The sequence below is a fragment of the Nicotiana tabacum genome, chromosome 7 (assembly GCF_000715075.1).
Source record: "Nicotiana tabacum cultivar K326 chromosome 7, ASM71507v2, whole genome shotgun sequence".
Taxonomy (NCBI): Eukaryota; Viridiplantae; Streptophyta; class Magnoliopsida; order Solanales; family Solanaceae; genus Nicotiana; species Nicotiana tabacum.
Genome location: NC_134086.1, coordinates 118,910,426 through 119,054,604, shown reverse-complemented (window position 1 = coordinate 119,054,604; position 144,179 = coordinate 118,910,426). Strand labels below are relative to the sequence as shown.

Below are 144,179 nucleotides of genomic sequence, written 5' to 3'. Positions count from 1 at the left end.
GTCACGGAGTATTTTCGGACATGCTCGAGGGATACTGAAGCACGACAATACATATACAAAGAATTTTCAGAGTATTATGTGTGGAACTCGCCGGGAAAGATATGGACAAAAAGAAAAACAAGATCAGTTATTGGTCTAATTGCTACTGGTAAGATGATCTATCAATTCTCTTTCAGATAAATCTTGATGAAATTAATAATTTAAAACAATATTAGTCTTGTAGGATTGGGCACTTTCTGTTTGATAAACTAAAACAATTAAGGCATCAACCAAATAATACGCAGTCTAGGATATGATATACAGACCATCAAAAAACAGAAGTCAGGGGTAGAAATTCACAACATAAATGTGAGGTTCAGAATGTAGCCAATACTAAACCCAAATAAATGAGGAGGGTAATGACAGGTTGACGCCAGTGCAGAAATAGTCAAAAGTATAACGAAGCTGTGATTTATAGTCTGGAAACAAATGCGAGTCCTTTGGGACTATTTATACAAAATAGAATCGGGCTATTACTTAAAGTTCTAATCAATAAGAACAAGAATCAGTAAATCTAGGGAGAAATTTAAAAATAGCCAACTTTACAACTGGTCATTCAAAAATAGCCCAATTTGAAAAATAATAGAAATTTAGCCACTTTTCATGTGAAGATTGTCACGACCCAATTCCCGAACCTGGTCGTGATAGCGCCTCTCATGAAGACAAGGCCAACCATTCAACCCAATTCATCCTTTTAAGACAATTAATTAACACAATTATAGTATAAACATGGTTTAATAATATCCAATAGCGAAAAGTATAGATAAAATACGGAAATCCAACCAACTCAGCCCTAACCGGGGTGTCACAAGTCATGAGCTACTACAGAGTTTACTAAAATTTTACAAAGTATGGAATTAGGAACAAAGTCTGAAGATATCATAAATAACAGAAGATAAGGGAGAAAACAGGTCTGCGAACGCCATGTAGCTACCTCGATAACTCCAATGAAAACTGAACAGCAGAAAACTCGCTCTATGCCTCAGGAATACATGTACCTGCACACATGGTGCAGGAAGTAATGTGAGTACTCCGACCCGGTGAGTAATAAATATAAATAATGACTGAAGGTAAGAAAACACGTTAAGGCACACAACATTCTATACAGAAGTAGTGAAGTTATTCAAAATAATCCAGTGAAACATCATGTGAAATTTCTTTTAAACCAGTAAAACAGGTAATTTGGCAGTAAAATGACGAGTAGAAATCTGCCCCTCGGGCTCAATATCAAAACAACAAGTAGAAATCTGCCCCTCGGGCACAGTATCAAAATAATAACTAGAAATCTGTCCCTCTAGCTCAGTATCAAAATAATAAGTAGAAATCTACCCCTCGGGCTCAGTATCAAAATAATAATTAGAAATTTGCCCCTCGGGCTCAGTATCAAAATAATAAATAGAAATCTGCCCCTCAGGCTCAGTATCTCAGAACAGTATCAGCCCCTCAGGCTCAGAACAGTATAAAGCAACCAGTCAATGAAATAAGAGCATATAATTATTATGGCAGATAATGCAGATAAAGAATAAATGCATGAGTGCAATGCAATGCATATGACGGTACCCTCTGGTACCCTCTGCGACGTGCAGCCCGAGCCATCCATATTTATTTATTGTCGACGGCGCTCACTGGGGGTGTGTACAGACTCCAGAGGGGCTCCTACAGCCCAAGCGCAATATCAAGCCATCTCGTGGCATCAAATCTAGGCCCTCGGCCTCATATCAATCTCAGTATAATCACCCAGGCTCTCAGCCTCAATATCAATGTAATCAACTAGGCTCTCGGCCTCAATATCAATGTAATCAACCAGGCTCTCGACCTCAATATCAATATAACACTGCTGCGGCGCGCAGCCCGATCCATGCTTAATCCAGAAATCATCATAAAACCCTTGGGCATTTGTAAAATAATAGTTCTCAGCCCGAAATATCATTTAAAAATATCATTTAAGTTTTCAAATCTTAGAAAGATGGCTGAGTTTACAAAACAGTATTTAAAACCTTGGACTGAGGTCAAATGATATGCAAAATATGCAAAAGCAGTGATATCAATCCCTGAAGGATTTAAATAATTGGCAAGAAGCCTACAATTGGAAACATGACTGAGGATATAAATTCTTTAACAAAATAAGTGAGGAAAACCAGTCAAAAATCCCCTAAGGGTTCTACAGGTCGGCACAAGGCCCCAAGCATGGCAACAAGCCCAATTCACAATAATAAAGTATACGTCTCAACCAAAAATGTAGTAAAATATCTCTCGGGACGGACCAAGTCACAATCCCCAATGATGCTCTACCCCACGCCCATTATCCGGCGTGCAAGTCACCTCAATATAGCGTTACGATGTGAAATTCCGGGGTTTCAAACCCTCAGGACATCATTTACATCTATTACTCACCTCTAGCCGGCCAAATACTACTCCGAGATGCCCTTTCCTTTCGTATCGACCTCCTCGCGCGTCGAATCTGGCCAAAACCACAACAAATACATTACAATAGGCTAAGGGAATATAACCCAATCGAAAAGACTCGAAAAATATCAAAAATCACGAAATTTACAAAACCCGAGCCCCGGGGCCACGTCTTTAAATCCAGAAATTTTTACATCAATATGTTCCTTATCTCGCCACGAGTGTATGCATACCAAATTCACAAGAATCGGAGTCCATTTGACCCTTCAAATCCCAAATTTAGAATTTCAATCTCAAGCCCTAATTTCTTATAATTTGGCTATGTTTTCATGGATTTCTAGGATGATTCTTCAATAAAATCATGTATTTAACTCATAAAACTTACCTCCAATCGATCTTAGTTGAAACTCCCTTCAATCCCCATCCAAAAGCTCTCAAAATGACTAAAAATGGTGGAGAAATGGGCTGTTTTTCGCGAATGAAATGTAAACATTCTGCCCAGAACTTTTCAGAATTACTGTTCACCCCGTATACTGTTCACCCGTGTTACTGTTCACGGGGTACTGTTCACGGATACTGTTCATGGGGCTGTAAAAAATGCAGCAGCTTTATTTTTTTTGTGCCTAAATCGATCCGTTAACCTTCCGAAATACACCCGAGGCCCCCGAGACCTCAACTAAAAGCACCAACATGTCTTAAAACATTATCCAAACTTGCTCCAATTGTCAAAACACCTCAACTAACGCCAAAATCATCAAATTATATCGAATTCAAGCCTAAGTTCTTTTAAAACTTCTAAAACACACATTCGATCAAAAACCCGACCAAATGATGTCCGAATGACCTGAAATTTTGCACACATATCCCAAATGACACAATGAAGCTACAGCAACTATCAGAATTTTATTCCGACACCCGGATCAAAATCTCACCTATCAACCGGAATTCGCCAAAATACTAACTTCGCCAATTCAAGCCTAATTCAACACCGGACCTCCAAAATTACTTCCGGTCCTGCTCCTAAGTCACAAATCACCTCCCGAAACTAACCGAACCGTTGAAATTCACATCCGAGCCCTCTAACTCATAAGTCAATGTCCAGTTGACTTTTCCAACTTAAACCTTCTTAAAAGAGACTAAATGTCTCATTTCTTATCAAAATCGCTCCAAATAAATTCTAATGCACCCAATATCGATAATGAAACATGAGGAAGCAGAAAATGGGATGAACGAGACAGTAACTCATGAGACAACGGGTCGGGTCATCACAAAGATAAATCTGAGAAAAACACTATTCAAAACCTGAAAAATACGCCAGCATATTATACTGGAGTTCCAGGATAAGTATACTGGAACTCCAGCATAATATGATGGAGTTCTAGCATAAGTACACTAGAACTCGAGCATAATATACTGGAGTTCCAGCAAGTATAATTGTCCAGTATAATATATTGGAGTTTGGAGCACCGGTGCTCCAGTCTCTAGTATATTACACTGGAGTCAGCAAATTATACCGGTCCAGCATAATATGCTGGAGTTCATACACAGGTGCACCGAACTCCAGTATATTATGTTGGACCGGTCTCTGTTGCAGCAAAATAGTGGCTATTTTTCATTGACTTCGTAAACGCTGACTATTTTTGAATGACCAGTCCGAAAACTGACTATACCGTGCTATTTTTACGTAAATCTAGATAGTTTTTTCCAGGGCTCCTATTCCTTTTACTGCAATATGGCTATATAGCAGTCTATAAGAGTTCATCATTATTTCTTAGAGCTGAATCCATTAGCTTCGTTACACGATTAATTGAAATAAAATACGATACAATGACTTCAACTAATGCCTAATCTATTTTTGGCATATGGCCAAGTTGAAGTTACCGTGATGAAGATACTAAATGGAAAATATTTTTTGTGTTGCATACAAAAATATATACAAATGTGTATAATGCAAAATTATCAAAAACTATTTGCACTTGTCTACAGTAAAGTTAGAAGCTGGTGTTATACGTTTCTTGATAAACATATTTCAATTCTTATCATCTAAGAATATTTTAAGGCTTCAACAAGAATTCAGAATCCAACATGTTTAAATAACGACACTTCTTTTAAGTAAAGAAGGAATATATTTTGGCATCATTCATTGACTTGGCTATATTATACTGACAGTCTGCACCCTGCTGTATTTTATCTGGATAAATGATAATGATTAGTCTCAACAGTTAATATAGAATTTTACTCAATGCTATAGCTAATCCTAGAGAAGGCGAAAGGTATTATTTGAGATTATTGTTGAATCACGTCAGAGGACCCTTATCGTTTAAAGACTTGCTAACTGTTAATGGAAGAGAGTGTGAAACATTCAAAGAAGCTGCAAAGGAAAGAGGTTTATTAAAATCAGACAACAGTATTTCAGAATGCTTACGTGAAGCAGTCCTCTTCAAAATGTCATCAGCGCTGAGAAATTTATTTGCAACATTTTTGGTTCATTGTAATCCAACGGACATTAGGAAGCTCTGGAAAATCTATTACGAAGATATGTCAGAAGATTTTAGAAAAATACATGATAATTCTCCTGTTGCTCAACTCCAATGCATGTTGAAGAGCATCAATTATTTCTTAGAGAGCATGGGCAAGAAAATTGACAAGTATGAATTACCTAAACTTGATCATGGGAGGGATAATGGTAATGTATCGGAATGTAGAGAAATAATCGAAGAAAGGTCTATAAATGTATCGCTCGGAGATTTTGATGCACAATAAAAACTAAATCCTGAACAAGAACAAACTTTCAAGACTATATTAGAGAGAGTCGACTCTAATAGAGCGGGATTGTTCTTTGTGGATGGACCTGGAGGAACTGGAAAAACATTCCTATATCGTGCATTGCTTGCAAATCTCATATCAAGAGGCATGATAGCTTTAGCAACGACAACAAGTGGTGTAGCAGCTGCAATTTTATCCGGAGGTCGTACAACTCACTCTAGATTCGACATCCCTCTTCAGACAACTGATACAACGATCACAGATATGTCAAAACAGAATGGTGGTGCTACATTGATAAGAAAATCAAAGCTAATAATTTGGGATGAAGCACATATGGCCAATCATCAGACGATTGAAACTGTTGATAGGAGCTTTAGAGATATAATGGATATTAATGAACCCTTTGGTGGAAAAGTGATGGTCTTCGGAGGTGATTTTCGTCAAGTTCTACAAGTAGTTCCAAAATTTACCAGAGCTGAAACAATAAATACAAGCTTGGTAAAATCATATTTGTGGAATAAAATGAAAAAGGTTCAATTAATAAGAAATATGAGGGCAAGAGCAGATCCAACATTCAGCGATTTCTTACTACGGATCGGTAATAGAGAGGAACCTACAATAAGAGATGACATGGTCCTTCTTCCAGAAAAATTGATCGTCAAACATGATGGTGATAGTACTGGTGAAGATAATTTAATAAGAGAAATATTTCCTTTTCTAGATGAAATGTCAAGTTGTGCAAAATACATTACAGAAAGTGTTATCTTGGCTAGTAGAAATGAGTATGTTGATCAACTAAATGAGATGTTAATTGCTAAATTTCCTGGTGAAAGCAGAACTTTTTGAGTTTTGACTTCGCAGAGGATGATACCAACAACTACTACCAGGAAGAGTACTTAAATACTTTAACACCAAGTGGTCTTCCACCACACAGGTTTGTGTCAAATTGCTATTCTCTATCTTTTTGTGAATTCATTGTGTACTAGATCTGATAATATAAAAAGAATTTCTCGATATGTTTTTAATTGAGATAAATTTATTAAACTTACTGTAATCCTATTATGTATACTCATGCAAATTCATCTTATACAATTTTTCTTTCAGAGTTTTACACAAAAGTTGCATGCGTTCCTTTTAGTTCTAAGAGTACTCAGTTCTATTATTGAAGTCAATATTCGGAACTTATAGCAAATGTAACATTCAGGATAGACAAAAAAAATAGTAGATCATTCTGAGAATTGGGAATTATATTAATATATACTATTACATATAGTAGCTTCATCTTTACAATCTACAATTGCAGATTTATTTGAATATTTTAGAGTTTGCAGGTAATTATTTTTTTGTGTGAATGGTGGTTTTTTTTTTGAATTTTTCTATAATTTCTAAAATATTCTGTTTGTTACATTCTACGTAACTGTCAAGGAAATAAAGACAAAGTAACATACTTCAGCCTTAGACCAGGTAATTTTGGCGTTACTGTAATAAAGTATGTCTATTTCTCTGTCGTCTTCCTTGTGCGCCTTTTTATACTCAAAATCAAGCAAAAAAATGGACATCAAGGATGAATAATTCTAATTATCTTGGTAGCTTGCAAAGCAGCTAAAGGAATTAAAAAAGAAAAAAGAAAAGAAAAGAAAAGAAAGAGTATTATGAAATCATTTGGATGATAACCTGAACTTCTGCTGGTTATGATAAAAGATATTATTTGTTGGTTGACGGGTTGGTTTTAAAGAAAAATGCTCCGATCATGTTATTAAGAAATTTGGACCCGGCAAATGGCTTATGTAATGGTTCAAGAATGATATGTAGAGGCTTTGACAACAACGTCATCCATGCAAAAATAATGATGGGCGAAAATGCTTCCAAACATGTGTTTATTCCCAGAATTCAACTTTCGCCTCCAGAAAATGAAGGCTACCCTTTCAAATTCATCAGAAAACAATTTTCAGTACGTCTATACTTTTCGATGACAATAAATAAAGCAAAAGGACAAACAATACCTAATGTGGGACTGTACTTACTGCAACACGTATTCTCACATAGACAACTATATGTTGCACTCTCAAGGGGAGTATCTATGTCAACAACAAAAGTTTTAGTCTTGACCGAGCAGCCGAAGCGAAAAAAAGGAACATATACGAAGAACATCGTCTATAAAGAGATATTAGGTAAGATTCACCACCATACCATAGCATATATCATAGAAACATAATTGTATGATGATCTGTTGTTATTCTTCAAGCAATATTTTCTTTTTTATGAAACTTCCTCAACTATACACAATTTAATTATACATATTATAAATGAATTTCACATATATTACAACTATATAATTATATTTATTTTTACGGATTCTAATCTGTTTCGCCGAATGCATCGACAATACCGTTATATTTTAGAGGTGCCTTCCTCTTACCAGTATCAAATGAAGCAACATTCTTCATGGAGCACATCAATATTGTTCAACAGATGACATCAAGAGGGTAGCAACAGTCTGACTAATGGTTCCAACAACCTCACCACACTCATGCTTCACTGTAACACTCAATTTAGTGTCTACACGCTCAATACAACTATTTCTTTAATGTAATAACTTTTTTTGCATCGTCAAATTCTATTACACTTAATTCATTCTTATTCAATTTAATATGCACTATTTAGACAGTTTACCATTTAAATATTTGTTGTATCATCAATTACCTTTATACTTAATTCATTTTTATTCTACCTAATTAAAATACGCTCTTTTGTGCATAACGCTTAATACACGTGCAACGCACGTACACTAAATCTAGTATTTTAAAAATAATAGCCAAATATATATATATATATATATATATATATATATATATATATATATATATATTAAAAGCACGAAGGCTCTTAGCGAAATGTCGTTCGTCTTTTTTGCCCTTTAAAAATTGAGTTCGCACCGAATATAATAGTCACTTTAATTATTTTTACAATAATTAGAAATAGACTTTATTATTTTCTTACTATTTTAGCAATAGTCATTTAATTACTTTCCTAATATACAAGACATTAAAATTAACTAAAAAATTAGTTATTAAAAATTTTCCTATTTTAACATCCTAGGAAATCCTAACATTTAGGAATAAAATCCACTAAATATCTAGAAATTTATTTGACGTCAACTACAAGAAGAATAAAACAATTAAATCCCAATTGAATTCTGTTCCAAATTACAATTGTGATACATCTTCCTATCAAATTTAAAAGACAAAATTCACGTGATTATTGAATGTCACGACCCAATTCTCGAACCTGGTCGTGATGGCGCCTCTCATGAAGACAAGGCCAGCCATTCAACCCAATTCATCCTTTTAAGACAATTAATTAACACAATTATAGTATAAACATGGTTTAATAATATCCAATAGCGGAAAGTGTAGATAAAATACGGAAATCCAACCCAACTCAACCCTAACCGGGGTGTCACAAGTCATGAGCTACTACAGAGTTTACTAAACTTCTACAAAGTATGGAATTAGGAACAAAGTCTGAAGATATCATAAATAACAGAAGATAAGGGAGAAAACGGGTCTGCGAACGCCATGCAGCTACCTCGATAACTCCGTTAAAAACTGAACAACAAAAAACTCACTCTATGCCTCAGGAATACATGTACCTGCACACATGGTGCAGGGAGTAATGTGAGTACTCCGACCCAGTGAGTAATAAATATAAATAATGACTGAAGGTAAGAAAACACGTTAAGGCACACAACATTCTATACAGAAGTAGTGAAGTTATTTAAAATAACAATTCAGTGAAACATCATGTGAAATTTCATTTAAACCAATAAAACAGGTAATTTGGCAGTAAAATGACGAGTAGAAATCTGCCCCTCGGGCTCAATATCAAAACAACAAGTAGAAATCTGCCCCTCGGGCTCAGTATCAAAATAACAAGTAGAAATCTGCCCCTCGGGCTCAGTATCAAAATAATAATTAGAAATCTGCCCATCGGGCTCAGTATCAAAACAAGTAGAAATCTGCCCCTCGGGCTCAGTATCAAAATAATAAGTAGAAATCTGCCCCTCGGACTCAGTATCTCAGAACAGTATCAGCCCCTCAGGCTCAGAACAGTATGAAGCAACCAGTCAATGAAATAAGAGCACATAATTATTATGGCAGACAATGCAGATAAGGAATAAATGCATGAGTGCAATGCAATGCATATGACGGTACCCTCTGGTACCCACTGCGGCGTGCAGCCCGAGCCATCCATATTTATTTATCGTCGACGGCGCTCACTGGGGGTGTGTACAGACTCCGGAGGGGCTCCTACAGTCCAAGCGCAATATCAAGTCATCTCGTGGAATCAAATCTAGGTCCTCGACCTCATATCAATATCAGTATAATCACACAGGCTCTCGGCCTCAATATCAATGTAATCAACCAGGCTCTCGACCTCAATATCAATGTAATCAACTAGGCTCTCGGCCTCAATATCAATGTAACACTGTTGCGGCGCGCAACCTGATCCATGCTCAGTCCAAAAATCATCATAAGTCCCTTGGGCATTCGTAAAACAATAGTTCTCAGCCCGAAATATCATTTAGAAATATCATTTAAGTTTTCAAATCTTAGAAAGATGGCTGAGTTTGCAAAACAGTATTTAAAACCTTGGACTGAGATCAAATTATATGCAAAATATGCAAAAACAGTGATATCAATCCCTGAAGGATTCAAATAATTGGCAAGAAGCCCAAATGTAACAATCAAATCTTAGTAAGGATGATTCTCAATTTAGTTCAAGTAGAAAATACGGTAAAAACATCTCTCGGGACGGACCAAGTCAGAATTCCCAATTGTTATCTACCCCACGCCCGTTATCCGGCATGCAAGTCACCTCAATATAGCGTTACGATGTGAAATTTTGGGGTTTCAAACCCTCAGGACATCATCAATGTCACGACCCAATTCCTGAACCTGGTCATGATGGCGCCTCTCATGAAGACAAGGCCAACCATTCAACCCAATTCATCCTTTTAAGACAATTAATAACACAATTATAGTATAAATATGATTTAATAATATCCAATAGCGGAAAGTATAGATAAAATACGGAAATCCAACCCAACTCAGCCCTAACCGGGGTGTCACAAGTCAGGAGCTACTACAGAGTTGACTAAAATTCTACAAAGTATGGAATTAGGAACAAAGTCTGAAGATATCATAAATAACAGAAGCTAAGGGAGAAAACGGGTATGCGAACGCCATGCAGCAACCTCGATAACTCCGATGAAAACTAAACAGCAGAAAACTCACTCTATGCCTCAGGAATACCTGTATCTGCACACATGGTGCAGGGAGTAATGTGAGTACTCTAACCCAGTGAGTAATAAATATAAATAATGACTGAAGGTAAGAAAACACGTTAAGGCACACAACATTCTATACAGAAGTAGTGAAATCATTTAAAATAACAATTCAGTGAAACATCATGTGAAATTTCTTTTAGACCAGTAAAACAGGTAATTTGGCAGTAAAATGACGAGTAGAAATCTGCCCCTCGGGCTCAATATCAAAACAACAAGTAAAAATCTGCCCCTCGGGCTCAGTATCAAAATAATAACTAGAAATCTGTCCCTCGAGCTCAATATCAAAATAATAAGTAGAAATCTGCCCCTCGGGCTCAGTATCAAAATAATAATTAGAAATTTTCCCCTCGGGCTCAGTATCAAAATAATAATTAAAAATCTGCCCCTCGGGCTCAGTATCAAAATAATAAGTAAAAATCTGCCCCTCGGGCTCAGTATCTCAGAACAGTATCAACCCCTCAGGCTCAGAACTGTATAAAGCAACCAGTCAATGAAATAAGAGCACATAATTATTATGGCAGATAATGCAGATAAAGAATAAATGCATGAGTGCAATGCAATGCATATGACAGTACCCTCTAGTACCCACTTCGGCGTGCAGCCAGAGTCATCCATATTTATTTATCGTCGACAACACTCACTGGTGGTGTGTACAGACTCCGGAGGGGCTCCTACAGCCCAAGCGCAATATCAAGTCATCTCGTGACATCAAATCTAGGCCCTCGGCCTCATATCAATATCAGTATAATCATCCAGGCTCTCGGCCTCAATATCAATGTAACACCGCCGCGTCGTGCAACCTGATCCATGCTTAGTCCAGAAATCATCATAAACACCTTGGGCATTTGTAAAACAGTAGTTCTCAGCCCGAAATATCATTTAGAAATATCATTTAAATTTTCAAATCTTAGAAAGATGGCTGAGTTTGCAAAACAGTATTTAAAACCTTGGACTGAGATCAAATGATATGCATGTATGCGAAAACAGTGATATCAATCCCTGAAAGATTCAAATAATTGGCAAGAAGCCTACAATTGGAAACATGATTGAGGATATAAATTCTTTAACAAAATAAGTGAGGAAAACCAGTCAAAAATCCCCTAAGGGTTCTACAGGTCGGCACAAGGCCCCAAGCATGGCAACAAGCCCAATTCACAATAATAAAGTATACGTCTCAACCAAAAATGTACTAAAATATCTCTCGGGACGGACCAAATCATAATCCCCAATGGTGCTCTACTCCACGCCCGTTATCCGGCGTGCAAGTCACCTCAATATAGCGTTACGATGTGAAATTCCGGGGTTTCAAACCCTTAAGACATCATTTACATCTATTACTCACCTCTAGCCGACCAAATACTACTCCGCGATGCCCTTTCCTTTCGTATCGACCTCCTCGCGCGTCGAATCTGGCCAAAACCACAATGAATACATAACAATAGGCTAAGGGAATATAACCCAATCGAAAAGACTCGAAAAATATCAAAAATCACGAAATTTGCAAAACCCGAGCCCTGGGACCACGTCTTGAAATCCAAAAATTTTTACATCAAAATGTTCCTTATCTCGCCACGAGTCTATACATACCAAATTCACAATAATCGGAGTCCATTTGTCCCCTCAAATCCCAAATTTAGAATTTCAATCTCAAGCCCTAATTTCTTATAATTTGGCTATGTTTTCATGGATTTCTAGGATGATTCTTCAATAAAATCATGTATTTAACTCATAAAACTTACCTCCAATCGATCTTAGTTGAAACTCCCTTCAATCCCCATCCAAAAGCTCTCAAAATGACTAAAAATGGTGGAGAAATGGGGTGTTTTTCACGAATGAAATGTAAACATTCTGGCCAGATTTTTTTGGAATTACTGTTCACCCCGTGTTACTGTTCACGGGGTACTATTCACGGATACTGTTACCGGAATTCGCCAAAATACTAACTTCGACAATTCAAGCCTAATTCAACACCGAACCTCCAAAATTACTTCTGGTCCTGCTCCTAAGTCACAAATCACCTCCCGAAACTAACCGAACCGTCGAAATTAACATCCGAGCCCTCTAACTCATAAGTCAACGTCCGGTTGACTTTTCCAACTTAAACCTTCTTAAAAGAGACTAAATGTCTCATTTCTTATCAAAATCGCTCCAAATAATTCTAATGCACCCAATACCGATAATGAAACATGAGGAAGCAGAAAATGGGACGAACGGGTCGGGTCGTCACAATCAATTACTCACCTCAAGACGGCCAAAAGTCCAGCTCGCTATGCCCTTGCCTCTCGAATTGACCTCTTCGTGCGTCGAATCTATCCAAAATCAGAACGAATATGTCACATTATGCTGTAGGAACAATACCCATTCGAAAATAACTGAAAAACATCAAAATCCCGAAATTTGGCAAAACCCGAGCCCCGGGCCCACTTCTCGAAATTCAGAAAAATTAACATCAACGGATTCCTTATCTCTCCACGAGTCTATACATATAAAATTTACCAAAATCGGACATCAATTCGACCCTCAAATCTTATTTTCAAATCTCTAGGCCTAAATCCCCAATTTACTCCTCCAAAACATGTAATCTAGTCGGATTATTCGATGATAATTCAATATTATGGAGTATAAATGATCACAAGTGACTTACCTCAAGATTTCACATGATTTCTTGCTCAAAAATCGCCCCAAGCCGTGTTCTTTCACAAGAAAAACGTGAAAATGAACTAAAAAAACAGAACAGCACTAATAAAGCCCATTCTGGTCGCTAAAAGACCTTTCTGGTCGCTAAAGGTGCCAAATCTGGTCGCTAAAGGTGCACACCAAAACCTTCTGCACCAGCAATATTTATTTTCACTAAAAAGGCTCTAACTCCTCCAACGAACTCTGAATTCGATGATTCTTATTCCTATGAGTCACAAATAATGATACGAACATAGTCCTTCAATCGAAACTTAATTCAGAGCTCGTTTGCTCAGTGCGATATCCATTTCGCTCGTTAAACAATTAACAGATGTTTCGCGTCAAAAACCCAATCGCGACTTGATGAAATTAGACCAAACTTTCCAGATCAGTCCTATAATTCATTATCAAAATTCTGGAAGTCTCGAAATCAAATTTCAATTTCTAGAACTAAAAATGGACTTTTGGATCATTACGTGCTTATGCTCAAAACGGCAAAAATCTTCCAAAAACTCTTCCAAAACTTATCCGAGCCTCATGTGACCCCGACCAAACATGCCAACACACCCCATAACATCATTCAAACTTTTTCCAATCAACAAAACACCTCAAACAACATCAAAACCATCAATACACATCGAATTCAAGCCTAAGTTTTCCAAAAACTTCCGAAACACGCATTTGATCAAAAACCAGACCAAATCACCTCCGAATGACATGAAATTTTGCACACACATCCCAAATCACATAGTGAAACTACAGAAAGTCTCGGAATTTCATTCCGACCCTTGGATCAAAATCTCACTTATCAACCGGAAATCGCTAAATACTAGTTTCGCCAATTCAAACCAAATTCCACACCGGACCTCCAAAACCAATTACGATCGCGCTCCTAAGTCATAAATCACTTAATGGAGCTAGACAAATCATAAAAATTCCGATCCGAGATCATTTACACATAAGTCAACTCTTGGTCAAACATTTCAAATTCAAAGCTTTCAACTGAGATTATTCTTTCAAATTCATTCCGATTTTTCCTGAAAACCAAAACCAACGATCTACATCAGTCATAATACATAACACAGGGCAAGTCATGCCCGAGAACTGGCGATCAAAGCGCAAAAGCTCAAAACGACTGGTCGGGTGATTATTGAATTGTTAATTAGGAAATAGACATAAAGCAAACAGAGGTTAACACTATAAGTACGTTACCCAAAAAAGAACTATATATAAGATTACATTATAATAATTTAAAAATATAATTAATAAAAAGAATTTAAATTTAATATATAGATAAGTGTGCATATACAATATTATTTCAGATTTATAACATTTGATGATATCATATTTTTAATAGAAAAATTTGTAATAGCTTTAAATAAATTTGATCATCACTAGAACCTAGATGATTACAATACACCGGAGAGGAACTCAAAAAGATTTTGGTGATTTTTTAATTTTGCTATAAATTGGTGAAGTAATATTTCTAACATTTGTTGATACATTATTTTAACAGAAAAATTGTTGACAATTTTAAATAAATTAATCAAAAAGGTGGCATTCATGCAATTTAAATAAATTAATCAAATATGTGAATAATATAGTAAAGAATTTGGGAACTTTTTGAGGTAAATATTTTTCTTCGTTGAATTAGTTAAATAATATTATCATGTTCAGGGACTTGATTTTTTTCTACTAATTTCTTTTATAACTCAAAATATTCTTTAATAATCATTATGTGATTTAAAAAAAGTTTATATACATTAAAAAAATTACACGCACAACGCGCGTACACTAAGACTAGTATACTATATTAAAAGCACGAAGGCTCTTAGCCAAATGTCGTTCGTCTTTTTTACCCTTTGTAAGTGTATTCTACTTTGGATAAAATTTTAATTGCAAATAACTAATACTATAACCCAAAAATATTAACTTGCCGATTTTAGTTGGATACGGCTATTCTTTATTTTAGGATTCGTTAGCAATGAATATTACCTAGGTTGTGTCTTTTCTTTGTATAGATTTAGGATTCACTTTAGGTCCTTCTACCACATATTAATGTTGTAATGTGCAAGAATTTAACCTTGTATGATAGTAATAGAAAGGCTCCAGCAGAAGGCAAAAACAGAGATGGTATCCATGCATGTTGCAAGATCCAGAGGTGTCAACATAACAAATTCACCTATTGATACTGGAGATGATTGCATATCGACTTGTGGGGGAAAAAAAGCTAGGCTTAGGATTCGACAATTATATTGAGGTCTGCGGAAATTTCCGATTGTGGCAGGTAAAAAGCCAAAGAGTGCATGGCTTGTGATTTTGTGTAAACTTTAACCCTCTAAGCCGTCCAGAAAATAACACTTTATATCTACCGAATGTCTTGTTTTGCTCTGTTACTTCTATGTTTTTTGGGTAATTACGACAATTTATACTAAATTCATTCAACATCGTGTGATGCCTACGATTACCAGGATTGAAGACTTATGTTTTTTCCTTTTCCTTTTTTCTTTTTTTTGTTCTTGAGTGTTTGCTTTTTGTTTTTTCTCCATTTATCTTTTGTGTAATCTAACTATGGCTAATAGATATTGTGCAATATCTGCCGGCTCTTAAAATCTTGGTATAACTAATTTTTTTCACAACGAAGATTTATAATATGGATCTGTCTGAATATAATCTGGGAATTGAGGTTAAACTTTCTACCGCGAACAAAAATTCGAGCAATATTTTCAATAGTCTTATTGCAAAGTTGAAAGTATATTTAGATCATAAACATAGTCTAAAAGATATTAGATAAGATGCAATAACCTTAACATATTATTATCGTGTACTATAAATATCTATAATTAGAACTACTATATAAGAAATAAACAATATATTCATCTTTGCAGGTTGAGATGATATCAATTTTTAATACAATTTGTCAATGTAATAAACTCATTTTTCTCAAAATGAATATAATGTTGCATTTATTTTAATGTCGATCGAGATGTACACGTGCAACACACGTACTCTATAGTGATTAAAAGCTAAAAATAACAACTTAAGATTGATAATAAATCTATCTATACTTAATATTAAAAGCACGAAACCACTTAGAGAAATATTGTTTGCAATTTTTACCCTTTAAAAATAGATTCACATTGGATAAAATAGTCATTTAATTAATTTCCTAATATTTAAAATTGACTAAAATTTTGATTAGTAAATCTTTCCTTATTTGAGGTAGGTGAGAAGTCTTAAATTTCAGGACTTAAATATCAATTGGTATTTTATCATATATAAATTATTTCCTTGTTTAAACTCCATACATATATAATGTAATTATAATTATTTTCATATTAATTTTAGTGGATGTAGTTTCTATGAAAAAAAGATAAAACTAACGTGTTTTAACGAAATTAAAGTAATTAATAGATCGTGCAACTTTTATGCCTAATATTTAAAAGATTTTTAGGACTTCAAATAAGTAATATAACTTTCCCACATTTAGTCTTATATATATATATATACCAAAAAAAATTTATCATGGATAAAATGTGCAAAGTTATATGTAAAAATATAGGTTAAAGGTAAGCTTTGAAAAGTAACACACTCCCGACAGGTATAATTCATAATATCATCCATCGTTGGTATTATTGGAAATATACTTTAAAAGTTATCCCTGTCTTGCACCTAATTTTTTTTTGTTTGTTTGTTAAATCTTTATATTGGACTTTAAAGCCAATTAGTATTTTAATTATCTTAAATAAATTATTTTTTCTTTGAATAATGTAACATAATTATAATTCCTTTCATGTTATTATATGTGAACTAAAATAGTTCATATTATATTTGAACTAATTTTCTCTCCAAACAATATTTTTCTTTTTAGTAATTTTTCTTATGTATAATATCTTTAAAAATTACACCTAATAATTAAGATAAATGACTAAGATAATATTTAAAAATATAACAGAGAGAGAGAGAGACTAGAAAAGTATTTGGTAACATTAATAATTTTGCAAATACAAATATCCAAAATCTAAATATCAGATCGATTTTTTATCCCTTAAAACAGAATTTACAGTAAATAAAATTATAATTACAGTTAAATATTAAATTTTGGGTGAACTAATATTAAGAATTTGAATCAATAAGAAATAAATTATTTTCTTTAATGTTGAGAACAAATAATTAAGTTTTTGACTTAACTAATTAACAAAATAATTCTATCCCATTCCTTTCTAAATTCATCATATTAGTTAAAAGAAAATTTAAGTTGGAAAAACTCTTAGGATACATAAATTTGTTTCAATAAAAAGAGTATTGGTGGTTAAGGCAATCAGAAAATAAAACACAATTGATGATGATATAATATCAAGAGTTAAATTAAAATAATACAAAGCAATAATAATGAAATAATAGAAGATGATTTATTTGAGTTGTCATTAATTTTTTTCTCTTGCAACAAATGACAGCTCCCTATATCTTTTTTTTTTTTTGAGCAAACAGGAAATGTATATATTAATACTTAAGGAGGATTAAATACATTGTTCCCATATTTTGTGTCTCTAAGGACACTTTCATTACCTAGGCTTACCAAAGTGTGCAAGCATCATAATAAAGTAGTTTAACAAAAATACATTGTTCTAATAAGTCTTTTTCCACAAAACATTTAACATAAGAGGGAGCTTCAACAAAAATCTTCATTCCTTCACGTTCCTCCTTTGCCTTTTTTGCCATGTGATGAGCTGCATTATTCCCCTGCTTGAATGTGTGCCGGAGGATTATCTCCTTCTGCTGGTGCATTAACCACCTGCATGCATTAACAATATCATCATAAAGCATATTTCCTTGAAAGATCGATTGTATAGTCTCCACAGAATCTGATTCTATTTCAAGCGGGTATAGGTTTTATTCCTTCGCCATTTTGAGCCCTTCTAGCATAGCTTTAAGCTCAGCTTCTAGTGATCCACTTGCATATGACGACTTTCCAAACCCCACAATCCAGTGTCCTTTAGAATTTCTGAAAGTGCCTCCCAAACCACTTTTTTGCGTAACAGTGTTATAGCTAGCATCTATATTAAGTTTAACCCAACCCTTTTGTGGCTTGTGCCAAGCAACATTAATAGGAATTTTAGGGGGAGTGAAGATGCTTTTTTCAGTAAGGAGTTTATATTCAGTAGCCTTTTAAAGATAAAATCACCATTGATTGGGGAGGAGATGCTTTTATGATTGTTATTATTCTTATTTGTCCATGTATACCAAATTATGAAAGGTAATAGACTGTCCCAATTTATGAGATTGTTAGTCATAGTGTATTTAAAAATTTTCAGTTGGATTAGCCAGTGATCACCTGAATCTTTGTAGTAGTGATGTCAACCAATCCTTTCCCAAAAAGGCTTAATAGCCTTACAATTTATAAAAATGTGTTCTTCCTCATTATTTCTACAAACCGGACACATTGAATCCATGTTCAAACCAATTTTTGCCAGATATTGTCTACATGAAATCCTGTTATGGAGACATTGCCACAAAAAATATTTTATTTTATTGGGACAATTTAGCTTCCAAATCCATTGGAAATCTTGATAGTTAATATAAGAAGATTCAAGTAACTTAAAGCAAGTTTTAGTAGTGAAAAACTCTTTGGTAGTTAGTGACCATATAGGGATGTCACTCTTTGGACCTTTTCTCTGAACTCTGACTTTTTTTAATAATGTCCTTAATGTGATTTGGGATTTCAAGAGAAAGATTATCAAAATCTCATTTTTTCCAATTAGTAACTCCTTTAGTTTAATAGCTTGTTCACTTTTTTGAAGAGGGCCTTCCACAGTAGCTCTAAGGTTTCCTATCCCAGGGATCCAATTAGCTTCCCAAATTTTTATGTTAGAGAGGATATGGGGTGACCAAGTGATTCCCTTACTGCATAACTCCCAACCCTTTTTGATGCTTTTCCAAATAAAGGAGTTTTTGTTAATACCATTATTAGAAGCATAGGTGGAGATTATAAGAGTAGCCCAAGGAGAGGTGAGATTTGTGAGCATTCTCCAAACCATACTAGCCAATATGCAGTGGTTCTTTGAAGTGGCACTATGTATTCCTAGACCATCACTAGGTTTTGGTTGGCATATGGTGGACCAATTTATTAGGTATAATTTTTTCTTTTCATTGGTAGAACCCCAGATGAAATCCCGTTGTACCTTGTCAATGTTTTTGAGAATCTTTTTTGGTAGCAAGTTATATTGCATATAGTGGTTAGGAATAGAATTTAAACAAGAGTGTGCCAGTGTAGTTCGGCCGACAATATTTAGAAAATTCATCTTCCAAGCAGCTAGCTGGGATCTCATCTTATCAATTATGAATTGGTAATCTCTTGGCCTAGGAGTGTTATTTAATATAGGGAATCCTAAGTAGGTACCAAAAAACTCACTTTTCCTAATACCTAGTATATTTGTAATGTCTTTTATGTCAGGTTCAGGACAATTTTTTGAAAACAAAATTTTGGATTTAGCTAGATTAATTTTTTGCCCAGAAATTTTACTAAAATAGTCAAGACCTTCTTTGATGGAGTAACACGATTTCTTATTGGCTTTAGCCATCAAAGTGAGATCATCTACAAAGAACAGGTGGGAAAATTTTGGACTCTTCCTGTTAGTAGTTATTTTGGATCCCATTTCATTAATCTACCTGATAATGAATATATCTTGAAAGCATTTCAAGACAAAGTATAAAGATATATGGCGAGATGGGATCCCCTTGTCTAATTCCCCTAGTTGGCTCAAAAGAGTTTGTCACAGAGCCATTTATTAGGACATATATTGAGCTAGTTGTAATACAATTTAACACGAGTTTTGAGAACTTAGGAGGAAATTTAAAGTACTGAAGAGTATAGTGTATAAACGATCATTCAATACGATCAAATGCTTTCTCCAAATCGATTTTTAGCAGCATTTGGCCTTGTTTTCCCTTTAATTTTTTAAGTTTGAGACAATTTCTTGGATAATAACAACATTATCGGAGGCTCTTCTATTTTTCACAAAGTTAGCTTGGAAAAGACTAATAAGGTTATTTAGAAAAGGCTTTAACCTATTTGCTAGTTTCTTTGTCACTATTTATAAATTGTATTACACAAACCAATTGGCCTAAAATTTCTAATGTTATTAGCGTTAGGTATTTTGGGTATTAGGCATAGGTAGGTATCGTTAATAATAGGGGAAATTACTTGGCTGTCGAATATATCTTTACAAAGCTTCACCACAGAAGGACCTATGATATTCCAATACTTTTGGTAAAAGAAAGGATGAAGTCCATCCGGACCCGGGGCTTTAAAAGGCTTGAAAGAAAAAAATAGCTCTCTTGATTTCAATTTCTTGCAAGGGTCCAGCTAGTGTAGTAAGATCCACTTGGCCAACATTTGAACTAGGGTTTAGGGGATTTTTCCTACTAGTTATTACATGGGAGGAGGTAAAAAGATCCTTAAAATAATTGTTAACATAAGACATAATAAGAAGCAGATCATTGATCCAATTACCAACCTCATCCTTAAAAAAATTATTTTATTACGTCTCCTTCTATTTGTGGCACAAATGTAAAAATATTTCGTGTTGGAGTCACCCTCGTTTAGCCACATGATCCTAGATCTAATCTTCTAGTAATCGTCTTCAATTAAGAGAAGATCATTGTAAGAACTTTTTAATTCTTTTTTCCATATTTTGAAGGAAGCTACTGGTTGCATAATGGACTCAATGTTTGAATACCATTTAGTCGAGCCAATAGCTTACGTTTTTTCCCAACAAGTCCCCAAACGTACTAGCTTTCCATTTTTTTTTACGCATTGAACAAAATTTTGGCAGTTCCTAAGGTAATTAGGGTCACACCACATTTTTTCTACTAGGGGTTGAAATTCCGGATGATTACACCAATATGTTTCTAGTCTAAAGGGTTATTTGTGGAGGAGTCGATTTTTAGGAATTAGTTCAACTAATATGGGGTTTTGATCCGAATAAGTCTTAGGTAAATGGATTATAGAGCTATTATGGAATAATTTAATCCATTTATCATTTCGAAAAACCTTATCTAACCTTTCTATTATTAATTCCTTTTTTATGTCTATGATTGGACCAAGTAAACTTGCAACTCTTGAAACCAAGATCAACGAGATTGCAACTATTAATTTTTGACCAAAGAAATTTTGCATGTGAATCTTTTATAGGTCTACCACCAAACTTCACTAGTAGAAAATACATCATTGAAATCCCCTTCCACCATCCAAGGTCCTATATGGTTTCTACTAATTTGCTCTAAGTTATCCCACATAACATTTCTATTATATAAAATAGTGCTAGCATAAATAGTACTAAAGAGCCACTGTTTACGTATAGGTAATACCTCAATCGTTGCATGGATTTCCTGATTCCTACGAACGAAGTTTTGGACAATCACCATCTCATGGTTGTATAGAAGCATGATACTTTCTGCTTGGCCATTTGATGGAACTTCTATCATTTCTGTGAAGCCAAATTCATTGAGCAATTCCACATGACTTCCTATTCTTGTTTCCAGTAATGCTACCATGCAAGGTCTATGGGTATCGACCATCTCTCTAAAATTCCGCCTAAAGTTTTCATTATTCCCACCTCTTATATTCCAAATAATGATATTTGTGGGACGATTCATGGAAATACTAAGGTTTTGGTTTAGTGGCTCCCCATTTTCCCTCACAATCCCCAGAATAGGGTTCCTTCTTAAAGCTGGTACTAATATCATGGCCATGTTCCCCACCGTTGGATCCTGGGGTGGCCTGATGTCCATCGAGCATTTGTATAATGCTAATGGGCAGTTGAGTACATGCCTCTTCTCCTGCATCTCCGAAAAGACAAATACATTTACCCCGTTTAGGCTTGAGAACTCTAGGATTCGTTCTAAAATTATATTGAGTGGTTCCTCCTCCTCCTCCATTTCTGCCTCTACTGGTTCTTTATTTTGGGCTTGTTGGTGAGGTGGCGATGGAGGTTGTTGGGGTGGTTGAGGAATGTATTGCTCTTGGACGGATGGAGGGTTCTCCGAAGGCATGAAGATAGGGTTGAGTTGGGTTAGTGATTTTGGGGGAAAGAATGGCATGTCCAAAAGAGCATTTTGAGGATATATGGGGATGAAGTGAGGGAGTAAGTTCCAATGATTTCTCATTGCATGCACTAGTTGAGGGTTCACTGAGGCAGCTAGGGGTTGTAGAATGTTGTTAAGCCAAACTTGGTTGAGGTAATTGTTCATAGCTAGTCTTATTCCCTTCGCTACTAGTTGAGCCAGGTACTGGGTGTTGTGAAGTATCACAATTGAGTCCTGGCCGTTGATTTGCAGATTGAATTATATTGCATGGACCATTAATCCCATTTCCATCCATGATACTGGTTGATAGTCTTGTGCTTGTGGTGGTTGGACGTAGATTATCTAAGGATTTTCTGCTTGTGGTGGGAAGGGTGGAAGGTTCTCCATGGCAATTGCTCTGTGTTGCCTTAGAATTTGTATCAATATGGGACGTTTCCTTATGGATGAAGGAATTCTGGGCATTTTAAGAGGGGATGGGGATATCTAACGTTACTAACTTAGGCGTGTGAGAGGGGCTAGGGGAAGTTTGAGAGGGATTGGGTGGTAGAGTAATGATTTGGTGTTCCGCTTGCATGGCTTTTGGTTGCCCAATGCCATGGTTTATAGGTATTTCCTCTATAGGAGTAGTATCCATTGCTTGGTTGTTTTGGTTGGACAAATGTAAGCTTTGGCCATCTTTTTTTGCCATTTGTCTTACATGCTCAGGGAGGGGGAGATTATGTGATCCTAACGCAAGAATTTTGTCCGAAATTTTGATTAAGGTAGTATAATTACCAAAAGGTATTGTTTTATTAATATTTGGGGTAGTGGAAGTTGTATTAGTAGAAGGGGTACTAAAGTCATTTCCCCTTAATTCATGCATGGGATTATTTTCTCTTTTTGTTGAGTTGGACACGTTAATATCCAACATGGCACAATCCTCATTTGTGTTGGATATTTGTGCCTCTGCGTGGGTCTTTTGATTATTAAGAAAAATTTTATTATTTTTGATTGTTTCATTAGTGGTTACTTCTGAAACCATGTGCTCATTTTCAAGAATATTACAAATATTTTTAATAAGAAGAGGGGTGGTGGTTTTGGCCATGGTTGCCGGATTTTTCATCAGGGAGTTTACAAAATTTGTTTTTTCAATTTTTGTATCCATTGAAGTAGGGGAATCTTTCAAATACTTCGATTTGTATTGCAGATATTTAGTATCAAGATACTTACCCGTGCTAGCGTTGAATATTTTAACAGGGATACCTAGACCTTTGGGGTTGTGAATTGGCTTGGTGGTATTTTGATGAGTGTTTCTTTGTGCTAACCTTTTTTCCTTATTGAACGAGACTGTTTTCTACTCCTCTTCTTGTTTTTCCAACATTGAGTTAGTTGCATGTGCTTCAGTTCCTTCTTTAATGGTTTTGGCATCTAATTTAATAAAGGAGCATTGGTTTTTTGTGTGTCCCAACCTACCACAATTTGTACATAGAAAATTATCTCCTTCGTAGTGGATGTGTTGTTTGTGTTGTCCCACATATAGAAATGGTTGAACTGGGATTTCTAAGGGAAGTTCAACACATAGCCTTGCATATCTTCCCCTTAGTGTAGTTGAGGTACAAACATCCACCTTTAGTAAAAGACCAATCGCATTGCCAGTTTTTCTTAGTATTTCTCCATCGTAAAATTCTGTAGGCAACTGTGAGAGTCTAATCCAAACAGCCGTTGTTATCAAACTTTCCTTTGAAGCTACAAAGTTTGGTTTTCATTTAGTAATGGAGAGGAAGTGCCCGTTAATAAACCAAGGGCCTTGTTGAATGGCTTTTTCCATATTGTCCCTTTTTTGAACTTGATTATATAGTAGTCATCTCCTAAATCAATCATTTGGAGATCCTCCGTTGGTCTCCATAGATCTTGAATTTTCTTTTGCAAATAGTGGTGCATTATTCGTTTGCCCACTAATTTCACTATGATGGCATACTTCCAAGGTTCGTAAATTCTTTGCCTATCGTCTTCTGACAAGGCAATAACCTTGATACCTTCTGTAATGAGTGGCTTCGGATTGTCACTCCTTTCTTCCACTTGAGAGTTATCAGTAAGTTCTATATCTTTATGGACTAGGTTTGCATCAAACATCATCGGATTAGATGTTATTAGCATGTCTTTGAAGGATAATTTAATATCTAGGTTTGATTGTATGGAAATGTCATGTTCAATATCCGGTGGTTTGGGTGGTTTTTGGCTTGAGGATTCATGATTCTGAAGTAGCATTTTTTAGTTGGTATAAAATTTGAGGTATATTGAGTTGAACCACTTTCATAGAATTGTTTCTCCTAAAACTCCATCTCTTTTATATTGGCATTAGAGTGTTTTTTTCTTCTTCTTCTTCTTTTCTGATCTAGACCGTTAATACTCACTCGATTTTCTCTTCAATCATGATAAATATTTTGAGAATTCTACTTTTAAAATGTTTTTATCGTATTTGTATGCGTACAATAGACCCTTGTGGTCCGCGTCTTTCTCGCACCCCGCGCATAGCAGGAGCTTAATGCACCGGGCTGCCCTTTTTGTATATTTAGGATATGTTGAATGCAATTACTATGTTAATGAAATAACATTAAATTTTAGCATTTAAAAAGATGTTGCATTTATTTTAGCATAAACTGCTATTTTTTTAAAAAAATTATGCTATATATATATATATATATATATATATATATATATATTATTATTATTATTATTATTATTATTATTATTATTATTATTATTATTATAAAAGCATGAATAAAATGTTGGTTTACCAAAGTATCCTTAAAATATTAATTGACAAATAATGCCATGTAGGGTAAAATTGATATTTTAAGCTTTGCTTAATACTACGATTTTCATGGACTTCTAATATTAAACAAATTTCAGATTCTCAGCTATTTGAGATACTACATATCCTACTAATCATTGAATTGCTATACTCATAAACCGACTTTTGCACCCTTTAACCAAAAATATTAGGATTCTTTAATTTCAAAGATCCACATGAATAAAACATAAGTTACATTATGACGCAGCATTTTACAAGATGAGGGACATAGAAGAGAATCTTTTTCTTTTAAAGATTAAAACATGGCATGCATTATGATGCTTTTGAAATTTTTAGTTTTTCCTTAATTTTTTCTCTAAAATTAAGTTGATTCTTTAATTAGCTTAATTATATTCTTATACAAAATATTATAATGAATATTGAAATTAAAAATTTTAGTATTACTTTGAATTTTAACCAATGTCATGAATGGTGTTTGTTATTTATTACACAGTACATTCCCTCAAGAAGAGTGCCAAAAACTTTAAGTTTGTACCATATATCAGTATCTATTGGTTTTACGTGCAAGGATATTTTTTATTTTTAGGTTGAAAACTTGATGCGTGAAAGCCGATAATAGAATAGCGAATTCTAAGGTTATCAAAATTCTCACTATAAAAGTATACTAAAACCTGATTATAAAAGAGCACGAAGGCTAAATGTTAATTACATTATTCTTAACATAAATTTATATGAAATTTTGGTAAAAAGAATAAAAATAGATTTCTAAACAAATTCTACTTAAGAATTAAAAGAAATAAATTGAATACAGTTTAAACTTGAATTCAATTTAGTCCCGCTTTTTCTAAAGTTGACGAAGTACCTTCTCCTATTGAATAATGCTTGCAGGCTATATTGTAGAATATTTTATGTCTTTCTTTTTAAGTTAATATCGATTTTGATTATGTCCTTGGACAACTAATTTGAGTGGTGCTTATATCATTGATATAAATTAAACTGTGAGATATTTTTTGTGTTGATTCGATTTCTTCCACCATCATATGGAAATTTTGCAGCATTTGTCAGGTAAAATGTTTACCAACGTCTATAATTATTTTCTGCACTCTGAGTGTTCTCTTATTTTGGTTTAAATTACTTTCATGTGCACATAGTTACTTGATATAGTTTTTATTAGCACATTTATACTCAAAGATTCAAGTAGGATAATAGCATATAGATATACAGGAATACATGTTATTTTCTTTCCCATAAATTTTTGAAAGCTTTGCGAACATAACACTATTAATTGGTGAGCCTGAATATTTATCTCCACAATGCATCAAATATTTATAACTTTAAAGTTGCGGACATAAAATTACTCGGCTATTGGAGATAGGGGTGTTCAAGGTTTGGTTTGGTCGGTTTTTGATTAAAACCAAAATCAAACCAATTTTATCGGTTTTTAAAATTTTAAAACCAAAATCAAACCAGATTAAATACAACCCATCGATTTGATTGTTGTTGGTTTAGTTCGGTTTTTCGATTCTTAGTAAGCTAATGATAAGTCGATAATTATATAGTAAAACAATACTAGACGATAATCTGAAAATAATTAGCTAAATTTATGTTTTTTTTATATATTTCTTTAAGAACCAAAAGTTTATTTACCTGTTTATATGAAAAGAATGAACAAAAATAAACTAAAAGTTTGCTTTCTCAAGCTTTAGCCCATGTTGTCTTGCAATTTGAATTTGTTTTCTTTACTCTTGTGGTAGAGTTTTTTTAACTCTTCTGTTAGGCAAAAATATGTGCCGAGGGTTAGAAAATTGTAAAAATTGCACGGGGCGCCCTATTTGGTCGCCCCCATTTAACCTATACCCATTTTTTTAAAAAGTTTTAACCTGTACCTAGTTTTTAAACAACTTCGCCCCATTTCTCCTCCTCCTCCTCCTCCTCCTCCTCCTCCTCCTCCTTCTTCTTCTTCTTCTTCTTCTTCTTCTATTAACAACTGAAAGACACTATGATTAATTCTCTAATACTACCACCATTCCATATGTCTGACCAATTAGGCTCAAACTTCCCAGCCTTACTTCAAATTTATCGTCGAGAAGGATACTGCTAGCTTGAACATCTCTTCAACCAGAAAATACAGAATATAATTAGCTTGGTGTAGAACTTTACAATAACTTGAACTTAATAATGGTTCTGTTACAGACAAGAATCATGTATATCATCATTTGAGAAGAAAATCAAGAATGCGAAAAAGTGAAAGAAACAAATACCTATGAACAAGGGGAGGATTACACTCATGGTGTAAATAGGCTTTACTTCAACTCTAGAGCTGAAGTTCGCCAGTTACAAACAAAAACTTCAGCTCTAGAGCTGAAATTTGCCAGTTACAAACAAAAACTTCAACTCTAGAGCTGAAGTTCGCAAGTTACAAAACAAAAACTTCAGCTCGAGAGCTGAAGTTTACCAGTTACAAAAACAAAAACTTCGCCAGTTACAAAACAAAAACTTCAGCTCTAGAGCTGAAGTTTGCCAGTTACAAAAACAAAAACTTCAGCAATTACAAACAAAAAGTTCAGCAAATAGAAAACAAAACTTCAGCTCCTATGCTTAAGTTCAGCAATTACAAACAAAAACTTCAACACACTTGCTACTTCAGTCCTGTCTACTAGAATGCTGAAATTTTGCATGATTGCCTTGAAAGTACAAGGGGGAGGGCGGGGTGAATTGTAGCCTTTTTAAATTTCTAGTCGACTACTCTTCAGACCTAGTCGACTTATGCGGAAACAGCCTGCACAGAACTGTTAGTACTTTCGATTTAAACAAGTGTTAATCACAATAAACAGTAAAGGAATAGAATATAGTATAAGAACGATAAAGTAAATGACACCAGAAATTTTATACTGGTTCGGAACCAATGTGGTATCCTAATCCAATCCTCTTGGGTTGCAAGAGTGTTGTCTTTTAGAGCTCTTCGTAAATTGAATTGAGTACAACCTTTGTGATTTTCAGCGATCACCACCAACGCTGACATGGTTGGTTTTCACTCGCTCACCAATAATGACCCTTTGGTTTTCACTCGCTCACCAAAGAAACGAACAATGACACAACCTCTAGGACACACTGCCTCTCCAATATTTTTCTGTCTCTCTTCTCTCTTTTGGGTACACAGTAAATCTATTAAAGTGAATTACAATGCTTGTTAAGAGTAGAATAAAGAACTTGTAGTTGGATAGACAATTGTATAGAAGGTTGCGTGAGTTTGCTGTTGCAAGTATCTTCTCTTTTATACTTGGTCATTGAATATTCTAGCCGTTGCAGCGGTCTTCTAATTTTGGAAAAAGATTTCCTTTGCTGCTGCTCCAACTTTCCTTTACTGCTTCTTGCCCTTTTGAACATGATCACAATCTACAAGGCAGATTTGGATATCTTCTGTTAATGTAAACTTTCCTCTTGAATTGGACAATTTGAATTTCCAATCATGATGCCAATATCAATTCCTTCCTTGAATAGATACATGATTAATATTCTCTGCAATATATAATCTTTATGAATATCTACTTGAGAATAGTCATAATGATTCAATCAAAATCGCCATGATTTACTTTTTCATGATTGTAGTAATTTATTAATTGATTCCAGTAACTCATGCTTCTTTCCATAAGAATAGTACTTTCCATCTCATCCCGTAGTATATATTTTGAATAATAAGCTTCTTTGTGCAACATTCCTTAAATGCAAGACTTGGCCAATTCCTTGCAGTACTTGTCCTGGTAAAAATATCTTTCTTAAAATATTTCCTTTTTGATAGATCTCAATAAATCTTTGACTCCTTTTTTTATCTTGAAAAATAATCTCTTTCCATAATATAGAATATAATACACCCATAATATATTTTCTTTCCATAGAAAATATATTCTTCTCCCATTATATTGAAAATATTTCTTTCTTGATCTTGAAAAATAATATCTTTCCATAATATAGATTGTACTACATCCATAATATATTTTCTTTCCATAGAAAATATATTCTTCCTTGTCATTGTAGTATCTTTTCCATATAGTATCTTCCTTCCACAAAATAATAGATCTTCTCCATGATTTTAGCAACTTTCCTTTCAAGATGTTGAAAAATCTCTCATCCATAATTTCTGTAGATTCTTCTTCTGATATTGTAGTAAGACATTCAATATCTGAAAATTCACTTTCAAATATTATTCCTTCTATGGCGCTTGGAAATCAAATCTTTGAAAATAATCTTCCTTGATAAATTCTTCACACGATATCTCTTTTCCCATATTTGTTTGGATCTTTACCATCATCTTCTTTCTTGAATAAACCTATACAAAAAATAAAATTACCACAAGTAAATGTTCTTATATTAATAATTGTATTGGTTTGTTATCATCAAAATTAATACGTGAAACCTTGAAGCTAATAATCTCCCCCTTTTTGATGATGGCAAACCATTGAGTACAAAAGAAGAAAATTTAATCAAAGACTTAGTTAAAGACAGTGATAAGCTAGATAGACTGGTTACTTCCCTGAAGTCTTCCTCTCGAAATGCATGTAGTACATCAAGTGTGAACTCCCCCTCACTCTATGCATTCCTTAGTTATGCTCTCTCCCTGTCTCCATACATTCTACCTGAGTTTTCGACCTTTTGCTACTTCAGCCACGTATGCTGAAGTTACGCGAAAAGTGGGTACGCTTGCATTTTTTTTTTGCAAAGCGGACACAAGTTAAAACGTGACCCAAAAAGCGGGTATAGATGCAAATTCCCCTAGAAAATTAGAGTCTAGGAAAAGAAAATTGGTCGAGTCCTATTGTTTTGGGCTTAGGCAATCTTTTAAGATATAAGTAGGATAAACCAAAATTCAAAATAACAATTAAAATGCATAAAATTATTTAAAATTATTTACAAAAAGATATTATATTGTATATAAATAATTATTAAATTTTGTATATAATTAATCGGTTTGGTTCGGTTTATTTTTGGATTTTTTATAATAGAACCAAAACCAAACCAAATATTATTGGTTCTTAAAATTTAAAACCAAAATCAATCCAAATCAAGAAAAATATCGGTTTACTTAATCGGTTTGATTCGATTTTGGGTTTGGATCGGTTTTTCGTCAAACCGTGAACATCCCTAATTGGAGATAGAACGGGTCTAGGATATAAACTTTATGGGTCCAACCTTTAAGATTTTTAATATAAAACGTAATTTATTTTTAATCTTTAAGGTTCTTAATTATGTATTTAAATCTATTATTGTGTGCAACATTAATAAATTTCTTAACATAAACTCCTGTCGTAATGCTACATCCACCCCTTATTGGAGATTTCATTTAGATTATGCGGGGTGGACTTACCGCCATTCCTCGCTCTCGGAGGCTAGAAGAACGTGGGAAATTTAATTTCTTGATTTGTTTTTGACTAACGTGCTTTTTTTTTTTCTGCACTAGCAAATGTTTGAGGAATACTAGGAAGAAAACTCTATGTTGAACACTTCAAATTCATTAGACCTCACATAGAACTCTTTGATATTTAGCACATGCTTAGCACCGCTATTATTTTTCATCTATTATATTGTATTTTTTTTTAATAAAAAGGAGATTTTGGAATAATGTAACACAAATTATCACGATATTTATTAGATACGACATTCCTAGCTAATATTGTTATCATGTTGATAACTTCTTACCAATTTTAATATAACTTCAAATGCATCTAATCAAAACAAATAAACCTAACATGAACTAGAACTCTCACTATTTTTATGCTTTAATTTTTACTTATAAATTTTAGTATAACTTAAAAATATATTTAATTAACAATTAAAACTAATAAGATCTGGAACTCCCACTACCTATATGCTTTAGTTTTAACTTATAAGTTAAATAAATATTTTTGAATGATACATTGTGTTAAAAATTTATTATCTTTTACATATAAATTTAATACTAGTTGCAGGGATTAGCCGCTCGGCCAAAAATATTAACAGCCCTTAGTTGGTATACATAAATTATGCACTAATTATGCATGGCTAAAAACGTAAATACACATTTGCCGGTTATATTTTTGGGTGGACGACTACGTACTGAGGAAATGGCATGGGATAGTCACTTTTTAATATGGTATTTAGTTTTTATCCAGTATTTTTAATGCTGAGCAAAAATAGCCACTTACTCTATTAAAATTAATACAAAAAGATGTTTTTACCCTTTCTTCATGAGTGTTGTGTAAATATTAAGGACATGGTGTTCTTAACATTTACACTACACACATGAAGTTAAGGACGCCATGTCCTTAACTTTTATACTGCACATATGAAGTTAAGGACATGATGTCCTAAAGTTTAACAACATAAGGTGCAAATACGGGATACTTTGTCCTTAATATTTACACAGCATTCATGAAGTTAAGGACACCATGTCCTTAATTTTTACACAGCACTCATGTCTAGCACAAGGGTATTTTTGTTCGGGCGGGTAAAAATTTATTAAGTACTGGCTAAAGAGTAAATATATTTTAAACAGTGGCTAAAGAGTAAAGATATTTCTAATTAGTGGCTAACCGTGCACTTCCTTTGAAGAAAGAAGCAATTCAGTTATTCAACGAAATCCTCTTTTACATTACCAGCAAAGGTATGGGTGTTAGTTTCTTTGGTCTGGATTGGATTAACAAAACATGATCCAAAATCCAAATATGTACATTTTATAGGAAACATTGATACTGATCTGCTTAGGAAGATCTTTCTTGGCTGCCACATTTTTCTCGAATTGGAGATTGCAGCTCTTTTCTTCCATACTGATCTTAGGATTATAATTAACTTGATCGTCATTTATATTTGAAACAGTACTATGCTGATTATCGTAACAAGAAACATAAAGCGGAAAATTAACGCTGACCTTCTCATGCATCTAATCTAAACTGTAAATAAGTTAACTAATCTTAGAATAATGAAATTTTGGAAATTTATAGGTCATAGGTACCAAGGTGGCAGAAACTAACAATCATATATATTCTCTGAACACTTGGTTAAATGGATACGCAAACACAACCAAACAATAGAAGACTTTTGGTCTTTTGGTTTTAATTTATACATATTTTATGTATGTATATACATAGTACGTACGTACATATATTTTATATTTACATAATTACATACACACACATTTATGTATGGTCCTGTGTGATCTTAGAAGCCCAAAAAAAGTAGGGCTGCTCGGTGGGCCGGGCCTGAACCGGACCGGACCGGGCCCACGGTCCTAACGGGCCTGGTGGGCCGGTCCTGGGTGGGCCGGGCCTGGTGGTCCTCCTGAGCCCGTCACGGGCCGGTCTTCAAGTTTGAGCCCACGAGCCCGGGACCGTTTAGCCCGGGACTGTCAGGCGGGCCTGGGCCGGTCCTGGCGGGCCCAACGGCTATTTTTTTTTTTAAAAAAAAAAAAAATTTAAAATTCTCCAACGGCCATATTTAAAATCTAGTCGTTTGGGCTGAAAATATGACCGTTTTTAAGTTTAAAAAATGGTCATTTGGCCCTCAAACTTTATTTTAACCCCAAACTTTATATAATTACACTTTTCCCCATTTTTCAACTATAAATACCCCCTCATTCTTTCATTTTTATTCACCAATTCATCAATATCTCTCAATATCTCTCAATCTCTCTCAATCTCTCTACTACAATTACTTAATTTATTGTTGAAATTTCGTGAAAAATTGTGAAGTTGTTGAATTGAAGTTTTCAAGTGTTCAACGATTTTCAATTTTCAAGAAGTTGTTCGGCAATCCGGTAAACTCGTTTCAACTCTTACGTTTTTAGAATATATTTTTGTGTGGTTTAGTTTGCATAATTATAATTAATATGGCATTTACTTTGAAAAAAATGTTTGGTAAAGGAAAAGATAAAACCGGTGAAAGTAGTGGCCAACCAACTACCCTTCCCCCGGCTCCCCGACCTAGAAAAGATAAGCAAGTTGAAAGTAGTCGCCAACCTAGACGTCCTCTTCCTTCCGTAATTCTTGATAGTGATCACCCTTGTTTTCAATTTACCGATAGTGAATTTTATCATAATGTTGCACCAGGTGATAGATTAGATGATGAAATTATGAATGCTCTTTGTCCTAATGAAACCATCTTAGAAAATAATGAGGAAAATGAGGATGATGATGAAACCCAAGCACCGTATTTAGATGATACACCTACTAGTCCTCTTAATAACCCAACTGATGCACCGGTCGACCCACCTGTAGAAACTCCTACTTTTAATAGAGAACCTGCTAAACGCCTAGAAACATCATTAGTTTGGAATTTTTTTACTCAAGTAAGAGAACAAAATAAGGCTAAGTGTAAAACTTGTGGAAAATTAATGGTGCATAAATATACTGGAGACCGTAGCGGCACGGGTAGTTTGACTAGGCACATAAAAACACACCCTAGAGATAAGGCTAGATTTTTTCAAATGAAAGCGCAACTAGAGGAGACAAGTGTAGATTCTGCGGTTAACCCTAGTACAGGTTCAAATCTAGTTCAACCAGGAATTAACACTGTCACCGGAGGTATTTTATATTACGATCCAAATAGAGATCGTGAAGAATTAGCAAAGATGATTACTGTTATGTGCTTACCTTATACTTTTGCATCTAATCCTAATTGGGTTCATTATATTAGAAGAGTTTTTAATCCTACTTATAAAGGTTGGCCTCGCGCAACAGTTAAGAGTGATATTTATAAATTCAAACATGAATATGAACAATATTTGCGGTATTTATTTACTCATATACCTAATCAGATTTCTATTACTACTGATATTGGTAGAAGTGGTAATGATTGTGATTATCTAACTGTTACAAGTCATTGGATAGATGAGGAATGGATAATGCAAAAACGCATAATTGCATATAGAATAATTAATTCGCGTCACACATGTAAGTTTATAGCTAACACTGTTGCAGATATTTGTAGATATTTTTGCTTTAGCGATAAAATAATGGCAATTTCAATGGATAATGCTTCTAGTAACACCAGTGCTATAGGCATGCTTACAACAACACTAAATCCTACATTTACTAATATTTTCCATGTTAGATGTATTTGTCATATTTATCATTTAATTGTCGGTGATGGTATGCGAATATTAAACATAGAAATTGAAAAGGTTAGAATGGCTCTTAATTGGCTTTTTTATTTAAACCATAGAAGTAGACTTAGAGAGTATTTTAAAAAATGTGATGAATATGGCCTTAGAGAAAGAAAGGTTCCTAAACCTTGCCCGACTAGATGGAATTGTATGTACGAAAGTTTAGTAGTAGCATATGAATATAGAAACCCAATTAATGCAACGTTTAATTCTCGGGTAGGTGGTGAGGATGATGATGAAATGCTTACCACTCAAGATTGGACTAATGTTAAAATTCTTTTAGATTTTTTAGAACATTTTCAAATTGCTACAAATGCATTTTCTGGGCAATATTATCCTACTATTTCAAACTGTTTAGTTTATATTGCAGCACTATCTGATTTGTTTGTTGAATTTAGTGAGGGTGGGGATATTTATGAACTTGCTATAAATGAAATGAAACAAAAGTTTAGAGATTTGTTGAAAAATCAGTATTGTTTAGAGATTGGATCCGCTCGGAAAGAAGAAACTTTGGAATTGCAGAAGCACAACCGGCGATAGATGAAGCTTATGAAGAAATGATAGCGGAACTTGCGGAGGATTCGACTTCGACCGGAAGTGGTGATGAACAAGCTTCTTTTCCACCACCACCAACGCAACCTCCTCCGAACCTTGAAGGATTTATGAGATTTGTTAGAGATAATACATAGAATAATATGTAACTTGTATTTTGGCACATCTTCCTTAGTTTTTTTTCCTTCTAATGGTGGTATTAGTACCTTGTTGTGCTCATTCCATTGGGGGAAGGATGACTAAGAAAGATATGCCATTTTTTGGTAATAAAATTTATTGCTTCTACCCATGAGCTTCTTTTCGCAATATTTCTTTGTCTATACTTAGAATTATTTATAAGCTACAATATATACATAATATACAATATATATACTACAAGAAAATATATAAGAGAATATATATACATAAGATACAATATAATATACTACAAGAAAATATATTATGCGAAAATATATACATAATATACAATATATATACTACAAGACAATATATTATGCGAATATATATACATAATATACAATATATATACTACAAGAAAATATATTATGCTACAATATATACATAATATACAATATATATACTACAAGAAAATATATAAGAGAATATATATACATAAGATACAATATAATATACTACAAGAAAATATATTATGCGAATATATATACATAATATACAATATATATACTACAAGAAAATATATTATGCTACAATATATACATAATATACAATATATATACTACAAGAAAATATATAAGAGAATATATATACATAAGATACAATATAATATACTACAAGAAAATATATTATGCGAAAATATATACATAATATACAATATATATACTACAAGAAAATATATTATGCGAACATATATACATAAGATACAATATATATACATAAGATACAATATATTATGCGAATATATATACATAAGATACAATATATATACTACAAGAAAATATATAAGAGAATATATATACATAAGATACAATATAATATACTACAAGAAAATATATTATGCATGACAATTTAGTGTTTTACTATTGTTTTGTTATTTTCTTTTTCGTCAAGCACTTTAATAATTAGATATACATATATACTACATATATATTTTTAATATAGCCATGATACTACAAGAAATTGCCTTAAAAAAAAAAAAGCCCGCTAGGCCCGCGAAGCCCACAAGCCCGGTCCGTTAAGCACAGGACCATGTGGGCTTAGGCCCGTCACGGGCCGGTTCCACCCATTGAGCCCACGAAGACCGGGACCGCCAGAGCCCAGGACCACGAAGCCCGGGACCGCGAGGCCCGGCCCGTTAGGCCCACTAAAGCCCGGGCCCGGGCCAAAATACAACATTAAAAAAAAGGAAAGAAAAAAAAAGTCAAAGTAATAGATATATTAAATTCTAAAACTTTAAAAGGTGAAGAAGAGGAGGACGCCTTCTGTTGGTTTAATATCTTTTTTGTTTTTCTTTTGCATTATGTAGGACATGAACTGCATGCTCTAACTAGGATATTTGTATTCTAGATCATAGAAAGAAACTACTTAATATCATTGAGGGCAAAGTATATAATTCTTAGCTATTTTTACTTAGTGCGCTCTAGCTATTACTCCTTTATTAGTTGCAACAATTAGCTTGTTAGCAGGCAGTGTTAGTATAAATTTTCAGGTTGTTGTTGTTGTTGTTGGGATGAATGAATTGTGCTCTCGTGTAACCAACTTAGTCATCAGTTTAATTAATTTTAAATTTATAATTGTATTCTGATGTCAATGAAGCTTTAGACTAAATTCTAAATCATATATTTCAGATTATTTTATATTCTTTTTATCTTGGGAAGTAGCTATCATATCTAATTTCTCAACCTAATCTTCATTTTTCCCGCGATTCTCCTCATTTTCATGACTATTTCAAATGGATAGCTGATGTAAGTCCCAGGTTAATAAGATTTAGTCTTTGTAGTTGTTCAAGGAAACTTCAATATAATATTCAAGTGTTTAAAAAATTTACGCATTGATGACTTGTTTAGAGGAAATTGAAGACCAATTAAAACAAATATTCATCTATAAATACGAAATGTTTTCTTGTTATGTTTGTCAAAAAAGAAAGATCATTTAAATTATTTCATAAGATATATAGTTAATTTATATAGCAGCAATGGCTCTCAATTCATTTGCATTAACCATTACTATAATGGCTGTGCTATCTTCAATAAGTCATGCATTTGATCCTAGTCCTTTGCAGGATATTTGTGTTGCTGTTGATGACACCAAAGCTGCTGGTAAAAATAATCAAAGTACTCTGAATGCCAAATTACAATCATGATCTTCACAGTGTTTTATTATGTTTTTTTGTACTTTAGCCTATCTCTTTTTGGTAGAAATGACACCAGCTAATCATTTCAGAAGGCCGCTATTTAGAAATTAGCTAGCATATCCCGAATTTCAGTTTTTTTAATTAAATTTTTCAGGACACAAAGTCCTAAAGTTAAAATTTTTAGGATAAAATAAGTACTGACTAATCCCTAAATAGCAGTCTTAAAATGGCTATTTGTATACTTCCCCCTCTTTTTATACCTTTCTTTTAATTAAAGTTTCTTTTTGCAGTTTATGTGAACGGAAAATTTTGCAAGGATCCAAAGCAGGTTGTGGCAAATGATTTTTTTAGATTAGGTCTAAACATACCTGGAAATTGTGACTTGATTTACAAGTCAATTCTGTGTATTGAGGCCTTAAAAACCTTCTTTTATCTCATCTCGATTTGCATGCGCGGTCCAGGCGTATATCCGGAACGCTTTTATGTGAAATTTGATAAAAATGCTAATTTTGCCTTTAAAATTGAATATAAGTTAACTTCGGTCAACATTTTCGGTAAACGGACCCCGACCCATAACTTGACGGTCCCGGAAGGTCCGTAAAAAAATACGGGGACTTGGGCATATGCCCGGAATTGAATTCCGAGGTCCCAAGTCCGAGAAACAAATTTTTGAAGAAAATTATATAACTGAAATTATAAGAGTTTTTGGAAACTTAAATGTGTTTGAATTTGATGGTATCGGGCCCGTATTTTAGTTTCGGAGCCCGGTACATGTCTTATATGGTATTTAAGTTGTGCCTATAAAATTTGGTAAGAAACGGACTTCATATGACGTGAGTCGGACCCTCGGTTGTGAAATTTGGAATTTAAGAGTTCTTTAGATTTTTCTTTGATTTTGATGCTAAATTTAAAGTTCTTAGGTGTTAGTTTGGCAATTTGATCGCACGAATAAGTCTGCATGATGTTTTTAGGGTTGTGTGCATGTTTGGTTTGGAGCCCCGAGGGCTCGAGTGAGTTTCGGATAGGGCACGAGATGTTTTTACTCTTAGGAATTTTGCTGTTCTACAGCTTCTGGTGTCTCAATATTTTGTTCTTCGCATTCGCAATACAGCTCACGCGAACGCGAAGCACAAGCTGGGTTGGGAAGGAATTTCTTCTACGCGAACGCGAGGCCTTGGTTGCGAATGCGGAGCACTGGGGGGTTTGCTCTTCGCGAACGCGACTTGCCACACGCGAACACGTAATGTAATGGAGGTGGCTGGGGGAACTTTGAGTTGTTCCTCGCAAACACGGTCCCAGGCCCGTGAACGCGATGGTCGGGGGGACAGACCATCGCGAACGCGAGCAACTCATAGCGAACACGTAGGCTCTTCTGGCCATAAGCTTCGCGAATGCGACAGACCCCTCGCGAACGTGAAGAAGATCTGTCCAGCGATTTAAAACAGAACCAGAACGGGAATTTAGCCATATTTTCATATCTTCTTCCCCAAAATCAGACTCTAGGCGATTTTTGAAGAGCAAATTCAACCCCAAATCATAGGTATGTGTTCTTGAACTCAATTCCTTCACTTTCCATCAACACCCATTAGATTTCTAGGCCAAATTGTTCTTCAATGGTAGAATTAGGGATTTTAGGTAGAATTAGGGCTTTTTGAATAATTGAAATTTAGACCTCGTTTTGGGGTCAAATTTTGAAACTAATTACATATTCGGGATCGTGGGTGAATGGGTGATCGAGTTTTGGTCCGAACCTCGAGTTTCGACCAAGCGGGTCCGAGGTCAATTTTTGACTTTTTAGGAAAATGATAGAAGACCTATAATTAAGCATTTGGTATGATTTATTTAGCATTTATTGATGTTGTTAAATTAATTTGGGCTAGATACAAGTAAATTAGAGGCAAATTCTAAAGGAAAAGCGGTGTTTGAGGCTTGAATTGACCGTGGAAGTTCGAGGTAAGTGTTTGGTCTAATCTTAGCTCGAAGGAATAGGTATTGTGCTTTATTTACTATGTGCTAGTGTAGTGTACGACGTATAGCTAGGTGTGGTGACGAGTATCTATACGTTGTGTCAAGCATGTCCGTGAGTCTTAAATTGTGATCGTTGTGTTTTCTTAATAAGTACTACATTTGCCTAAATTGTTGATTATCCATGTTGAGCAAGACGTATGATTATCTTCTTGGTATTGGTTTATTATTAAGCATTGGCTCCAGTTGAGGTTCAATTGTGAAGTTAGTTGTTGGTACAAGTTCGGTTATAGCAGATTCCCTTGCCGGGATATTGTTGTTGTTATTGTTTGGGGAGGAAAGAGAGATAAAGCATGAAGGGTGATGCCGTGCACATTCATATTTATGCATATGGTGAGGAAAGAGTGATAAAGCACGAAAGGTGATGTCGTGTACATTTTTGTTGATATTGATGCATATGGTTAGGAAGAGAGATAAAGCACGAAGGGTGATACCGTGCACATTTCTAATATTTACATGGTGAGGAAGAGAGATAAAGCACGAAGGGTGATGCCGTGCATATTTTCATTACTTGATTGCATTGGTGGGGATTGAGAGTAAAAGCACGAAGGGTGATGCCGTGCCCTTATTGCCTGTTTGTTATGATTTCTTTCTACTTTCTGTTCAATTACCTTAATTGTCTTATTCCACTATTACTGTGATTCATTATGTTGGTATTTCCCCAATAGCAAGTTACCTCTCCCCCGTTACTTTTGAATTATTTCTATTACGGTTATTCTGCTAGATACTGTTTAGCTGTAGGTTTTTTGTTTGTTGTGTTCTAGCCTCGTCACTACTTCGCCGAGGTTAGGCTCGACACTTACTCAGTACATGGGGTCGGTTGTACTGATACTACATCTGCACTCTTTTGTGCAGATCCCGGTACTGGAGCATACAGGCCTTAGCTAGGGGTTGCTGCCTTCAGTCCATCAGAGACCCGAGGTACTCCTGCAAGCGTCCGCAGGCCTTGGCGTCCCCTTCCTATCTATTTTCTTTTTGTTCTTTTATATTTCAGAGACAGACATCTATTTATTTTGTTCAAATCCTATTTGTAGTGTTCTTAGATAGTCCGTGAGATTGTGACACCAATTTTGGGTGATTTATATTTATGGGTTCGTATTGGTATTAGCTTAATCGTTAAATTTCGTTCTTCCGCATTATTATTTTCGCTGTTTATAATATGTTAGCTCTCAATTGTAAAGAAGTTAAAAATAAAAATGGTAAATTAATCGGAATAGTTGGCTTGCCTAACTTTCACTAGTAGGTGCCATCCGAGGGTGGGAAATCCGGGTCGAGATAAGTTGGTATCAGAGCTCTAGGTTGCTTAGGTCTCACAATTCATGGACAATCTTGGTAGAGTCTGAGGGATCGGTACAGAGATATCTGTGCTTATCCTTAGAGACTACAGAGTTAGGAACAGTTTCACTTCTATTTTCCTCTGTCGTGTGATTTGGTTTCTCAATGCTAATTGAACTTCTACTATATTCTTTTGCAGATGGCGAGAACGCGTTCTTCTTCATCCGTTGATCAGCAGCCCGAGTCCCCAGCGGCAGATCCTACGAGGGGCAGAGGCCGAGGCCGTGCTAGGGGCCGAGGGAGGGGCAAAGCTCAGCCCAGATCAACAACACCAGCGGCGGAGCCTCAGGTAGAGTTTGATGATTAGGTTACGGCCAAGACAGTTTCGGTGGGCCCAGCTCAGGTCCCAGAGGGGTTGATTGCTACCCTAGTACTCTAGGATGCTCTGGTCCATCTAGTAGGCCTTATGGAGAGTGTCACTCAGGTAGTCTTACTTCTTGTAGCACCAGCCGTCTCTCAGGCTGGGCGAGGAGCACAAACTCCCGCTACCTGCACTTTGGAGCAGATGGCTCCCCAGTTTCAGACTCCAGCAGCTCAGCCAGTTAGAGTAGTTCAGTCGAGTGTAGTAGCTCAGACTAGTGATGGAGCAGCTATGTCTGCCGATGCTTTGTGGAGATTGGATAGTTTCACCAAGCTGTTCACTACTACTTATGGTGGTACATCTTCAGAGGATCCCGAAGATTACTTAGATAGTTGTCATGAGGTTCTTCAGAACATGGGGATAGTAGAGACCAATAGGGTCGACTTTGCTGCTTTCCGTCTGTTAGGTTCCACCAAGAAGTGGTGGAGAGATTATTGTTTTTCCAGACAAGTTGGATTACCGGCTCTTACTTGGGACCAGTTCTCGCAGCTATTTCTCGAGAAGTTTCTTCCCATCACCCAGAGAGAGGAGTACCACAGGCGGTTCGAGCGTGTCTAGCAGGGTTCTATGACTGTCACCCAGTACGAGACGAGGTTTATAGATTTGGCTCGTCATGCTCTTCTGATACTCCCCACTGAGAGACAGAGAGGGAGGGTGAGGAGGTTTATTGAGGGAGTCGCTCAGCCTATTAGACTGTAGATGGCTAAGGAGACAGGTAGCGAGATTTCTTTTCGGGATGCGGCCAATGTGGCCATGTGGGTTGAGATGGTTTTAGCTCAGGGGAGAGGTCAGGGGTCTGATAAGAGGCTTCATCATTCTGGCAGATTCAGTGGTGCCTCGTTTGGAGGCAGAGATTCTTTTGGTAGAGGTCATCCTCCTAGGCACTTTCAGTCAGCACTTCAGGTTTCTCATGGTGCTCCAAGTGGCCATGGTTCTCATTTGTAGTATTCTGATCAGTTGCCTTACAATGCACCACCAACTCCTATCAGTGCACCTCCGCTCCAGAGTTTTCAAGGTGGTTATCCAGGCCATCATGGTCAGTTTCAGGGTTAGCAGTCTCAACAGCTGAAGTCTTGCTATACTTGCAGCGATATGAACCACATTGCTAAGTTTTGCCCTCTAGCCTCGAGCAGTTCTCAGCACCAGGGTTCTCATGCTATGGTTCCAGCACCGGGTTTTCCACTGCCCGCTCAACTAGCTAGAGGTAGGGGTAGAGGTGTTAGAGGTGTAGGTCAGGCCGCTAGAGGTGGAGGCCAGCCAACATGAGGTCGTCATAGGGATGCAGTTTAGAGTGGTGGGGCCCAACCCCGATATTATGCTATGCCAGGCAGACCTGAGGCTGAGGCCTCTGATACAGTTATCACAGGTACTGTTTTAGTGTGCAGTAGATATGCCTCAGTTCTATTTGATCCAGGGTCCACGTATTCTTATGTATCATCTTATTTTGCCCCTTATCCTCGTGATTCTGTAAATTGTGACTTGATTTACCTCGATTCCGAGTCAATTCTGTATTCTGAGGCCTTAAAACCTCCTTTAATCTTACCTCGATTTGCGTGTGCGGTCCGAGTGTATATCCGGAATGCTTTTATGTGAAAATTTGATAAAAATGCTAATTTTGCCTTTAAAATTGAATATAAGTTAACTTCGGTCAACATTTTCGGTAAACGGACCCCGACCCATAACTTGACGGTCCCGGAAGGTCCGTAAAAAATACGGGGACTTGGGCATATGCCCGGAATTGAATTCCGAGGTCCCAAGCCCGAGAAATGAATTTTTGAAGAAAATTATTTAATTGAAATTATAAGAGTTTTTGGAAACTTAAATGTGTTTGAATTTGATGGTATCGGGCCCGTATTTTGGTTCCGGAGCCCGGTACAGGTCTTATATGGTATTTAAGTTGTGCCTGTAAAATTTGGTAAGAAACGGACATCATATGACGTGAATCGGACCCTCGGTTGTGAAATTTGAAACTTAAGAGTTATTGAGATTTTTCTTTGATTTTGATGCTAAACTTGAAGTTCTAGGTGTTAGTTTGGCGATTTGATCGCACGAATAAGTCCGTATAATATTTTTAGGGTTGTGTGTATGTTTGGTTTGGAGCCCCGAGGGCTCGGATGAGTTTCTGATATGCCACAAGATGTTTTTACTCTTAGGAATTTTTTGGTTCTGCTGCTTCTGGTGTCTCAACATTTTGTTCTTCACGTTCGCAATACAGCTCAAGCGAACGTGAAACACAAGCTGGGATAGGGAGGAATTTATTCTATGCGAATGCGAGCCCTTGGTCGTGAACACATAGCACTAAGGGGGTTTGCTCTTCGCGAACGCGACTGGCCATACACGAACGCATAGTGTAATGGAGGTGGCTGGGGAAATCTTTGAGTTGTTCTTTGCGAAAGAAATCCTAGGCCCGCGAACACGATGGTCAGGAGGGACAGGCCATCACGAACGCGTAGGCTTTTCTGGCCATAAGCTTCGCGAATGCGACAGACTCCTTGCGAACGCGAAGAAGGTCTGTCCAGCGATTTAAAACAGAACTAGTGTGAGCACGTGATTTTTGTTTCGCGCGACAATCGCTCCAAAAGAAATAAAAAAAATAACAATTGGTCCTGCTGTACAATTTTTGGATTTTTACATGGCACTTTGTTAATTATTTATGATTTTTGCCCATTTTATTTTATTAAAACAAAATACAAAAAAAATGTATGTGTCATGCATAATTTGAACCGTAATCCGGTTGTTAAATAGAAAATCATAAATATGCATCTTTGTCCGTGATTTTGTTTTTGTTTGATTTTACCTGTCTTAAAATATTTTAATGTGTGTGCAAATAATTGTATTAAGTGTTTATTTAATTTTAATTTGATTTACTTAGGTTTTGTTTTTTAAAATAAAGAAGAAAATAAAATAATAATAAAAAAAAATCTTTTTCGGACTTGGGCCAATTTTAAACAAATTGGCCCAAACAAACTCAGCCCAAAAACCAGGCTTGCCCGGTCCGTGACCTGCCTACCCCTAGCCATCCAAACGACACCGTTTAATCCAGTATGATCTGGGCCGTTGATCTCAGATTGATCAACGGCCAAGATCTCACACCCCATAACCCACTAATGAACCCGACCCGTTCCACCCGAACCAACCTTGACCCCTACTAAGCCAAACGACACCGTTCCACTTAAGCCCTCAGATCCAGACCGTAGATCTAGATTGATCTAACGGTTGAGATCAAGCCATCCACCCCGTATATAAACCCTTCCCCCTTCACCCCGCGCCCTAATCCAAACCCCCCTGCCTTAGGTCGTCTTCACCAGACCCCAGCCCCTCCAAACCCTAGCCGCCCCTGCATACCTTCGCCATGAAAGTCGGCGGCATGGACGCCGGTGACCCTACCCTTAACACCATAGATGCTCCTCACCGTCCTAAAACCAAATCCACCAACCACACACCTCGAATCCCATCCCACCTTCTCGAAATTCATACCAGGCAGTCCCTGGACCCCCCTCGTAACAAAACCATGCTTGGTTTGGTCCGAATCTGACCAGGGAAGCATGAATCCCAGATCTAATCTTTGAAACCTTAGGGTTCCTTGTCACTGGTCCGTATCTCGTTTAAACCAAAAGATTAAGGTCTAATGGACCTTAATCGAAGTGTTTCTCATCTGAGAAACACTTCGATTAAAGTCCGTTCAGCCTTAAGAAAGGTCTGTCCGAATCCGAGTTAAGGCTTTTGATTTTTCGAGATTTGAGGTGAGTTTTGCTTTTCTTTTCTTATTTCTGTTAGTCCATGTTCGTTTAAAAGGTCTGTTCAGGTTTTGTTTTAATCTGTGTTTTGAGTTTTATCAACTGTTCCTGTCCACTTTGCCTGAACCTCTGTTGTTTGATTGAGTCCTTCTTCTAATTGTTCTGATAATGTGTATGTATGTATTTGTTGTGCAATTAATTGAATTTCAAATGTGAACTGACCAACTGATTCCTCCCATGTAATTTTGCTTAGTCAGTACAATTCGAATCATGTGTTCGATACTGTTAAATGTCTGATTTTGGTCTCGATTGTATGAGTTATAACTAGTATAGTCGAGTCGACATATGTCGTCAATTAGTTTCAGTTGTCCAAACAATAACAAATCGATTTGCTTCTGTTAAACATTGCCTGAATCAATTAAGAACTAAGTTTGTTTACTTATAGTTGTTAATTTGAATCAGAAATATAAAAGGAATATTTGTTTAAGTTCTGAATTGGAGGGCATGTGCACTTGTGCACAACATGTGCCCTTGTGCACCACAGGTGCATTTGTGCACAGCCTATGCCCTGCATAAGGGCTTTTGAATAAAATAGTTGACAGCACATGCTGTCAGATCACATTCTGCTGCCCATACACTGCTTTAGTTTCAGAAATAATAAACCTTACTAAAAAATAAGTTTGCCAGAGAGTGTGATAGGGGTTCTAATACTTAAATAGCTAAGTGGAACTGAAAAGAAGATGGCACATGGGAGGGGTATCTGATTAGTCTATCAGGCTGTAAAAGGGGTGATGTTAAGGCTTATAAAAAGGAGGCACATTGAGAGACATAGGGAAGGAGGGAGATAGAGATACAGACACACAGGGAATTGTTAACACAGAGAGAGAGGGGATTGGGATTGAACATTTGAGAGCTGAAGTTCTGGGAAAGAGATACACACATACAGAAAGAGAGATACACATAAAACACTGAGATTGAATATTGAGAGTTTTGAGTTCTGAAAAACAGAAAACTGGAAAAGATTTCTTTTGATAACTCAAGTATAGTTTCAAAACTGAAGATTGACATTTGGATTTTGGAAAGAAAGGAGATAGGGAGAGGGATATACAGAAAGCAGAAACTGTTTTCTTCTTCCTGCTGTTTGTTCGATTCCCAGCTTGTTCAACCCGTTCAGTCAGTTCTGTTTTTCTTTCAAGTGTCAGCTGAGTTTATGGTTTGGTTTGCATTGGTTGATTCTCTTGGAATTGGTTTGTCTGAATTCTGATTCTACTCCCCTGGCTTTGTTGCTGTCATTTTGCTGCCTCTTTCTTCGTCTATAATTGCATCTTGCATTGGAATTTGTCCTGCTGTTGTTCATCTGTTACAGCTGGTGTTTCATTTACATTGCTGCTCAACTGACTCCCCTGCTTATTTCATTGTGAGCATCTCCTCAGGTACACATTTCGAATTTGTCTGATGTAACTGATGTCGCAGTGAAAGATTGAATCGAAAGATCTGAAGGGATTATAATCATCTGTTGCTTCGCTTACAAATTTTATAACTACTGTCAAGCTGTGTAAATTTTAGTGTGTTAGTCTAGTAGAGAACATATTAGTAAGTTTGTACTTAATTAAAGTTTATGTTGATCTGAAACTGCGGTATTTGATTCGTTTAGTAGCATACAGGACGTAAATACAACTCATGGAATGTGAAACTATTTAGTACGATTGTTAAAATTAAACTCACCCTTTCAGCATGCTTTGAATAGATAGGGGCAAATGGCTGTTAAATCTAGCCAAATATAATACAGTTTTGAATCACCTAGTTTCTATTTCTTGAGGCAGTTTATAGGACTAGTTTTGAACATCATCGGTAACATCCTTTAATAAGGAATTCTATCAGTCCTGTTTAAATAAGTTAATTTAGATCCAACTTAAGGATGTTTGTTCGGATTAAGTGTTGTATTTCGTTAGCTCATATGTGATTTTTTTCAAATTAAAGCATTATTTCATGAAATTTAATATTTACTCCACTTTGTAAGTAATTAATCAGAAATTAATAAGAGTCCGGTTTAGGCCAAAGCATATACTTCAATTAGCATACATTTTCTTTCTTCTATTTCTGGGAACAAACACATTAGAAATGTAGTCGCTTTAGGATATCCTGTAAAAAAATAATGAGACGAGCCTCGCCAAATAAAAATGCAAATTGCGAGGCCCTCAACAACTAATCATAATATTTAGAATTCAGGCTAGGCCGTTTAGTGAATTTCATGGCCTTCCCCAAGAATTATAACACGTTAGACTCTTTAGGCACGGTTTAATTAAATAACAGTCTTAAACTCGGGTGCACATTGATGTGACCCAAATCCAAATCTCAACGGAGTCAAGATGTGTCGACGACCATGGGTGCATTGATTGTGACGTGGTTCGAGATGCATTTCCACGACGTTGCAATTCTATAAAAAAATAAAAAAATGATAATAATAAAAGCGGTTTAAACTTAATAAAAGCACGTAAGTCATAACATGTATTTAAATCAGATATTTAGCCATTATAACAATTTAAGCGATCGTTCTAGAACCACGGGATTCGAGGGTGCCTAACACCTTCCCTCGGGTCAACAGAATTCCTTACTTAGAATTTCTGGTTCGCAGACTTCATTTGGAAAAGTCGAAAATTTCCTCGATTTGGGATTCAAGATAAACCGGTGACTTGGGACACCAAAAGCCAAACCTTTCCCAAGTGGCGACTCTGAATAAAAATAAATAATCCCATTTCGAATATTGTCACTTAAATTGGCAAAACTCCCCTCGCGCATTTAACCCTTCGGGGCGGGGCACGCAAAAAGGAGGTGTGACAGCTCTGGCGACTCTGCTGGGGAATATTTACCCAGAACCACTGGTTCAGGGTTCAAGAATTCGAGCTTAGAATAATTGTTATATTTGGCTTTATTATCTGATCTTTATTACATGTTTTGCATAACGTGCTAAATGTTGTCTTTTACCGCTCTGATATTATCTGAACTGTATATAAACTGTGCCGAAACCCTTCTCTTCTTACCTCCGAGGAGAAGCTCGCTGGTCGAGACTCCCTATTCTGTTAGTGTCAATACCTGAAATAAGAAAGAGGCCGGACAAGTTACAAAGCCGGACGATCTCGCGGGTCCCCGGTACGTAGCCCCCTCCTCGACTCGAGTTGTCCGCTCGGGTACACAGTCTAGAACATATACCCAGGTTATAAACCTAGTATAACGAAACTTCATGCCGGATCCCTAGTAGGAACGCTTATTTGCATCATGTTGCATTTGACTTAGGGGACTCAACACAGGGGTTGGGTCCGTCTAGGACAGACAACCTGAAATGAAAAGACCATCCTGCTGCATCCTATTTGTTTTGCGCATTTATTTGCTTCAGTTCCGCATGCTGACCGGTTTTTAAAAAATATAAAAGGAAAAAATAGCAGCGTAGGGAGATAATTACTTCTTTTGGAAAAACCAATGTCCGAGTAGTGTCGAAACCTCGCCGGAATTCCTTCTAAAATATATATAAAAAAGAGATTGTCTTCTAGTTTGATTTTAAAAAAAAAATAATAATATAATTTTTTTTTATCATTTTCAAAATCAAAAAAAGAGAAGGTATTTATTTAAAGGTTAAAAAAAATGGAAAATTCATAATTCAAAAAAATGTTATTTCTTTCGTAGTACCCTTTTATAAAATCAGACTAATAGTCCAAATATTTCCTAAAAAAAATATATTTTTTCTTTAGTCTTTATCTCTTTTCAAAAATATAATAAAAAAAATATTCTCGTTTTCTAGGTTTATTTGATTTTCTCTATTCACGATTCCCGAACTACGCCGGTTTGATTCTCACCGGATGTGAGATACGTAGGCAACCCTCGTCGGGTTCAACCCCCGTTTTTGCTAAAATAGCCAAAATCAATGAATAAAAAAAAATGTGTTTCAAACTTTAAAAAAGAGTCGTAAATAAATCAGGTGATGTTGTTTTGTCATAAATAGCCGAATGTTCCCGAAAGGAACGCCGGAAGGTTGACTTTGCATAAACGGCCACCTTTGAGTCATTTTTTAAAAAGGTTTGGCCCAATTGACCCACACAGCCTTAAAATCCTTGTCACCGAGGCGTTGAAAGGCCGTGTTGGCAACATTGAGTTTTCTAATTCGAAAAATGATAAAAAGAGTCATAAATAAATCGGGTGATGCTGTTTTGTCATAAATAGCCTAATATTCCCGAAAGGGACGCCGGAAGGTTGACTTTGCATAAATAGCCACCTTTGGGTCTTGTTTAGTATTTTGTCCAGTTGACCCACACGGCCTTAAAATCTTCGTCCTCAAAGTGTTTAAAGGCCGTGTTCAAAACTTGGTCCCTTTTGTAAAATATTTTTTTTGAGTCAAAATCATTTTTGTTGAAATCACCTTAATAAATGTGCAGGATGAGCACGATGCAAAATGAACATTTTTCAATAATGACCAAAATCCCTGTCAAATTACGGCTATGGTGGAATGATCTAGGCGCTGAAGGACAAAATGAGGTCAAGAAATATCTGAAAGGTCTCGTGGGTTTGTTGGAAATCCAGCCTCGGGGAGATATCATAAGAGCTTTGGTTACCTATTGGGACCCGGCGCACAATGTTTTACATTTCTCTGATTTTGAACTCACCCCGACTTTGGAAGAAATGGCCGGATACATCGGGAATGCTGAACTTCCTTTAAGGAAAAAATACTTGGTCGCCCCAAGAGTTGTCACGGTACATCGGTTCCTAGATTCATTGAAAATACCCAGAACGGTCCACAACCCGGATCTGGCAGTCAGATTTTGTACTCCATGCTTCATATATGATAGGTACGGTCATGAGGGGGGATTTAATAATCCAATCAACAAACTGTGCAGCAAAGGTGTTCGTCATAAGTGGGACAAACACAGACGGATAGCGTTCATGATGATGTTCCTAGGCTTTCTGGTATTTCCAAGGAAAGACGGAAACATTGATTTGAAGATATCCGGGGTCATCAGCACTTTACTCACGCAAAGTGACAGTACTCTCGCACCTATGGTGGTATCTGACATCTTTCGAGCTCTTACAGCTTGTAAAGCTAGGGGAAATTTCTTCGAAGGTTGTAACTTGCTCCTACAAATATGGATGACCGAGCACCTCTGCCATCATTCCGAGATTTTGAGCCATGGTTCCCCGGAAAAGACTTGCATAGAAGAATCTTACACGAGAACCAAAGAGATCAGTTTTCCCAAAGGAGTCATGGCATGGACCTCGTTCTTTCAAACTCTTACTGCTAGCCAAATACAATGGACGCTAGGATGGTTGCCTGTTGATGAGATCCTATATATGTCGGCAGCTAAAACTTATTTCTTACTGATGGGGCTTAAGAGCATTCAGCCTTACGCACCCTGCCGAGTTTTGAGACAGTTCGGAAGACGCCAGACAGTACCTCATGAGGAAGATCTTAGCACTCAAGCAATTGAGATAAGTCCTAACGGACAATTCCCAGAAGCAAAGATTCGCCAAATCTGGAGTGAGTGTCAATATTTGAAATCAGATACTTGCGTGCGGGATCGAGCCAAAGGAGAGACAGCGCCAGGTTACCTTGCATGGTATAGAAGGGAATTTGAGCATGAAAGGCCGGCTAAGAGACCCCACATCCGGAATTTCACCGAATCATCGCAAAGGCAGTGGGATTGGTTAGAAAAGGAAAGAGGCTATTGCGCCGAAATCAGAATGTTAAAGCAACAAGTAGAAGGCTTGAAATATGAGCACAACGTGCAAGCTGCTACCAATCTGGGAGAGCGGAACAGGTTAATTCAGGAAAACGAAATGCTCAGAGCCCATATCAAACAGATAAGGGTGGATGCAGATAAACAGCCAAGGCGTCGATCAGACGAGCAACTGATAAAAAGGTTAAAAAGTGAAATCAGGGAATGGCAAGATGGTTTGGAGAAATCTGAAAACGTCATAGCGGAGCTCAGGGCACAGTGGGATACAAGAACAGATAAGCATCGTCGATACCTGAATCAATTGGAAGGCGACCACGAGAAAACTGTTGCTAAAATAAAGAGAGAGATGGCTGCACTTGAGATCAAAGCAGTTAATCAGGCCAAGGATTTCCAAATTGAGAGCAGATACTGGTACGACTCAATAGCCCAGATGAAGTTGGAAGTACGGCGACTGAAGCATCAGCATATACAGGATGCTCAAGTCTTCAAGATATGCAGCGATCAGATAAAACGCCTACTCGTAGAGAAGAAGCAAACCAGAGATAGGATCAAGGCCATTGCCCATGCCATCACCAGACGATGTCTACGATGTGAGAACATGTCCAGCGTTACCGTCCTCTCGGCAGTGATGGGTTATGTCAAGCAGACTATGCACGAGCTGGAGCAACTTGAGAGGGATCTCACGCCTAGGACCGCGGCGAGGCCGAACGATGCCCCGCGGACACCAATTTTCAAAACCATAATGCACTCATAAGTCAAGTCTGTATCTTAGCATCTTCTGCCTGTTTTTCCCATCAGGGTGATTTTTAATCTATTTTGAGTCTAGGTTTATTTTCAAAGTTTGCTCTTGCTTTTGCAAAATGTAGTTTGTAATAGACCATTTCAACAATAAAGAGGTTGCTTCTTTTACGCTCATTTGTGTTTTTCGAACTACGTAATGATCTGATTCACGTAGGCATCATGATACGTAGGCAATCCTCATCGGATCCGGTCGCATTTCTTTTACTGCGAAATAAAAAAAAACATAAAAGAAAAACAAAAAAAAAAGAGAAGAAAAAGAAAAAAAAGAAAAAAGGGGGAAAAACTAATAAGAGTAAAAATGCCGGAATGACGCATGCTCTCGTAGCAAACATATAGTAATCCACTTAACTATATAGGTGCATCATGCCCAACGTGAGATTAACTATCTGTTATTTGCTGCAAATTAACCGTGCGTTTGTCGTTGAGTACTCCAGGGTTTTTGAAAAGACGGTTGGTTTGGTGAAAGTCTGGCCTCGCACTCATACTTCACGAGGTCAAGAAGAAGTGTTCAACTACCTGTTGTTAGGACCAGAAGCAGTACTCACACTTACTTCACCAGGTCAAAAGGAAGTGTGGAAATGTCTTCAGAAATTCCATTGCAAACAATCCCTGTTTCCGAGGAGAGCTCGATCTCAGCCGTCCTCACACTTGAATCCGCAACTGCGGAGGAAAATAGAATCCTACGGCTCCGCATGTTGGAAATGCTGGACGATTGGAATAATGGGAAAGAGCCGCCAAGTGTCATCCCCGGATTCCCTGAATTATTCTCCAGGTCAAGTGGGACTTCTAATGTCCCCATAAATTATCCTGCTACCCCATTCGGGTACCCAGCCACCTCAGCCTTCTCTGCTGGATCGCCTTCTGAACCTCATCCCCGAATGTCAGCCACCGATGCAAGCATGAACATCTTTACTGCATCGCCTTGCCCGATTACGGCACAGCCTGCCATGTGCAAACCAAGCTTTGACTCATCCTCTTTTACATTCCGAGCACCATCGTTCTCAATGGAACCAACTAGGTTCGCTACCAGCACTAACCCTCTACCGCCTCAGTGCGAGCTTGCACCCGGGCAAGATCAGAACCCCAGAATTGCAGAACAAAATGAGATTGCCAAGAGAATGAGAAGCCTTGAACAAAGTTTGAAGAATATGCAAGGATTGAGCGGACAGAAGTGCGTCTCTTACGCCGACCTATGCATGTTCCCTCACGTGCACCTGCCAGCGGGTTTCAAGACCCCAAAGTTCGAGAAATACGATGGGCACGGTGACCCCATTGCACATCTTAAGAAATACTGCAACCAATTGCGGGGAGCCGGCGGAAAAGAAGAACTGTTAATGGCATATTTTGGGGAAAGTCTAGTAGGGATAGCCTCGGAATGGTATATGGACCAGGAAATGTCCCGATGGCATATATGGGATGATCTCGCCAGAGATTTTGTGAAACAATTCCAGTATAACATCGACATTGCGCCCGATCGAAATTCTCTGTCGAATTTGAAGAAGAAACCGTCAGAAAGCTTCAGAGAATATGCTATTAAGTGGCACGAACAGGCGTCAAGAGTGAAGCCTCCCATGGATGAAGTGGAAATGGTCACTATTTTTCTCCAGGCTCAAGAGTCTGACTATTTCCAAAACATGATGTCAGCCATGGGTAAGCCATTCGCGGAAGCGATCAAGATTGGAGAGATGGTAGAAAATGGTCTGAAAACAGGTAGGATTCTGAGTCAAGCAGCCATAAGGGCAACCTCCCAGGCCGTCCAAAGCGGTCCCGGAGGAATGACAAGAGGGAAGAAGAAAGAAGAAACGACTATGGCAGCCTCGGAAGCAAGGGAGTATCATCATCCCAGGCCCCGTTTTCCGGAAAGAACACCACAACACTACTACCCCCACTCAAATTTGGCCTATGCTCATCAACCTTATATGGTCATGAATGCCCAACCTTATGCCCATCCACCACAACAAGCCAACCGAGGCCCAGCTCCACCTCCCAGAAATCAGCCTCCTTACCGCAACCACTATAACCCACAACCCCCGCAGAATAACTTCCGCCCTCAAGATCCACCTCGACGGCGGACTTTCACGCCCATCGGTGAACAATACTCTACTTTGTTCCCGAAGCTAGTCCAATTGGGTTTCTTGCAACCAATCCCTCAAACAAGGTAAAACCCGACGTCACCTTCTTACAAAGCTGGAGTTAGATGCGCCTATAATTCAGGGGCCGAGGGACATGACACAAATGACTGCTGGTCGTTGAAAAGAGTGGTCGAAAACTTGATAGAGCAAGGGAAAATAGTGCTAAGGGACGAGGAGATCCCGAATGTAACTAACAATCCATTACCTGCTCACCATAATGGGCCGCTGATCGGAATGATTTGTGAAGACAAAGAGTTCGACCCTGCTCTAAAAGCCATAATTGCCATTGTCGACACGGGAAAGAGGCCCGAAATAGACCAGAAACCAGAAAAAGGGGAGGAGGCCAAAGCTATAAAGAAAGTGCCTGAAAAGAAGGTGGAGAAGAAAGTGGTACCGGTAAAGGATGGAGTTCTTTACATACCACGGGGTCGAGCTGAGAAGACGCAGAACTTCGCAATCAAAAAGATAAAACCTATGTACGTGCCAAAAGGGGCCTATGTGGTCCGGGGGACGATTCAACCACCTCGGCTGAATGAGCCAGTAGTTATCGGACGCGTGCCACAAAAGCCAATGACCAACCCGTCCACATTGCCGTGGAATTATCAAAAGACTCTGGTAATGTACAAAGGTAAAGAGGTCATGGGAGAACTTCCAGAAAATACTTTCATTGGAAGGTATTCAAATACCCAAGAACTGAACAACGCCACACAAAGGCGTTTCCCGCCAAAGAAGCCCGTGAGTGTTGAAGAAGCGGAAGTGTTCTTCCAACAAATGAAAATGCCGGATTACGAAGTGATAGATCAACTGCGCAAGTACCCCGAGCAAGTGTCCATGCTATCATTGTTAATGAGCTCGACCGAGCATCAAAAGATCTTACTGAAGACCCTGAATGAAGCATATGTGCCAGTTGAAACCTCGGTGGAACAATTAGAGCGGATGACAGAAAGATTCTTCGCCGTCAACCAAATCTCTTTCAGCAAGAACGATCTACCCCCGGAAGGAGCAGCACACAACAAGGCTTTGCACCTAACAGTTAAATGCGAAGACTATTATGTCAAGCGGGTAATGTTGGATGGGGGCTCAGGCGTTGACATTTGCCCGCTCTCCACGCTACAAAGAATGGAAATTGGGACCGGAAGAATCCGACCCAACAATGTCTGCATAAGGGCTTTCGACGGCATCAAGAGGGATACCGTGGGAGAAATAGACCTGTTGTTGGTCATAGGACCAGTCGAATTTCAAGTAACCTTCCAGGTGCTCGACATGGATACATCCTACAATTTTCTCCTTGGCAGACCTTGGATCCATGCGGCAGGAGCTGTGCCTTCCACTCTTTACCAGATGGTGAAGTTTGAGTACGAAGACCGAGAGATCGTGGTCCATGGGGAAGATAAGCATGCTATCTATCGGGACCCATCGATCCCATATCTGGAACCAAGAGAAGGGAGCGAACATACGGTCTATCAAGCTTTTGAGATTGTACTGGCAGAGCAGAACGAAGAGGGAATACCCTGCCCCCAGCCTTTCTTGTCTAACGCCTCGGTTATGGTGGCCAAAGAGATGATCCGGCACGGATTTAGGCCAGGGAAGGGGCTTGGACGAACCCTTCAGGGAATAACAGAACCCATTACCTTGCTAGTCACCAAGAAACCTTTTGGACTAGGTTTCAAACCTACTCCAGCAGACGAAGAGTGGGCAAAGAAAAGGAAAAATGAGGGTTGGAAGTTACCTCGACCACTGCCGGATTTATATGCAACTTTCATCAGGCCAAGGTACGCTGAAGAAGAAGATGATGAGGTCTTCACAGTTGAGGAAATCAAGGAGATATGTGGGGCGATGAGAGAGATGCTCTACGAGGTCCACATGGTTCAACCAGGTGAAGGCACAAGCATTGCTGAGATGATGTACATGGGGCCGAACGCCAAACTTCAAAACTGGGAGGCTACGCCATTCCCAACTAGACGGAAGTCCGGGTAGACCTGTCCTACCACCTTTCCTGTGTCACAAGTTATCTCCAGGACATAACTTGAACGTTTTCTTCCTTTCCATGGTTGTTTTGTATTCCTGAGTTGTAAACATTGTTGTCCTCCAACTTTCCAAAGAAAATAAAAAAAAAATCATCATCATTGCTTTCCCATTCTTTCTTTTATTCTGATTTTGTTATTTTTCCTTTTATATTTCTTTTCAGTTATAATAATGCGGCTTTAAATATGACATGCTTGCGGACTTCACGCCCAGATCACAATGAGCTATTTAACTGCGAATTAATGAACCCAGAATCAGAGTATGATGCAGAAGAGGCTTTTAGGGAAATGAACCAAGAGTTGGAATATTTTGAGAATAAACCTAAGCCAAATCTGAATGACACCGAACCGGTTAATTTAGGAACTCCTGAAGAAATCCGGGAAACCAAAATAAGCATTCACACGGACAAGAAAACGCGAGAGGCGATAATTCAACTTCTTTTTGAATTTAAAGACGTATTTGCTTGGTCATATGATGACATGCCGGGTCTAGGGGTTGATCTAGTGTTTCATAAATTGCCGATTCATCCTGACTGTCCTCCAGTTCAACAAAAGCAACGAAAGTTCAAAACTGAGGTCAGTGACAAGATCAAGGAAGAGATCACCAAACAACTGAAAACGGGAGTGATTCGGGTAGTCCAGTATACAACCTGGTTGGCAAATGTGGTTCCAGTACCGAAAAAGGACGGTAAAACTCGGGTATGTGTAGATTACCGAGATCTGAATAGAGAAAGTCCTAAAGACAATTTCCCACTACCCAACATCCACATCCTCGTTGATAATTGCGCCAAACACGAGATACAGTCTTTCGTAGATTGTTACGCTGGGTATCATCAGGTATTGATGGATGAAGAGGACGCCGAGAAAACTGCCTTCACCACGCCTTGGGGCACCTACTGTTATCGGGTCATGCCATTTGGTTTGAAGAATGCTGGGGCTACTTACATGAAGGCCATGACTGCCATTTTTCATGACATGATGCATCAGGAAATAGAGGTATACGTGGATGACGTGATAGTCAAGTCCAGGATGCAGGATAATCACATCCAAAACTTGAGGAAATTCTTCGAGAGACTAAAGAAATATGACTTGAAGCTAAACCCAACCAAGTGTGCTTTCGGAGTTCCGTCGGGCAAACTTTTGGGCTTCATCGTAAGCAGGAGAGGTATCGAGCTAGATCCAACTAAGATAAAATCCATCAGAGATCTGCCTCCCCCGATAACTAAGAAGGACGTAATGAGTCTGTTGGGCAGGTTGAACTACATCAGTCAGTTTATTGCCCAGCTGACAAGCACGTGTGAGCCCATATTCAAGTTGTTAAGGAAAGATGCGGCGATTAAATGGACAACTGAGTGTCAAGAAGCCTTTGATTAAGTCAAAGAATACCTTTCGAATCCCCCGGTCTTGGTCCCTCCAGAACCAGGGAGGCCACTTTTCTTGTATCTAACAGTCTTGGAGAACTCTTTCGGTTGCGTCCTCGGGCAACACGACATAACCGGGAAAAAGGAGCAAGCAATCTACTACTTGATAAAGAAATTCACCGGATACAAGGCCAAATACACTATGCTGGAAAGGACATGCTGCGCTCTCACATGGGTTGCTCAAAAGCTGAGACATTATCTCCAAGCCCACACTACTTTCCTCATAAGCAGGCTGGATCCTTTAAAATATATATTTCAGAAACCGATGCCTACTGGAAGACTGGCCAGTGGCAGATCTTACTTACTGAATTCGACATAGTCTATGTCACTCGCACGGCAATGAAAGCCCAGGCGCTAGCAGATCATTTGGCCGAAAATCCGGTCGATGAGGAATACCAGCCATTGCGTACCTACTTTCCAGATGAAGAGGTAAGTACTGTAGAAGTGGTCTCAGAGGACGCTCATGTTTGGAAGATGTTCTTTGATGGAGCCGTGAATGCCAAAGGTGTAGGGATTGGGGAAATTTTGATCTCGCCTTCTGGTCAGCATTATCCCGCCACAGCTAGATTGCGTTTCTTTTGCACAAATAATACAGCTGAGTATGAAGCCTGCATCATGGGCATGCATATGGCGATCGATCAGGATGTCGAAGACTTACTGATTATGGGAGATTCTGACCTGATTATCCGGCGAGCTCAAGGCGAATGGGAAACTCGGGATGTCAAACTTATCCCTTACCGACAGCATGTGGAGGACCTTAGCAAGCGCTTTACATCAATAGAGTTCAGGTATATCCCGAGGTGTCACAATGAACTGGCAGATGCACTTGCTACTTTGGCTTCAATGCTACCCAACCCGGGCAACGCCCACGTCGATCCTTTGGAAATCCAAATCAAGGAAAGACACGGTTACTGCAGTGTAATCGAGGCGGGATCAAATACGCAGCCTTGGTACCATGACATCAAGAGGTTCCTGAAGACGCAAGAATACCCCGAGCACGCTACTGGAGATCAAAATAGGACCATTAGGCGACATGCAAGTGGTTTCTTTCTGAGCGGTGAATTGTTATATAAGAGGACCCCGGACCTCAATCTCCTAAGATGTGTCGATATCGAGGAAGCAAGAAAGATCATGCACGAAGTACACGCAGGTGTGTGCGGACCTCACATGAACGGGTATGTCTTAGCGAAGAAAATCCTTCGAGCAGGTTATTACTGGATGACCATGGAAAAGGATTGCTTTAGCTTCGTTCGGAAGTGTCATCAGTGTCAGGTGCACGGTGATTTGATTCATGCACCTCCCACGGAGCTGCATCCCATGTCTGCACCTTGGCCATTTGTCGCTTGGGGGATGGACGTCATTGGACCAATTGAACCAAAGGCTTCGAATGGACACAGGTTTATACTGGTTGCCATAGACTACTTCACAAAATTGGTAGAGGCCGTCACTCTCAAGTCGGTCACTAAAAAAGATGTAGTGGATTTTGTACACTCAAATCTTATCTGTCGTTTCGGTATTCCTGCGACTATCATTACAGATAACGCAGCAAACTTGAACAGTCACTTGATGGGAGATGTATGCGAGCAATTCAAAATAACGCATAGGAATTCTACTCCTTATCGGCCAAAGGCCAACGGCGCTGTAGAAGCGACAAACAAAAATATCAAGAAAATTTTAAGGAAAACCATCCAAAGTTCCCGACAGTGGCATGAGCAGTTACCATTTGCATTGTTGGGGTACCGCACCACGGTACGCACATCAATAGGAGCGACTCCTTATCTTTTGGTTTATGGGACCGAGGCTGTAATACCGGCAGAGGTAGAAATTCCTTCGCTTCGAACCATTGTCGAAGCGGAAATCGAAGACAGCGAGTGGGTCAAGACTCGGCTATAGCAATTGACTTTGATTGATGAAAAGCGAATGGCCGCGGTTTGTCACGGACAGTTGTACCAACGAAGAATGGCCCGTGCTTACAACAAGAAAGTCCGGCCCAGGAATTTCGAAGTAGGTCAGTTGGTACTGAGGCATATTCTGCCGCATCATGAGGAAGCCAAAGGGAAGTTTGCTCCAAATTGGAAAGGCCCATACATCATAAGGAAGATATTGCCAAGAGGAGCGTTGTAGTTAGGTGATATCGAAGGAAATGACCCCGACACAGCAGTAAATGCAGATGCAGTCAAGTGATACTACGTCTAAATCATACCCCAGTGGTCCTGACACATTTGAAAATGACAAAGGTCTTATTCCCCACTACTCCCAAACACTACCCAATTCTCTCTACAAACCTTTGAGCCGCTTAAAAAAAAAAACATTGATTGAGGCCTGAACTACATTTGACTTGATTCCGAAAGGATACGTAGGCAGCCTATCCCTGAGGTTCAGTCACACCAACAATAAAATCCCATTCGCCCTGAAATTGGGGCACGTCGAGCGGTTGAGAAGTTAGTATCATATACCTCTCTTTACCAAGCACAAGCCTTCAAATCAATTACCAAAGATAGTGGGGAACCAATAAGCGTCACAAATGGAGACCGACACATGCTGAATTGAGAGAGATAAAAAGAGAGAGTCTCGTCGGTGAAAACCTTCGGGCACCACGAGGCGACGGGAGTAGAGAAACGAAAATGAGAGAGCTTGTTTAGTAAAAACTCACAAAGAGTGCTATCAAGCGATGACAGGAAGAGAAATGAGAGAGGTCAACCAGCGAAAACCCGCAAAGGGCGCTGTTGGCCGAAAAGAATGACTCCACCCCCAAAGAGGTCTCGGCAAAGTTTCACCAGTTTGGAATCACAGATTCGTTCTGGTTCAGGGAAACGCGAGTTCATGAAAGGTCAGGCGTCCAGGCCAAAGAGCATGTCATGTCATTTAAAGCCAGCGTTATCTTCCTCAGATAAGTCTTTTTCGTCCCGAAAGGGACATTCCTTTCCTGAAATTGTTTTCTCCTTTCTTTGTTTCTCTTCGAATCCTTTTTATGTTTTAACCCCAAGTTCAGGATACACCGGAAAGGGCAGGTGGCAGGTTTGTTTTCACGAAATTCCGTTTCATGAAGGAAAACACCCCGTTTCATCGGTACGTCTGTCCAAACTTGATAAATCATGATATTTGATGGCGTTCAAAGTAAAGAGGAAAAAGAGAAATCTCTCCCAGCAAGTCCACCTTCGGACGAATCCCCACAGAGTCTCCCTCTGTACAATCCTCCCACAGAGTCTCCCCAATATAAAAATAAAAATAATAATAAAAAAAATCCCGTTGGAATTTCCCCAGCACATCCCCAGCGAGTCCCTTTGTAAAAATTCCCCAACAAGCTTACCCCAACAAATCCTGGAAAACCCGTTTTGAAACAAATATCCAGCATGCTCCATTGTACAAAAATCCACACAAAGAATCCACTTTGTAAATATTCCCCCACAGAGCTTCCTTTTGTACAAACCCCCACAGAATACCTCCAATAAAACCCCCGTTGAGAACCTCCAAGCAAAACGGGACACAAAAAAAGAGAAAAGAAAAAGAGCCTTACGGGGCAAATCTTCACAGAATCTGGAAATGCAAGCCTGAGCAGTCTAAAAGGTTCCGACATATGAATCAAATCAATGACGGGACTTCGCAACAGAAATGAAGACGCAACAAAGCAACCGGGAACGATCGAGGTCACCAAACCGACCGTCATTTCCGAACTAACAATTGTTCTTTGTCTGAAAAGTTCAAACAGGTTTAACCCAAGACAACCGTGCAAGAAGCAGGTGTCGCCCAAAGAAGAAGGTACACGGGTGCAAGAAACATTTTGGGCAATAAGGAATTCACTCGAAAGGTAAGTTTCCACGAAACTCCCTTTTATCTTTTACTAAAACAAGAAAATTCAAAAAAAAAGAGAAGTCAATTGTTGTCCTCGAATTTTGTTCCCAGCCATCAGCATTAGGGTTTTAAACCCTAAACAGAATTTTTTTCCGTTCAGCCAGCATTAGGGTTTTAAACCCTAAACTGAGCTTTTCCATGCAATCAACATTAAGGTTTTAAACCCTAAACTGAATTTTTCCTTTAATCAGCATTAGGGTTTTAAACCCTAAACTGAATTTTTCCTTTAATCAGCATTAGGGTTTTAAACCCTAAACTGAATATTTCCTTTTAGTCAGCATTAGGGTTTTAAACCCTAAACTGAACTCTTTTCCCTTCAGCCAGCATTAGGGTTTTAAACCCTAAACTGAGCTTTTCCATGCAATCAGCATTAGGGTTTTAAACCATAAACTGAACCTTTTTTTCCATTCAGCCAGCATTAGGGTTTTAAACCCTAAACTGAGCTTTTCCATGCAATCAGCATTAGGGTTTTAAATCCTAAACTGAATTTTTCCTTTTAGTCAGCATTAGGGTTTTAAACCCTAAACTGAACTCTTTTCCCTTCAGCCAGCATTAGGGTTTTAAACCCTAAACTGAGCTTTTTCATGCAATCAGCATTAGGGTTTTAAACCCTAAACTGAACTTTTTTCCATTCATCCAGCATTAGAGTTTTAAACCCTAAACTGAGCTTTTCCATGCAATCAGCATTAGGGTTTTAAACCCTAAACTGAATTTTTCCTTTTAGTCAGCATTAGGGTTTTAAACCCTAAACTGAACTCTTTTCCCTTCAGCCAGCATTAGGGTTTTAAACCCTAAACTGAGCTTTTCCATGCAATCAGCATTAGGGTTTTAAACCCTAAACTGAACTTTTTTCCTTTAGCCAGCATTAGGGTTTTAAACCCTAAACTGAGCTTTTCCATGCAATCAGCATTAGGGTTTTAAACCCTAAACTGAATTTTTCCTTTAGTCAGCATTAGGGTTTTAAACCCTAAACTGAACTTTTTTCCATTCAGCCAGCATTAGGGTTTTAAACCCTAAACTGAGCTTTTTCATGCAATCAACATTAGGGTTTTAAACCCTAAACTGAACTTTTTCCATTCAGCCAGCATTAGGGTTTTAAACCCTAAACTGAGCTTTTCCATGCAATCAGCATTAGGGTTTTAAACCCTTAACTGAATTTTTCCTTTTAGTCAGCATTAGGGTTTTAAACCCTAAACTGAACTCTTTTCCCTTCAGCCAGCATTAGGGTTTTAAACCCTAAACTGAGCTTTTCCATGCAATCAGCATTAGGGTTTTAAACCCTAAACTGAACTTTTTTCCTTCAGCCAGCATTAGGGTTTTAAACCCTAAACTGAGCTTTTCCATGCAATCAGCATTAGGGTTTTAAACCCTAAACTGAATTTTTCCTTTTAGTCAGCATTAGGGTTTTAAACCCTAAACTGAACTCTTTTCCCTTCAGCCAGCATTAGGGTTTTAAACCCTAAACTGAGCTTTTCCATGCAATCAGCATTAGGGTTTTAAACCCTAAACTGAACTTTTTTCCTTCAGCCAGCATTAGGGTTTTAAACCCTAAACTGAGCTTTTCCATGCAATCAGCATTATGGTTTTAAACCCTAAACTGAATTTTTCCTTTTAGCCAGCATTAGGGTTTTAAACCCTAAACTTAACTCTTTTCCCTTCAGCCAGCATTAGGGTTTTAAACCCTAAACTGAGCTTTTTCCATGCAATCAGCATTAGGGTTTTAAACCCTAAACTGAATTTTTCCATGCAATCAGCATTAGGGTTTTAAACCCTAAACTGAACCTTTTTTTTCCATTCAGCCAGCACTAGGGTTTTAAACCCTAAACTGAGCTTTTCCATGCAATCAGCATTAGGGTTTTAAACCCTCAACTAAACTCTTTTCCTTTAGCCAGCATTAGGGTTTTAAACCCTAAACTGAGCTTTTCCATGTAATCAGCATTATGGTTTTAAACCCTAAACTGAATTTTTCCTTTTAATCAGCATTAGGGTTTTAAACCCTAAATTGAACTTTTTCATTTCAGCCAGCATTAGGGTTTTAAACCCTAAACTGAGTTTTTCCATGCAATCAACATTAGGGTTTTAAACCCTAAAACTGAATTTTTCCTTTAGGCAGCATTAGGGTTTTAAACCCTAAACTGAACTTATCCCCAGCCAGTCGGTATTAGGGCTCCAACCCTGAACTGAGCATTTTTTTTATCTTCCTTCATCAATTTTATGAACTTCCTGGCGAATAATTCACGAAATTCTCCTAGTGAAACTGGGGCAGAAAATTTCGTTCGTTTATTTTGTTTTCTCCCGCAGGTCTAACCTCGAGCCACACGGATCGAAATGACCCACGAGATGAGTCTCAACTCAGAATCAAAGAAGAAAAAGACAAAAAGAAGATGTCCCGAGATATCAGAGTAAATGGAAGGCGGATCGACTCCAACATTTGATTAAGATCCTGAACTCTGCTAGTCGCGTTTCACTCAGTATCCCAAAGATTGAACAAGTCACCGCAACTCGCAAGCATCAAGATTCGGATCAAAGTCTCCAAGCACAATCAGCTAAGACCCAAGATCAAGTCGCAAAAGAATCATAGATAGGAATCTTGTAACTCGCAGTTGACATGCATATAAGTAGTCAGTTCAGTCCAATTTTCCTTTGGTTGTTATAAGGCGGTCAGTGACGCAGCAATGACAACAGCAACGGCAGTAACATCAAGCATTGCAATCCCATGGTAGTCCCAGCTACCAAAGCTTCCCGAACTACATTGACCTGATTCCTGTTTAGCCCAGGATATGTAGGAAATCTTTGAAGCAAGATTCGGTCAGATCTTTCAAAAACATGCTTCACACGGAGTAGTCCATAGGCAAAAATCGCTCATACACGCTCACTTTATCTTTGCACGAAAACTCTTCGTGTTTCCGAACAAAGAGGGGCAGCTGTGAGCACGTGATTTTTGTTTCGCGCGACAATCGCTCCAAAAGAAATAAAAAAAATAACAATTGGTCCTGCTGTATAATTTTTTGATTTTTACATGGCACTTTGTTAATTATTTATGATTTTTGCCCATTTTATTTTATTAAAACAAAATACAAAAAAAAATATATGCGTCATGCATAATTTGAACCGTAATCCGGTTGTTAAATAGAAAATCATAAATATGCATCTTTATCCGTGATTTTGTTTTTGTTTGATTTTACCTGTCTTAAAATATTTTAATGTGTGTGCAAATAATTGTATTAAGTGTTTATTTAATTTTAATTTGATTTACTTAGGTTTTGTTTTTTAAAATAAAGAAGAAAATAAAATAATAATAAAAAAAAATCTTTTTCGGACTTGGGCCAATTTTAAACAAATTGGCCCAAACAAACTCAGCCCAAAAACCAGGCTTGCCCGGTCCGTGACCTGCCTACCCCTAGCCATCCAAACGACACCGTTTAATCCAGTATGATCTGGGCCGTTGATCTCAGATTGATCAACGGCCAAGATCTCACACCCCATAACCCACTAATGAACCCGACCCGTTCCACCCGAACCAACCTTGACCCCTACTAAGCCAAACGACACCGTTCCACTTAAGCCCTCAGATCCAGACCGTAGATCTAGATTGATCTAACGGTTGAGATCAAGCCATCCACCCCGTATATAAACCCTAACCCCTTTACCCCGCGCCCTAATCCAAACCCCCCTGCCTTAGGTCGTCTTCACCAGACCCCAGACCCTCCAAACCCTAGCTGCCCCTGCATACCTTCGCCATGAAAGCCGGCGGCATGGACGCCGGTGACCCTACCCTTAACACCATAGATGCTCCTCACCGTCCTGAACCCAAATCCACCAACCACACACCTCGAATCCCATCCCACCTTCTCGAATCTTCATTTGAAGATTCGAGTCAAAACTCGATCTACCCCGATCTGCCCTAAATTCATACCAGGTAGTCCCCGGACCCCCCTCGTGACCAAACTATGCTTGGTTTGGTCCGAATCTGACCAGGGAAGCATGAATCCTAGATCTAATCTTTGAAACCTTAGGGTTCCTTGTCACTGGTCCGTATCTCGTTTAAACCAAAAGATTAAGGTCTAATGGACCTTAATCGAAGTGTTTCTCATCTGAGAAACACTTCGATTAAAGTCCGTTCAGCCTTAAGAAAGGTCTGTCCGAATCCGAGTTAAGGCTTTTGATTTTTCAAGATTTGAGGTGAGTTTTGCTTTTCTTTTCTTATTTCTGTTAGTCCATGTTCGTTTAAAAGGTCTGTTCAGGTTTTGTTTTAATCTGTGTTTTGAGTTTTATCAACTGTTCCTGTCCACTTTTCCTGAACCTCTGTTGTTTGATTGAGTCCTTCTTCTAATTGTTCTGATAATGTGTATGTATGTATTTGTTGTGCAATTAATTGAATTTCAAATGTGAACTGACCAACTGATTCCTCCCATGTAATTTTGCTTAGTCAGTACAATTCGAATCATGTGTTCGATACTGTTAAATGTCTGATTTTGGTCTCGATTGTATGAGTTATAACTAGTATAGTCGAGTCGACATATGTCGTCAATTAGTTTCAGTTGTCCAAACAATAACAAATCGATTTGCTTCTGTTAAACATTGCCTGAATCAATTAAGAACTAAGTTTGTTTACTTATAGTTGTTAATTTGAATCAGAAATATAAAAGGAATATTTGTTTAAGTTCTGAATTGGAGGGCATGTGCACTTGTGCACAACATGTGCCCTTGTGCACAACATGTGCCCTTGTGCACCACAGGTGCATTTGTGCACAGCCTATGCCCTGCATAAGGGCTTTTGAATAAAATAGTTGACAGCACATGCTGTCAGATCACATTCTGCTGCCCATACACTGCTTTAGTTTTAGAAATAATAAACCTTACTAAAAAATAAGTTTGCCAGAGAGTGTGATGGGGGTTCTAATACTTAAATAGCTAAGTGGAACTGAAAAGAAGATAGCACATGAGAGGGGTATCTGATTAGTCTATCAGGCTATAAAAGGGGTGATGTTAAGGCTTATAAAAAGGAGGCACATTGAGAGACATAGGGAAGGAGGGAGATAGAGATACAGACACACAGGGAATTGTTAACACAGAGAGAGAGGGGATTGGGATTGAACATTTGAGAGCTGAAGTTCTGGGAAAGAGATACACACATACAGAAAGAGAGATACACATAAAACACTGAGATTGAATATTGAGAGTTTTGAGTTCTGAAAAATAGAAAACTGGAAAAGATTTCTTTTGATAACTCAAGTATAGTTTCAAAACTGAAGATTGACATTTGGATTTTGGAAAGAAAGGAGATAGGGAGAGGGATATACAGAAAGCAGAAACTGTTTTCTTCTTCCTGCCGTTTGTTCGATTCCCAGCTTGTTCAACCCGTTCAGTCAGTTCTGTTTTTCTTTCAAGTGTCAGCTGAGTTTATGGTTTGGTTTGCATTGGTTGATTCTCTTGGAATTGGTTTGTCTGAATTCTGATTCTACTCCCCTGGCTTTGTTGCTGTCATTTTGCTGCCTCTTTCTTCGTCTATAATTGCATCTTGCATTGGAATTTGTCCTGCTGTTGTTTATCTGTTACTGCTGGTGTTTCGTTTACATTGCTGCTCAACTGACTCCCCTGCTTATTTCATTGTGAGCATCTCCTCAGGTACACATTTCGAATTTGTCTGATGTAACTGATGTCGCAGTGAAAGATTGAATCGAAAGATCTGAAGGGATTATAATCATCTGTTGCTTCGCTTACAAATTTTATAACTACTGTCAAGCTGTGTAAATTTTAGTGTGTTAGTCTAGTAGAGAACACATTAGTAAGTTTGTACTTAATTAAAGTTTATGTTGATCTGAAACTGCGGTATTTGATTCGTTTAGTAGCATACAGGACGTAAATACAACTCATGGAATGTGAAACTATTTAGTACGATTGTTAAAATTAAACTCACCCTTTCAGCATGCTTTGAATAGATAGGGGCAAATGGCTGTTAAATCTAGCCAAATATAATACAGTTTTGAATCACCTAGTTTCTATTTCTTGAGGCAGTTTATAGGACTAGTTTTGAACATCATCGGTAACATCCTTTAATAAGGAATTCTATCAGTCCTGTTTAAATAAGTTAATTTAGATCCAACTTAAGGATGTTTGTTCGGATTAAGTGTTGTATTTCGTTAGCTCATATGTGATTTTTTTCAAATTAAAGCATTATTTCATGAAATTTAATATTTACTCCACTTTGTAAGTAATTAATCAGAAATTAATAAGAGTCCGGTTTAGGCCAAAGCATATACTTCAATTAGCATACATTTTCTTTCTTCTATTTCTGGGAACAAACACATTAGAAATGTAGTCGCTTTAGGATATCCTGTAAAAAAATAATGAGACGAGCCTCGCCAAATAAAAATGCAAATTGCGGGGCCACTCAACAACTAATCATAATATTTAGAATTCAGGCTAGGCTGTTTAGTGAATTTCATGGCCTTCCCCAAGAATTATAACACGTTAGACTCTTTAGGCACGGTTTAATTAAATAATAGTCTTAAACTCGGGTGCACATTGATGTGACCCAAATCCAAATCTCAACGGAGTCAAGATGTGTCGACGACCATGGGTGCATTGATTGTGACGTGGTTCGAGATGCATTTCCACGATGTTGCAATTCTATAAAAAAATAAAAAAATGATAATAATAAAAGCGGTTTAAACTTAATAAAAGCACGTAAGTCATAACATGTATTTAAATAAGATATTTAGCCATTATAACAATTTAAGCGATCGTGCTAGAACCACGAGATTCGAGGGTTCCTAACACCTTCCCTCGGGTCAACAGAATTCCTTACTTAGAATTTCTGGTTCGCACACTTTATTTGGAAAAGTCAAAAATTTCCTCGATTTGGGATTCAAGATAAACCGGTGACTTGGGACACCAAAAGCCAAACCTTTCCCAAGTGGCGACTCTGAATAAAAATAAATAATCCCATTTCGAATATTGTCACTTAAATTGGAAAAACTCCCCTCGCGCATTTAACCCTTCGGGGCGGGGCGCGCAAAAAGGAGGTGTGACAACTAGAACGAGAATTTAGCCATATTTTCATATCTTCTTCCCCAAAATCCGACCCTAGGTGATTTTTGAAGAGCAAATTCAACCCCAAACCATAGGTATTGCGCCCCTTTTTTGCCACTTGCGGGGAACTCATTTCCTTTTGGGAATTGGATATTTTGAAGAGTCGCCACCTAACGAATTATGGTGCGTTAGGGCACCTAAAGAGATTAACTCATGTAACTAGGTTGCATTACCAGAGATTAGGGTAAGGGCTCGAAATGACCTTGAGGGGAAGGTGCTAGGCACCCCTCGCGGTCCACAACGGTGGGTCCTGGCCGAACTTAAACTATGTAAATTAGTCAATTAACAAGTAAGCAAGTATTTGCAAATAAAGTAGCTTTCCCCATCTTAATGCATATATAATCAAGGAAGTTCAGATAATGAAGGTAATGAGGTTTGGGACTTCTTACACATGTATATGTAAAGAAAAGGAAATTTAGAGAATTTAAACACATATAGGAATGGTAAAGGGAAGTCCTAAGTTGATTAGCCTACAGGATCATACCCATGCAATGCCCGATAATCACTCCTCAATGAGAGGGGCTACGCGTTGCATTAGCGCGCAGGTCATCATATCCTTTGACTACCCATTACCCTCTCATTAGTGGTTATATGAGCAAGTTTAATTAACGGCCTCTAAGCGTGCTGCTACCCGTCCCTTCCTTATGGTACTGGAGGAATTTGGGACCTCTAAATCTGGACAGTTCTAGACAACCTAAGGTTTTTAAAAGGGTAAAAATCTAGGCGACCGACAAATAACATGTAGGACAAGCAAATAGGGACCAATAGTTAGAAGGCTCATATATACCTCCGCATATATACAGGCAATCAAACAGTACGTCTAAAACACAGATTTTTGAAAGAAGTTCAGAAATCCTAAGAACATGATATCTAGGTGAATGTTATAGATATAGGATATGTATAAGGAAAATGTCAGAATCCTAACCAGTTTTGCCTACTGGTTTTATAGCCTGTTAAGCTTAGACAGTTTAACACAATCAAACGCAGTTTTCAGTATATATATATATATAGAGAGAGAGAGAGACTGATAACCATGGCTTGCCTAGGCGGGGACTATTTGCAATCACAATTACAGGAGATGATTAACAGTTTAAGAAATTGTTCAAACTACAAGCATGCTATCACAGATTATAACAAGCGTTTTATTTATTCTAAGCCACAATGTCTATGTGTGAGGCTGCTTAACCCTTTTATAGCCAACTATTTATTTAGTCGAAATGGACATGTTCAATGAAATGCAAATAGAGTTCTTAAAGCAGGGTATCTAATGCACATATGGAATGACTATTTTTATTTAAAACATGATTATTGACCTAATGGAAGGATCTCTATGCGATAGTACTTATGCACAAATCAAAAAAATGGGATAATGGTACATGGTATGAAGTATGCTGAAGCGATAAACGTGCATGCCCTAAAACAGGATGTCTAGTGCACAAGTTTGAGCCGTGAAACTTTGATAGAAATCACTCACAGATCATAGACAGACTCTTGAAGAGTTTTAAACGAGATCTGGATCAGATCTCTTCGAGCTCCTTCCACAAAACCACACAATCGAGCAACCAGGAAAAATAGGAGACAAGTAGAGGCCCCGTACAGCCATAGATCGAGTAGGAATCGAAGGGATTAAGGCTGGTTTTGGGTGGCGGTGATTAGGGTTAAGGGTTGGCCTCAGAGAGAACCAGAGAGGAGGGGATTCGAGGGTGGATGTATGGAGGAAATGATTTAGGGTTAGGGGTCATTCAGAATAAAAAAGGAAAGTTTTAATGTGGACAGTTGATCTAAAGGATCAACGACCACGATTTGATGGGGTTTTGGGTCGGGTAGGTGTCTCCAGGTTTGGGCTGGGTGGTTTTTGGGCCTGGTTTAATTAAATTGGGATTGTGGGGGGGGTCAAAATTGGGCTGATTTAATAGGTTAAATCCAAAAATAAGAGGGCTATTTATTAAATACCAATTTATTTGATAAAACAATTTTTTAAAAATAGCTAATAGGTTGTAAAAAAATGATTTTCATGCCTGAAAATATTTTAAAATAATTTACTTAATATTTAAAAAATATAAAAGGCCATTATCTGGTAAAATAATATAATAATGCATGCATAGGCTGTAATTGTAAAGTAATTACAATTGCGTCCTAAAAATATAAATGTGGCTATTTGTGCAATAATTGAAACTTAGTACAAATGTAAATGATAAAATTAAGCCACATAAATTATTAGTGATGCAATTAGTGATTGTTTTATAAATAAAATGCTGGGAGAAATTAATTAAAATATTTTTAAATGCAGAAATTGTATGAAAAATACTAATTGATGCCCAAACATAGTTTTGAAAATATTATGGAAAAAATTGTATCAACAACTGCCCCTCTTTACTTGGGAAGGATGAAAGAGTTTTCGGATAAAGAAATGATGACCAATTTTGACCGGATGGGATGTTTTGAATGATAAAGGTCGAACTCTAGTCTTTGAACTGCTTACATATCCCTGGTTTTACAAGAATCATGCCATGTATAGTTCTGGATCCATCGGTGAAATGTACCGATGAAGTCATTACAAGAACGGACACGGGATTGTGGGATGAATGCAAGAGTGATTATGGTGAACAGTCAAGTTTGAGATAGCAAAGGAACTAGAGCGAGGTCGCTCCTGTTGGGATAGCAGTTACTTACAGGTCACCTACAGATAAAAAGACGCTACAAACATGTATTTGTGCGAAAATTTAAACATGATGCAGATTCCCTTTGGACCATGAAAGTTGTCTTCGGATGGTTAAGGATGACGTCCTCAGACCATGTTGTCCTGGGCCATGAATTGTTCAGTGAGGGATTCGCAGGCCATGAAATGATGTTCTCGGGCCATGAAGATGGTGCCTCCGAACCATGACGCCTTTGAATAATGATATGCAAATTTGACAGATCCTCAGGCCATGGCATGGTGTCTTCCGGCTATGAGGATGATGCCTTTTAGACTATGAAGCCTTTGGATAGATTGGCAATATTTCAGCCCATGAGATGCAATGATATGATGTTAACAAGACAAGGCTTAGTCTTGTGAAATGAAGGGCAGAGCTTAGCCCGATTGAAAAGCAAATAAATAGTACCGGAATAGAGAAATATTTATGCAAGGAGGGACCATGCTTAGTCCCATGCAAATGTGGAGGTAGGGATTAGCCTCATGCAAGTATGGAGGCGGGGATTAGCCTCATGCAAATATGGAGGTAGAGATTAGCCTCATGCAGATATGGAGGCAGAGATTAGCCTCATGTAGATATGGAGGCAGGGATTAGCCTTATGCAAGTATGGAGGCAGATATTAGCCTCATGCAAATATGGAGGCAGGGATTAGCCTCATGCAATTATGGAGGCAGAGATTAGCCTCATGCGAGTATGGAGACATGAATTAGCCTCATATAGATATGGAGGCAGGGATTAGCTGTAGACATGTGATTTTTGACCCTCCCCAAGATTTTAGATATTTTAGCATGTAAATATTTAGTTTAGGCCTGATATCGATATTTCAATTAGTTTTGACTCTTTTACTTTGTTTTATCAAAAAATAAAAATTACAAAAATATTTTTTCTTTTTAGTTGCTTTTAGTTTATATACCTTTCGTAAAACTAAAAAAATATAAAAAATAGTATCTTACTTTTATATGATATTTGAAAATACCAAAAAAAAAATAGGTTTATTTTAACGATTAGTTTTATCTTAATAGTTATTTTTATTTAAGTAGAATTAATTGGTAAATGAGGTCGTATTTTTAGTCTTGTTCACGGATAAAGAATAAAATTTGGGCTCAAACAACCCATTTTTAAGCCTAATTTTTGGACCTAGCCCATAATTCCCAAGCCCATAATTCCTAGGCCCATACCCACTAACCTAAAAAAAACCCTACAAAACAACCTAGACCCTAGAGGGCTAAGGATCAGATCCGCCGTTACACCAAAAATCCCAGCCATTCCTAGATACTAAAAAAGATATACAATATTGTACTCCATCAAAAATCTCAAGAGTACGGCCAAAATTATTAGCACAGTATCAACAAATCGGAATCAAATCATTTGTTGAATACAAAGAATCTTCTCCTCTAGTACCATGTAATATAAGAATCCTCCGTCCAAGTAAAGCCCCAGGCCCAATCATTAAACCACAAGGCAAAAATTTTGCTCGCCGGCGCCGGCGGCGCACAATCTGATCTGAAACGAAGATGGCTTCGGAGCTTTCTAACGTTCTGTGTTTTCAATTGTTGTAGAAGTTCGGTTATGTATTAAGGTAGAGTTGAGTTTTGTAACTTCTCAATTGAGTGGTCTCAAGATTTCAAGCTCTCATTTTAGCTCTTCAACAACTCCATCGAAACATAGAGTGTATTTCCATTGTGTTAAGCTGAGGTTTTATTTTCCGAGTCGAGTTCGAGAGTTCGGGTTTTCTGTTGAGGTGGCCAATAGGCGTTTTGGTCCTGGGATCATTGTTCCTGTTTCTTCTCTATGTTTGTGATCGAGTATTATTGTTTTGGGATCAATTCTAATGCATAACGGAAGTGGAATTTCGGCTCTCCATTTAAGGTCCTATCTGTTACTACTTTGCTATTCCATTTCTAGCTAAGGCTGCTCGGTGGGCCGGGCCTGAACCGGACCGGGCCCGCGGTCCTAACGGGCTTGGTGGGCCTGGTGGGCCGGTCCTGGTGGTCCTCCGAAGCCCGTCATGGGCCGGTCTTCTAAAATGAGCCCATGAGTCCGGGACCGTCATGCAGGCCTGGGCCGGTCCTGGCGGGCCCAACGACTATTTTTTTTTTTTTAAAAAAAATTTAAAATTCTCCAACGGCCATATTTAAAATCTAGCCGTTTGGGCTGAAAATATGACCGTTTTTAAGTTTAAAAAATGGTCATTTGGCCCTCAAACTTTATTTTAACCCAAAACTTTATATAATTACACTTTTCCCCATTTCTCAACTATAAATACCCCCTCATTCTTTCATTTTTATTCACCAATTCATCAATATCTCTCAATATCTCTCAATCTCTCTACTACAATTACTTAATTTATTTGTTGAAATTTCGTGAAAAATTGTGAAGTTGTTGAATTGAAGTTTTCAAGTGTTCAACGATTTTCAATTTTCAAGAAGTTGTTCGGCAATCCGGTAAACTCGTTTCAACTCTTACGTTTTTAGAATATATTTTTGTGTGGTTTAGTTTGCATAATTATAATTAATATGGCATTTATTTTGAAAAAAATGTTTGGTAAAGGAAAAGATAAAACCGGTGAAAGTAGTGGCCAACCAACTACCCTTCCCCCGGCTCCCTGACCTAGAAAAGATAAGCAAGTTGAAAGTAGTCGCCAACCTAGACGTCCTCCTCCTTCCGTAATTCTTGATAGTGATCACCCTTGTTTTCAATTTACCGATAGTGAATTTTATCATAATGTTGCACCAGGTGAAAGATTAGATGATGAAATTATGAATGCTCTTTATCCTAATGAAACCATCTTAGAAAATAATGAGAAAAATGAGGATGATGATGAAACCCAAGCACCGGATTTAGATGATACACCTACTAGTCCTCTTAATAACCCAACTGATGCACCGGTCGACCCACCTGTAGAAACTCCTACTTTTAATAGAGAACCTGCTAAACGCCTAGAAACATCATTAGTTTGGAATTTTTTTACTCAAGTAAGAGAACAAAATAAGGCTAAGTGTAAAACTTGTGGCAAATTAATGGTGCATAAATATACTGGAGACCGTAGCGGCACGGGTAGTTTGACTAGGCACATAAAAACACACCCTAGAGAAAAGGCTAGATTTTTTCAAATGAAAGAGCAACTAGAGGGGACAAGTGTAGATTCTGCGGTTAACCCTAGTACAGGTTCAAATCTAGTTCAACCAGGAATTAACACTGTCACCGGAGGTATTTTATATTACGATCCAAATAGAGATCGTGAAGAATTAGCAATATATATATACTAATTCGCGTCACACAAGAAAATATATTATGCGAACATATATACATAATATACAATATATATATACTACAAGAAAATATATTATGCGAACATATATATACATAAGATACAATATATATACTACAAGACAATATATTATGCGAATATATATACATAAGATACAATATATATACTACAAGAAAATATATTATGCGAATATATATACATAAGATACAATATATATACTACAAGACAATATATTATGCGAATATATATACATAAGATACAATATATATACTACAAGAAAATATATTATGCGAATATATATACATAAGATACAATATATATACTACAAGACAATATATTATGCGAAAATATATACATAATATACTACAAGAAAATATATTATGCGAACATATATACATAAGATACAATATATATACTACAAGAAAATATATTATGCGAATATATATACATAAGATACAATATATATACTACAAGAAAATATATAAGAGAATATATATACATAAGATACAATATAATATACTACAAGAAAATATATTATGCATGACAATTTAGTGTTTTACTATTGTTTTGTTATTTTCTTTTTCGTCAAGCACTTTAATAATTAGATCTACATATATACTACATATATATTTTTAATATAGCCATGATACTACAAGAAATTGCCTTAAAAAAAAAAAAAGTCCGCTAGGCCCGCGAAGCCCACGAGCCCGGCCCGTTAAGCACAGGACCATGTGGGCTTAGGCCCGTCACGGACCGGTTCCACCCATTGAGCCCACGAAGACCGGGACCGCCAGGCCCGAGACCCCCAGAGCCCAGGACCACGAAGCCCGGGACCGCGAGGCCCGACCCGTTAGGCCCACTAAGGCCCGGGTCCGGGCCAGAATACAACATTATTTCTAGCTAATGCTGTTTGTTGCCTTTTATGTCTTTTCTGTTTAGTGTCAGTACTTTTATATGTAATATGATGAATGTGTATGTTTACTTATCTTTGATTGTTAATAGTTTAATATATCAAAGTGGCAGGAAGTTGTTGGGAATTGATTAAAAAATTATCTTATTGAATTGATCTAGAAAAGCTTGTATAATTGGTGTTGAACTCGTATAAGCTAGGTAAGGAAATGAATTGGTCATGGGAGTTGGCTTTAAAAAAAATGACGGAAATTGAGTTTGAAATTTAGTAAAAGTACTCTATAATCACGGGCCTTTTCACACACAATCATCGAATTAGGGATTAAATAACTCATGAATTCTCGTAGTTTGCTTTAGGCGCGTTTAATTAAATAAATTGTCATACCTACGGGTACAGTTCCCGTGACGTAGTTGTGATGCCTAATTTCTAAATCTGGGGGGTACATTTATGTGACCCAGCCACAATTTAATCTTGTGGGTACGGTTCTCGTGACATGATTCGCAACGTGTAATCAAATAATTAGTTGTATGATAATTGCATTATTAAAAGCTGTTTAAAAGGATTAAAAATGCACATATGTTTCAAAGATGTTTTAAAATCAAATAAATAGGCCAATATTAACAGTTGAGCAACCGCGCTAAAACCACATAACCCGAAAATGCCTAACACCTTCTCCCGGGTTAACAGAATTCCTTACCCAGATTTTTGTGTTTCACAAATTGTAAAACAGAGTCAATCTTTCCTTGATTCGGGATTTAAAACCAGTGACTTGGGATACCATAAATTATCCCAAGTGGCAACTCTGATTTCTAAATAAAATAATCTTGTTTCGATTGTCACTTTACTTAGAAAAACTTCCTTATACCCCTTTCGGGGGTAGAAAAAGGAGGTGTGATAGCTCTGATGACTCTGCTGGGGACAAGAACCTAGAATCTATGGTTCAGGGTTCAAGAATTTGAGCTTAGAATAATTGTTATATTTGACTTTTATTTATTATCTGATTTTATTACATGCTTGGGCCTAATGTGCTAAATCCCGCTTCCTACCGCTTTGATATTATTTTAAATATATATAAACTATTGTGAAACCCTTCTCTTCTCGTCTTCGGGGAAGTGCACGCTGGCGTGACTTCTTTTCTATTAATGTCATACCTTAATTTAGAAAGAGGCTCAGACAAGTTACAAAGCCGGATGACCTTTTGCTTTCCGGTACGTAGTCCCCCCGCGGCTCGAGTTGTCCGCTCGGGTACACCAAGTCTAGAATAATATACCCAGGTTTTAAACCCAGAATAACTCATGCAAATATGGAAGCAAGGATTAGCCTCATGTAAATATGGAGGCATGAATTAGCCTCTTGCAGATATGGAGGCAGGGATTAGCCTCATGCGAGTATGGAGGCAGGGATTAGTCTCATGCGAATATGGAGGCAGGGATTAGCCTCATGTAGATATGGACGCAGGGATTAGTCTCATGCAAATGTGGAGGCAGGGATTAGCCTCATGCAAATGTGGAGGCAATGATTAGCCTCATGTAGGATGGAGACAGAGATTAGCCTCATGCAGATATGAAGGATGGGATTAGCCTCATGCAAATATGCGGGACATGGCTTAGTCCCATGCAAAGAACGAGTAGCAAATAAGAGTAGCATATTTCTTAGATGGAGATATATTCGGTGTCTGGTGGCCCGATTGATAGTGATCTTGCTACGTGTATATATTTGCGGATGTTATTGTTATGTCAGATGTGCTTGCGCTCAAAGAAAAATTATAAGTTTTGTGAGGGGGAGGTTGGTTCGTGCCTTTGTCCGCTGGCCCTACTATGCTCCATTTTGGAGGCCTCGTTGGAGTTTCCCTGGATAACACCTGACTGTTATGAAAAGTAGTGTTTTCAAAAATATGCAATTATTGATAAAAAAAAGAGTTATTTTAGAAACATATTGAAATATCAGGTAATTTCATATGAACTAGTGACTGTAACACATTTCCGAGACATTGCAGCTTTCTCATGTTAGAATTTTGAGGGTCCTAATCAAAATTTTGCCCTAGTTTGGTAGATGATCCTTCGGCCGTTTGCAGGTAACGAGCCTTGTTGAACCTTCTTCGGAATTTTGAGAATCCTTCTTAAAATTCTTCCCTAGTTTCTTAACCGATTTCTGACCGTTTGGCATATGTTGGCGTTGGTTGGACTTGCTCCGGAATTTTGAGGGTCCTCCTCAAAATTCCACCCTAGTTTCTGATCTTAATTGGGGGAAATGGAATTTTTATTATGATATGACCGAACCCACAGGGCTGCATACATATTCCCTCTTAAACGGGAATCAGTTCAAGCGTAATTCAATTACATCAGATGAAAAATGCAAATAGTCTAAGCATAGTATCTTTTGACTGCGTCTGAATTGATTGGTTTTGGCCTAATTTCTCCGTCCATTTTGCAAGTATGAGTGCTCCTCCTGTTAGCGCCCTGTGAACCATGTAAGGAACTTGCTAGTTGGGAGAGAATTTCCCTTTGGCTTCATCTTGATATGGGAAGATCTTCTTCAGCACCAGCTGTCCTGGTGCAAATTGTCTTGGTTTGGCCTTTTTGTTGAAAGCTCTAGACATTCTGTTATGATAAAGCTGACCATGACATACTGCATTCATCCTTTTCCCATCTATAAGGGCCAATTGTTTATAGCGGCTCCTTATCCATTCTGCATCGCTGAGTTCGGCTTCCTGTATGATTCTTAAAGAAGGAATCTCTACCTTGGCTGGGATGACAGCTTCGGCACCATAAACCAGTATGTAAGGAGTTGCCCCGGTTGATGTGCAAACTGTAGTGCGATACCCCAACAAAGCAAAGAGTAGCTTCTCCTGCCATTGCTTGTGGTTTTCTACCATCTTCCTTAGTATCTTCTTGATGTTTTTGTTGGCGGCTTCTACAGCTCCATTCATCTGAGGTCTATAGGTTGTGGAATTCTTGTGCTTGATTTTGAAAGTCTCACACATGGCTTTCATCAGGTCACTGTTTAGATTGGGCGCATTACCAGTAACAATGGATTCGGGAACTCCGAATCGGCAAACAATACGATCTTTGACAAAGTCTGTGACGACTTTCTTGGTTACAGCTTTGTAAGATGCAGCCTCTACCCATTCTGTGAAGTAATCAATGGCTACTAGAATAAACCTATGCTCATTTGAAGCAGTGGGCTCAATTGGACCGATGACATCTATTCCCCAGGCGGCGAATGGCCAAGGTGAGCTTGTTGCAATGAGCTCATTTGGCGGCAATTTTATCATATTGGCATGCACTTGGCATTGGTAGCATTTGCGGACATACTGGGTGCAATCTGTCTACATGATCATCCAAAAGTAACCAGCTCTAAGTATATTCTTAGCCAAGATAAAACCATTCATATGTGGGTCATAGGTCCTAGCATGTATCTCCTCAAGCCTTAGCAATCCTAAATCAAGGGTTCTTTTGTACAAGTTTCCTCCGCTGTGGAAGAAGTGATTGGACAATCTCCGAAGTGTGCATTTCTGAGTGTGGTTTGCATGCTCCGAATATTCTCCTTTTGCTAAATACTCCTTGATGTCATGGAACCAAGGCTACTCGTCCGTTTCCTATTCATCATGGGCACAATACGCCGGCTGATTATGAATTCTCACTGGTATAGGATCAATGAAGTTCTTATCTGGATGTTGTATCATGGATGACAAGGTGGCCAATGCATCGGCAAACTCATTCTGAATTCCGGGCACATGTCGGAACTCTATCTTCGTGAACCTCTTTCTCAATTCCTGTACATGGTACAAATACGACAATATCTTGGAATTCTTGGTGGCCCACTCTCCTTGTACCTGGTGCACAGGCAAATCTGAATCACCGATTACCAGCAGCTCTTGAATATTCATGTTGATTGCCATATTGAGTCCTAGTATGCAGGCTTCATACTCTGCCATGTTGTTAGTGCAGGGAAATTTGAGTTCAACAGATACCGGATAATGTTGACCTGTTTCTGATACCAAAATTGCTCCGATGCCCACACCTTTGAAATTTGCAGCTCCATCAAAGAACATCCTCCAACTGTCGTACGCTTCGGTAATGTCCTCTTCTACAAATGACACCTCTTTGTCGAACCCCCTCTTTTCCCTTTTGGCAGGGAAGTCCGGGTTTCGACATTCATAGGGGAGATAACTCGTTTCCTTTTGGGAATTGGGTATTTGAAGAGTGGCCACCTAACGGATTATTGTGCGTTAGGGCACCTAGAGCGATTAGCTCTTATAACTAGTTTGCGTTACTAGAGATTAGGGTAAGGGCTCAAAGTAACCTTGAAGGGAAGGTGTTAGGCACCCCTCGCGGTCCACAGCAGTGGGTCCTGACCGAACATAAACTATGTGAATTAGTCCTTTTAACAAATAAACAGTTTTAACACATATTTGTATATAAAGGCATGTTTTTGATGTTCTAAGTACATGTATGATTCACGTAATGAAAGTAAGGGAAAAGGGTTTGAACAATTTTCACATATGTAAAGAAAGTAGATTCATTTAAATAACGGGAGTTGGGAAAAAGGGGTCCTAAGTTGGTTAGCTACATGATCATACCCACACAATGCCCGGTAATCACTCCTCAATAAGGGACTACACGTGACATTAGCGCGTAATCATCATATCCTTACTACCCAATTCTCTCCCCTAGGTCATAGCCTAAAGCATTCTATCAACCTTGAAAATATCCTATGCGTGCATTACCCGTTCCTTCCTTGTGGCCCTGGAGGTATTTAGGACCTCTAATTTCGGTAGTTCTAGACCATCCTAAAGTACTTAAAGGAGAAAAATCTAGGCGTCAATCAAAACAATTGGGACTGCATTAAAGAGGACAATAAAGGCTCACATTTACCTCCACAAACATAACAAGTGCACGTCTCAAACAACAGTTTCAAGTATTTAAGAGAAAACCTTAGAACATGATATCTAGGTGAGAAGAGATTATACAGTATTGAATTAGGACCAAAGTGTCAAAGACCTATTCAGCCTCCCTACTGATTTTAGACCTATTTGAGTATGAGTAGTCACGGATAACAGAACATAGTTTTACAGTTGCAGGATTCTTAAGCGCCCTATAGGCTTGCCTAAGCGTATAATAGTGATGTCCTATGAGCATGGTATCTTTTATTGATTAGGAAGGCAGTAAATCAGTAAACAATTTTAAACGAGTAATTTTGATCCTATAGGCATGCTTTCTAGTGATATTGATTAACACGAAAATAGTAGGTTATTAAACGGACTCAGAACTTACCAGTATAAGCTTAGAGTTAAATTGATTTTAGGTCTAACTAAACTGGTTTTAGATCCTATAGGCGTGATTTCTATTTAAACATAAGGTGAAGCAAGCAGGATTTATTTGATCAAAGCGAAATCCCTATAGGCATGATTTCTATTAAACTGATTTTAATCCTATAGGCATGATTTCTAAGGAGACGAATTTGAATACATGTTGTAATGGAAACTGAACTTCAGTTACTTTACACCCTATTGGCATGATATCTATTTATAAAGCTGATTTAGATCCTATAGGCATGGCTTCTAATTGTGTGAAAGTAAAGCATGCAGAATTTATTTAAACCAAAACAGATCCTCTAGGCATATTATCTAACAAACACATTTGAATCGAAATCGACCCTATAATAATGTTACTACCCGATTTTACCCACAATATGCAACTACCCACCCTTTTTCACTAATTACCCCAATGTTTATTTACAATATTTATTACAGACAAAGAACTGAATATGAATAAAATAGAAGCTAAGGTATAGGGAGCATGAAGCAGGCCCAAAACAGACATGGTGTACTAAGTCCTTACTAGTCTCAAATGCCCAAAGTTCCATAGTCCAATTCATGTCTAGGTGTGTCAGAGTTCCCTAAGGACTTTAAGGATCCCGAGCAGTGCTTACACCTAGACTTTCCTCAAACAAAGACTGATTATGTGCAATGTGGAAGTGCCAGCCCTGATATGCCAGAATTCAAAGAGATCTCAAGGGTCTCAAAGCAGTACACATATCAGAGGGGCAGGACTTAGTAATCTAAGAGTAATGTGAGAGTGCACAATGATTTGAAAAAGTTTGGTAAGTAGTAGCAAGAGGGCCTTAGGAATGAAAAAGGATTTTCTGAGACCAGTACATAGTTAGGGTGGAAAATAGTTTGAGAAAACATGAAGAACATTTTTAGAGAGCAAGTCACAGAACACACAGTTTCATAACATACTTCACACAAGGAGAATGGGGTAGGGGACACCTAAAATGCACCTTAGTGATGGCAAACAAATACATAGATTCCTCAAGAAGTTATTGAATTGACAAGTTAGTTACAAAGTTATGTTGAGAACACACAGGTCTTAGACACAAATAGGATCTCATTAGTGAAGTAGAGCAAGTTAGACTTAGATGAACAAACTAGACAAACACTTCATGAAGCATTCAAGGTTTTAGAAATACTAATCATATACAGAACAAGCAGAATTTAGACATGCTGGGTGAGACAGTAAACACACAAGACAACTTGGACATACTAGTGAACAAATTATCTAAAGCAAGATTGGCATGCTAAACAATATACTAGCTGTAGCTTTTAACAGAATAAATTTAAACATGCTGAGTGATACAGTAATCTAGGCATGTTGATTGCTCATTGAATAGAATAGCAAATAGAACTGGGAATCACAACTAATAAACTGCAACAACAAAGAAAAAACATATAGTTTTGGAACGGGAATTGAATCAGGACATACTAGTTAAGGAGAGAATACAGAGTATAGAGCAAAGACGGTGCAAGTGCTAGCCTTGGCTTACAGCTAGCTGGATTAGTAAAAATTACAAGTAACAGAAGAGAATAAAAAGCTTTTGAGAGTGTGAGAGTGTAGATGAACTAATGTTTGTGTCTAGAAGTGAGGAGTAAATGAGAGTATATATAATAGTTAACAGCAAGGAAAATAAGGTAAAAGGAGTCAACCCTTTTGCAATTAAGGAAGCCACATAATCAATTATACACCAATTAGTATAATTTTTCCTTAATTAAGGGTAATTAACCAACGGTAAAGGCAGAATATATTTAAGGAAAGAAAATCAAACAAGCTATTAGGGGTTAATAGATAGAAGTTTAATTAAGGAAATGATCAGTAATGAATCAATGAATATCACGGTTAATTGAATAAAGTGAGAAAGCTAATCAAGATCGTAAATAAAGGAGATACTCAGGAATAGGACTTAACAAAATAAACTAATAAATCAAGAATCCAAATCAATCACTAATTTAAGGAGAAAAGTATAGGTTTACCATGAATAGGCAAAAAATAAACATAGACATATAAAATCAGTAGAAAAGTCGAACCACGAACATTAATAGAGACACATTAGGATAAAAATCAAAGGATATCGAATTAGGCTAAAGAAGAATCACAAAAACCAAAGTGTAGGACAAAGTCAGTACACAAGTAACTTAGACAAACTTAGAATCCAAACAAAGTATCAAAAAAATTAGGGCTTTTAGCATAAACAAGTTAGTGTTAAAGCAATCTTCATAAAATCGGTTAAAACACACAAGAAATAAAAGATTAAATACTCAACATCATCAACGTTTTGGAGAAGGAAATATTTTGAAACCCTAGTCATAGAAATCAAAACCTGAAGTATTGCAGTGTTTAAAATCTGTCAGTAGTAGAGGAATAAGAGAAACTTAAAGAAAAATCATAGAAACTTGAAAACATTTCAAGTATGCAGAGATTCAAATAGTAGATAGCGAAGAACCCAAAATATAGTGCTAAAATCGGTTAACAGTAAAGAAACAAGAGATCTTTACAAAAAAATCATTGACAAACTCACAATCCTTCTAGATCTACAAAGTTCGGGACGGATTCATGGCGAAAGATTAGGGTTTTGAGGATAAAGGGGAGGGGTAAAGAGAACTCGGTTTTGAACCATGGAACTTCAACAGAAATTACTCGCAAACCATGGACGAACCCTTGAAGAGATTTGAACGAGATCTGGACTAGATCTCTTCGAGGTTCTTCCACAAAAACCACATAATCGAACAACCAAGGGTATAGGAGACAAGTAGAGGCTTTGTACAGCCATAAGACACCATAGATCAGACAGGGATTCAAAAGATTAGGGCTGATTTTGGGTGATGGCGATTAGGGTTTAGGTTAAGAGCATTTGAAAGAGGAGAGGAACAGATGCCGGCGGTGAAAAGAGGAAAATGATTACGGTTTATGGGGGGGGTATAGGTTAGTTTATTTTAGGTAAGGGGAGATCTGGACCGTTGATCAAAACGATCAACGGCCAGGATCTAACAAGAACCAGGTCGGGTAGATTTGTTAGGGTCAGATGGGTATTGGGCCTAGGGTTTCTAGGCTGGTTTAAGTGGTTAAAATTGGGCTTAGTTAATAGGCTAAGTTTAAAATGAAAAGGGATTATTTGTTAGATACGTAATTAATTGTTAACATTTTTTTTAAAAATGGTTAATAAATTATAAAAAATTATTTTAATGTGTGGAAATGTTTTAAAGTAATTACTTAATATTTAAAAAATACAAAAGACTATTTTCTGGTAAAATAATATAATAATGCATGCATAGGCTATAATTGCAAAGTAATTGCAATTGTATCTTAAAAATACAGATGTGGATATTTGTGCAATAATTGAAACTTAATACGAATGCAAATGATAAAATTAAGCCACAAAAATGATTAAAACTATTTTGTGATGCAATTTAATGATTGTTTTATAAAATAAATGCTGGGAGAAATTAGTTAAAATATTTTTAAAATGCAAAAATTGTATGAAAAAATACTAATTGATGCCCAAGCATAATTTTGAAATATTATGGGAAACATTGGGTAACAACAGCTGTCCCTCTTTATCCGAAAAGGATGAAAGAGTTTTCAGGTAAAGAAATGATGGCCAATTTTGAACGAATGAGATGTTTTGAAGGATAGAGGCCGGTCTCCGGTCTTCGAGATACCTACATATCCCTGGTTTTACAAGAATCAGGCCATGTGTGGTTCTGGATTCATTGGCGGAATATACCGATGAAGTTATTACAAGAACGGACCCGAGATTCTGGGATGGATACAAGAGTGGTTGTGTCGAACGGTTAAGTTTGAAATAGTTTGAAGGAACTAAAGCGAGGTTGCTCCTGCTAGATAGCGGTTGCTTGCTGGTCACCTACAAATAAAGAGATGCTACGGACATGTATTTGTGCAAAAATTTAAACATGATGCAGATTCCCTTTGGACCATGAAAGTTGTCTTCGGACGAATTAAGGATGACATCCTCAGACCATGATGTTCTAGCCATGAGTTGTTCAATAAGGGATTCACATGCCATGAAATGATGTTCTCAGGCCATGAAGATGGTGCCTCCGAACCATGGCCGCTTTGAATAATGATATGCAAATTTGAGAGATCCTCAGGCCATGGCATGGTGTCTTCTAGCTATGAGGATGATGCCTTTTAGACTATGACGCCTTCGGATAGATTGGCAATATTTCAGACCATGAGATGAAATAATATGATGTTAACAAGACAAGGCTTAGTCTTGTGAAATGAAGGGTGGAGCTTAGCCCGATCGAAAGCAAATAGATAGTACTGGAATAGAGCAATATTCATGTAAAGAGGGATAATGCTTAGTCACATGCAAATGTGGAGGCAACGATTAGGCTCATGCAAATATGGAGGCAGCGATTAGCCTCATGCAAGTATGGAGGCAGGGACTAACCTCATGTAGATATGGAGGCATGGATTAGCCTCATGCAGATACGGAGGCAGAAATTAGCCTCATGCAGGTAGAGAGGCAAGGATTAGCCTCATGCCAATATGGAGGCAGTGATTAGCCTCGTGCAGGTAGGGAGGCAAGGATTAGCCTCAAGCAAATATGGAGGCAAGGATTAGCCTCATGCAAATATGGAGGCAAGGATTAGCCTCATGCAAATACGGAGGCAAGGATTAGCCTCATGCAGATATGGAGGCAAGGATTAGCCTCACGCAAATACGGAGGCAAGAATTAGCCTCATGCAAGTATGGAGGCAAGGACTAGCCTTATGTAGTTAGGGAGGTAAGTACTAGCCTTATGCAGGTAGGGAGATATGGAGGCAGGGATTAGCCTCAGGCAGGTGTGGATGCAGGGATTAGCCTCATGCAGGTATGGAGGCAGGGATTAGCCTCATGCAAATATGGAGGCAAGGATTAGCCTCATGCAAGTATGGAGGTAGAGATTATCCTCATGCAAATATGTAGGCAAGGATTAGCCTCATGCAGAGAGCAAATAGCAAATAAGAGTAGCATATGTCTTAGCTGGAGATATATTCGGTATCGGATGGCCTGATTGATAATAATATTGCTTCGTGATTAGCCTCATGCAAGTATGGAGGCAATGATTAGCCTTATGCAAATATGTGGAACAGGGCTTGGTCCTATGCAAAGAACGAGTAGCAAATAAGAGTAATATATTTCTTAGCTGGAAATATATGTTCAGTGTCTGATGGCCTGATTGGTTTTGATCTTGTTACGTGTGTACATGTTTTCGAATACCATCGCTACGTCAAATGTGTCTGCGTTCAAAGAAAAATTGTAAGCTTTGTGAGGGGAGGTTGGTTCGTGCTTCTGTCTGCTGGCCTTGCTTTGTTCCGTTCTGAAGGCCTTATTTTAATTTCCTTGGGTAACGCGTGACTATTATAGAAATAGAGTTTTCGAAAATATGCAATTATTGATAAAAATTAAGTCGTTTTAGAAACATATTGATGTATCAAGTGAGTTTTAGATGAATTGGTGACTGTAACATATTTCAGAGACATTGTAACTTCCTCATGTTAGAATTTTGAGGGTCCTCCTCAAAATTCTGCCCCAGTTTGGTAGATGATCCCTCGACCGTTTGCGAGTAACGAGACTTATCGACCCTTCCTTGGAATTTTGAGAACCCTTCTCAAAATTCTGCTCCAGTTTCATAACCGATTTCTGACCATTTGGTATATGTTGGCATTGGCTGGACTTACTCCGGAATTTTGAAGGTCCTCCTTAAAATTGTGTCCTAGTTTCTGGTCTTGGGGGGAAATGCAAATTTTATTATGATATCACCGAACCCATAAGGCTTCCTACGTATCCCCTCTTAAAAGGGTATCAGGTAAAGCGTAGTTCAATTACATCAGATGAGTAAATGTAAATAGTCTAAGCATAGTATCTCTTGACTGCATGTGAATTGATTAGTTTTGGCTAGATTTCTCTATCCATCTCTGCGAGTATGAGTGCCCCTCATGTTAGCACCATTTGAATCATGTAAGGACCTTGCCAGTTGGGAGAGAGTTTCCCTTTGACTTCATCTTGGTGTGGGAAGATCTTCTTCAGTACTAACTGTCCTGGTGCAAATTGCCTTGGTTTGACCCTTTTGTTGAAAGCTCTAGACATTCTGTTATGGTAAAGCTGACCATGATATACTGCATTCATCCTTTTTCCATCTACGAGGGCTAATTGTTCATAGCTGTTCCTTATCCATTCTGCATTGCTGAGTTCGGCTTCCTGTATGATTCTTAAAGAAGGAATCTCTACCTCGGCTGGGATGACAGCCTCGGTACCATAAACCAGCATGTAGGGGGTTTCTCCGGTTGATGTGCGAACTGTAGTGCGGTACCCCAACAGAGCAAAAGAAGCTTGTCGTGCCATTGTTTGTGGTTTTCTACCATCTTCATTAGTATCTTGTTGTTGATTTTGTTGGAGGCTTCTACAGCTCCATTCATCTGAGGTCTATAGACTGTGGAATTCTTGTGTTTTATTTTGAAAGTTTCGCATATGGCTTTCATCAGATCACTATTGAGATTGGTAGCGTTATCAGTAACAATGGACTCGGGAACTCTGAATCGACAAACAATACGATCTTTGACAAAGTCTACGACGACCTTCTTGGTGACTGCTTTGTAAGATGCATCCTCTACCCATTTTGTGAATAATCAATGGCTACCAGAAATTAACCTGTGCCCATTTGAAGCAGTGGGCTCGATCGGACCGATGACATCCATTCCCTAGGAGGCAAATGGCCAAAGTGAGCTTGTTGCATTGAGCTCATTTGGCTGCATTTTTATCATGTCGGCATGCACTTGGAATTGGTAGCATTTGTGGACATACTGGACGCAGTCTGTCTCCATGGTCATCCAATAGTAACCGGCCCTGAGTATCTTCTTTGCTAAGACAAAACCATTCCTATGTGGGCTGCAGGTCCAACATGTATCTCCTCAAGTAGCTTAGAAGCCTCTTTTGCGTTGACACATCTTAGCAGTCCCAAAATAGGTGTTCTTCTGTACAAATTTCCTCCATTGTGGAAGAAGTGATTGGAAAATCTTCGGAGTGTGCGTTTCTGGGTGTCGTTTGCATGCTCCAGATATTTTCCTTTCGCCAAATACTCATTGATGTCATGGAACCAAGGTTTTCCATTTGTTTCTTCTTCAACATGAGCACAATAAGCCGGTTGATTATGAATTCTCACTTGGATGAGATTAATGAAATTCTTGTTCAGATGTTGTATCATAGATGACAAGGTGGCCAATGCATCGGCAAACTCATTTTGAATTCTGGGCACATGTCGGAACTCTATCTTCGTGAACCTCTTTCTCAATTCTTGCACAAAATGCAGATATGGCAATATCTTGGAATTCTTAGTTACCCATTCTCCTTGTACCTGGTGCACGAGCAAGTATGAATCACCGATTACCAGCAGCTCCTGAATATTCATGTCGATTGCCATGCTGAGTCCTAGTATGCATGCTTCATATTCTGTCATGTTGTTGGTGTAGGGAAATCTAAGTTTAGCAGATACCGGATAATGTTGGCCTGTTTCTGATACAAAAACTGCTCCAATGCCTACCCCTTTGAAATTTGCAGCTCCGTCAATGAACATCCTCCAACCATCGTATGCTTCGGTAATGTCCTCTCCTACGAATGACCTCTTCATCAGGAAAATATGTTTTCAAGGGTTCGTATTCTCCTCCCACTGGGTTTTTAGCAAGATGATCTTCCAATCCTTGTCCTTTGACTACCTTTTGAGTTACGTAGATGATATTGAACTCACTCAATAGTATCTACCATTTGGCTAATTTTCTAGTCGGCATGGGTTTCTGAAATATATACATCAAAGGGTCCATCCTGTGTATGAGGTATGTAGTATAGGCACAGAAGTAATGCCTCAACTTCTAGGTCGTCCATGTCAAATCATAGTGAGTGCTCTCTATCAGAGAGTACCGTGCTTCGTAAGGTGTGAATTTCTTACTTAGGTAGTATATGGCTTGCTCCTTTCTCCCTGTCTCGTCGTGTTGTCCCAGAACACATCTGAAGGCTCCATTTAATACAGATAGATAGATTAGCAAAGGCCGTCCTGGTTTCGGTGGGACCAGAACTGGTGGTGTGGACAAGTACTCCTTGATCTTGTCAAAAGCTTTCTAACAATCCTCTGCGCAACTTGTCTTGGTATCTTTCCTCAACATCTTGAAGATGGGTTCACATATAACTGTGGACTGTGGTATGAAGCGACTGATATAGTTGACACGCCCTAGGAAGCTCATTACGTCCTTTTTGCTCTTGGGAGGCGATAATTCCTGGATAGCCTTGACTTTAGATGGATCTAGCTCGATCCCTTGACGACTGACAATGAATCCTAGTAACTTTCTCATGGGGACCTAAATGCACACTTTGCGGTGTTCAGTTTCAAGTTGTACCTCCTTAACCTGTCAAAGAACTTTCTCAAGTCTGCTATGTAATCTACGTCACTCTTGGATTTGATAATGACGTCGTCCACATACACTTCTATTTCTTTGTGTATCATATCATGGAAGATGGTTGTCATGGCTCTCATGTAGGTAGCCCCATCATTCTTTAGACCGAATGACATCATCTTGTAGAAGTATACTCCCCATGGTGTAATAAAAGCTATTTTCTCTACGTCTTCTTCGTCCATCCAGATCTAGTGATAACCCGCGAAGCAATCTACAAAAGATTGGAGTTAATGCTTGGCGCAATTATCGATCAGGATATGTATGTTTGGCAGTGGAAAGTCATCCTTGGGACTTGCTTTGTTTAAATTCCGATAGTCAACACATACTCTGACTTTCCCATCTTTCTTCGTAACTGGCACAATGTTAGCTAACCAGGTTGGGTACTCAACCACCCTGAGAACTTTGGCTTTGATCTGCTTGGTAACTTCCTCCTTGATTTTCAGGCTCATGTCTGGTTTGAACTTTCTGAGTTTCTGCTTCAGTGGCGGACACGTGGGGGTTGGTAGGCAACTTGTGAGCCACTATAGACATGCTCAAACCGGTCATGTCATCATATGACCATGCGAAAATATCTTCATACTCCTTTAAGAAACGAATGTACTCCTTTTTCTCTGTCGGTGATAAGTGAATGCTGATGCGAGCCTCCTTGACGGTCTCGGCGTCCCCCAAATTTACTACTTCGGTCTCGTCCAGGTTGGACTTAGGCTTATTCTCAAAGTTTTCAACCTCCCTGGCAACTTCCTCATGTATCTTATCATCTTTATCCGAGTCACTATTCTCATGTTGCATTGCCTCATTATATGTCACAGTCACCGGTTTATCAGGAAAAGTAACAATAACACTGTAGAAAGAAAAATATGAAAGATAATAATAAATAATAAAGAGAAATGCATTTGATCAATTCTTAAAATATCAAAACGAGTACGACTCGATGAATCGAGCATTTATTTTGAAACAAGTGAATCTTAAAAACAAATTACTGAAAATCTTAAATGCCTAGAATGGCTATAGGAATAAAATCTGCCAAGCTACCCAGGGACTCGGTGGGCCCAGGATGGTGTGGCGGTCCAATTCCTGAGAACAACTCCCTTCTCCACGGTCTGAATAGTGAGGCCTTCTTCCTCCTCTTTCTCAATTATTGCACTGCAGTCCATGTCTTCATCCTCCAAGAACAGATTCCTCAGCCCCGCTAATGCTTCTTCTTCTGCAGTTCCCCATATTGTGTCAGCTTGGTGAAAAGTATGATTCAGATGCGGCACCGATTGCTTGAGAGGGTAATATGGTCCATGCCATGGAGGGGACCAATCATCATACTCCTGCCATATATACTGATATCCGAGCTCGAAGGTAATACCGTGATGCTTTAGCTGTATCGTCTTAGTAATACCCTGGAGATTTTTCCCAAGCCCTTTGCCGGGTTCATACCCAGACCATGCCAGTATGCTTTCTATTTTGCTACTCCACCATTCGTCTTTTTCGACGTCATTGACACGCTCAATGTGATGATAGATTTCTCCCTCCTAACCTTCTTCTGTTTCCAATAACCAGTATGGTTTGACTGGTGTAAATATGTTTACTCCCATCTCCGTGAATGATCACCTCCTGATGATTCCTTTCAAATTTCACGGCTTGATGTGATGTGGAAGCCATGACCCCGGCAGTATGTATCCATGGTCGGCCTAATAGAAGATTGTATGAGGCTGATATGAGCACCTGAAATTCAACGCCGGACCAAGTTGGCCCCATTTGTAGACAAAGATTAATTTCCCCAATCGTGGCCCTTTGGGATCCATCGAAAGCTTTCACATTCATGCTCCCTGCCCGTATTTCATGGAAACCTTTTCCCAGTCTTTTCAGATTATCCAACGGACAAAAATTGAGCTTGAACCTCTATCAACCAAGACCCTGGCAATGAACTTGTCTTCAAATTGCACTGTGATATGCAATGCTCTGTTGTGATTCAACTTTCAGGCGACAACTCATCTTCGTGGAAGATTATCTTATGACTTTCCAGCACATGCCCTACCATATTGGCCATCTCCTCGCAGGTGATATTGTTGGGCACTTAAATTTCACTTAACACCTTCATCAAAGCATTCTTATATGCCTCTGAATTTTGCAATAGCGACAGTGTGGATATCTGAGCTGGGGTTTTGTTCAAATGATCAATGATGGAATATTCCCTTGCTTAAACTTTCCTCCAAAGGCCATCTGGTCCTATTTCAATGACAGGCTGCTTGGTAGCAGCATCCTTACTTGGTTCCACCAAGTGTTTGGGTGTATAGATTCTCCCGGTCCTGGTCATTCCTTGCGCAGCATCGGATTCCCCCCATTTTCGCCTTCCCTTTTTGCCTAGCCTTAGCAACATAATCCTAGAGTATTGCTTTTGAGTCGAAAGGAGGTGTGATTGATACTGTCATCATGAAAGGTGTGGCCACTTCCACTTCAAATGGAACAGGGGTGGCCACAGGCGGAGCTACCTCTACCTCAAACGAAACTGATGCAGTTATCTCAACTTCGATTGGTGTTTGAGTCTATACTACAATGGGAGTGAGTGTGAATACAAGTTTAAAGTCATCTTCTTCCCGAATAAGCCCGATTGACCCCTTAGGATCCCATAATTCGTTCATTTCTATCACATGTATCCCGTCACCCCTATGATCAAGGATGGGGTTGTTGTAGACATTGGGTGTGGCTTCATTCGCCTGTATGACCTTGTTGTCAATCAGAATTTGGATCTTATCTTTCAACGTTCGGCATTCGTCAATAGTGTGCCTTTTTATACCGGAATGGTATGCACAGGTTTTGTTTAGGTTAACCAATTAGGATTGTTTCTCTAATGCCACAATAGGAATATGGGTGACATAACCAGCGGCTTTCAACCTTTCATAAATCTGGTCGATGTGTTCAGCAATAACGGTGTACGGTCTGGGTGGCTTACAGTCAAAGTTTGGTCGTGGTCTTGGAAAATTTTGGCGAGTTGGAGGTGATTGGAAATGGGATGGTTGGGAATTATAGGTATGATAGGTAGTAGCTGGTTGGGAATATCCGGGAGACGAGGGTTGATATGTGGGTGGTGGTACTTGGTATGTGGGTGGAGGTGTTTGATATGTAAGTGGAGATTTCAGGCCTTGAGCTACCATTACTACCCCAATGTCTCTTTTCTTTGATATGCCGCTTGATTACAATGCTTTATTTGTGGCTTGTAATGCCTCAAAATTTGTTACCATCCCGCTTTTGATGCCTTCCTTAATTCTTTCCCCAAGCTTGATGATATCAAAGAATTTATGGTTTTCAATAACTATCAGTCTTTCACAATACTGCGGATCCTGTGCCCTGACGAAGAACTTGTTCATCTGTTCCTCGTCCAAAGATGGCCTGACTTTGGCCGCTTCCGACCTCCAATGAGTAACATACTCGCGAAACATTTCGGTGGGTTTCTTCTTAAGATTCTGGATGTATAAAACATCTGGTGCATTCTCTGTATTGAACCTGAACCGGTCCATAAAATCTGACGCCATACTCACCTAATTGGACCATTTCTTGGGATCTTGGTTGATGTACCAGGACAAAGCATCTCCAATAAGACTCCTCATAAAGAACTTCATCCAGATTTTTTCGTCTTTCTGACCCCGACAAGCTTGTCACAATAGGTCCTCAAATGAACCCTAGGATCACCTGTACCATCAAACATCTCGAACTTGGGAGGTTTGTATCCCTCTAGTAGTTTTACATCTGGTTGTATGCATAGGTCTTCCTAGTTCAAACCTTCTATTCCATTGCTTCCTTCGACACCCTGAACTCGACTTGTCAACTTCTTGAGTTCTTCAGCCATATTTTTAATGAGCATGTCCTTCTTGGAGGATTCTGGGGTATAGAAGATTGGTTGGATAGAGTGAGGCACAGTTTCTACGTATATGGGTTGTTTTGGTGAGTGTCAGGTGCCTGGGTGTAATGGTGGTCATTGGTAGAGTTTTGTGGGTCAGGAATGGGTTGTGGTGTATTCCGAGGAGTGTGATAAGTGACGGTTGGTGGGTGCTGAATTGGTTGATGGTGGTGTTATGGCGGAGTTGGTATTGGTAGGGTATTGAGATTTTAGGGTGGGGTTGCGTATTGATGTGGTACAGAAGGGTTTTGCAGATGTTGGTTTGGTGTGTTTTAGGGAGGTGTTGGGTTCTTTGTGTTTTGTTGGTTGATGTCGGGGATATTCAGGGTGAGTGACAAGTTTGCAAAGTTGTGGACCTGCTCAAGCTCTCCTTGTAGCTCTAATATCTTTTGTTCCAACCTCAAGACTAAATCATTTGGTGCTGGAGTACTCCGACCGTTCGAAGCTTCTGCATTCATAGCGTTATCCTTTCGAATACCAGTTAGGTCATCCATTTTTTCTTTTCCTTTGCCCTTTGTATTACTTGGAGGAGGAGGAGGTGGAGGGCCTTGAGATCTGGTGTGATATGCTAATGATGCCAGTATGAGCGAACCAACCATAGGGGATGAGAATAAAGAATAAAAAAACAAAAAGGTAAACAAGTCAGTAAGGATTCTGAAATGTTTGCAATATTTAAACACATATTGCGGGAATGAAAATTTGTGTCCTAATTTGGGAGCCTCGTTGTGCCCGAGGTAGGCATAGCGACAAATAAATTTGGAGAAATTGAGTGCCAATAATTGCCTCATTTCATTAAAGTAAAAGTAAACGAACCAAAACGAAACTAGATAAGATAATGTCACTAATGGATCTTGGACTTATTACATTTGAAAAGCAAGTAAATCTAATCTATTTGGTCCCAGAAGGTCCCTCTCCAGACTGGATTCTCTTTTCGATCAATTCTCCCAACTCGCGCAGGTTCAGTAGAAGGAATGCCCTTGCTAGATGCCCTCATTCGTTTCCTTCAGCGTTCTGGCAGTCAGTGACCCTTTTTCTCATCTTCCCTTCCAACTCCATTAAACTGTACTCCAGGTATTCCAGCCTCTTGCTAGATTTAATGGCTCTTTCTTTCCATTCGTTAATCATCTCCATATCATCCTTATGCAGTGTCATATGCTCGGCTTCAGACTCTCGAACTCTTTTTTCGCAGCTTGTTGTACTTTACCTCAGTTTCAGCAACCTCATATATGACCCTGCTTCCTAGTCCAACCCTTGGCTGAACGACCCCAGTTATGTTGTCCTCCAACCACAAAAGGTAAAGGTATGAGTGGCCCGCGTGATATTGATCTGGCTCAATAGTATCCTTCTCCATAATAATCTTTAAGGTCCACATGTGTTGCGCTTCATATTTGTACGGGATGGCGTCACCTTGGAATAGTAAACGAACCAAAACGAAACTAGATAAGATAATGTCACTAATGGCTCTTGGACTTATTACATTTGAAAAGCAAGTAAATCTAATCTATTTGGTCCCAGAAGGTCCCTCTCCAGACTGGATTCTCTTTTCGATCAATTCTCCCAACTCGCGCAGGTTCAGTAGAAGGAATGCCCTTGCTAGATGCCCTCATTTGTTACCTTCAGCGTTCTGGCAGTCAGTGACCCTTTTTCTCATCTTCCCTTCCAACTCCATTAAACTGTACTCCAGGTATTCCAGCCTTTTACTAGATTTAATGGCTCTTTCTTTCCATTCGTTAATCATCTCCATATCATCCTTATGCAGTGCCATATACTCGGCTTCAGACTCTCGAACTCTTTTCCGCAGCTTGCTGTACTTTACCTCAGTTTCAGCAACCTCATATATGACCCTGCTTCCTAGTCCAACCCTTGGCTCAACGACCCCAGTTATGTTGTCCTCCAACCACAAAAGGTAAAGGTATGAGTGGCCCGCGTGATATTGATCTGGATCAATAGTATCCTTCTCCATAATAATCTTTAAGGTCCACATGTGTTGTGCTTCATATTTGTACGGGATGGCGTCACCTTGGAATAGTAAACGAACCAAAACGAAACTAGATAAGATAATGTCACTAATGGGTCTTGGACTTATTACATTTGAAAAGCAAGTAAATCTAATCTATTTGGTCCCAGAAGGTCCCTCTCCAGACTAGATTCTCTTTTCGATAAATTCTCCCAACTCGCGCAGGTTCAATAGAAGGAATGCCCTTGCTAGATGCCCTCATTCGTTTCCTTCAGCGTTCTGGCAGTCAGTGACCCTTTTTCTCATCTTCCCTTCCAACTCCATTAAACTGTACTCCAGGTATTCCAGCCTCTTGCTAGATTTAACGGCTCTTTCTTTCCATTCGTTAATCATCTCCATATCATCCTTATGCAGTGCCATATGCTCGGCTTCAGACTCTCAAACTCTTTTCCGCAGCTTGCTGTACTTTACCTCAGTTTCAGCAACCTCATATATGACCCTACTTCCTAGTCCAACCCTTGGCTCAACGACCCCAGTTATGTTGTCCTCTAACCACAAAAGGTAAAGGTATGAGTGGCCCGCGTGATATTGATCTGGCTCAATAGTATCCTTCTCCATAATAATCTTTAAGGTCCACATGTGTTGCGCTTCATATTTGTACGGGATGGCGTCACCTTGGAATAGTAAACGAACCAAAACGAAACTAGATAAGATAATGTCACTAATGGCTCTTGGACTTATTACATTTGAAAAGCAAGTAAATCTAATCTATTTGGTCCTAGAAGGTCCCTCTCCAGACTGGATTCTCTTTTCGATCAATTCTCCCAACTCGCGCAGGTTCAGTAGAAGGAATGCCCTTGCTAGATGCCCTCATTCATTTCCTTCAGCGTTCTGGCAGTCAGTGACCCTTTTTCTCATCTTCCCTTTCCAACTCCATTAAACTGTACTCCAGGTATTCCAGCCTCTTGCTAGATTTAATGGCTCTTTCTTTCCATTCGTTAATCATCTCCATATCATCCTTATGCAGTGTCATATGCTCGGCTTCAGACTCTCGAACTCTTTTCCGCAGCTTGCTGTACTTTACCTCAGTTTCAGCAACCTCATATATGACCCTGCTTCCTAGTCCAACCCTTGGCTCAACGACCCCAGTTATGTTGTCCTCCAACCACAAAAGGTAAAGGTATGAGTGACCCGCGTGATATTGATTTGGCTCAATAGTATCCTTCTCTATAATAATCTTTAAGGTCCACATGTGTTGCGCTTCATATTTGTACGGGATGGTGTCACCTTGGAAAATGGCTCTGAAGTGACACATTTTAGTGACCCGTGGTATGATTTATCTCCTTTCTGCTTGTCTCAAAACCTAGATAAGGGTATATTCCCCTCAACTCGATCAACATTAAGTGTTGAAAATCCTTAGATCTGATGATGAATTCATAGGTAGGGAACCACTCGAACATCCACTGGACTTGATCCTCAGTTAAATTTTCGAAAACTTGTAACCATCCCACATCGTCCTCTGGCTGAGTAAATAAGTTTGGAATGTAGTTCATTCTTTTGGGATGATGGAAGGCTATATGATCATTCCACGGCCTTCGCGAAAATTCTTGATGGTATTGTCCATTTTAGAGATGTTCCAACAACCAGACCTGTAGTAGCAAGTTGCAACCCTTGAAGAACCTGAACCCCTTCTGACATCGCTCTAAAGCCCGATACATATCTGCAATGATCATAGGGATGATAGTGTATGTCTCTCCCTCGATCCCGTCTATTAGAGTTTTGGTCACCATGGCCAACCTAGTATAGATCATATCCCCTTGGATTGGGAATACCAGCATGCCCAAGAAACATATAATAAACACGAAGACCCTACGATGAATCCAACCTAAAGAAGTGATTGAGAACTCATCATCAAAAATACGCTAGGAGCTGCTGTGGCCGTATCTTTCATAAAGGAACTCAAAAGGTATGTAGGAGTCCTTTAGGCATTTCAAATTGTCATTCTTATTCAGCCCCATCATTTTTAGAAATCCCCTAGCAATGTGATTTTTAGGTGCTAACAGATTAGGGCTATCCCAAGGCAACCCAACAAACCCTCCTATTTCTTTTAGGATGGGTGTCATTTCTATGTTCCCAAAATGGAACACAAAACCTTTCCTTGTCCCAAAACATAGTTGCAGCCTCGATCAATATTTTGTTGAGCTGAAGATCCATTAGTGAAGGCAAGTTTCCTAAGACTCATTTCACACGGTTTTGGTTACATGAAGGAAGATCCATCCACCAATCTAGCAAGAGTGAGGGTGTGCTAACCAAACCGAATCTGGGGACCTCGTGCTTCATTTTCTACAAAACAAAGAGAGTTAGGCCCTTTCCCCCTCCAGGTTCGTCTATTTATACAGTAATGATTAGCATATTGACACTTATTTCTCCAAATTAATGCACATAATCGTGGTTACGTCCGTTGGGATTATGGAAAACCTGATAGACTTTTGGACAAGGCTTGTCTTAAAGGGTTATTATGCGGACAACATATTAACCCGGCTAGGTTTGACCATGATGCATGTACAATTAAATAGAGTAAGGTTGGTATAGTGGTCTAGACTGAGACCCTCAAGCGGACAACTTGAGGGGGAAAGGCACGGAACCGTCGAATGCACCGCTGATCGAACAGTTTTACCTCAAATAAGCCTTTTTGAATTTAAAGGGTGATATATAGGAAGAGCTTAAACACTCATCAAGCGTTGCCATAGGATTAATTACGCACGAGTGGAGTATGATGTTGAGCATGATTTATGCAACAATAAATAACATGTTGTCCAGTATTTGCACATAAGAAAATAATAAATGCAGTATTTAAATAATTGAAGAGACCGTTATAAAAAAATAAAACAAAGAGACAAGTCAGTTTCAGGAAAAGAAATCATAAATGCTGGAAAATAGATATTGAAATTCAAATATAAGGCATGCTTGGACTAATTCACAAAAGATAAGTTCGTTATGGTAAGAGCCTAAAATATCCCCAACAAAGTTGCCATGCTGTCGCACCCCCTTTTTTTCCTTTTAGCGGGGATGTTCGGGTTTCGACATTCATGGGGGAGATAACTCGTTTCCTTTTGGGAATTGGGTATATTTGAAGAGTCGCCACCTAACGGATTATGGTGTGTTATGGCACCTTTAGTGTGTAACTCTTATAATTAGTTTGCATTACTAGAGATTAGGGTAAGTGCTCAAAATAACCTTTGAGGGGAAGGTGTTAGGCACCCATCGCAGTCCACAATGGTGGGTCCCGGCCGAACTTAAACTATGTGAATTAGTCCTTTTAACAAATAAAAAGTTTTAACACATATTTACAAATAAAGGCATGTTTTTGATGTTCTAAGTACATGTATGATTCAAGTAATGAAAGTAAGAAAAAATGGTTTGAACAATTTGCACATATGTAAAGAAAGTAGATTCATTTAAATAACGGGAGTTGGGAAAAAGGGGTCCTAGGTTGGTTAGCCTAGAGGTTCATACCCATACAATGCCCCGTAATCACTCCTCAATAAGGGGCTGCACGTGACATTAGCATGTAGTTATCATATCCTTACTAACTAATTCCCTCCCCCCGGTCATAGCCTAAAGCGTTCTATCAACCTTGAAAATATCCTATGCATGCATTACACGTCTCTTCCTTGTGGCCCTGGAGGTATTTAAGACCTCTAATTTAGGTAGTTTTAGCCCATTCTAAAGTACTTAAAGAATAAAAATCTAGGTGTCAATCAAAACAATTAGGACTACATTAAAGAGGACAATTAAAGGGTCGCATTTACCTCCACAAACATAACAAGTAAGTGCACGTCTCAAACAACAGTTTCAAGTATTTAAGAAAAAACCTTAGAGCATGATATCTAGGTGAGCAGAGATTATATAGTATTGAATTAGGACCAAAGTGTTAAAGACCTCTTCAGCCTGCCTACTGATTTTAGACTTGTTTGAGTATGAGCAGTCACGGATAACAGAACATAGTTTTACAGTTGCAGAATTCTTAAGCACCCTATAGGCTTGCCTAGGCGTATAATAGTGATGTCCTATGAGCATGGTATCTATTATTGATTAGGAAGGCAGTAAATCAGTAAACAATTTTAAACGGGTAATTTGGATCCTATAGGCATGCTTTTTAGTGATATTGATTAACACGAAAAGAGTAGGTTATTAAACTGATTCAAAACTTACCATTATAAGCTTAGAGTTAAACTGATTTTAGGTCTAACTAAACTGGTTTTAGATCCTATAGGTATGATTTCTATTTAAACATAAGGTGAAGCAAGCAGGATTTATTTGATCAAAGCAAAATCTCTATAGGCATGATTTCTATTAAGACTGATTTTAATCCTATAGGTATGATTTCTAAGTAGACGAATTTTAATACATGCTGTAATGGAAACTGAACTTCAATTACTTTACACCCTATATGCATGATATCTAATTATAAAGCTGATTTAGATCCTATAGGCATGGCTTCTAATTGTGTAAAAGTAAAGCATGCAGAATTTATTTAAACCAAACCAGATCCTATAGGCATATTATCTAACAAACACATTTAAATCGAAATAGACCCTATAGGCATGTTATCTACCCGATTTTACCCACAATATGCAACTATCCACCTTTTTTCACTAATCAACCCAATGTTTATTTACAATAATTATTACAGACCAAGAACTGAATATGAATAAAATAGAAGCTAAGCTATAGGGAGCCTGAAGCAGGCCCAAAATAGACATGGTGTACCAAGCCCTTAATGGTCTCAAATGCCCAAAGTTCCATAGTCCAATTCATGTCTAGGTATGTCAGAGTTCCCTAAGGACCTCAAAAATCCCGGGCAGTGCTCACACCCAGACTTTCCTCAAACAAAGACTGATTATGTACAGTGTGGAAGTGCCAACCCTGATATGTTAGAGTTCAAAGAGATCTCAAGGGTCTCAAAGCAGTACACATATCAGAGTGGCAGGACTTAGTAATCTAAGAGTAATGTGAGAGTGCACAATGATTTGAAAGAGTTTGGTAAGCAGTAGCAAGAGGGCCTTAGGAATGAAAAAGGATTTTCTGAAACCAGTACATAGTTAGGGTGGAAAACAGTTTGAGAAAACATGAAGAACATTTTTAGAGAGCAAGTCACAGAACACACAGTTTCATAACATACTTCACACAAGGAGAATGGGGTAGGGGATACCTAAAATGCACCTTAATGATGGCAAACAAATACATAGATTCCTCAAGAAGTTATGGAATTGACAAGTTAGTTACAAAGTTATGTTGAGAACACACAGGTCTTAGACACAAATAGGATCTCATTAGTGAAGTAGAGCAAGTTAGACTTAGATGAACAAACTAGACAAACACTTCATGAAGCATTCAAGGTTTTAGAAATACTAATCATATACAGAACAAGCAGAATTTAGACATGTTGGGTGAGACAGTAAACACATAGGGCAACTTGGACATACTAATGAACAAATTATCTAAAGCAAGATTGGCAGCTTTTAACAGAATAAACTTAAACATGCTGAGTGATACAATAATCTAGGCATGCTGATTGCCCATTGAATCGAATATCAAATAGAACTAGGAATCACAACTAATGAACTGTAGCAACAAAGAAAAAACACATAGTTTTGTAATGTAAATTGAATCAGGACATACCAGTTAAGGAGAGAATACAGAGTATAGAGCAGAGACGGTGCAAGTGCCAGCCTTGGCTTACAGCCGGCTGGATTAATGAGAATTACAAGTAACAGAAGAGAATAGAGAGCTTTTGAGAGTGTAGATGAACTAATGTTCGTATCCAGAAGTGAGGAGTAAAGGAGAGTATATATAGCAGTTAAGAGCAACAAAAATAAGGTAAAGGGAGTCAACCCTTCTGCAATTAAGGAAGCCACAGAATCAATCATACACCAATTAGTATAATTTTCCCTTAATTAAGGGTAATTAACCAACGATAAAGGCAGAATATATTTAAGGAAAGAAAATCATCAACATTTTGGAGAAGGAAATCGGTTAAAACACACAAGAAATATAAGATTAAACACTCAACATCATCAACGTTTTGGAGAAGGAAAATTTCTGGAAACCGTAGTCATAGAAATCAAAACCTGAAGTATTGTAGTGTTTAAAATCGGTCAGTAGTAGAGGAATAAGAGAAACTTAAAGAAAAATCATAGAAACTCAAAAACATTTCAAGTATGTAGAGATTCAAACAGTAGATAGCAAAGAACCCAAAATATAGTGCTAAAATCGGTTAACAGTAAAGAAAAGTCATTGACAAACTCACAATCCTTCCAGATCTACAAAGATCGGGACGGATTCATGGCTAAAGATTAGGGTTTTGAGGAGAAAGGGGAGGGGTAAAGAGAACCTGGTTTTTAACCAGAGATTTGAACCATGGAACTTCAACATAAATTACTCGCAAACCTTAGATGAACCCTTGAAGAGCTTTGAACGAGATCTGGACCAGATCTCTTTGAGGTTCTTCCACAAAAATCACATAATCGAACAACCAAGGGGATAGGAGATAAGTAGAGGCTTCGTACAGCCATATGACACCATAAATCATATAGGGATTCAAAGGATTAGGGTTGATTTTGGGTGACGACGATTAGGGTTTAGGTTGAGAGCATTTGAAAGAAGAGAGGAACAGATGACGTCGGTGAAATGAGGAAAATGATTACGGTTTGGGGGGGGGGTATAGGTTAGTTTATTTTAGGTAAGGGGAGATCTGGACCGTTGATCAAAATGATCAACGGCCAGGATCTAACAAGAACCAGGTCGGGTAGATTTGTTAGGGTCAGATGGGTATTGGGCCTGGGGTTTCTAGGCTGGTTTAAGTGGTTAAAATTGGGCTTAGTTAATAGGCTAAGTTTAAAATGAAAAGGGATTATTTGTTAAATACGTAATTAATTGCTAAAACAATTTTAAAAATGGCTAATAAATTATAAAAAATGATTTTAATCCGTGGAAATGTTTTAAAGTAATTACTTAATATTTAAAAAATATAAAAGGCTATTTTATGGTAAAATAATGTAATAATGTATGCATAGGCTATAATTGCAAAGTAATTGCAATTGTATCCTAAAAATATAGATGGGGCTATTTGTGCAATAATTGAAACTTAATACGAATGCAAATGATAAAATTAAGCCATAAAAATTATTAAAACTATTTTGTGATGCAATTTAATGATTGTTTTATAAAATAAATGCTGGGAGAAGTTAGTTAAAATATTTTTAAAATGCAGAAATTGTATGAAAAAATACTAATTGATGCCCATGCATAGTTTTGAAATATTATGAGAAAAATTGGGTATCAACACTCTTCATCAGGAAAATACGTTTTCAATGGTTCGTATTCCCCTCCTACTGTATTTTCAGCAAGATGATTTGCCAATGCTTGTCCTTTGACCGCCTTTTGGGCTATGCAGACGATATCGAACTCAATTAACAGTATCTTCCATTTGGCTAAATTCTTAGTTGGTATGGGCTTCTGAAATATGTACTTCAGAGGGTTCATCCTAGATATGAGGTATGTGGTATAGGCACAGAAGTAATGCCTCAACTTTTGGGCCGTCCAGGTCAAGGCACAGCAAGTGCGTTCTAGCTGAGAGTACCGTGCTTTGTAAGGTGTGAACTTCTTACTTAGGTAGTATATGGCTTGCTCCTTTCTCCCTGTCTCTTCATGTTGTCCCAAAACACATCCGAAAGCTCCATCTAATATAGATAGATAGAGTAGCAAAGGTCGCCCAGGTTCCGACGGGACCAGGATTGGTGGTGTGGACAGGTACTCCTTGGTTTTGTCAAATGCCTTCTGACAATACTCGGTCCAGCTTGTTTCGGCATCCTTCCTCAGCATCTTGATGATGGGTTCACATATGACTGTGGACTGTGTTATGAAGCGCCTGATATAGTTGAGACGTCCTAGGAAGCTCATCACGTCCTTTTTGCTCTTAGGTGGCAGTAACTCCTGAATGGCCTTAACTTTATACAAGTCCAGCTCGATTCCTAGGCGACTGACAATGAATCCCAATAGCTTTCCTACGGTAACCCCGAATGCACACTTTGCGGGGTTCAGTTTCAAGTTGTACCTCCTTAACCTGTCAAAGAAATTTCTCAAGTCCGCTATGCGATCCGCGACCATTTAGATTTGATAATGATATCGTCCACATACACCTCTATTTCTTTGTGTATCATATCATGGAAGATGGTTGTCATGGCCCTCATATAAGTAGCCCCAACATTCTTTAGAAAAAATGGCATCATTTTGTAACAGTATACCCCACATGGTGTAATAAAAGCAGTTTTCTCTGCGTCTTCTTCATCCATCCAGTTCTAGTGATAACCCGCGAAGCAATCTACAAAGGATTGGAGTTCATGGTTGGCACAATTATCGATCAGAATGTGTATGTTTTCCAGTGGAAAGTCGTCCTTGAGACTTGCTCTGTTAAAATCCCGATAGTCAACACATACTTTGACTTTCCGATATTTCTTCGGAACTAGCACAATGTTAGCTAACCAGGTTGGGTACTCAACCACCCTAAGGACTTTGGCTTTGATCTTCTTAGTAACTTCCTCCTTGATTTTCAGGCTCATATCTGGCTTGAATTTTCTGAGTTTCTACTTCACTGGCGGACACATGGGATTAGTAGGAAACTTGTGAGCCACTATGGACATGCTCAGACCAGTCATGTCATCATGTGACCACGCGAAGATATCCTCATACTCCTTTAAGAAATGAATATACTCCTCTTTCTCTGTCAGCGATAGGTGAATGCTGATGCGAGTCTCTTGACGGTCTCGGCGTTTCCCAAAATTTACTGCTTCGGTTTCATCCAGGTTGGACTTGGCTTGTTCTTAAAGTTTTCAACCCTCACTAACTACTTCCTCAGGTATCTCATCTTCTTCGTCTGAATTACTATCCTTATGTTGTGATGCCTCATTACATGTCACAGTCACCTGTTCATTAGGAAAAGTAACAATAAAGCTGTAGAAATAAAATATAATGGAAGATAATAATAAATAATAAAGAGAAATGCATTTGATTAAGACTTAAACATCCAAACGAGTACGACTCGATGAATCGAGCATTTATTTTGAAACAAGTGAGTTTTTAAAAACAATATTACTAAGAATCTTAAATGCCTAGAATGGCTATAGAAATAAAATCTGCCAGGCTACCCAGGGACTCGGCGGGCCCAAGATGGTGTGTCGGTCCAATTCCTGAGAACAACTCCCTTCTCCACAGTCTGAATAGTGAGGCTTTCTTCCTCCTCCTCAATTATTGCACTGCAGTCCATGTCTTCATCCTCCAAGAATAGATTCCTCAGCCCAGTTAATGCTTCTTCCTCTGTAGTTCCCCATATTGTATCAGCTTGATGAAAAACTTGATTTAGATGTGACACTGGTTGCTCGAGAGGGTAATAAGGTCCATGCCATGGAGGCGACCAATCATTATAATCTTTCCATGTATACTGGTATCCGAGCCTAAAGGTAGTACCGTGACATTTCAGCTATATCGGTTTGGTAACACCCTGGAGATTCTTCCCAAGCCCTTTGCCGGGTTCATACCCAGACCATGCTAGTATGCTTTCTATTTTGTTACTCCATCATTTGTCTTTCTCAACGGCATTGACATGTTTGATGTGATGATAGGTTTCCGCTCCTAACCTTCTTCTGTTTCCCATAACCGAGATGGTTTGACTAGTGTTACTCCCATCTCCGTGAATGATCACGTCCTGATGGTTCCATTCAAATTTCACGGCTTGATGTAGTGTGGAAGCCACATCCCCAGCAGCATGTATCCATGGTCGGCCAAACAGAAGATCGTATGAGGCTGATATGTCGAGTACCTGAAATTCAATGTCGAACCGAGTTGGCCCCATCTGTAGACAAAGATTAATTTCCCTAATTGTGGCCCTTTGAGACCATTGAAGGATTTCACGTTCATGCTTCCTGACCGTATTTCATGGAAAACTTTTCCCTATCTTTTCAGAGTATCCAAAGGAAAAATGTTGAAGCTTGAACCTCCATCAATCAAGACCCTGGCAATGAATTTGTCTTCAAATTGCACTATGATATGCAACACTCGGTTGTGATTCAACCCCTCATGTGGTAGCTCATCTTTGTGGAAGATTATCTTATGACTTTCCAGTACCTGCCCTACCATATTGGCCATCTCTCCGCAGGTGATATTGTTGGGTACATAAGCTTCACTCAACACCTTCATCAAAGCATTCTTGTGTGTCTCTGAATTTTGCAACAATGATAGTATGGATATTTGAGCCAGAGTTTTGTTCAAATGATCAATGACGGAATATTCCCTTGCTTGTACTTTCCTCCAAGGTCATCTGGTCTTGTTTCAATGATAGACTGCTTGGTAGTGGCATCCTTACTATAACAACCCGACTGCTCATTTTGCCTTTTAGAACCCTGTTCCTCTAAATAAAACTTCCCGTGCTTACTTTAACTAATTTACGACCTGCTGGGACGGTTGGTTCGAGATTTGGAAGAGTTTGAATTGAAATATGCTCATTTGATTCCGTAAGATTTTCTTAAAAGGATAAGTTTGACTATGGTCAATATTTTTAGCAAACGGACCCAGATTCATGTTTCGACAGTCTTGCAGGGTCTGTGGGAAAAAATGGGACCTGGGCGTATACCCGGAATCAAATTCTGAGGTTCATAGCCCGAGTAATGAATTTTTATTAGAAATTGTTAAACTGAAATTCTAAGGATTTAAAGAAACTAATTAATGATTGATCATGTTGATATCGGGCTCGTATGTTGGTTTCGAAGCCCAGTACAAGTCCAAAATAACATTTAAGACTTGTCCGCAAAATTTGGTGTCAATCCGAGTAGTTTAAGGGCATTTTGGCACGTAAGAGGAAAATTTAGAACTTGAAGTTTATAAGTTTGATTCAATTGGTTTTAGGGGGTGATTCTTAGATTTAGCATTGTTTTGGACATTCCGAATGTTCGAGTAGGTCCGTTTCATGATTTCAGACTTGTCGGTATGTTCGAGCGGGGCTCGGGTTCCTCGAGCATCAATCGGACGAGGCTCGAGTGAAGTTGGAATTTTTTAGAAGTGCTGAAGCATCTGCTTCTGTCATAACCACACCTGTAGTTGGTCGACCGCAGGTGTGAGACCGCAGAACCATAGAAGTGGCTTCAGGACCGCAGAAGCGGTCGCAGCCCGCTTAGACAGTTCCACAGATGCGCCCGATTTCTCGCAGATGCGGTCCCCTGACCGCATATGTGGAACTTGCTGAAGCAGTGAGCTTCATTTAATATGGGTTCTAAGTCCTTTTTTGCCACTTTTCACTCCTCCATTGGCGATTTTGGGAGCTTTTGAGATAAGACTTCCACCTAGCATCTTGAGGTAAGCTTATCCACCTATTCTTAGTATAATATTTGTGTCTTAGGTAGATTAAACACTAGGATTAAGGTAAAATCATGGGGTTAGAGCAAAACCTAGGGTTTTGACAAAAGTTGGATTTTACCACAAAATTTGTTATGAAATGAATTAGAAATCATATATTATTAATCCTTAGGTTATAGAAAACAACTTCCTTCGAAATATTTCGGAATCCAGGCACATAGGCCCCGGGTCGGATTTTAGGGAACTTGTGTTAAGGGTTGGGAAATTGCTTAAATAGCTAGAGTACGATCTTGTGAGCTTATATTGACTAGTTCTTACCTCATTTAACTAGTTTGGGATCGTTCGGCTCCGAATTGAGGGTTTGGGCTCGATCTTGGTATTGAAAGTATACTTTGGAGCGAGGTGAGTCTCTTTTCTAACCTTGTAAGAGGGAATTGTCCCCATAGGTGTAATAATTAAGTAATTTGCTACTAAATGCGAGGGCTACGTATGCACTAGATGACGAGAGTCCATGCGTATCTACTATTATGTTAACTGTCCGGGTAGTCTAGGACCCGTATCATGTTATATTTCAGAATGTCTCTATATTTTCTTGCTAATGTGATCACTTAGGATATGCTAGAGACTTGGAAAGGAACATAGGCGAATGAATGTACTTGCCGGACATCTGTGTGAAATTACTTCAACATAAATGCGCCATCATGTGTTTTCTTGATATTAATTGATATTTGTGGATTGGGCCAATCGCCTCAGTAGAAATAGATTCATCTATATTCGCGCCATTCGACCCTCTGGCAGTGCACAGTTTATTTTCTGTTGGATCGGGTCGTCGACCTCGGCATAATGTGCACATGATATCTGTGCGCATAATGTGCTCATGATATCTGTTTGAAATGTAAATGGCTAACTGTAAAATTGTTGAGAATATGACTTACTACCTCTTGCTCCAAACTGTTAATTACTTGTGACTCCCATGCTTTGAATAACACTTTATTATATTATTTGACCCTAGTAAGTATCAAGTCAACCTCTCCAAACTGTTATTTGGGTACACGTTGTTTATGTACTCACACTACACTTCTGTACTTAATTGTATAGGATCTGAGGTAGGTACATCTGGCTATCAGTCTGGTGCGCGCCCTGATTCATAGTCCGAGGCTTCCACGGTAAGCTACTCCCTTCCTGCGCCGTTCAACAGCTTGATGGAGTCTTTCTTTACTTTTGCTGTCTATTCTATCTCAGACAGTAGGATAGATCTATTCTTTTGTACATTCTACTAGTTGTCCACTACTTGTGACACCAGGTCTTGGCACACACATTAGTAGACTATTATTTTGGGATTGTATAATTATTTTTTTGCCATATTATTGATCATTTTTGGTTTAAACTTTAACTTAAGAAATTGTTAAACTTATTTTGGCGAATGTAAAAATGAGAACTTAATTATATTTCTGCATTGTCTTGCATGACAATGGCGTTGGGTGCCATCACGACCTATTACGGAAATGGGTCATGGCAACATGGTATCAGAGCACTAGGTTCACGTAGGTCTCACAAGTTATGGGCAAATCTAATAGAGTCTTGCGGATCGGTACGGAGAAGTTTGTATTTATCTTCGAGAGGCTATAGGGTTTTAGGAAAAACTACTCTTTATTCATTTCTATCGTGCAGTGGTTAGTGTACTAAATTTCCCTCTTCTGCTCTATCATAGATGGTAAGGACATGCACGGTAGATGTTCCAGACCCGGGAGGAGCTACTCTCCCCACCACGAGAGGCCGAGGTAGAGGTCGGGGGAGGACATCGGCCCAAGGTAGGGGACGAGGGCGTCCCAGAGTTATCCTAGTAGTACAACCAGCAGATCCTGCTGGAGATCCTATTATCGAGGAGCAAGGGGAGGTGCTCACAGCTGAGCCTACCTCGGCAGACTTTATGACAGCACTGGGTTTTTAGGAGGTCATAGGCCGTATGTTGCGGTTCATGGATTCTATGACTCAGGCTGATTTATTTCCAACGGATCCAGCTACATCACAAGCGGGAGGTGAAGCACAGACCCCTACTGCTCAGGCTCCTAGTCATGCAGCTGCAGTGTATTAGACTCCAGGTGCACTACCCACAGATGGGGCCCAGCCAGTTGCTGCAGTGGAACCTAGCTTAGACCAACTGCGGATGGCGATCTGCAAAAGTTATTGGATAGATGGACTAGGCTTCACCCTCTTGTCTTCAGGGGCGAGCATCATAAGGATGCCCAGAACTTCATAGATAGGTGCAGGGACAGACTGCACAACATGAGGATATTGAAGTCGCATGGAGTTGACTTCACTACTTTTCAGCTTGAGGGTAGGGCCCGTAGATGGTGGCAGTCCTATGTTATGGGCAGGCCAGTAGGTTCTCCTCCTATCACTTGGAGTCAGTTCACGTAGTTGTTTCTGGACAGATATATTCCACCCTCTTAGAGGGAAGAGATGCGATATCAGTTTGAGTAGCTTGAGCAGGGTCAGATGACCGTGATCGATTATGAGGCGAGGTTTTCTGAGCTATCCCGACATGCATTGATGATACTTCCTACTAATGCAGAGAGGGTGCAAAGGTTTGTTGCAGGGTTTCATTCTGGCATCAGGGCCAACATGGCCCGAGAGGTGGAGATGGGGACTCCTTATCAGTTAGTAGTGGATATTGCTCGGAGGATTGAGGGCTACCATCTAAGGGGTAGGGATAAAATGCAGCAGGATAAGAGGGCTAGATTCTCCGGAGAGTTCAGAGGTGCCCCGGCTAGGGGCAGTGGTCAATTTGGGAGGGGACAGGCCAGCAGGCCCCCATATTCAGCACCACCACCTGCTCGGAGTGCTCTAGCGCGCCCCTATTTCAGCGCCATGTCAGAGAGTTCTTATCGCTCGCCAGCTATTCAGGGTTCCTCCGGTGGGTATTCAGGTCCTTAGGAGACTTTTGATTCTTATTTCAGTGCTATGTCGGAGAGTTCATACCATCCACTGGTTATTCAGGCTTCTTCTAGTGGGTCTACATGCTATCAGGGTCAGCCATCAGGGCAGCAGGCTGCCGCACCGCGAGATTTTTTTGAGTGCGGGGACCTTGGTCATATAAGGAGATACTGCCCTAGGCTTCGGGGCAAAGTAGTGTAGCAGGGTCAGTAGCCTATAATTTTAGCACCGGCTGCCCTACCACCTAGAGGTGGAGGGCAGACTGGTAGGGGCCATCCTAGAGGTAGAGGCCCGACAGGGAGAGGTCCGCCAGCTACTGCTCAGTCAGTTGGAGGCTAGCCAGCCGGCGCTCCAGCCAGATTCTATGCTTTTCCGGCCAGGCCAGATACATTGGCCTCAGATGCTGTCATCACATGTATTATTTCCGTCGGCAGTAGAGATGCTTCAGTATTATTTGATCCAAGGTCTACTTATTCATATGTATCATCTCTGTTTGCTCGTTTCCTGGTTATTTCTCCTGAGCCTTTGGGCACTCATGTTCATATGTCCACTCATGTGGGCGATTTTGTGGTTGTGGATCGGATCTACCGGTCATGTGTGGTCATATTATGTGGTTTCGAGACTAGAGCGGATCTCCTATTGCTTGATATGATCGACTTTGAGGTCATCCTAGGCATGTATTGGTTATCTCCATATCAGTCGTCCTAGATTGCCATGCCAAGACTGTTTCATTAGCGATTCTAGGGTTGTCGAGGTTGGAGTGTAAGGGTTCCACAGTTGATATGTCTAATCGGGTTATCTCTTTCCTGAAGGCTCGGAAAATGGTCGAGAAGGGGTGTTTGGCATATTTGGCTTATGTTCGGGACACCACCGTAGAATCTCCGATGATTGATTCAGTCCAGTTGTTCGAGAGTTCGCCGATGTGTTTTCTTCTAATCTCTCTGGCATGCCACCGGATCGTGATATTGATTTCTGTATTGATTTGGCTCCAGGCACCCAACCTATATCTATTCCATCGTACCGTATGGATCCTAAAGAGTTGAAAGAGTTGAAGGAGCAGCTTGAGGAGTTGCTAGCAAAAGGGTTTGTTAGGCCCAGTGTATCATTTAGGGGTGCACCAGTGTTATTTGTGAAGAAGAAGGATGGGACTATGCGGATGTGCATTGATTACCGCCAGTTGAACTAAGTCACAATCAAGAACAAGTATTTGTTGCTTTGTATCGATGATTTGTTCGACTAGTTGCAAGGTTCTAGGGTGTTCTCTAAGATCGACTTGAGGTCGAGTTACCATCAGTTGAAGATTCGGGACTCGGATGTTTCGAACACTGCATTCTGAACTAGATATGGTCATTATGAGTTTTTGGTGATGTCCTTTGGCTTGACTAATATGTACTTGATGAACAGGGTGTTCATACCTTATATTGATTCTTTTGTCATCGTCTTCATTGACAACATCTTGATATACACACGTAGCCTGAGGGAGCACGAGCAGCATTTGAGAGTAGTGCTTTAGACATTGCCAGAGCAGAAACTATATGCTAAGTTCTCCAAGTGTAAGTTTTGGCTAGAGTTAGTGGCATTCTTGGGGCATGTTGTGTTAGAATAGGGTATTAAGGTGGATCCTAAGAAGATTGGGGCAGTTCAGAGTTGGCCACGTCCTACTTCCGTGGCCGAGATCAGGAGTTTCTTGGGGTTAGCAGGCTATTACCGATGATTCATGCATGGATTTTCATCTATTACATCGCCTCTGACTAGATTGACCCAAAAGGGTGCTCCTTTCCATTGGTCCGATGATTGTGAGGAGAGCTTTCAGAAGCTCAAGACAACTTTGACCACAGCACCAGTTCTTGTGTTGCCTTCCAGTTCGGGGATGTATATGGTATATTGCAACGCTTCACGCATTGGCTTGGGATGTGTATTGATGCATGAAGGGCGAGTTATTGCATACGCTTGACGTCAGCTGAAGGTTCATGAGAAGAATTATCCTGTGCACGATCTAGAGTTGGCTGCAATTGTTCATGCTCTTAAGATATGGAGGCATTATCTGTATGGGGTGTCATGTGAGGTTTATACTGATCGTCGTAGCTTACAGCATTTGTTCAAGCAAAGGGATCTTAATTTGAGGCAGCGCAGGTGGCTTGAGTTACTGAAGGATTATGACATCACCATTCTTTATCATCCGGGCAAGGCAAATGTGGTCGCGGATGCCTTATGCAGGAAGGCAGAGAGTATGGGTAGCTTGGCATTCATTCCAGTAGAGGAGAGGCCACTAGCTTTGAACATTCTGTCCTTGGCTAACAGACTTGTGAGGTTGGACATTTCAGAGCCCAACCGAGTTCTTGCGTATGTGGTTGCTCAGTCTTCATTATTGGGGCAGATAAAGGCCCGGCAGTTCGATGATCCACATCTGGCAGTTCTTAGAGATATGGTGCTTCAGGGAGGTGCCAAGGAGGTTTCTATTGGCGAGGATGGTGTTTTGCGACTCCGGGGTCGTCTATGTGTTCCTAATATTGATAGTATGAAGGATAGGATTCTAGAAGAGGCACATAGTTCGTGGTATTCCATTCATCTGGGAGCTACGAAGATGTATCATGCCTTGAGGCAATATTATTGGTGGCGGAGGATGAAGAAAGAAATAGTGGAGTATATAGATAGGTGTTTGAATTGCCAGCAGGTCAAGTATGAACACAAGAGGCCGAGTGGCCTACTTCAGCAGATACCTATACCAGAGTGGAAGTGGGAGCGCATTACCATGGATTTCATAGTTGGGTTTCCGCGGACTTTGCGTAAGTTTGATTCAGTGTGGGTCATCGTAGATAGGTTGACCAAGTCGGCCCACATTATTCCAGTGGCGACTACTTATACAGCAGAGAGGTATGCTCAGATTTACATTCGGGAGATAGTCTGGTTGCACAGTGTGCCTATTTCCATCATATCAAACAGAGGCCCTCAGTTCACTTCCCATTTCTAGAGAGCTATTTAGAGTGAGTTGGGGACCCGTGTAGAGCTTAGCACAACATTCCATCCTCAGATCGAGGGACAGTCCGAGCGGATAGTTTAGATCTTGGAGTACATGCTCAGAGCATGTTTGATTGACTTTGGAGGATAGTGGGATCAGTTCTTGCCATTGGTAGAGTTTGCGTACAATAACAGCTATCAATCCAGCATAAAGATGGCCCCATTCGAGGCTTTATATAGTCGGCAGTTTCGTTCTCCTATCGGGTGGTTTGATCCTGGTGAGGCTAAGTTATATGGTACAGACTTGGTGCAAGATGCCTTGGACAAGGTAAAGTTGATTCAGGAAAGGCTTCGCACAGCACAGTCCAGACAGAAGAGCTATGCAGATCAGAAGGCGAGTGATGTATCATTCATGGTTGGCGAGAAGGTTCTCTTGAAAATCTCGCCAATGAAAGGCATTATGAGGTTCGGGAAGAAGGCAAGTTAAGCCCTAGGTTTATTGTCCCCTTTGAGGTGTTGAGACGTATTGGGGAGGTTGCTTACGATCTTGCTTTACCCCCTAGTTTATCGGGGGTTCATACGGTTTTTCATGTATCGATGCTTCGGAAGTATCATGCTGACTTGTCCCATGTGTTAGATTTCAGTACTATTCAGTTGGACGAGAATTTGGGTTATGAGGAGGAGCCAGTTGCCATTATTGATAGACAGGATCGCCAGGTGAGGTCCAATAGGATTTCTACGGTGAGGGTCCAGTGGAGGGGCCAACCAGTCGAGGAGGCAACCTGGGAGTCCAAGGAAGACATAAGTAGATATCCACATTTATTCAGCTACTCAGGTACTTTTCTATGTCCATTCGAGGACGAACGTTTGTTTAAGAGGTGGAAAATATAACGACCCAACTGGTCGTTTTGCCTTTTAGAACCTCGTTCCCTTAAATAAAACTTCTCGTGTTTGCTTTAACTACAACCTACGAGGATGGTTCGGGATTTGGAAGAGTTTAGGTTGAAATATGCTCATTTTGATTCCTTAAGATATTCTTAAAAGGCTAAGTTTGACTTTTGTCAACATTTTTAGCAAACGGACCCGGATTCGTGTATTGATGGTCCCGGAGGGTCCATGGGAAAATATGGGACCTGGGCGTATGCCCGGAATCGTATTCCGAGGTCCCTAACCCGAGTAATGAATTTTTATTAGAAATTGTTAAACTGAAATTCTAAGGATTTAAAGAAACTGATTAATGATTGATCACGTTGATATCGGGCTCGTATGTTGGTTCCGGAGCCCAATACAGGTCCATAATAACATTTAAGACTTGCCCGCAAAATTTGGTGTCAATCCGAGTAGTTTAAGGGTGTTTCAGCGCGTCAGAGGAACATTTAGAACTTGAAGTTCATAAGTTTGATTCAGTTGATTTTAGGGGGTGATTCTTAGATTTAGCATTGTTTTGGGCATTCTGAAGATTCGAGTAGGTTTGTTTCATGATTTCAAACTTGTCGGTATGTTCGGGAGGGGCCCGGGAGCCCCCGAGCGTCAATCGGACGAGGCTCGAGTGAAGTTGGAATTTTTGAGAAGTGCTTAAGCATCTGCTTCTATCATAACCGCACCTGCGGTTGGTCGACCGTAGGTGCGAGACTGCAGAAGCAGTCCGCCTATCACAGATGCAACCAAGGTAGGCCAGACCCAGAACCGCAAAAACGGCTACAAGCCGTAGAAGTTGCTTCAGGACCGCAGAAGCAGTCGCAGCCCGCTTGGCCGGTTCCACAGATGCGCCCGATTTCTCGCAGAAGCGGGACCGCATATGCGTTCCCCTGACCGCAGATGCGGAAATCGCTGAAGCAGTGAGCTTCATTTAATACGGGTTCTAAGCCCCTTTTAGCCACTTTTCTCTCCTCCATTGACGATTTTGGGAGCTTTTGAGAGAAGACTTCCACCTAGCATCTTGAGGTAAGCTTATTCCACCTATTCTTAGTTTAATACTTGTGTCTTAGGTAGATTAAACATTAGGATTAAGGTAAAATCATGGAGTTAGAGCAAAACCTAGGGTTTTGACAAAAGTTAGATTTAACCATGAAATTTATTATGAAATGAATTAGAAATCATATATTATTAATCCTTAGGTTATAGAGAACAACTTCCTCCGAAAACTTTTGGAATCTGGGCACGTGGGCCCGGGGTCAAATTTTAGGGAACTTGTGTTAAGGGTTGGGAAATTGCTTAAATAGCTAGAATACGATCTTGTGAGCTTATATTGACTAGTTCTTACCTCATTTAACTAGTTTGGGATATTTTGGCTCCGAATTGAAGGTTTGGGCTCGATCTTGGTATTGGAAGTGCACTTTGGAGTGAGGTGAGTCTCCTTACTAACCTTGTAAGAGGGAATTGTCCCCATAGGTGTAATAATTGAGTCATTTGCTACTAAATGCGGGGGCTACGTACGCACTAGGTGATGAGAGTCTATGCGTAGCTAATATTATGTTAATTGTCCGGGTAGTCTAGGACCCGTATTATGCTATATTTGCAAATGTCTCTATATTTTCTTGCTAATGTGATCACTTAGGATATGCTAGAGACTTGGAAAGGAACATAAGTGAATGTATGTACTTGTCGGACACCTGTGTGAAATTACTTGAACATAAATGCGCCATCATGTGTTTTCTTGATATTAATTAATATTTGTGGATCGGGTCGATCGCCTCGAATGAAATAGATGCATCTATGGTTCGCGCCATTCGACTCTCTGGCAGTGTACAGTTTATTTTCTGTTGGATCGGGCCGTTGACCTCGGCATAATGTGTGCATGATATCTGTGTGAAATCTTATCCATGACTTGTTCTGCTAAATATTTGAAATGTAAATGGCTAACTGTAAAATTGTTGAGAATATGACTTACTACCTCTTGTTATAAACTGTTAATTACTTATGACTCCCATGCTTTGAATAACACTTTATTATATTATTTGACCCTAGTAAGTATCAAGTCGACCTCCCGTCTCTACTTCTTTGAGATTAGATGGGATACTTGCTGAGTACATGTTGTTTATGTACTCATACTACACTTCAGTACTTAATTGTACACGATCTGAGGCAGGTACATCTGGCTATCAGTCTGGTGCGCGCCCTTGATTCATAGTCTGAGGCTTCCACGGTGAGCTGCTCCCTTCCTGCGCCGTTCAGCAGCTTGATGGAGTCTTTCTTTACTTTTGCTGTTTATTCTATCTCAGACAGTAGGATAGATCTATTCTTTTGTACATTCTACTAGTTGCCCACTACCTGTGACACCAGGTCTTGGTACACACATTAGTAGACTATTATTTTAGGATTGTATAATTATTTTTTTGGCACATTATTGATCATTTTTGGTTTAAACTTTAACTTAAGAAATTGCTGCACTTATTTTGGCGAATGTAAAAATGAGAACTTAATTATATTTCCACGTTGGCTTGCCTAACAATGGTGTTGGTGTTGATACCCAATTTTTTTCTATGTATTTTTATATGCAAAATACTTTCAAAATAGCATATATATGCATATATAAGCATGCCCAAGTGTTTTGGTATTTTTTCTATTTGTTTAAAAAAAGATTTTAAAATCAATTTATTGTCCACTTTAGCAGTACAAACACCAATAATTATTCCCAAGGTTATCATTTTGGTGAGTAACTTATCTTATTCTCATATTTATACTAAAATATAGTTCATGTGATTTTTGTTTATTTTTACAAATTTTATTTGGTATTTTTAAAGCTAAATTGCATATAATTGCAATTCTAGCCTACTTTAAGATTAATAGCATTTTACAATTGTAAAATTATTTCCAGTATTTTTATAATATTTATATATTATTAATTGGCTCAGTACTTTTAGTTTTCTTTTAAAATTATATTTTTACTATTTTTATAAAATAAAAGGGAAAACTAGCTATTTAACATCTAGCCTCATTCCATTTCAAATACAACCTTTTTACCTTTCAATTTTAACCATTATTTCACCCAATCTTAACCCATTTGGACCGGCCCAATTTTGAATTTGATCAAACCCACAACCCGATCCAAATGACCCTTACCCGGTTCCCTCCTACCCTCCTAAATCTGGGTCGTTGATCACATAAGATCAACGACCATAACTCACCCTTCCATAATTAAACCAAACGACCTACCCTAATCTCCCTCATTCTCACCTGACCTGCCGCCTTTGAATCCCAAACGCTCTCAAATCCTCTCATTAGCTCTTCGAAACCCTAGCCTCTTCCTACCTTATCTTACCATGTTTTCACCGGAATCCATGGCTTCTCAGGCCATGGACGGTCTGTACTCACCCCTCTCCATCATTATACCTTGGGTGTTCGAGGTTTTGAAGGCTGACTTCGATGGTTCTTCCAAATCTTCTCAGATCTTCATTTCTATAGCTTCTCCGGCCATGCTCCGGCACATTCAGGCCTTAGGAGCCTGATTCCTCACCTCTTCGACTCAGGATCTGATTTTTCTTCCAAGACTTTATCATTTCTAGGGTTTTTCGAGGCTCTTCTCTATTTATTTTCTTAGATCTATGGTATGTTCGTGTCCTACTGGGCTTCTGAAGTGTTTACCTCAAATTTTCTTTTCGAAAATCGTTTCTGAAAAAGTTTTCAAAAATGATTGTTCTGATTCTTTCTTTATGTGTGTTTGTCAGTGCTATTCTCGTATGGCTTCTTTTACTATGCGTGTACTATTTTCCTACTCTTCTTTTTCTACTATACCTATTACTCCTGTTAATCCTTGTTATATTTCCCTTACTCTTCTACTATATGTGCTTACTGTTGAGTTTTTATTTTTATTTTTGTTTGCTCTATTAGACTCTGTTTGCATTCTTACTGAACATGTTTCCTCTATTTTAATTTAAGTCTGTATCACCTCTTCTTTTCTAAACTTCTTTAAGTTCCGAGTTTCTCAAATATGTTCTCTATGACCTCAAATTAGCTTTCTTTCCTTGGATCATATCTGTTTGTTTCTCATAAGTCTTTGAAAGAGGCTTCTGATCCTGTTTTAATGACTTGCTTTCTCATCTCTATGAAACCCTAGGATTTGGGGTTTCTTGGAAGTTTTGAATTTGTGCGAGTTAGGGTTCCGCTTTGGGATCCTGAACCCTCAGACTCATTGTGAGTCTGCAAACTGGACTTGTACCCTTTCTTGCTCATGATTTTGAACCTCTCTTTGAGTAAACTCTCTTCTATATAACTTCTTGATTCACATGTTTGTGTGCTTTATATATGGGAACTCTTCTTTTAAAAGGTCTTTACCGACTAATTGATGATTTCGAATTCCTTCTAATGAGTCCTGACTGATTGTTAATGATTCTGTCTAATTGGGCTTTCTTTACCTTTCCTGACTTGGTTCATTTGAGATTAAACCTGTAACTTTGATTCCCCTGGTTGTTTGATTGATTCCCTTGCCTTATTTTTCCCAAGCCGTGCACCACTGAGCTTTTCCTTAAATAAACTTCTATGTATTTACCCCTTTTGTGCTACTTTGAAAAGGTTTTAATCAAAATTTCTTTCCTTAAATGTCTTCTACCCGTTTGGAATCAAATCCCTTAACTGAAGGGAAATTCTATGTGATTGATTGCAAGTTATTTTCTTACCTTTCTTACTTGCTTCTATGCACTATAAAAGGGACTACCCTTCCGCACTTTTAACACACTTACTATTCAATACTTTTACACCACTACTTCGAGTTGAATACCTCGAGCCTTTAGTTTAATACTTTTGACTTACTTACATACTTACAATACTGCTTTGAGTTCAATACTCTTACAACATTCTACTCTTTCTGAGATCTTTTGGAACTGTTTGCTTGCAACTTGGCTTTCTCAAGACTGTTTTTACTTGTTTGTTTTCCCTGAAACTGGTATGTTCTAATTTAACTTTTCTGCCTCACTCCCCTATGTGTTTATTTACAGTTTCTTCAAGCTTGTTTACTTTGTTGTTCATGTTCAGTGATTAATGTTAACTATGTAAACTATTTTTTTTCTTTGCATCTGTTGTTTGTTATGAATTCCATATACCCCCACTCCCTTCTATGTGTTGAGTTAAGGTTCATAGCCTGATAGCATCCAAGTTGCTGTTTAGGTCTGAACCTGATCCTCAATGGATCCTAACTCCCAACTTTGGCTAACAGGCTGGTCAGGGGTGTGCCAGCACTCCTAATTGATGGGCATGACCACCAGCCTATCATGACCTCCCTCTAAATCCCCTCTATGCACTTGCACTCTCTCTTAGATTCTATGTTCTGCCCCCTCCTATGAGCCTTGCTTTGGGACCTTGAGTTCCCTCTAAACTTGGACATTTGAGGGATGGCTCTTCCACACTGCACTTGCTTAAGTCTGCAATATATTTGGGGTGTATGCACTGCCCGGAGTCCACTTGAGGCTCTTACGGAACTTTGACACATCCCAAATGAGAGAAAGGCTTTGGAAATCTGATCATGAAAGTTGGTTCATCTCATATTGTTAGACCTTGAGTCTGAATTAGGCTCCTTGGTTATAGCTTAAATTTTTGATGTAATTTTACTTTTCTTGATTTATTCTGGTCTGTAATATTTTATAATAACTTATGGGGTTCTAAGTAAGAAGGGAAGGGTCATTTATGTATGCAAAGGGTAGACAACATGCTCATAGGTGTTACTATTTACAAGTTTTCTGCACTTATGCATTTCATATAGAAATCCTGTCTATAGGTTTCTGCACTTCTGCATATCATATAGAAATCCTGCCTATACGTTTCTGCACTTCTGCGTATCATACAGAAATCCTGCCTATAAGTTTCTGCACTTCTGCATATCATATAGAAATCCTGTCTTTAGGTTTTTTTCTGCACTTCTGCATATAGAAATCATGATTATAGATTTTCTGCACTTTCGCATATACCTCCATCATTAGGCAAATAGTTATAGGTTAAAAAATAACAAAATGCATCCTAGATACCATGTCTATAGGACTTCTGCACTTTCATAATTGTTTTAAACCAACGACGCTTAGAAAGCATGCCTATAGGAATAATTAACCGAATCTGAATCGTTTGCAGGTCTAAAATCAGTAGTAATGTCGTTTAATATTTGTAGATATTATTTTTGTATATATAATTAGTACGCCTTCTTTAAAATCAGAGTAAGCATCGTTAGATATTATACCTATAGGTTTCACCTAGGCAAGCCATTAGGTAATTAATTAACTGCATTAGTCTTTGATAATTACAACCAGTGGAGGCCTAATTCGGACTTCTCATCTGAGAAATATGTGATAAATCAGCCTTTCCTAACGCTTTAAATTTAATTCAGACCATAACCAGTATTTGTAAGTCATGTTAAACAATTTATTTCTTAAAATGAGGAGGCTCGTTTGAGCCCTTTAAACTATTATGTGTTCTCACATACCTGCCTTATATGTTTTGATTGTCGCCCTAGAATTTTATCCTTTTAGAACTCTGAAAAGCCAAATCTCCCTTCCCTTTAGGACTAGTAGTCCCAAATGCCTCCGGGACTGATAGGATCAGGGCGGGTACTAGCATGCAATAAGTAACGATATTATTCCGCGCTTAATACCTTAACGGGATGGGAAAGGGTAGATATGGATATGATGACCGGTGCACTAATACCACATGTAACCCCTCTTCTGAGGAGTGATTACTGGGTATTGCATTGATGTGATCCATATTATTTGTAAACCTAGGACCCCATTTCCTTTATTTGTTTATTTTATTCTCAAACTATTTCTTTAAAATTTCCGCTTTCTTTACTTCCGTCAAACTCTCAACTTGCTTGCAATATTATGTGAAAACTCCTTTCTACTTGAGACTTATATTTGCTCACTTGTTATTCAAAGTCACAATTGTAGAATGGTCGGGAACCACACTAGTGGATCTTGGGGGGTGCCTAACACCTTCCCCTCGAGATAATTTCTAGCCCTTACCAAACTCTGGTTTTCTAACTCGAACTCTTCTTTAGTGTCCTAATGCACTTTAATCATTAGGTGGCGACTCTTCAAAAAACCCAATTCCCGCGAGGGAACGAGTTGTCCTCCCAAATGTCATGAACCCGATTTCGCTTTTTAGAAAAAGGGGGCACGACAGTTGGGCGCCATCACAACCTATTATGGAAATGGATTGTGACACTTACTTGGTCCTCCCAAGTGTTCAGGTGTATAGATTCTCTCGGTACTAGTCATTCCTTGCGCAACATCGGATTCCTCCATCTTTGCCTTTCCTTTTTGCCTAGATTTGGCAACGTAATCTCAGGGTATTGCTTTTGAGTCGAAAAGAGGTGTGATTGATATTGCCACCATGAAAGGTGTGGCCACTTCCACTTCAAATGGAACATGGGTGGCCGCAGGTGGAGCAACCTCTACCTCAAATGGAACTAATGCAGCTACCTCGACTTCGATCGGTGACTGAGTCTGCACTACAATAGGAGTAAGTGTGACTACAGGTTTAAAGTCATCGCCTTCTCAAATGAGTCTGATTGACCCTTCAGGATCCCATTATTCATCCATCTCGATCACATATATCCTGTCACCCCTATGATCCGGGAGAGGGTTGTTGCGGACATTGGGTGCAGCTTCTTTCTCCTGTATAACCTTGTTGTCAATCAACGTCTCGATTTTATCTTTCAATGTTCGACATTCGTTAATGGTGTGCCCTTTCATACCGGAATGGTATGCACAGGTTTTGTTTGGGTTGACCTATTGGGACGAATTCTCTAGTGTCGCAATGGGAATAGAGGTGACGTAACCAATGGCTTTCAACCTTTCATACAACTGGTCGATGGGTTCAGCAATAGCAGTGTATTATCTGGGTGGCTTGCGGTCAAAATTGGGTCGTGGCCTTGGATAATTTTGGCTAGTTGGAGGTCACTGGAAATGAGATGATTGGGAATTATAGGTATGATAGGCAATGGCTGGTTACGAGTATCTGGGAGATAAGGGTTGGTATTTGGATGGTGGTGCTTGGTATGTGGGTAGAGGTGTTTGATATGTGGGTGGAGGTGTTTGATATGTAAGTGGAGATTTTGGGCCTTGAGCCACCATTACTGCCCCAACGTCTCTCTTCTTAGATATGCTACCTGATTGTAGTTCACCTCTGCTTCAGCAAACTCATCTATGGCCCTGTTTCCTGGACCAACCCTTGGCTCAAAGACTCCTGACATATTATCATCCAACCATGAAGGTTAAAAGAATGAGTAGCCCGCATGGTATCTGTCTGGCTCGAGGGTATCCTTCTCCACAATGATCTTCAAAGTCCACGTATTTAAGCTTCATTCTTATACGAGATGGCTTCACCCTGGAAGTCGGCTCTGAAGTGGCTCATCTTAGCAACCCGTGGTATGACTTGTCTCCTACCTGCCTGTCTTATAACTCTAAGGGGAGCATAAGGGTATATCCTTCTTAACCCAATCAGCATCAAATGTGGGGCGTCTCTAGATCTTATGATGAACTCGTCGGTAGGGAACCACTCGAACATCTACTGAACCTGGTCATCGGTCAGCTTGGTTAAAAACTGCACCCATCCTACAACATCCTTAGGTTGATCAAACATGTCCGGCATGTAAGTCATTCTTTTAGGGTGATGGAAGGCTATGTAGTCATTCCATGGCCTTCGTGGAAACTCCTAGCAGTATTGGCCCCTTTGGAGATGTTCTAACAGCCAGACTTGTAATAGCAAGTTGCAACCCTCAAAGAATCTAGACCCCTTCTGACAGCGTTCCAAGGCCCGGTACATATCCTCAATGATCATACGGACAATAGTATATGTCTGCCCCCTCTATCCCGTCCATTAGAGTTTTGGCCACCATGGCCAGCTTAGTATAGATTCTATCCCTTTGGATTCGGAATACCAGCATGTCCAAGAAACACACAATAAACACGAAGACCCTGCAATGGACCTAGCCTAAAGAAGTAATTGAGAACTCATCATCAAAAATATGGTAAGAGTTGCTATGACTGTATCTTTCATAAAGGAAATCGAAAGGTATGTAGGACTTTTTCAAGAACTCCAAATCATCATTTTTCTTCAGCCCCATCATCTTAAGGAACCCTCTAGTGGTAGCAGACCAGGGCTATCCCAAGGCAACCCAGAAAATCCCTCTATTTCTTCTAGGAGGGGAGTCATTTCTATGTCTCCAAAATGGAACACAGCCCTTTCCTTATCCCAAAATAGAGTGGCAACCTCGATTAGCATCTTGTTTGGTTGAAGATCCAATAGTGATGGCAAATTACCCAAGACTCTTTTCATATGATTTTGATCACTTGAGGGAAGATCCCTCCACCAATCTATCAAAAGTGGAGGAATTTTACCGACCATACCGAATCTGGGGACTTCGTGCCTCATTTTTCTGCAAAACAAGAGAGAGTTAGGTCTTGTCCCCCTCCAGGTTCGTCTATTTATATAGTAATGATTAGTATATTGGCACTTATTTCTCCAAATTAATGCACACAATCGTGGTTACGTCCATTAGGATTATAGAAAACCCAATGGACTTTTGGATGAGGCTTGTCTTAAAGGGTTATTATGCGGACAACATATTAATCCAGCTAGGTTTGACCATAATACATGTACAATTAATCAGAGTAAGGTTTCTATAGAGGTCTAGACTGGGACCCTCAAGCGGACAACTTGAGGGGGAAAGGCACGGAACCGTCAAACGCACCGCTGATTGACTAGTTTTACCGCAAATATGTCTTTCCGAATTTAAAGGGTGATATATAGGAAGAGAACAAACACTCATCAAACATTGCTATTGGATTGATTACGCATGAGTGGAATATGATGTTGAGCATGATTTATGCGGCAATAAATAGCATGTTGTCAAGTATTTGCAGGTAAGAAAAATAATAAATGCAGTATTTAAATAATTGAAAGACAGTTACATAAAAGAAAAAAAAGAGACAAGTCAGTTTTAGGAAAATAAAGAAATCATAAATGCTTGAAAATAGACAGTTAAATTCAAATAAGGGGAAAGGGTACGTGGGATAAAGCATGCTTGGACTAATTCACAAAAATAAGTTCGTTATGGTAAGAGCCTAAAATATCCCTAACAGAGTTGTCATGCTGTCACGCCCCTTTTTTCCCTCTTGCGGGGAAGTCCGAGTTTCAACATTCATGGGGGAACATCTCGTTTCCTTTTAGGAATTGGGTGTTTTGAAGAGGCGCCACCTAACGGATTATTGTGCGTTAGGGCACCTAAAGAGATTAACTCATATAACTAGTTTGCATTACTAGAGATTAGGGTAAGCGCTCGAAATGTCCTTGAGGGGAAGGTGTTAGGCACCCCTCGCGGTCCACAACGGTGGGTCCCGACCGAACTTAAACTATGTGAATTATTCAATTAACAAGTAATCAAGTAATTGCAGATAAAGTAGCTTGCCTCATCTAAATGCATATATAATCAAGGAAGTTCAGATAATAAAGGTAAAGAGGTTTGGGACTGCTTACACATGTATATGTAAAGAAAAAGAAGTTTAGATAATTTAAACATATATAGGAATTAGGAAAGGGAAGTCCTAAGTTGATTAGCCTACAGGATCATACCCATGCAATTCCCGGTAATCACTCCTCAATAAGAGGGGCTACACGTTGCATTAGCGCGCAAGTCATCACATTCTTTTACTACCCATTACCCTCCCCTTAGTGGTTATATGAGCGAGTTTAATTAACGGCCTCTAAGCGTGTTGCTACTCGTCCCTTCCTTATGGTCCTGGAGGAATTTGGGACCTCTAAATCTGGACAGTTCTAGACAACCTAAAGTTTTTAAAAGGGTAAAAATCTAGGCAACAGGTAAATAACATGTAGGGCAAGCAAATAGGGACCAACAGTTAGAAGGCTCATATATACCTCCACATGTATACAGGCAATCAAACAGCACGTCTAAAACACAAATTTTTGAAAGAAGTTCAGAAATCCTAAGAACATGATATCTAGGTGAATGGTACAGATATAGGATATGCATAAGGAAAGTGCCAGAATCCTAACCAGTTTTGCCTACTGGTTTTATAGCCTGTTAAGCTTAGACAGTTTAACACAATGAAACGCGACTTCCTGTTTATATATAGAGAGAGACTGATAACCTAAGGCTTGCCTAGGCGGGGACTGTTTTCAATCACAATTATAGGAGATGACTAATAGTTTAAGAAATTATTCAAACTATAAGCATGCTATCACAGATTATAACAGGCGTTTTATTTATTCTAAGCCACGATGTCTATGTGTGAGGATGCTTAACCCTTTATTGCCAACTATTTGTTTAGTCGAAATGGACATGTTCAATGAAATGCAAACAGAGTTCTTAAAGCAGGGTATCCAATGCATACATGGAATGACTATTTTTATTTAAAATGGGATAATGGTACATGATATGCAGTATACTGAAGCGATAAACGTGCATGCCCTAAATCAAGATGTCTAGTGCACAAGTTTGGCATGGTTTGAATGCAAATAGATATAGTACTTCTAGAACATGATTTTTAACATAGATTTACACAATGTAAGACCTAGAAGCATGTTTTCTACCCAGTTTTACCCATAGTACCATACAACTACCCTCCATTTTCACTAGTCACCCCAATGTTTACAATTAGTTATTATAAACCAATGATTGAATAGAATTACATAAATATAAATTAAGTTATAGGGAGCCTGAAGTAGGCCCAAAGCAAATCCTGGCGTACCAAGCCTTCACTAGTCTCAAATCCCCAAGATTCATTGCCACATTTGTGTCCAGATGTGTCAGAGTTCCCTAAGGATCTCGGGCAGTGCTCACACCCAGACTTTCACAAATAAAGACTGATCATGTGCAGTGTGGAAGAGCCAGCCCTGATATGCCAGAGTTTAGAGAGATCTCAAGGATCTCTAAGCAGTACACATACTAGAAGGACATGGCTTAATAACCTAAGAATGAGTGAGAGTGCATAATTTTGAAAAGGTTTTGGTGAGCATTATAAAGAAGGGTCTTAGAAGTAAAAAGATTTTCTAAAAATCAGTGCTAATTTGGTGGTAAAACAGCAGTTAGAAAAGTATAAAAATATAGTCACAGAACAAAAATCTTTAGAAAATACTTTGGCAAGCAGGTTCCACACAACACATAGAATACATCTTAGTGTATAGTGGAGCACATAAACAACAGGGTACATAGAAGTCTCACGGGGTTCTGCAAAACTAATAGGTCAGCTATAAGGTAGGTCATTGAGACATAGAGCAAAGATCACAGCAAAGCCACACTAAAAACACTTGAACACTAGACAGAACCAACAACACAACTAGAGTTACATGAGGGACTAGATGACTTAACATGAGCAAAACAGAATGGGCAAGAACTTAAATGGATAGGCTAGGCCAATATCAACAAGGCATGCTGAACAAAATTTAAACATGCTATGTAAACAATAGACAGGCCAGCATAATTTAGACATGCTAATCACATATGGAACCAGGCAGTATTAGGTATGTTAGATAAACAGTAGACAACCAAGTAAGTTGAGACATACTAATCACATATTGAACAAGGTGTATTAGGCATGCCAGATAGACAGTAAACAGGAGCAGGAATGAACTCAAGACTGATGGACTAAGACAGTAAAGAAACACATGGGGTTTAGGTTCTAAAATTTAATCAGAAGCATACCAGTTAGGGAAAGAGAACACAAGACGTAAGACATGTGTTGTGCAATTTCCAGCCTTGGCTTACAGCCGGCAAGACTAATGAAGATCACAAGTAGCAGAAAGAACAGAGAGCTTTAGAGTGAAGAGTAGTGATGAACTAATATTCGTGTGTAAGAAGTTAAATAAGAAAGTTTATATAGTAGTTCAAGAGTAGAGCAAATAAGGTAAAGTAATCAATAATCAGCAATTAAGGGATCTCAGAATCAATCACACAAAGAGGTTCAACATAGTCTTCCCTCTTAATTAAGGGCAATTAGCCAACGGTAATGACAAGAACCAGTTAAGGCAAGAGGTTCGAATCAAACTGCGTAAAGAAGTAAAGAATCAGAGGCCTTATTAAGGAAAGAAGTTCAAATCAAACTAAATAAAGAACTTCAGAATAAAATAATCAAGGGTTTAATTAAGGAAAGAATCATGTAAAGAATCGGTAAATATACATCAATCAAATAAGTCAAGAATGACTAATTAAGGTTACAAACACAGAAATAATCAAAAATCATGCACACGAATCTTTTAACAGAGCAATAACTCATAAATTCTGGAAAGAACATATCAGTTCCAATAAACAAAATAGGTTGAGTAAAACTTTTAGGAACACAGAGAAATTAGACGGAAAATAATCCAAAAAGAAAACCTAATTTGAAAACACTTAAAGAAGGAAGACAACCATGGAAAACTTGAAAGCACGTCAACACACAGAGATTCGAACAACAGAAATCATAGAAATTGAAACCTGAAGTAGCGGTGTTTAAAACTGGTTAGTAGTAGAGAAGTACAAAAACCTAAAAGAATAGCCATGGAAGTTTGAAAATACTTCAGATACCCAGAGGTTCGACCGACAAACAATAAGAAAAACAAACCCTAATATAACAAAAATGTTCAAAAATCGATTAATCGGTAAAAACAATAAAGGAGCCTTAAGGAAAAAGCAATGATGAACTCAAATCGCTCCAGATCTACAAGGATCTGGACGGATTCAAGTCCAAATGCTAAGTTTTGAAGAAAAGAGAAAGGGTAAAGGGAATCTGGCCTTTGAATCAAAGATTTGAGCCATGAAACTTCGATAGAAATCACTCACAGACCATACACATACTCTTGAAGAGTTTTAAATGAGATCTGGACTAGATCTCTTCGAGGTCCTTCCACAAAACCACACAATCGAGCAACTAGGGTAAATAGGAGACAAGTAGAGGCCTCTTAAAGCCATGGGAAGCCATAGATCGAGTAGGAATTGAAGGGACTAGGGATGGTTTTGGGTGGCAGCGATTAGGGTTAGGAGTTGGCCTCAGAGAGAACCGGAGAGGAGGGGATTCGAGGGCAGCTGTATGGAGGAAATGATTTAAGGTTAGGGGTCATTAGGAATAAAAAAGGAAAGTCTTAATGTGGACCGTTGATCTAAAGGATCAACAACCATGATTTGATGGGGTTTTGGGTCGGGTAGGTGTCTCCAGGTTTGGGCTGGGTGGTTTTTGGGCCTGGTTTAATTGATTTGGGATTGTGGGGGGGGTCAAAATTGGGCTGATTTAATAGGTTAAATCCGAAAATAAGAAGGTCATTTATTAAATATCCATTTATTTGTTAATTGTTTTTTAAAAATAACTAATAGGTTGTAAAAAATGATTTTCATGCCTGAAAATATTTTAAAATAATTACTTAATATTTAAAAAATATAAAAGGCCATTTTCTGGTAAAATAATGTAATAATGCATGCATAAGCTATAATTGCAAAGTAATTGCAATTGCGTCCTAAAAATACAAACTTGGCTATTTTTGCAATAATTGAAACTTAGTACAAATGCAAATGATAAAATTAAGCTACAAGAATTATTATAAAACTATTTGTGATGCATTCAGTGACTGTTTTATAAATAAAATGCTGGGAGAAATTAATTAAAATATTTTTAAAATGCAGAAATTGTATAAAAAATACTAATTGATGCCTAGGCATAGTTTTGAAAATATTATGGGGAAAATTGGGTATCACCAATAGGTATGTGTTCTTGAACTCAATTCCTTCACTTTCCATCAACACCCATTAGATTTCTAGGCCAGAATCTTGTTCTTCAATGGTAGAATTAGGGATTTTGGGTAGAATTAGTGTTTTTTGAATAATTGGAATTTAGACCTCGTTTTGGGGTCGAATTTCGAAAATAATTACATATCGGGCTCATGGGAAAATGGGTGATCGGGTTTTGGTCCAAACCTCGAGTTTTGAACAAGCGGGACCGGGGTCGATTTTTGACTTTTTGATAAAATGATAGAAGATCTATAATTAAGCATTGGGTATAAATTATTTAGCATTTATTGATGTTGTTAAATTAATTTGGGCTAGATACAAGTAAATTGGAGGCGAATTCTAAAGGAAAAGCGGTGTTTGAGGCTTGAGTTGGCCGTGGAAGTTCGAGGTAAGTGTTTGGTGTAACCTTAGCTTGAGGGAATATGTACTGTGCTTTATTTGCTATATGCTAGTGTAGTGTACGATGTATAGGTGTAGTGATGAGTATCTATACGTTGGTGTCAAGCATGCCCGTGAGTCTTAAATTGTGATCGTTGTGTTTTCTTAATAACTACTACAATTGCCTAAATTGTTGATTATCCATGTTGAGCAAGACGTATGATTATCTTCTTGGTATTGGTTTATTATTGAGAATTGGCTCCAGTTGAGGTTCAATTGTGAAGTTAGTTGTTGGTACAAGTTCGGTTATAGCTGATTCTCTTGCCGGGACATATTTATTTCTTACTGTTGATTCCCTTGTCGGGATGTGTTTATTCTTGTTGTTTATTCCCTTGCCGGGATGTTATTGTTGCTATTGTTTGGGTGAGGAAAGAGAGATAAAGCACAAAGGGTGATGTCGTGCACATTCATATTTATGCATATGGTGAGGAAGAGTGATAAAGCACAAAGGGTGATGCGGTGTACATTTTTATTGACATTGATGCATATGGTGAGGAAGCGAGATAAAGCACGAAGGGTGATACCGTGAACATTTCTAATATTTACATGGTGAGGAAGAGAGATAAAGCACGAAGGGTGATGTCGTGCACATTTTCATTACTTGATTGCATTGGTGGGGATTGAGAGTAAAAGCATGAAAGGTGATGTCGTGCACTTATTGCCTGTTTATTATGATTTTTTGCTTCTTTCGGTTCAATTACCTTAATTGTCTTATTCTACTATTACTGTGATTTTTTACGTTGGTATTTTCCCCATAGCATGTTACCCCTCCCCTGTTACCTTTGAATTATTTCTATTACTGTTATTCTGCTAGATACTGTTTAACTGCAGGTTATTTATTTGTTGTGTCCTAGCCTCGTCACTACTTCGCCGAGATTAGGCTCGACACTTACCTAGTACATGGGGTCGGTTGTACTGATACTATACTCTACACTCTTTTATGCAGATCCCGATACTGGAGCATACAGACCTTAGCTAGGGGTTGCTGCCTTCAGTCCATCGGAGACCCGAGGTAGTCCTGCAAGCATCTGTAGGCCTTGGCATCCCCTTCTTATCTAGTTTCTTTCTGTTTATTTATATTTCAGAGAGAGACATGTATTTATTTTGTTCTGACCATATTTGTAGTGTTCTTAGATAGTCCGTGAGATTGTAACACCAATTCAGGGCGGTTTATATTTATGGGTTCGTATTGGTATTAGATTAATTATTAAATGTCGTTCTTCCGCATAATTATTTCCGTTGTTTATAATATGTTAGCTCTCAATTGTTAAGAAGTTAAAAATAAAAATGGCAAATTAATCGGAATAGTTGGTCTGCCTAACTTTCACTAGTAGCCGCCATCACTACTCCCAAGGGTGAGAACTTCGCGTCGTGACAAAAATACTTCAAATCAACTTGGATCAACTGTAACTATTGTGAATGTCAACAATTTGCCTGGACTCAACACTATGGGCATTTCGTTAGCTTGTATCGATTATGCACCATATGGTCTCAACCCACTTCATATACACCCCCGAGGAACTGAGCTTATTACTTGTCTTGAGGGAAAACTCTACGTTGGTTTTGTCCTTTCAAACCCTGGTCCAAATCCGGAGATGTGTTTGTTTTCCCAATAGGTATGATTCATTTTCAGTTGAACGTGGGAAAGACTAAAGTTGTTGCAATGTCTGGACTCAGTAGTCAAGATGCAGGAGTCATCACTATAGCAAATGCAGTTTTTGGCTCAGATCCACCAATCAATCCTTATGTTCTCACAAAAGCATTCCAAGTTGAAAAGAAAGTCGTGGATTATCTTCAATCACAATTCTGGTGGGATAACAACTAAAACAACAACAACAACAACCCAGTCCAAAAATAATTATGGTTCTCTAAACTGCTTGTATCACATAAATAAGTAGCCAACGACATGTTTTCCTCTCCATTTGAGTATGATGTATTGGATGAGGATATAACATGGCTTATTATGAAATAAAAATAAGTTTATTGTTTGTGATATTTCATCCCTCTTTTTGGGACAAGCTTTGTAGAATATTACCATCCATTTTAATTCTATGCATAAAGAAAGCTACTTTATTTCTCAAAATCCGTGTAGGTTTATTGCTTAAGTTGTACGTATATATTGATATTGCAATTTTTTTACACAATCAGATCATTTAGAAAGTAATTACATGTATATCTCTATATGATAAATAATAACTTGTAACTTAGTAAAAGATGTAATCAACTATAACATGTTAGATCATCATCATGATAGTGTTAAAAATAAATAAACTCTTCGTATATATATAATTTTAATCCAAAAGGAGTTATAGCTGTTGGAGTTACTTGATGATTGGACTGGGCCAACACAAGAGCTGGAGCTGGAACGATTGGACCTAGCCCTTATTTATTTTGTAACAGCTTTCATTTTTCCTTTTTTACACTGTACAAGCCCAGAATATAAATAGGGGCTAATTAACATTCTAGAGCATTCTTTCATTTTCGTTTTTGTAAAGATAACAGAAACTTCTTCTCTAAAAACGATTTTTCCACTTTCTTCTTTCTCATGAACCCTAATTGAAAATCTGTACTCTCATGCTGATTTCTGATTCTAACATGGTATCAAAGCGGGTAATCTGGTAGTCCTCGACGTTTTGCATCGACCGATGCTACCCTCATCAAATTTCATCGGATATATCTTCATCGCTTTGATTTTCGCTGAGATTCAGAATCTGTGATTTTTTGTTGATTTTTTGTTCAATTTACGAGTTAAGGAAGTCCTACTAAACTGTGTCATTCTATTTTGATCAGAATTTGCTGTTGATTATCAGAGTTTTGTACTCTTCATTAAAGCTAGATTTTTTGGTGATTAACGGAGTTTTGTTGGTCTTTGCTAAGGCTGAAATTCTCTTTTCAAGCTGAAGTTTCTCAAGGCCTTTCTTCTTCAGGTTGTGAAGAAGTGTGATACAATCATTTCTATTTGTTCTCTTGTATGAATTCATTGTTGTGAAATTTTGTTGATGTATTCTGTTATCATGGTTAATTCCACTCCAGACTCAAGTTCTTCCTCCTCTCCTTATACTCGTGAACCTTCAAGTCCGCTATTTCTCCTTCCTTCTAATGTACCGGGGGTGTCTTTAGTTGTTGTGCCTTTTTCTGGGACTAGTTTTGGGGGTTGGAGGAGGAGTATGATTGTGTCTTTGTCCACTAGAAATAAAATAGGTTTTATCAATGGGTCTTGCTCCAAGCTTGTTGTGGATTCTCCCCAGTACAGACAGTGGGACAGGTGCAATAATATGGTCATATCCTGGTTAGTCAATTCCCTTTCTCCAGATATAGCTGAAAGTGTACAATATTCTGAAACTGCTGAAAGCATATGGAAACAATTGAATTATAGGTATGGGACTATTAATGGAACTAAGGTGTTTGAAATAAAGAGAGAACTTGCATCTATTTATCAAGGGACTCTCGACATAGCTTCCTATTTCAACAAACTTAAAAAACTCTTGGATGAATTGGGGGTTATGTGTACCAGCCATACAAATTCTTGTGTTTGTGCTTCTAAGGAGGGACTCCAGAAGGAGAAAGAAGAGGACAGGGTTCACCAGTTCCTCATGAGTCTTAATGAGGTTTATGTGGGGGTAAGAAGCAACATCTTAATGATGCAACCATTGCCATCCCTTGATACTGTCTACAACATTTTGTTGCAAGATGAAAAATAGAGACCGGTTGTCCCATGCTCAACTTAATCCAAAATCAACCTCTTTAAATGCAAATTCCAACATTAACACATTCCCTTCTCAACTCTCATCTACAAAACAATATACACAAAGGGTGAACTTTGATTCAAGCAACCAAAACTTCAATGCTACTTTGTCTTGCAAGTATTGCAAGAAACCTGGTCATACAATTGAGAAATGCTACAAATTACATGGCTTTCCACCAAATTTTAAATTCACAAAGGGTAAGAAGTTTGTTACTACTGCAAGTGCTGAGGGGTAGACTTCTGAACCTTCTGCAATGTATTCTCCTACTGATCAAAGCTCTTTGATACATGGTCTCACCAAAGAGCAGTACTCCCAGTTGATGCAAATGCTCAATCAGTCTACATTGGGTGACTAAGGGTCCCAACCTATTCTAATGGGATCTGCCAATTTTGCTGGTAGTACTTCTTCTCTTCCTGTGTGTTTAAATGGTAGTTCTACTATGCGCATGTTGGCTAGTGCAGCTGGAAGGGTTTGGATAGTAGATTCATGGGAAACTGACCACATGACTTCAAATAAGGACCTCCTTTTTAATATTACACCTTTTCCTGTTCCTTACTTAGTTTCTTTACCTAATGGTTATAAAGTTAAGGTAACTTGTACTGGTTCCCTTACTTTGTTACCATCTTTCACTCTACACAATGTTTTGTATATTCCATCTTTTAATTATAATATCATTTATGTGAGCAAGGTAATAGCACAATTCAATTGTTATGTTCTATTCACATCTATTTCTTGCTTAATTTTACATGCACATTCTATGAAGAAGCTTCTGGAGCTTGGTAGAATGGATCAAGGATTATACAAATTTCACCTCAACCAATCTGCTCCTCCAACAACCTCATCTCCTAATAACTCTGTTTCTCCTTTTACTAATTAAGCAAATAATGCTGAATTTGTTTTGCAAGGAAATGTTCAAAATGTGAACCACAATTCTGTTCATGTTTTACCTTGTGCTACTGTTCAAAATATGCAAATTGAGAACTCAGGTTATGTTTCTACTTTGCCTTCTTGTACTATTCCAAATAATGTGAATAAAAATGATGTTCTTTGGCATAATAGATTGGGGCATGTTCCTTTTGTTAAAATGAAGCATATACCTTCTATCTCTAATGATTTGTCTGCGAAACAGCCCTTTATTTGTCATGTTTATCCTTTAGCTAGACAACCTAGGTTATCATTCCCAGATATTTCTTCCCATTCCACCTCATTATTCCAACTTATTCATGTTGACACTTGGAGACGATACCACACCCAAACTTACTCTGGAGCAAAATATGTTTTGACAATAGTTGATGACTATAACAGAGTAATATGGACACATATTTTACACTCCAAGAGCTATGCATTTACTTTACTTAAAGCATTTGTAACCATGGTCAAGACACAGTTTCACCTTTCTATCCAAAAGGTTAGGAGTGATAATGTCTTGGAGCTTGGTTCCTCCAATTCAGCCATTCAATTTTTGTTTGATAATGGTATCATACATCAAACAACTTGCCCACACATACCACAACAGAATGGTGTGGTAGATAGAAAATATAGACACCTACTAGAAACTTCAAGATCTTTGTTGTTTCAATCCAATCTTCCTACCAAGTTCTGGGGAGATTGTGTTTTAACAGCAACCTATCTTATTAATAAATTTCCCTCTAAAGTTTTGTCTAATAAGACTTCGTTTGAATTACTTTATTGGGTTGCTCGCTCTTATTCTCATTTAAAACCTTTTGGGTGCCTCTGCTATGCTAGTGTTCTCAAGTATTATAGAGATAAGTTCCAACCTAAAGCATCTCCTTGTGTGTTCATTGGCTATCCCTTTGCTAAAAAAAGGTATAAAATTTACAGTCCCACCACTAAGTCTATTCTCTACTCTAGGGATGTCATCTTTCATGAATGTGTTTTTCCTTATACTTTGCCATCTTCTGCTCTTTCTCATCTTCCTCCTTCAATGCCTATTCTTTATGATTCTAATGCTGATGTTGTTACTGTTTCTTCTATCCTTACAGATCTCCCTCTCCATGCTTCTCCAATACCTGACACTCATGATGTTCCCAACTCTGTTCACAATACTAATGTTCCTACTCCCATTCATCCTACTGTTCCTGTTGAATCAGTAGTTTTTCCTGGTCATGCAGTCAGAAAAAGTTCCTGAACCCATCAGCTCCCTTCTCACTTGAAGCATTATGTGGTCCAACTCCCTTCTGCTTCTTGTTCTTCCTCTTCACTCATGTCTACTATAGTAGAACCCCATTCTTACACTCAGGATGCTGCTATTCCTGCTTGTTAAGAGGCCATGAAGAAAGAATTTGAGGCCCTTGATGCAAACCAAACTTGGAAAATTGTTGAACTACCTGCTGGAAAAAAGCCTATGGGATGCAAGTGGGTGTATAAAATTAAATACAAAGCTAATGGTAGTGTGGAGAGATATAAGGCTAGATTGGTGGTTAGAGGTGATACTCAGATGGAAGGCATTGATTTTAATGGATCTTTCTCTCCCATTGTTAAAATGTGTACTATTAGATGTGTGATTGTTGTAGCTGTCAAAAAACAGTGGCCCTTGTTTCAGTTGGATGTTAATAATGCATTTTTGCATGGGGATCTGGATGAAGAGGTTTATATGAAACTTCCTCAAGGTTTTTCTATTACTTCTACATCTTCTGCTTCTTCTATTTCTTCTAAGTCTCCTACTTTGGTTTGCATATTGCAAAAGTCTCTTTATGGTATGAGACAGGCTTCTAGACAATGGTACGCGAAGCTATATCATGCACTCTACTCTAGGGGGTATAATCACTCATTGAATGAATACTCTTTGTTCGTTAAGAAAACTGACTCTTTTACTACCCTTATCGCTGTTTATGTAGATGACATCATTGTCACTGGGGATGACTTGAAAGAAATTTCTGCTCTTAAAGCTTTCTTGGATGCTCAGTTCAAAATTAAGGACTTGGGGTTGCTTAACTATTTCTTGGGTATTGAGGTTTGTTATCTTCAATCAGGTATCCTTTTGTTTCAAAAGAAATTTATCTCTGATTTGCTATCAGAATACAAGTGTACTGATGTTTCTCCTGTTGTTAGTCCTTTGGACATGAGCCAAAAGTTACACTATGATGTTGAGGACCTACTGCCTCATCCTGAAAGTTATAGGAGCCTAGTTGGTAAACTAAACTTTTTGACTCATACAAGACCAGATTTATGTTTTGTTGTCCAACATTTGAGTCAATTTTTACAGAGACCTAGAATTACACATATGACTGCAGCTTTACATGTCTTGAGATACTTAAAGGGCACTTCTGATTTTGGGGTCTTGTTGAATAATTCTGCTGATTTGTCTTTGATGGCCAGTTGTGATAAGGATTGGGTAGCTTGCCCCAAGTCTAGGAGCTTAGTTTTTGGTTTTTGCATTTAATTGGGTGGTAGCCTCATTAGTTGGAAGTCTAAAAAGCAGCATATTGTTTCCTTTTCATCAGCTGAGGCTGAATATAGAGCTATGAGTAAAGTGGTAGCTGAGTTAGTCTGGTTATTCGCCTGTTATCTGATTTGGGTCTTTATGTTGTTCTCCCAGGTCCTATCTTGTGCGACAACCAGGCTGCTATTCATATCGCCAAGAACCCAGTGTTCCATGAACGTACCAAGCACATCGAAGTCGACTGCCATTTTATTCGAACAAAGTTGGAAGATGGTCTTATCACCACCCATGTTTCTACTAGCTCCTAACTAGCTGACATCTTTACTAAGCCTTTGACATGTCTACACTATTGCTCATTGATTGGCAAGTTGGGTGTGTGTCCACCCTCCAACTTGAGGGGGATGTTGGAGTTACCTGATGATTAGACTGGGCCAACACAAGAGCTGGAGCTGGAACGATTGGACCTAGCCCGTATTTATTTTGTAACAGCTTTTACTTTTTCCTTTTCATACACTATACAAGCCCACTATATAAATAGGGGCTAATTAACATTCTAGAGCATTCTTTTATTTTCATTTTTGTAAAGATAACAAAACACTTCTTCTCTAAAAACGATTTTTTCCCTTTCTTCTTTCTCATGAACCATAATTGAAAAGCTATACTCTCATGTTGATTTTTGATTCTAACAATAGCAAGTGAAACACAATATATAGATGTCAGATGTTCTTTTTTCTTTTCCGAATGGCTTAGCGCTCTCGGATGGGTTCGTAAATAGCCTACTATTAGATGGGTAGAATGGTTATTTAGGGTGAAATTAAAAAATATCAAGATTTATAATTAGTAATTGAAAAATAGCCATAATTTTAAAAGTAATCAAAATTTTGCCACTTTTCATGTAAAGATAAATCTGAAAGAAACTATTGTTCAAAATACGGAAAATATTCTAGCATAATATACTGAAGTACGAATTTTTTACATGTGAACTTCCAGCATAATATACTGGAGTTCCAGCATAATATACTGGAAGTTGATACACATGTGCTCCAATATCCAGTATATTATGCTGAAACTTTTCGTGTGTTGGTGTTCCAACATAATATGCTGGAAATTCATGTACAGGTGCACCAATCTCTAGTATATTATACTGGAACTTTTTGTGTTGCAGCAAAATAATTGCTATTTTTGAATGACTTTGCAAACGCTGGCTACTTTTCAATTACCAGTCCGAAAATTGGCTAGCCCGTGCTATTTTCATGGTTATTTGCTCATGAAGAATGAGTTTGGGCCATTGATTTAGCGTATTTGTCATATTTCCTAACGGGCCAAATTATTCGGTTTCTATATGGGCGACCTCTTGTTTTTGAATTTTTTACACAAATAGCCAGCTGGATTCACTATCAGGGAAATTGGGTAGTGGAATGAATTTGACTATCAGGGAAAGGGAACCTTTGCTGCCTTGGCATTGGGCATATTGAACAAATAAAAGATTGCTTAGGAGAAACTTTATCAGATATGAAAGGAATAGACTTCATTCTATGAAAAGGCATATGATCTAATCTTTGATACCAAAATAGATCCATTTTATTTACAATGGGTGTCTGATCACCTGGAATAGTATTTACAGAAGAAATGGTGGACTCAGACTTATTACATGACACAGAACTAGAAAAAGAAAACAGATCTGGAGGAAACAAATCAACATCAGGATAAAGAAAATACAACCTTCCAGCAGCCTTACCAATTACCAGTGGCCTCTTCAGAGAAGGGTCCTGTAAAGAACAATTGAACGTGGTAAGAATAGCTATACAATCCAATTGAGAAATCAACTGGTGTATAGAAATCAGATTGAAGTTGAAAGATAGTATAAGAAGGACATTAAGAACCCGTTTGGCCATAGATTTTGCCAAAATATATTTGAATTTTTTTTGGAAAATACATGTTTGTTCATAAATTTTATCCATTTTTAGCAAATTCCCAAAACTTAAATTCCAAAACCAGCTCAAAAGCTGGTTTTAGCCCAAAATATTACTATTACTTTTTAAAAGAATTGCCCCAAACTTTTATATTTTATAAAAGAGCCCATCATTTATTATTTTGTAACAATGCTGCTTCGTCTTATTTGTCATCTGATAGTGTATTATGTAGTTTATTATAAAAATGATAATTCTGTACCAAATTTATTTATGTTCACAACTATGGTTTGCGATAATATAATAAATGTTACTAATGAAGGTACTGTTGGGTATTTGTGATAGTTTTTAGAACTTGTGGGTATTAGTCATGTTTCATATTTTTTAAAAAAAAAACAGTAAAATATGTTTTGAAAAGTGATGTCCAAACACATTTTCATCTTCAAACCAAACTTCATTCAAATCAATTTTTTTTCAAAATATATTTGGGAATCTATGGCCATACGCTAGCTAAGTAAGGTGATGTCATGTCTAAGGTGTAGAGAACTAGTTGACACTACCTTAACTTTATATTCATTAGGTGAGGTAACCAGAAAAGGTTTAGGTAATAGTAAAATATTGTGAAGTAAGTGTTTATGTAAAGTCATGTGGTTTGTTGTCCCTGAGTCTAATATCCAAGGATTTATGCCTAACTGAGAAGTTGCACATACATGAGAATTATCAATATCAACAGCATAAGCAGTAAACAAATCTGCAAAGTGTGAAAAGCCAGGTTCTCAGCAGGAATAGTCTCAGAACTAGTACCAAGAGACATTTGAACTTGTTGGAATAAGGTCATCAGGTGATGATATTGTTCCTTTGTGAACCCATGAGGAGAAATGTCAGAAGATTGAGATGTAGGAATACTTGGCAGACCATGAGGAACGTCAGTTTGAACATATGAGGCTGACTTCTTATTTTTAGTGAACTTGAAGTCTGTAGGGAACCCATATAACCTACAACACTTGTCCACAGTATTACCAGGTTTCTTGTAATACTTGTAAGAAACAGAAGATATATTCCTCCTGGAGTCAAAGTTGACCTTTTGTGTGAAAGTTCTATTTGTAGTGTTAGGAGTTGAAGAAATAGAGAAAGAAGCAGAATCAGTTGAGAAGTTTGGAGTAGTAGATGGAGTTTCCCTTTGACTTTTATCCTGTTGTAGGAGAGAGTAAGTCTTGCTGATAGGTGGCAGGGGATTCATCATCATTATTACACTTTTCATAGTTGAGTACGAGTCATTGAGCCCATTTAAGGACCGAAAAAGTTGTTGATCTTCTATGAACTTGGGAAGGTCTCCACAAGAACATATAGGCCCTACATAAGAGGAGTTCAACTCATCCCAAAGGCTTCTAAGTTTGGTGAAGTATGTGGCAATGTCTGAAAACCCCTAAACAATACCACTTATTTCTCTCTGAATCTGGAGATATTTGGATCCATTGGATTGTCCAAATCTCTCATTGATATCAGTCCAAACTTCTTTGGCAGTTATAAAGCACATAACACTGGTAGCAATATCTCGAGATACAGAATTGGTAATACAGGCTTTCACTATATCATTGCATCTCTCTCAGTAGGATAATAAGGTGAATTAAGGCTAGGTTGATTGATTCTACCATCTAAAAGCCCTAATTTGTTTTTGGCTGAAAGAGAAGTGAGCATACTGCCCGTCTAAATCACAGGTACCAATTGGCTACCAGGACTATCAGAGGGATGGACATAGAATGGATGAGAGGGATCAGGTGTAAAAGGTGCAAATCCCTCAAGTGTAGAAACTTAACTATCACCAGTACTACCCATAGTATGTACTAATTAGAGACAACTAACAGAAGAAATCCTTATTCATACGATTTGAGAAGAGCTTCAAAAAAAAACATGCAAACAAGTAATTCATACGATTTAAACCCTAAGATATATCAAAATAGTCCTGAAGTGTGCAGATTAGAGTGATGTTACTAGCCTTCCTCTGAAAAAACCCGAAGAAGTAAGGCCTTGTATATACCACAGAAACCCTAGCTTGAATCGATCCAAAATTTCAGTTGAATTTCTCGCAGAACTGTAACTCCTCTTCAATACGAGGGTACTAGAGGACGATTTGAAGTAAAACCCTAAGCTTTTCCGACCACAGAAGAAAATTCCACTAGAATCCCCGAATTTAACTAGAAATCGACTTTGTTGGAATCTCTGAGTAAATCTCCATTGGAAATGAAGGTCATGACGCGGAGAATCAGAATTCCTGCTCTGATACCATGTTAGGATGAAGCTCAAACGAGCTATGGAGGATGAATGAACGAGAAAACCCTAGAAGGGTCGAGAAGAAGAAGAGAGACAGAGAGAAATGTAAAAGAGAAATAACCATATGTTATTCTTTATTCCAATAATGATTATATATATTTACAGCCATAAAATGTATAATGGACAAAATAAAATTTGTAATGTATAATTGGGCCCCGGTCCTATACAATTGTCTATTGGACCTGTTATGCAGAAGGAATACCAGATTGGACTCTCACAACCTACGCTAAAACATAAAAGCATCGTCACTATTAGGAAGAGAACCTTAACTTACATCCATAAAGAGAGCATCAGCATATATACATCCTTCAAATGATTCCATTTGGACCTCTACTTTTAAGTTTTCGGTTCTGGTCCACTTAATTGTACCCGAAATTCTTAAAATTTATTTCAGCTGGCTATGAGCCATGAAAAGTACAAGTAATTTAAAGAATGTGTGAATCCATAATCACACCCTAATATTTTAGAATTTCCACAAGACTAATGATCAACCCTCAAGATAATTGTTTTTTTTTATAGTTTAATATTCAAAATCAATTTTAAAGAATGCTTCTATCAATCTTTACATTCGAGTTAAAGATAATCTCCATTTTATCTTTTGAGATTAATAAGTAGCTAATGGAAAAACTCCTTCGCTATCATAAACAGCCTCAGGGCATTCGGCCGAACCTAATAACTTTAATTCAAACCTTATATTTGTCTTAAAGAATTTATTGAATATATATAAATTATTAATTTAAAATCCAATAACTTAAATGGACTAAAATTTTAAACCCATAATAAGCTTCAAATTATAGCCCCACCTCTACCTAAAATGTATCCTTATAATTAATGTTTCCGATCTATTATTCATAGAAGTATATCAAATAGAAAACAGTAGAAAGACTGAAATTAGTAGTCATTTTCACTTTTCACTTTGCAGGTAAGGATTCTCCACTATCGCAGGACAACGATTTTTCTCGATTTGGGCTATGCTGAAACCATGTAGTCATTATGGGAGAGAATCAGGGGCGGATTTATAGGTAAAATTATGAGTCACGTGAACCTATGGTCTTTTTGTACGTATTTTCTAAAATTGGCATAATATTACAGTTGACACTCATACTCCAAGAAAGTTAAATGATGCACTTGGTTGAAGATCATTTCATCCTTAATTAAGTCTTAAGTTCAACTCGGAAAATTTAAATGAAGAAAATTATGGTGAATTAAAGCGCTTTACTTTGTAATAGATTTACCCAACGCGAATTCAAATAATTAGTCGGGCATGTAGAATTCGAATATCGATTTGATACCAAGATAACATCAGCGGCACAGTTCCGAATAATTCTAGCTCCACCTTTATTTCTTTGGTTGTTTTCCAGTTGCATGGTACCTGAATTTAATTTCCAAAAAATATAATATTTGATAGTAGGATGATTTCATTCGATCCAGCCCTACCTCGTACAATACAAGAATGTATTTATCCCATAATAACAAAATAATAATTTTATAATTTCCAAAAGAATAATGAGCATCCCTCAATCTTTAAACTAAACTAGGTTATTAATAATAAAGAAAAGCGACAAAAAAAAAAGAAAAAAAAACATATCTATGTCACAAGTGGGACAGTATTTTATTCTTTAAGACCTATCCATAATTCTACCATTTTTCTTTCTGTGACGACCCAACCGGTCGTCTAAAGAATTAACGCCCTAATCCCCTATTAACTGCTTTTCTGAGTTTAGGTCTGCTATTTAAATTTGCAGAGATACTCGATTTTGAGTTTCGGAGAGTTTTGGGACACTTAGTCCCTAAATGAGAGCTTAAGTGTTGGAAAGTTGAATGTAATCGGAACAGTATGAAGAAGGCCTCGGAATGGAAATTTGATGGTCCCGTTAGCTCTGTTGGGTGATTTCGGGTGTAGGGGCGTGTTCGGATTGTGTTTTGGAGGTCCATAGTTAATTTAGGCTTGAAATGATGAAAGTTAAATTTTTGAAGTTTCCGGTCTGATAGTGAGATTTTGATCCGAGGATCGGAATGGAATTCCGGAAGTTGGAGTAGCTCCGTAGTGTTGAATGTGATGTGTGTGCAAAATTTCAGGTCATTCGGACGAGGTTTGATAGACTTTTTGATCGAAAGCGTATTTTTAGAGTTTTTGGAATTCTTAGGCTTGAATCCGATGAGGAATAGGTGTTCTAATGTTGTTTTGTGCGTTCCGAAGGTTGGAACAAGTTCGAGTGAGGTTTTAGGATATATTGGTATGTTTGGTTGAGGTCCCGGGGGCCTCGGGTGAGTTTCGGGTGGTCAATCGGACCATTCCATGAAGTTTGGAGTTGCAGAAATTGCAAGTTCAGTTGTTGCAGATATTTACTCTTCGCGTTCGCGAGTGGACCCTCGTGTTCGCGAAGAGTAAGTGGAAGATAGTGGAATTTTAGCCTTCGCGTTCGCGAAGGGCTGGATGTTTGTGCATCGCGTTCGCGAGAAAGGCAGCGCGTTCGCGTAGAGTAATTGGTCAGCTGGGTCTGAGGTCGAGTTTGTTCATCGCTTCGCGAGAGAGGGAGTGCATTCGCGAAGGGTAATTCTGAGGAATCATCGTGTTCGTGAGTGTCTCGTCGCATTCGCATAAGAGGATTTTGGTCAAAGTCATTTTTGTGCTTCGCGAACACGAGGCGTTGACCGCGTTCGCGAAGAAGGAAAACACCCTAGCAAATTTTTAAAATCCAAAATCGAGGATTTGAACCATAATTCATATTTTGGATTTGGGAGCTCGGGAGCTCGGGAGCTCGGGAGATTGCGATTTTTGAAGCGATTTTCACCTGGGCAATTAGGATAAGTGATTCCTACTCGGTTTATACTAATTCCCATAAATCTACACTTAAATCCATCCTTCAATTTCGAAATTTTGGTGGAAATTGGGGTAAAGGTTCTTAGACCAAGAAATTGAGTTTTGATTGGGGATTTGACATCGGGTTTGGATAATTTTCGTATGGTTAGACTTGTGAGAGTATGAGGATTCTGAAACCATAAATTTTACCCGATTCCGAGACGTGGGCCCAAGGGGTATTTTGGTCATTTTAACTAATTTCGCGTATTAGCTTAGAATTTAATTGTAGAATCACTTACTTGAAGTGTTGTTTACATTATGCAATTGAATTGAATAGATTTGGGCTATTTGGAGTCGAATACTCGTGGCAAGAGCGTGGTTTCGGGTTAATTTTGAGACGGTTCGAGGTAAGTGGCTTGTCTAACCTTGTGTGGGGGACCTTCCCCTTAGGATTGGTATATTTGGTAATTGAAACACCTTTTACGTGAGGTGACGAGTGCGTACTTGTGCAAATTGTTGGAAATCTGATCTTCATTAAGTATTTACTAGTATGTTTCCTTTCCTGTTTTTATTACTTGTACTATTAAGCATGTTGTTAGCTTAAGAAGTATGTCTAAGTGATTTAATTGCTTTATTTGTTCAACCTGCTTTACTTGAATTCCATGCAGCACGCTAGGCTAGAATTACTTGTTGCCTTAATATGAAATTTCCATTTCTGAATATTTTTCTATTGCTGCTGTGTATTTACATTGGGACTACGAATGTGAGATTTTGGTAGCTCCCACTTGTCTATTTATTTAGGATTACGGATGTGGAATTCTGGTAGATCTCCCTTGTCTGTTTATTTGGGTCTACAGATGTGGGATTCTGGTAGATCACCCTACACAGATATATGAAACTACGAGATTGCACCCGGTAGATTCCCTCAGTACTAGGTATTTATATTTGGGGACTACGGATCAGGATTCTAGTAGATCCCCACGCACTGATAGTTGGACTACGGAACGAGATCCCGGAAGATCCTTCGAATATATATATGATGGACTACGGGACGGTATCCCGGGAGATCCACTGGACAGTTGTAATTGGGACTAGAGGACGGTATCCTAGAAGATGCTAAGTTGTTATCTCTGTGTTGAGCTGTATTTCCTTCCCATGATTTATTTTGTCTCTGTTCTAATTGTTGTTGTTCTTTCAATCCTATGTTATTTCTTGTTGTTGCACTTATTTATACTGTTTTATTCCACACTGTTAACCCTTATATCTTGTTTACTCAGTAGGGCCCTGGCCTTCCTCATCACTACCCAACCGAGGTTAGGCTTGGCACTTACCGAGTATCACTGTGGTGTACTCATGCCTCTTATGCGTATGTTTTTCTTGCTATCCAGGTACCGCTACTCAGTCCTACCATCCTTGAGGGAGGCGACTGCTCTAGAGACTTCGAGGTACATCTGCCGCATCCGCAGACCGAGAAGTCCCTTTCTATTCTAGCTGTTAAACATTGCTCTTCTGTATTTTTTCTTTCTTGTTAGATATTCTGGAGTTAGACTGTTAGATATTCTAAAGGCTTGTGTTTTCGCGAGTTTCCGGGTTTTGGGATAGTGTACTGGTTTCGAGAATGTTGTGTTGTATATTCCGAGCGGCATTATAAATATTGTTCCATTCAGTTATTTTGGTTTTTGATTATTTCTTTCGCAAGTTCCGTTTATGTTCCGCATTTGTTAGGCTTACCTAGTCATAGAGACTGGGTGCCGTCACAGCAGTTCACGGAGGGCGAATTGGGGTCGTGACAAGTTAGTATCAGAGTTCTAGGTTCATAGGAGTCATGGATCACAAGCCGATTTATTAGAGTCTCACTGATCGGTATGGAGACATTTGTACTTAACTACGAGAGGCTATGTAACCGTTAGGAAAATTCCACTTCATTTGATTTCCCTGTCGTGCGAGATTTTTGACATCCCAATTGTAAACGTCTACCTTCTATTCTCTCACAGATGGTGAGGACACGTGCTACCAGAGATGATCAGACACCCGTGCCCCCTGCGAGAGCCGTCAGAGGTCGGGGCCGGAGTAGAGGCCGAGGACGCGGACGTGGTGCAGCCAGAGCACCCGTGCGAGCTGCCATTGAAGAGTCACCGGCAGTTCCAGCCAGATCCTAGGCATCAGATACACCTAATGCTACTACTACTCTAGCACTTTAGGAGACATTAGCACAGTTCCTGAGCATGTTTGGTACATTAGTTTAGACGGGGTTGATTCAGGTTGTACCAACTACTTCACAAATCGAGGGAGGGACCCAGACTCCCGCCGCCCCGGCTCACGAGCAGCGAGTTCCCATTGGTCAGGTCCAGGTGTCATAGCGACACAGCCTGTGGTCCCAGTTCAGCGGGTGGTGAGGACGTCTCGCCGAGTAGAGGA

The 144,179-nt window shown here is 38.5% G+C and overlaps 2 protein-coding genes and 1 pseudogene across 2 annotated transcripts in view; all 3 read left to right on the top strand.

The window, feature by feature from the left end:
- LOC107819149 (uncharacterized) overlaps nucleotides 1–6,057 on the top strand; it is a 7,176-nt gene extending 1,119 nt beyond the window's left edge. Inside the window, exons 2-3 of the mRNA XM_075218582.1 lie at nucleotides 4,697–5,131; nucleotides 5,252–6,057. Coding sequence (XP_075074683.1) covers nucleotides 4,697–5,131; nucleotides 5,252–6,057 — 1,241 coding nt within the window. The remainder of the gene's footprint in view (nucleotides 1–4,696; nucleotides 5,132–5,251) is intronic.
- Nucleotides 6,058–36,955: 30,898 nt separating this feature from the next.
- LOC107767957 (germin-like protein subfamily 1 member 13) lies at nucleotides 36,956–129,407 on the top strand (annotated as a pseudogene).
- A 1,175-nt stretch (nucleotides 129,408–130,582) lies between these two features.
- LOC107767956 (uncharacterized) lies at nucleotides 130,583–131,549 on the top strand. Its single transcript, XM_075218581.1, has 2 exons — nucleotides 130,583–131,176; nucleotides 131,259–131,549. Exons 1-2 carry the CDS (start codon nucleotides 130,583–130,585, stop codon nucleotides 131,547–131,549), a joined length of 885 nt encoding a protein of 294 aa, XP_075074682.1.
- Nucleotides 131,550–144,179: the final 12,630 nt, after the last annotated feature.

Excerpts from the sequence above, each read along its gene's own strand:
- LOC107767956 (XM_075218581.1), top strand. The coding sequence starts at position 130,583 with ATGGTTAATTCCACTCCAGACTCAAGTTCTTCCTCCTCTCCTTATACT. Across the intron at positions 131,177-131,258 it reads TCCTCATGAGTCTTAATGAG|ATGAAAAATAGAGACCGGTT; the intron begins GTTTATGTGGGG and ends TTTTGTTGCAAG.